The sequence below is a fragment of the Scleropages formosus genome, chromosome 15, assembly GCF_900964775.1.
Source record: "Scleropages formosus chromosome 15, fSclFor1.1, whole genome shotgun sequence".
Lineage (NCBI taxonomy): Eukaryota > Metazoa > Chordata > Actinopteri > Osteoglossiformes > Osteoglossidae > Scleropages > Scleropages formosus.
Window position 1 is genome coordinate 16755388 of NC_041820.1, and position 142920 is coordinate 16898307.

Here is a 142920-nt window from a genome sequence, read left to right on the forward strand (position 1 = left end):
TTACTGAGGAGGCGACTGATGCTGACGGACACAAATACTGAAAGTCCCCTCCTTTACCCGAGGAAACGGCTACATGCTTGGCTTAAATACAACAATAAGTTGCACGCATTTAGATTTGATGAGTCGCCTCCTCATATTTTACCAGTGACAATAACTCAGGTAGAAGCGTCAGTCATTTCCTCAAGTAGTAAATTCAATAGTGTGAGAAAACTTGTGCACCAGCTCAATGCAAATGACTGAGTCATAACTGCCACCGGGCACAGGCACAGTGTAGCATGTTGGGGCAGGAACAAACAGGCAATTCACACACGCTGTCCTGCCCCGGGAAGGGCCAGGGCGATGATGGGGGGGGGGTCTCCGAGCGACTCATATGATTCAGCGTGATCCGAGAAATGACACGGCCGGCGGACGGAAAATCCCGAAACCTAGATGAATCGAGCGGACCCGGTTCCTCGGAATGGGACAAGGCAAATGCTCAGGATTTTTCCTTCAGCCTTGAGGGAAGCATTTACACTTCTGTGTAAATATTCTAATAGCATAAAAAGGGAACATGAGTGTCGCTGTTTGCCCTGCTGCTACGGCTGCGCTCGGCTTCGACACGAAGAGCTGCCCCTAACAACTTCCTTAGTGGCGCACGTACGCACATCACAGCTACTATGCAGAAATCTCCCATCTGCATCACGAATAGGAGGTCATAATCCAGGACTCAGTTTTCTCACAAACCAAGCATTGCTGAAAAAGCTGTACACCGGACCAGGACATGCTGGTTAAATAAACACTACCCCTCAGCAGGGCTCAGTTTACATTACATTTATTCATTTAGCTGATGCTTTTCTCCAAAGGCAATTACAATGTTAAGGTCACAATTATTACATGCTTACAATCATTTACCAATTTATACAGCTGGGTAATTTTACTGGAGCAATTTAGGGTAAGTACCTTGCGCAAGGGTAGTACAGCCAGAGGTGGGGAATCAAACCTGCGACCTTTGGGTCCAAAGGCAGTAGCTCTAACCTCTACACTACCAGGTGTCCAGCTTAGCCTTAGCACTATGTGGAAAGGGCTTACGGGTATGCAATGGCACACAAAGCGCTCTTCAAAAAGCATGGGAGGACTGCGGCGCTGGGAGTAAAACGCAAAACAAAAGTGGAAAAACATATAAAAGTTTCCAGCACACTATCAGAGCTGAACATCCTCCAACTAGAGGAGGAAGGAATCTATATTTATTGATTTAGCTGACCATTTTCTCTAAAGCAACACACAATGTCAATCCGCCTACAGCTGGGGAATTTTACCGGGAAAAATCGAGGGCGAGTACCTTGCTCAAGGTGGGATTCAAATCTACAACCTTTGAATCCAAGGGCTGCAGCGCTAACCACTACACTACGGGCGGTCCCTGGTGAAAGCGGGAAGACCTTCGAAAAGATCGCGGCAGTACAACCATCTCCCTATGGACTGCTTCACCGGTTCGCATGAGAATTACAGTAATGTTTACAGTTCCCAAACGGGGTCACCAAAACGTTTCTGAAGGTACAGTGCGAATGTGGTCACACGCAACTACATTAACCACATCTATTCAGAGTTGCCTGACTGCTAAGAGCTAGGAGCTGAGGTGAACCACAGAAGCACCTTCATACCTCCTGTATGCAGCAGGTTCAATGGAATGGAACAGTCATTGTTCCTGTCCCTGAGCTGCCTCCGGAAACCAGCATTTGCAAAAGTGTACATGTGCCAAAAGGACACGGATGGCAGCTTAGCACAAGCGTCTAAGAAGGCAATGATTTACAGAGGCAGGGGCGTAGGGTCCAGCAAACGTTACGTGACCGGCTCTGCAAGCAGGAGGTGTTTCTCGCATTTCCACGCTGCACCCCCTGCGCGTCTTCTTATGCGACTGAGGACTACGTGCACAACGTGCGCAGGGTTTCTTTCGTTCACAAAGGTACAACCCATCAACAGAACGCAAAAATGACTAGATGAGGGAGAACCGGAGGACAACGCAAAATAACCGTCGCATGCGGAACAGCTACTGCACTTGAGCACTACAGTGTTTCCAGCCTGTATCCGATAAGGGAAGCGGAGAGAGAACAATTCCTTTTTCCACCAATGATAGGGCCTCTGTGAGAATTCCCCTGCTCTTCCAAAGCAGCACAAGACAGAAGAACCAGTTAAAGGATGGGCAGGGAGACACTAATTTCCCAGAAAGAAGGCCGTGCCTTCAGAGCGCCACTGCTACTGCTGCCCTGTAATCCATTCATGAGTTCTTGTAAAAGTGACTACAGAGAACAAGGAGCAGCTGCTTAAACACAAACACACAGTGGAGTATTACTGCTCAACTCTCTACTCCCAACTAAAATCTAACTCGCTGACTTCGTCGTCACTGACCATGAAGGTAGCTGGACTTTTCGCTTTAGTCACGATTTTCGTCATTTTCCTTTGCGCGGTAAAAATAATTTTTGCTTCCGTTTACGTGAAGCCTCGGGACACAGGTTTCAAGAACCTGTCTGTTTTACTGTAAACACCCCAACGTTTAGAGAGACGTGATGAAGCAACTCAGACGAGGTGCACAGTCATGTCATTCTTGACTTTCCGAGAGTTTGAGCAGTATATATATTCTCCTCCAAGCTGGTTTCACAACGGTGCACCTCAATCTTCCGTTGCAGATGACTTGGCTCCGTTGCAGATGATTTTTGACTACACCAGAGTCCACCAGACAGATCTGCTCTTCTGACACCCGTCCCAGAGACACCAAGTGTGAGCTAATGTAACATCATAAGTGCCTTTAGGCATCTTAGTCAGGGACTTCCCTCACCATACACATGAGCCCAGTACCCTGGTATCACTTTCCTGCCCGACTGAACAGTATCGCAGGCTTACGGGTCGGACTCTCCACGTTTGCTTTATTTTTTCCTGATTTTCGTTCCGATCTAACCAAAATACGTTACAAATAGCATAGTGTTTTGACAAAACATTCTGCGAGCGGTGGCTTCTCTCAGTATACCTTGCTGCAGTTAAGGTGTGTTCCGGTGGTAAATCTTTTCAGCAGGTACGTGTTGGAGGCTGAAGGTGGACTCCAAAATAAGCCAAGCAGTTCTGAGAAACAATGCCGTTTTTTTTCCACTCGCAGGAAATCAGTGCGCCAAGATGAACAAGGCCGGTATGCCCTCGGTGCTGGGAGAAATGTGGGGTAAAGTTTGCAGAATCAAAACCTAAACACAGCAATATGCTGCAGGAACAGTGCATGCTCGCAGGACAGAAAGTGAAAATGCTAAATTTCCCTTGATAAAAAACAGTGCCAGGAAAAGTTTATCCAAAATGCAGCATTTAATGCAACTGCGGAAATATACTGTAAACTACGGCTCTGACTTCCCTGAGCCTTTTCTCCCCGGGGGCACCGATCTCGGAAAGCACCACTCAGCAAAAACTCACTTCTCTGACTCATTGCAGTTGAGTCCTGTCCCACCAGAGTCTTCAGCTGGGAATTTGTCTCTGACTCAGACAAAAGCCTTGAGGGGAGAAGCACAAATGTTCTTTGGAATCAAGCAGATAAGAGTCGAATGCTTCGCCCCCTACAGAGACCAAGAGCAGCGGCTCCCATCCACCTGCGCAGAGCGCGCGAGCAGTCCAAAAAAGGAACAAGAAAACCTGATGGTTTTTGCAAATTCTCAGCAATAATTCACTTCCAGATTCTCACAGTTGATAGAGAACTCATCCGACCGCCTGTTTATAGCGGCGGAGAGAACCGTGACACAGAGGGCCAAAGTTTGCAGCACGCACTCACTTCCTGCTCCAGCGCTGCAGTGCATCCTCCTCCACGGAAAGGTCTCCCTCGAGTGCTCACCTGAACCGGGGCTCCTCTGTGGTAACAACCCCAACCTTCACTTCGCAGTGAAATCAGTTGAGAGAGCAGTCGACAGGCAGAAAAAGTGCAATACTTGTGCAAGCTTCAAACTCATGCACATCATCTGAAACCGCTTGCCCAATATGGGGTCGCGGGCACCCGGAGCCTAACCCGGAAACGCAGGGCGCAAGGTGACACACCGATGATGGGACACCATGCCATCGCAAGGCACCCCAAGCGGAACCCAAAGCCCAGACCCACCGGAGAGCAGGACCTGGTCCAACCCACTGCACCACTGCGCCCCCCCAAACGTCAAACTGCTTTCAGAATTAAGTGACCAGAGACGGTTGCAGCAGTAATATTCTACACCCATACAGTGGCACTAAACAATCCTGACCTCAGAAATATTCAGGAGAAACAGTGAAAAAGCAAAGTACCTTTGTTACTCATGATAAAAACCCAGTCAGTTCAAGTGCACCATACTTTCTTATGAAGATGGAATATTCACAAATTCTGAATCTGAGAGCACCATATAATCCCCACATGCAGTATTGTAATTAACGAGATATTAAAAAAGGCAAAAATATTTGAAATATGCATATTAATTCAGGTCAGTGTTACAGGCTACAGTGATGGAGCTCAGTGCTTTATTTTGGCTTTGCTGCACTTGTGCTATACTACTATTACTGTAATACGGTATTTTACCTACACTTTTAACTCCACCTAGCTTCTTTGTCTTTTTCTCCAGGAAACTGATGGCTTCTGTCTGCTTAACTCTAGCAGCTGTGGCCTTGAAACGGCAGTAGCAGCTCGCTGGGCTGCGCTTGTACACCCGGGGCCACCCTCCTCATCCACAACGGACAGAATCACGTGTAGCATGAGCACAAAGAGGACTAGTGTGAAATGGGAACAGGTCAACATGCATTCTCACCAATTAGAGGAGATCACAAGGCACATCGGCATCACTCGCTCTGCACCTCTGGATATTTTCCTAATTGTGTGTTTTCTTGTGTCTGCAGAACTATTTGTCAACTTGTCCAAACCAGTCCGCATCCATGCAATGTTTTCTATAATAATGACTCCTAATCCCAATCCTCCTTGTTCAAGAAGGGCTGATTGACATTCAGTAAACAGCTGATCGAAACTGCGATCTCTGAACGATGGAATTCTAAATTCAAAGTATAGTAATGCACCATGATGACGGAAATGGACGCCTAAATACAGTCAAAACACATTGACTGAAACGGCTTGTCCCGAGCGGGGTCGCGGCGAGCCGGAGCCTAACCAGGCGACACGGGGCGCGAGGCTGGAGGGGGAGCGGACACACCCAGGATGGGTAAATAAAGTCAAGTAACTGAAAAACAGAGATACGTAGCGTGGGGATGTACCGGCGGCAGTCGAGGGCTTTGTCTCAGCGTTTGTCGTGTACACATTGGTGACGTCGGCATCCCTCTTACGGCGCAAATCCGCAAGGACCCTGCTACCGAATCCGTACTCCCAACTGGCTGCTTCACAGCAGGCCCTCCGGACCCGAGGCGTCGCGTGCGCCGAGGACACACAACGCCAACTACAACGTGCGGAGACCAACGGAGGAAGGGCAGTTAAGCGAACACCGAACTAAGCTCATTGGACTCATGGCCTCCCAAGCTGGTGCACGACTACGCGTCAGCCGTCCGTACGACTGAAGCAGTGGCCCACTTGACCTCTCAGCTCCGACACCTCTTATATCATCCTAACGTGCGGGGGGACAAGGATGAAAATTCACAAGTGCAGCTTAAAAGAAACCGTAACAAGTTCTGTGGTGCCAGTTCCGAGCAGAGCTCACTCTTAGAAGCGGCTCGGTGCCCGGGCTCTCAGGGAGCAAACAGGAAGTAAACAGGAAGTTACCGTTAGTTCAGTAAAAACGTATTAAAACAAAGCACGGAAACAGCACTTCGTTTTCTGTTTAACTGCTGGATGACTGTCCTACAAGCTCCTGTTTATATTTCTACCGTAAATGATCTGGGAGAAATTTAAACAATGCGCACTTGTCTTTCAACGAACACGAAAGAGGCCAGCATACGTTACTACTTCCGCGTTTTGCGACGGTGTCCCGTGGCAGCCCCCTCTCCCCCCTCCGCCTCCCCCTCCCCGGGAAACGCGGTCACGTGTCTCTCAAACCCCGCACTAGAGCCTGCCGCATTCCGATTCTACACAAGTTCGCTTCAAAAATAAATTCAATCTTAAATTTTACTTCCACACAGCACTCACATACGCAAAAATTGTTACCCGGAAGCGTTCCCGCCCACAGGAAGTTATTTGATGACGCTTCACGGAGTGTTGTCTTGGTAACTGCGCACCTCTGTTGGCCAGAAACTCCCCGAGAAGTACCGCCACGGTTGCAATATTTCATAGATTCCCTTGATACTAGTCGTACTAATATTTACACCGGTAACGCATATAAGTAGCATATCAACTTAACCGAAAGGTATACCTGCTATTGCAAGGAACGAGAATGATACGGTGTAATAAAGTAATGGCTACATTTCACAGGAAACGCACGAGGGTCACGTGTTCAGCTGATAAGGACATGTGTTAAACATTATTCCTCCCTGTACAAGCAGATTTTATTTTAGACTTGTTACTGCATACATTAAAAAGTGAGATATTTCACATTTAACAAAATGAATTCTTTAATTAGGGAGTATAGTTTTAACAGAATTAATCCAATTAAAACCTCTGTTCCTGACTGGTGGTATCCATATGTTTGGTGAAAGAGGGTGCAGTCTATTATACACATATGAGTCACTGCTTTTTGTCATTGTTCTATTCTTCATTTATAATAAATCATCCTCTAATATATATATAAAAAAAATCTCTCCTAGAAAACACACACACATACATGAAGCTGAAGCTGCTTGTCCTGTATGGGGTTACGGCGAGCCGGAGCCTAACCGGACAACACAGGGCACAAGGCTGGAGAGGGAGGGAGGGGACACACCCAGGACAGGATGCAAGTCCAGCACAAGGCACCCCAAGCAGGACTCAAACCCCAGACCCACCAGAGAGCAGGACCCAGCCAAACCTGCTGTGCCACTGCGGCCCCCTCTTTCTAGAAAACAAATCCAGACTATTTTTTTAAATTTAGCATAATATGACTGAGGAATGATGCTTAAAGGGGAATTTAAATAAAGCAGGCAAAATCTAAGGGCAGTATGACAGCATACAGTATATTCATTGTGGTCCTTCCCCTGCCTTTTTGTAACAAGAGTTCAAAGACAAATGCTCATTACTACAACCATAGAGAACTGAGTATACTGTGCAGTGAAGGGATTTCACTGTCAACACATATATATAAAAATTTGCCACCTCAGTTATGCATTTGTGTTTACACTCCTGGTCTTTGTGTACATTGATATGCAAATGTAAAGGTTATGAGGAAGAAGTGCTGTTTAAAGCTTTCACACAAATACAGCTATGACATAAGTTAACAAAAGGTGTGCCAAAAAAAGAAAGTACCAAATGACTAAGCAAGAAAACAACTTCCTTATAGTCTTGTAATATAGGAAGGGCCAAGATAAGTTAGAAAAATTAATCTTTATTTCAAATCACTAATCTTTTTACAGTAAGGCATGACTAATAGTGGGTTACACAGAAAATGGGCAGCACAGTTTTTCATGAAACTCTCTTGAGACAGAGCCATGCTGTAGGGATCTCGTAGGAGCAGCGTTCCTGCCCTTCGGGGTCATAGGGTATGTGCCAAGACATGCCATCTGTCTGCACAATGGTGTCGTAACTCTGAATTGGCTGAAAAACAGGAATGGGGAATGATCACTCTGACATTTCCCCAGTACAATGGCTCAAGGATGGAACTTTACATGTGCAGCAAGGTGCCACTCTTAATAAGGATATTCGCATAAGACGCAACATATAAAATTCAAGAAAATTCTTCAATTATGCAACAAACTGTACACCATACAGTACTAAGTTTAATAAATACATATGACAGGTTTACATTTACCTTTATTCATTTAGCAGACGCTTTTCTCCAAAGGAACGTACATCTCAGAAAAAGTACAATTTGTGAATTACATTAAGAGTAAGACATGGCTGCAGACGTGATTCTTAAGTAAACCTAGTTTGTTACTTTCCACTTGATGCACCGATGTTCATTGCTCGAACAGGTTCATAAAATGCAGGATAGATGAATCCTGATAACCTCCTACCAAATTTTAAGAATAAGGTACACAAACAATCAATCACATACAATGCCGGAGTAGTCTTGAACCTGACAAAAGTAATGCATTTATTCTTACCCTACATGGCAAATTTCCATAAGTCGTCACGGCGACCTCTGAAATGTGGCCCACCGACCTCTGAAATGTGGCCCATAGGTGGTATATTTCTGCTGCTCACCTGGAACCGAACCGACCTCCCTGGGTTAACTCCCTGGATGACCAGCTGGTGCCCACGCTGCCACTTGAAGAACAGTCGGCGCATTGCACTGTCTGGCAGACAGGCTTTGTGGTCCCGCATCAAGTCTCTGCTGACAAAGCGGCAGTGATTCCCAGAGTGCAGCGTGGCATACAGGAGAAAGGGGTCATCCTCGGATCTGCTCAGATTCAAAACAATCACACCTTAGTGAAATCTACAACTCCAGGCATGTAGTCAAGGCCCCATTCTGAAATGTAGCCTCTGAACTTGGAGATGTCAGGAATACAGTCAGGTGTCCTTGAAAAGCTACAGGTAATAGAAAAATCCATGCAGCCCCAAAGGCAAACACTTTCAGTGAATGCACTACAAGCACTACTTTGTTGCTTAGGCAACATAACTTATCCAAAGGGATTTACAATTTGAACCATTTACACAGCTGCAGATTTAACAGGAGCAGTTTAGCTGAAATATCCTGGTCAAGGGTGCTCCAGTAAGGCCTTCAATTTTAACTGTTAATCAGTGTGGTACCTCTCCACATGAATAATGTGTTAATAAAAAAAACAATGTGAACATTCATCTGTATGTACAGTGCTTCTCAACATGAACTCCTTAGCCCAGCAGAGCCCCAGTACATGTTGATGTTTATTTATGAGTCTCCCATAGGTGACTGCTGTGCCACTCACATGTTGTCTGTGAAAAAGCAGCACGCCATCTGTCGCACAAGGCTCATGTCCTGCCTGTCCCAGTTGCGGCTGTAGCGTTGCATGTGGCTCCGCCCGAGGATCAGCATGTTGAGGCCTTGCTTCTCAAGCTCCGACACCACTGTCAGCAGCTAAAGGCACAAGCACACCAAGTTACTCCTCCAGCGTTGCTGCCTGCTCGGTACAGAGACATGTAAGGTGGACAAGATGCACAGAGAAAGAGTTGGCAAAGGTGATGTATTATGTCCATCAAAGAGGGAATTGCCAGACTGAATCAGCATTTCACCCTTCCCCAGGCTAAAAACAACTAACACACCTGGCTCCTCCCTCAGACCACCATGCTGACACCCTGTTTGTGAATGAAAAAATGAAAGAGACCTAGTTCCTTTCGGTTGAAAAATCCCCCCTGGCTGGATTACTGTCTTGCACACCTGGAGTGAAAGACTGGGGATTTATTTAGCTGCATACAGTCCTTCATATGAATTTTTAAAGCATCTTTCAATTGTGCTACCCACTCTACCCACTCATGTTTTCAGAGACGGTGGTGGGCTGGGGGGTGCTTCCTGTGGTAGAGAAGGGAAGAAGGCAGAATAAAGGAAGAGGTCAATTCTGGGGGGGTGGGAATCAGTGTTTAAAACTGAGGTCTTTATGTGTGTCATATGTGGACAGACAGTCATGAGAAAATTAAATTATCTTTAAACCACATTAATTTATTGCTACTGAAATAGTTGTCCTCACTGGAGGACATCTGATAAGACCAAAACAGTCACCCTACTCTTGCCCCATGTCCTGATAGAGACATGGCCAGCTTGAGGCAATATCCTACTGCCCACTTCCTGGTCAGGTACAGGGAAGCAGAGCTGAGACTCTTGGAGTAGGGGGGAGAGGGTGGTATCTCCCGGAAGTCTGCTGCAGTAGCCTGTAAAACATATTAACCTCTGGAAATGCTCTTCGACAGTCACAACGTCGTCATCTCCGTTATCAGACCTGAGCTCACCAAACTCTGACACACTGTGAAGAGGGACATTTCCCAGACAGAGAACAATGGAGAGGCTGCTCTACATTTCCGGATGCAGTGCGAATCCACAGTGAATATTGTCATGAGTGTGCTGAAACAAAGCATTGTCTCAGTTTGAATGTACACCTACCACCTGTTCACAAAGGAAAACGACTTCCGCTGAAAAGCGGACGCACAATCTTTATCTGCGAAGTGAAAACATCATTGTGTGGTAACACCAAACAACAGTTGGTCTTTAGATCAGCAAAGGCTGTCATCTAAATTCAGTCCTGGGAAAAACTTAAGACAGTCAAGGGATGTGAGAAACTGGAATTTGCTTTGTAGACTTTACTAAAGAACCCCGCTGCATTTGTGGCTTTAACTCACCCTTTAAATATCAGTCCTAAGTGGGACAAAAGACACTACCACAACTAAACTAGTGCAAAATGGAAAAAAATCTAAATCAAAAGAAGTAGCTTCTAATATTCTGTCTGGCTTTGTATTTAGTCATATCTTGCGGAGAGAGAAATCCCCATTCTGCCTACCCACGCTTCTGAAAGGGGGCAGTAGGCGGAGTCAGAAAACCTGTCATCTAACAACCTCGCCATGGCAACCCCCACTGTGGCTCGCCTTGGAAAAGAATCGACAGAGTGGGCTAGCTGTCCACCCTCACTGCGCTAGACTACTCATGGACAATCACAGAAAGGTTGTGGGTTTCAGTCTGTCTGTTCCTTTGAATTAAAAACTCAACCAGAGTGTAACCGTGAAATATTCAGCTGTTTAGACAGGTGCAAAACTAACTTAAGTACACCAAGCAAGATAATCACAACAGGACTGGCTTAGGTGGTATTACCACAGTAACCAGTTACAGAAGGCAGCTTGATTTTTTAAAAAAAAAAAAAACTACTACCACAGTGTGGGGCTGGTCTCCTGCCAGGTGGTTCCATCTGATTACACACACCTCTGGTGTTCTGTGTGTGCAGCATGGCTGCCATTCACGTCAGGCACTGTGCCCTCCAAGGCACTCACACTGCTCACAAACCAAGGCCAGTAAATGAGCACCATCTGATAAAAACGCATCACAGTGTACGAGGACGCTGGCATTTCCACTCACATGACAGTGACCCAAGCAGTCTAAATTAGATTAGAACCCTGAATATCCCCAGCAGTACATATGAGCTTCAGGCAGACAGAGGGAAGTCACAGTAAACTACTCCCTAATGTATAAAGCAAGCAAGACTCAGCCTCCACCTCATACACAGAGCAAGAGAGATTCCGCAATCACCTTACAAACCTAACAATCCAGACTCACCTTTACCCCCATAAATACATCAAACCAGAGTAACAGGCCTCCAGGACCTTTGCTCCAATGGTCTTGTCCACTTCAGGACACTTCAGTGTGCACATGTTCCACCACAACGGACTTTTCAGAAACTGACCAAAGTTCCAAGGCTTATTTTTCCTCCTGGCAGATTGCTACCTCCATCACCACCCTAGGCATACCATGCAGCTAGAAGCCATCGGCATGCTGGGTTTGGGCTCCTGTGTCTAAAAATACTGCATCTTCTTCCACAGGAAGCCAGTGTGGGGGGCATACTGAGATACTGGCTCAACTGACAGGTGGTTTCTACAGGATATAATGAGTAGTACCTTTCCCTCCTAGCCCTTAGTACAGGCATACAGTGCTGGAGCTATGAGACTACCATCTGGACACACGAAGCAGTCCTTCTCAGATTTGTGGCGGGTTCTATTAATCTACTGGGGCAAAGAAAAACCAAAACGTGAGAAAGACTTGCAAGTGTCACGCCGATAAGTGGTCTGTGCCACTTTTGCGGCATATGTGACAAGATCAGGAATCTCCACCAATTATATCCCGTAATCTACTTGCAAAAGATTTTGGGTTGCAAAGCAGCATCAGAACAGAAAAGGAGCAGGTGAAACAAAATGAATTTATGAATTCTGCATATCTGTCATGTCCACACATAATGATAATATATGGAAAACAAAATGTTGTAAGGGACAGACCCGGTCGCTCTGAAAGGTTTCGGTTTTAAATACTACCCTCACCTCAGAGGTTCTGGTGTGCTTTCCCTTCAACAGTCATATATGCCTTATGTCCTAGTCCGGGCCTGGTGCTGCTCTGATAAGAGGTGTGATTTCTCACCAAACATCAAGAGATCCAAACCACAGGGCCCTTATCTACAGTGTGAACACCAGTTGAAGTTGTCTTCTTGTTGGCCTCTCAGAACACAGCCTGACTGCAGAGTGGGGATTAAATCTGTTCTGTGGCTGTGTATTGAGAGAAATCTGAAAAGGGTGAGTGTGCAAACAACGGCAGCACAAGGTCCACAGGCCTGTGATCTTAGGAAGGCCAGTCATGTGAGTGAGTTTGCCACAACAGGGCACTGAAAATGGTTGAGCCCCAGATGGGAGGTCATGTGATCTCAGCTGCTCTGCTCTATACTGCCCCTTCTGGTGAGTCTTGGTGGTGTCTGCTGTGTGATGTGAATGGGTTACTTTGGGATCAAGTAGCAGTTCAGCATTCCAGAGGCTTCCTCTCAAGAGGCCATCATGGAGGAATTTTACTCTGGGGCATTTACCAGCTGCATCCCTCCACCCACAGCACTCAGTAAGTGGGCCTGATGGAGTCCCTAATTAAACTGAGCCCTGCCCTTCTACAAGCTACACATCCCCCAAGCAGGAAACAGAATAGAACAAAAAAAAATTTGGGGAATACCACATGGTTTCCTGTGGTCGTTACCCCAATGGATCACAGGGAGTGGTGGCAAGTGATGACATTGTAGGGTGTCAGCAGCCTCCAGGACTCATGAAGGCGGGTGCTGCGACAGGCAATGGTTTCAGTGCGAGAACCGAACTGGCTCCCTGTTTTAATGAGGCACAAACCTGTGAACATGGTGTGACTCAACTGTTCTCAATTAACGTACCTCAGTGGTAATGCATGTGGCACTATGAACCTGCTGTTAGAACAGTGAAACATCACAGTTTGATACCAGACATTAAATTTATAACAATAATAATAAAATCACCAAAAACTGCAGCAGCAGTGATGATCTGGCTAGAACCAAGAACCAACAGTATGGGCTAATTAGGGATGATACTTACAATCTCTGACGGTCTTCCTCTGCCCATAGTTTTGGCCACATTGAGGCCGTCAAGAACCACATCGAATGCTGGCACGCTCTCTAAAAACTTCTGGAAGTTCTTCAATTCCTAGAGGTGGAAAGTGGAACTGTCAGTCTCTGCCAGTTCACAGTTTATCGTTGACATGCAGAAGTATCTGTCTGGTCAAGCAAGTCCACCCTGAAAAAGCAGCCACCACCAACCATATGCCAGAGTGTGCATTGCTGCTGATGGGCAACAGGAGACCAATGGTGCTAAAGATTAAGTACCAAGAGGTACTGTACTGGTATGCCAACGAACAGAGCATTCACTTCTGCAGATATTTAGCTGAAAAAAAAGAAAGTGTCCAATCATAACACATTGTGGATGTGTAACAAAGAATGTAAAATTAAGCCTGCGGTCTAGAGCTTTGGAACAGGAACGCTGGTATGTTTCTACTCATGGAAAAACTGGTTTCAGTTTTCTGGAGTATTAATGTGTTCACATGGACTGCTAGTTCCCTTTGCTCAGGCTGCACATTCCAGGCTGGTTCTGACACACTTGGCTCGCCCTTATGCCTCTCAACCTTTGTGCAACGGGCAGGCATTGGGCAACATATAAACATGAGTAATTTCACTTTTCCAGTGGAAAGCGTAGCACTTGGAGCTGTTGAACTACAATGTAAGGACGAGATTCTGCATTCCGCTCTTTTTCAGTAGCGTCAAACAGGGTACTTACAGCGATCTGCATCAGTACAAACGACCAAGCTGTAAACATGGGTAGAAAAACTATAAGAAGCATGGTATACAAAGCTAACATTGTAAATCAACTAATATATTAGTATCAGCTAAAATGAAAAAAAAATTGAACAATTAATTTTGCTGAGCTCTGACGAGGCCAATGGAGTGGGTCCAAACATGTGCTGGCCCCAAGGCCTTCTGGATGATTTCCTACTGAACTTCTGCCAACAGTGAGACACTTTGCCTTTTATTGCTGCCGCTTCCGTTGCTGTTAACATGGTACTATACTGCAATGGTTGTTACATAAACATGGATTATTCAGATGGTTTTACACAGCATACATTTTACTGTTGAAACTTATGCTGTGTGTCAACAGAATTTCTTGACTGCAAAAACACTACCTAGATTTCCCATGAATGTGAGACTGATGCCAGGAATGCAGAGTGGCTCAGTTTGTGTTAAAAGTCGAGAACACTTCTATACTTACTGCAACTGAAATAAAACACACAGCTGAAGCTTCCTGCAAGGCCTGGCTAGTTCTAACATTACCTCTGGTCAAACTCTGTTACCCTGGTTAGCACTTGTCAGACCACTGCGCTGTGTGGGAAAGAGGAAGCACATCTACCCTGGAATCCCCCTGCAGACACTGGCTCAGCAGCAATGCAGCGCAGCCACCCAAAGATAGGGAGCTCACTTTTGGACATAGACGCCTTCTCACCGCTGCAGAGAGAAAACCTCTGCAGGGGTAATTCCTGCAGAAGTACCAGCACTTGTCACCCAGGCTGCGTGCACAGCCCTGTTCAGCCAAAGCCATCAAACCAGATTCCTGGCTGCTTCAAATGCTCCTAAGGGAAAGCAGAAGTCCTACTGGCTCCTAGGCAGTCTGGTGGGGTGGAGGAGGGAACAGGGAACATCTTTGGTCACGTGACTGTTTGGGGAAATTCCTCCCTGTTCTGAAGTGGAATTTTACCACAGTTGGAAAAACAAAACAAAAAGATCCGGCTTTTGGTTCTCTGGTTACATCCAGGCATCCTGCTGGGGCGTGCGCTCTGATTTTAAAAAGAGGCTACACGACCCTCCCCAGCATTCAGTGCTACACGTGCAGAAGGCCCATGGATTCAGTTCTGATCTGCACCCCGCTCCTCCATGCAGAGCAACATGTAAGATCCTGCTGCAAAGCTAACGAGGAGACATAGCTCAAAACGATGCAGCAGACAAGAGCGCTCACCAAAAAGTGCCCGAGCTGCAGACAGCGCAGGAAAAAGTAGAAATCACCCAAATGCATAATCCCATCACTGCTAGGCTAAGCACTGCTATCCACATGTTTCCTGCCTTAAAATGATTTTCTGTTGTTGAATGAAAATCTCTATATTTATTCACTTGCTGAGACTTTTCTCCAAAGTGACTTACAATGTTGAGCTACTAAGTTATTTACTCATTTATACAGCAGGGTAATTTTTACTGCAGCAATTTAGGATCAGTGTCTTATATGGTACTGCAGCAGGAGGTCAGATTGGACCAGCAACCTCTGAGTCCAAAAATGGCAGCGCTAACCATTATGCTAGCATCCTCCCTATGACCATCCAGGTATTGAAGAGAAAATTAAATCTGTCATGTGATTTGGGAGACAGATGTCTTTCAGAGAGTATTGTGTTTGGCACCAGTTGGTCTTCCCTGCCCTTCCCGGGGGGGGGGTGTGGGTGGGGTGGGGTGCTTTAGATATTTAGATACTGCCACACCTGTTGCCACTGACTACATGATTACATGGTGGCTGGACATGTAGTGAGAATGGGTGGGGTTGCAGAGGTTGCGTGCCTAAATCCAGCTTTCAGCTCCTGTTACTTAAGAGACTTATGAAAAAAAATCTGACATCCACCCATTAAATTCAACAAACAATTTGTGGACAGGTCTGTCTTTACAGTAACTCTGCCAAACTAATTCCATTACATTTAGTTTGGAGGGTTAAAAAAAAAAAAAAAAAAATTCCCCAGTATTCTGGGAGAGGTAGTAATAAAAAATCTCTTCCAACACATTAAGAAAAAAAACACCATGTATGAGTTAAGATATTTTAATATTACTCTCAACAATAGTAACGTGCTTTTGACTATACAATAAAAGATCATTTTCAGGAAAGTACTTTAAAATAACTCATTCCACTAAAGCTAATTAAAAGAAATATGGTAACTATGCACGCATGCAGGACTTACATTAACCACAGTTTCTCCGGAAAGCCACCAAGACATAAAAATGTACTCAGCACACATTTTAGCAGAGACCATAGTGCTGGCCAGCAAACTGGCTCATGCTTTTGTGTCTGGTAAACCCTAAAGCCCAAAGGCAAGAGCCTCTGAAACTGGAAGTGGGTTTCTTTGTGGAGCTTCAGAGACAAACATATTAATATTATATGAATGGAAAAAGGTATTTTCTGGAGTTTTTCTTGATATAAGGAAGGCAACAGATACATCAGTGCAACAGCTTACACTGGACTTGCCCGTTCCAAGTCAGAAATGACCCACAGTGCAGACAGGTGTCCACAACAGCTCCAACAAACTGAACACATGGGCCTGCACAAAAGCATGCTCAGGTCGGGGTAAGTGGCAGAGGTCAATAGACAGACAGCAAAGTCTGCACTGCCATGCCTGAGCACGAGACCCTGCTGCAGAGCGACTGGTGGGGCAGCAATTTGAAGGTTAAAGCTCACATACACACACACGGGACTTTCCACAGCCTTTTGCAGCCACCTGATATGTGAAACCAGTCCGAGTTGGCGACAAAACTGCACGTCTCCAGCAGAGGCTGTTCTCTGCATTTAGGGGCACACAGGCAACACTGTCTGTTGTAAATGACATGCTGAAAATCTTCCCTTATTCTACATCAAAAACTAATAACTAATAAATTCTTTTCTTTCCGTGATTGATCCAAGCACAAAATCCGTGTTATTGCTCAAAGAATGCATTTTTTAAACTCACAGCAAAAACAGCTTGAATCCATGCCATAAGCAACCATAGTGTCCACCATATTCAGAACAACCACTGAAGGACAAGGTTCACCTTGTGTTTGTAAACCACACTTTCTGCAAAAATGTTTTGTCTGCAGAACAACAACCGGCTTAGAATGTGCCAAAATTGGACAGTATAAAAAGACTGCTTGAAAAATAAACTTTTCTTTTTCATATCTGAAATGCTCTTCATTGTTGAAATTTTCCTTGGGATATGAAGGACAAAAAAAAAGCATAACAAAAAGAATGTCAGTTTGAACTGGAGTTCCCCTCTGAAGAGAGACTGTCTGATTAAAACTTGTAATGGTGGACTGCGCCACCTAGTGGTTGTATCAATGCAGCATTTGGCATTCCTAAGTTGCTGGCTTTGCACTAAATGTAAAGTACCCAGTAATCACTCAGCTGAGACAGTAATCACCTGTTATTTTAAAAATCAAAAGGCTTTAAATGGTGTCGAGGGATTTAGACAATTTTTTCCTTGGGTTAATGGAATGCTTTCAAAAACCATATAAGTGAGGTTAAATCGGAAGAACAAAAACTCTTTGTGCTGCTGCCAGTGGCAACATGCCCAACCAAGTTTTAAAAAGATGGTCAGCACTTTTTAGTAATAGAACAATGACTTTTTAAAAACAAAAAAAAAAATAAATAAATAAAAAAATAAAAAAAAAATTTTACCTGCTAGCAGAATAAAGATGTGAAAAACAATACATTTTTCATCGATGGAGACTTAAAAGATATTTCTGTGAAAACAGATTTAATCAAATAAAACACAAGGGCATACTAATGGAAAAATATTCTAACAGGCAAGGAACTGCCCAGTTTTGTGTTTGATGCACCAAAGAGAATATAATAACCAAACAGTCCTTAACTAATGACATCAAATGCTAAAGATCCCTAAAAAAGCATATGAAATTCTTAAAAACAGATCATGAGATCCAAACCTTGGGAGTAGTCTTGATGAAGACATCATCCCCCTCCATGATATCCTGCATCACCTGCTCCTTCAGTAACCTATACTCCTCCTCACTAAGCTCGATGGACTCCAGGGCCGTCCCGCAACTCCGGCACACACCACTGCACATGGAGGACAACAAACAGGAGCAGCCAGACACCAGTTGGCGAGGTCAGAAATATTCATTTTTATAGAGGTATGATCAATTTTCTATATGCAGTATCAACCAGAAGAAAACCGCAAAAAATAAATTTAAACGTACCTCGGTGCAACAGTTGACCAGTGTCCTGTCCATTTAGTTTCTGAAAGACTGAAGCAAAAGTTTAACAATACAGGACCTTCACTTTCTGTGTTTGGAATCCCAATTTATACAGCTATCTAAGGCATGGTGGCCATTGACATGTGCGACTGTATTTTGATGCAGAACCATACTGTAGAACTATCAGACAAAAAGCTTTGGATACGTCAATTAGTCACTGTGCACCAACTGAAAAAAGGTAGTAAGAAGTGCAGTTAAGTAAAAATACAGCACAGTGTTCATGTGAAGTACATCAAACAGCCCCAGAAAGGACTTAATTAAATGCTGGATTAAATCCTTTCAGTCTATGTTCACTCATTTAGCTGATGCTTTTCTCCAAAGCAACTTATTATGCTAAGATACCTATAAATGTTTACCCAATGATACAGCTGGGTAATTTTTACTGGAGCAATTAGGGGGAGCTGCTTGGGTCAAGACATACATAAGATTCAACTCGGCAACCCATGGGCTGTGGCGCTAACCACTACGCTTTCAGCTGCCCCCAGCCTAAGAGTAGTTTTAACATCTTGTCCTGTCCCAAACAGTCCTTGACCACTGTATCTTACCTTTCAAACCAGGCCTTGATGCTCCTGGCTAGCGACTCCACCGGATACAGCTGATTGTCCCTCATGTAATATAAGATGCCTTCAAAGCGATCCTCGTGACCATGCTGCGAGACACCACTCTCAAATAAGGCCTGCCATGTGCCCTGGTTGGGACTCAGGCCCTTCTCCAGGAGCTTGTTGTACAATGCCCAGCCAGTGGCACTGTCGCCATTCCGTAGTGCAGCAGCGATGACGTCGCCATAATTGCTTGCAGTAGGGGTGATGAGCTTGCTGAGACTCTCTAAGAAGCCAAGTGCCTCTTTCCAGCGGTCTGTGTTGCTGAAACCCTTGATGAAAAGACTGAAGGCCCCAGGGTCAAGGGACTTGAAACGGTTCTTCATAATTCCATATAAGTCAAGGACCTCAGAATAATGGCCACCATGGACACACAGTGTCAAATACTTTAAAAGCAACTCATAGGTCAAAGTGCCAGTCTCCACAGCAACGTAAGCTAGCAGGGACTTGGCAATATTAACATCCGACCCAGCGGTCAGCATCCTCCTCATCATCTGAACCTCAAACTGAAGCGGATGGGTGGCGTCGCGTTTGAGATTCGTCCACTCTGCCGCTGTGAGCGGACGGCCTGGAATGCCAGCACGAGCAGCCTTTTCACTTCTTACTGGCTCATCCAGCACTTTCTCCCCAGCTTTCTTCCTCAGGTTTTCGCTTGTCCTGTGGGCCGTACCTGCTGCAAACACCGACCTCAAGCGGGGCTGCTTGTCTCTCGACCAGGTGCCTTTTTCTTTCACCGCCTTCTTGCCACGCAGAACGTCTCCGTTCCCTGGCAAGTGTGTCACTTTGAGACATACATGTGACAGCAGGCCAAGCTTCAAAGGCCATTGCTGCACGTGCTTCTGAAGAAGAAAGCGGCCAGGGCTCGTGTTCAGGAGCGGGACAATGAATTTTGGTTGAACTTTTGAGGATATCACGAGTAAGGAGGACATGCTTTACCGCTCTAGTGTCTACTGACACGTATGGTGCAAACCACCAGGTTCTGAAGGTTAAAAGTATTTACAAAAAAGCGACGAAGATGTTTTTTTTTTTTTTTTTTTAAAAAAAGACGACAAGACTTAAAAAGACTAAATTATTCCACATGCCACATTCATTCGTACTGATTTTATCAAGAGGTGAACACCACCGTTTGTTTTATATCACACTGCGCTGCGCGATGATGTACTATTTGCACGCAGAAAAAAAACCGCAACAAACTGACTGTGTAACTCACTGACATTCTGACGAGCCATAAACATCATCATCATATCAAAAAAGCACCACCGCACACGTGCTGGTTAGCTAGTTGTTCCGGAATTGTAGTGGTTCAATTGACTACAACCAAGGAAAAGAAGCAGAATGACAATTCCCTACTTACAACCAAAGTTCTTCAAATACTTAAATAATTCAACGCACACCTCAATACACAGAATCACGACTCCCGTCAACAGCTCGCGCACCTTCAAACTCTGCTCGTGATGTCACATCCACTTGCTTCCGACAAGGCGCACATAATGACATCACGATCACATGATCCGAGAAACGGGGCATCATTGGTGGGTGTCATTTTTACTCAGCCAATCAGTAGTTAGTCACGGTAAACAGGGAAGCCAGCGTTACAGTTTTTTCGAACAGTTTGTGCTCCCTTTCGTTTTTGACCGCTCGGTCCTGTATAATGTCTAATGATAAAGTAGCAGAATGGAAGGAACTACTGAGAAAGAAACTAGCAAACGCGAGGAAAGGTAAGTAATTAGTCCAGCTACTGAACTATCCATAATTTAATTATTAATTACCACTCTGACTGTGTTGACAGGCTAGCTTAGCTACCTGTGTGTGTACAGCAGAGTGAGTGAGTTGGTTAGCTGCTCAGCTGTATTTTAGTACGTTCTTGACGGGTAAGGATTTTGTGGAAATGTTCTTTGAGTTTGAGTTGCTTTTCTACATGTAATCTCAATCAATGTAGACGAGAGAAGCGAAGAGGAGAAGAAAGAAGAGGAGCTCAGCCTGTTCACCAAGTACTACACAGAGTGGAAAGGCGGCGCTTCCGCCACTGACCAGTCCTCCTACAAGAACATCCCCCGCTTTTACTACAGGGTGAGAACATGGTGAACAGGCACCCTTACTCTTCCTCCTGCCATATCCAGCACACTTGCACTGTTTATACTGATAGTGAGATATCATATGTGGCCAGTCAGTAGGTGGCGTAGTGGTAAAGGGTACAGTTTTGGAAGCCTAAAGCCAAGGTTGCTGATCCAGGGCCGGTTGTAGTACTTTGGCCAAGGTACAGTACCTATTCTAAATTTCAGTGCTTTTGTCTGTCTCTCTATGTAGCTAATACCTTTGTCCATGGAGACCTCCATTGTTAGGCAGTAACTTTACAATCATTATTGGATCAGTTCAGGGTAAGTACCTTAGTCAGGAGTACTGCAGGTGGAGCAAGATCCTTACTGGAAGCCTTCAGACTGTGAGGTCAGAGCTCTAACAAGGGCACTGACACATGCTGCCCCAGTAAAAATACCTGCCTGTATAAACTGAACCAAAACCAAAAGTTGCCTTGTATAAATTAGATGTAGTTGTGTAAGAAAGTTAAAGCAGGCAAAGTGGTAGACACAGATGGAGTGCCTGGCCAGGTACTGAAAGCATGTGTTGACTGACTTAAGAGGTGTTTACCAAAATATTCAACCTCTCATTACAACAAGCTGCTGTTCCAACATGCCTTAAGTCCTCCATCATTTCCAATGCCCAAGAAACCAACTATGAAGTATCTGAATGACTTATTGCCCAATGGCCTTAACATCCATAGTCATAAAGTGCTTTGAGAAAATTGTGCATAGAGCATTAGAACCATTCCACCTCATCTGGATAAGCACTAGTTTGCCTACTGGGCAAACTGCTTCTCAAAGGATGCCATCACAAAAGCTCTCCACAAGGCTCTGACACACTTAAAGGAACCAAATAGTTATGTGAGGATGCTATTCATGGACTTTAGCTCCGCATTTAACACTGTCATCCCACACAAACTGATCAGCAAACTGGATGACCTGGGACTACGGTCTTCTGTGTTCATGGGTCATGGACTTCCTCGCAAACTGACCACAGCAAGTCAGAATTGGCAACCACACCTCCTTCACCCTCATCCTAAAAACAGGAACCCCACAGGGCTGCGTCCTGAGCTCCATGCTCTTCACACTTTTCACCCTCGACTGCATCCCCCTCCACACTTCCTACTCCATAATCAAATTCAGATGACACCTCGATAGTTGGGCTGATTTCAGACAATGAGGAGATGGCCTACAGGCTTGAGGTGGAACATCTGCTTGAGTGGTGTAAGGACAACAACCTGGTCTTTAACACCTCTAAGACAAAGGAGATGGTTCTGGACTTCAGAAGAGCAAAGGAGATGTTTGAAACAAAGGACCACCTCCCCCTCCACATACATGGAGAAGCAGTGGAAAGCATAGAACGCCTAAAGTTCCTTGGAGTCAAAGCAGCTGACATGGATCTGCAACACCTCACACCTGGTCAAAAAGGCCCAACAAAGACTCTTCTTCCTCAGGAAGCTGAAACAGGCCCAGCTCCCACAGAAACTTCTTCTAAATTTTTACAGCACCGGCACTGAGAGCATTCTGACTAACTGTGCCGTTGTGTGGTATGCCAGCTGAACAGCCACCGAGCGAAAGGATCTGCGTCACATGGTGAAATCGACCCAACACGTTGTCAGGATGGAGCTCTTGGACACTACCTATGCTAGCCAACTGAGGAAAAAGGCTGGCTGGCGGAGTCCAGACAAACCCCCTTCTTTTGAAACACAAAGTAGGACAAAACCTTCTTAACTGAATAAAACAAAAGACAAGACCCTGTTTTTTCTGTTTTTGCACTTTAATGCCATTTAATACATTTATAATTTGAAGAAAAAATATAATTAAGTAATTTGATACTGAACTGAAGTAATCCTAGAAAAATATTACAATCTTTCCCTGTTGGTTCATTGCTGAATGGTGTAGGACACAGCATCAGGAGGTAGTAAATGAAATTTAAATAAACCTTAACACTCAATGATGTTTTTAATATTGCTTTTTTATTTTTTAAAGATATGTTCTTTTAATTATGCTTTTTTTATGATTGTACAAATAATTGTGCGTTGTAAAACACCTGTAAATTTATAACGCAAGTATTAATGGATGCTAGAATACAATACCTTCCTTATTGCAGTCTCATTATATAATAAATGTAGTATTTTACAATTGAGAGAAGTGTTTCTAAAATATGGATAATCAGAAGAATAAAAATTTGGTTAATTGTTTGTCCAAAGGGGGTTTTGTCCTACACTCAAAGGCTGGCAGAGTCATCAAGGACACCACACACCCTGGTCACTCCCTGTTTGAACTGTTGCCATCTGGCAAACGGTTCAGGACAATTAAATCTCGCACCAATTGACTGAGGAACAGCTTCTTTTCCAGAGCTGTGGCCTCCATCACACCTCCCCCTGCCCAACCAGAGAAGCTGATCACAAAAAGCCAGCTGTCGCCTCCATCGCTCCCCACATCGATTTCCCCCCGCCCCCCGGCTGCTAAGGACTGAGGACTCCGAAGTTTCAATCTAATTCTGATTGATTGATTGATTTATTTATTTCAAGTGTTCTTTCTGCTGCTGTTCTTCTGAGCGTTGCCACACAAAATTCAGTTGTATTGTATACAATGACAATAAAGTATCTTATAACATGTAAGCCAGGCAGCAGAATAACTGAAATGAAAAATACAATATTATGATACCATGCAGCTTCCAGCTGAAGATGAGGTTTTGCTGCAGAAGCTCCGAGAGGAGTCCAGAGCTGTGTTTCTGCAGCGGAAAAGTCGGGAGCTTCTGGATAACGAGGAACTGCAGGTGACTAATACACGTATATAATACACAGAGTATAAAATCAAGAATTTGTTTCAGTTTTTCAAGAACAGGGCTGCAACCATGGCTAATGCTGATTACTTGTCTCCTTTCCCAGAACCTGTGGTTCCTCCTTGACAAACATCAAGTACCCCCAATGTCTGGGGATGAGGCGATGATCAATTATGGTAGTTTCTTGAAGGTTGGAGAAAAAGCTGGCGTGAAGTGCAAGTAGGTTAACGGAGTGTACAAAAATATGAAAATCCAAGCTTCTTTTTAAAAATTGGGTTTTCTCTCTCTTTAGTCATAAGAACTCTATTCCTTTTGGCCAAATATAATTTAACTATTTGTCATAAAAGAGGGCAGTGTTGCGCAGTTTTTCCTGTTTTCAGAAACAAAATTGCTTGTTCCAGTAGCAGTAAAACTTCTACCTCTGATTCTTTCTTATTTCAACAGACAGTTCTTCACTGCAAGAGTCTATGCCAAGCTCCTCCACAATGATCCATATGGACGGATATCAATAATGCAGTTCTTTAACTATGTCATGCGAAAAGGTTTGTTCTCCCATCATGTGTAATGTATGATTCAAGTACATCTCTTATGAGGGTGACCGTGCGAATTTGTGCCTTTCCTGTTAGCATCTGAAAGTGGTGCAGTGTTACTATTCGAGGTTTTAGGATTTGTGTTTTTAAGCATTCGAAACTTCCTGGAAAACAGCAGAGTGCTGAAAGAATTTTCTCATATTCTCTGGAAGTTAAGAAACAAAAGTCAAGCTTTAAATTGCGAATCAAAATAAATATCAGGTACTGTAGTGGTTAGAGCCATTACCCTGTGATCAAATTCCCACTCACACTACAGTACCCTTTATCAAAGTACTTAACCTGAACTGCTCCAGTAGACATTACCCAGCTGCATAATGGGTAAATAGGTGGGTCTCTTTGTATGCAAACATAACATTGTAAGCTGCTTTGGATGAACATGTCAGGTAAATAATGGGTAATAAATGCACGTAACAATTAAGTGTATGTCATCTTGATCAGGGTGTCTGCTTTATTCACTGCAATAAATATAGGCTGCTTATTTTGCAAAGTGTATGTGGTGAATTAAAAAGAATTACACCATTCAAATCTCATCTACCAGTTTGGCTTCATCAGACAAGAATTGGCCTGAGCCTGTATGATGTTGCTGGACAAGGCTACTTGCGTGAGTCGGTAAGATTTTTTTCGTGTTTTGTCTTCCATTTGACACTTTGATGAATAAAACCACAACCATATACAGCTGGTACAGCCTGCCTTGTGTTGTTTTATGTAGCACAATGGTCCTCGAGAAATGTTATTTCATTTCACTGTATACTGTACCAGCTGTATATGGCTTAAATGACAATAAAGACTTGAAATCATGAGAACCACTGAAAACCACTTTTTTTTAATTTCTCATTGTATACTTGCATATTTTCACTGTAGGACGTCCAGTCACTAACTAGAGATTTCCTCAATCTGCATATTAAGGATCTTCCCATTTTCTTCTTTCCCATTTCTTGAAAGGTTCTTTCAACAGATTCCTGTTTGGTCTTGAACCCTTGTTCAGTGAAGTGAATCTTTAGGCTGGTAACTGATAAGGCCTCATCTCCATTTGTGGTGCTCTGTTTGTGTGTCACACAACAGGATCTGGAGAACTACATCCTGGAGCTGATTCCCACCCTTCCCCAGCTGGATGGTCTAGAGAAGTCGTTCTACTCCTTCTATGTCTGCACTGCTGTCCGAAAGTTCTTCTTCTTTCTGGACCCCCTGCGCACAGGTCTCTGTTCTACTCCTCTTTTGCTACATTCCAGATTAAATCACTGTCATCACCTTGTACAGATTATGGTTTGGAAGCCTGTGTCTGCATTTTGCTGTTCTGATTGTCACTGTAGAAATTATATGCAGACTAAGTTCTGCTCCTGTGAAGTGTACAGTCAGGTTAAAAACCAGATAAAAATACAAGCTGTGTTTTTTGGTACCATGATGTGGCGATTCTGCTTTCAGACCATGTGAGGCACATTGGCTGTGGAACTTGTACTATTCATTACTAGCATACCATTTTTGTCTTCTCTGTTTTAGGAAAAATAAAAATTCAAGACATCTTGGCTTGCAGTTTTTTGGATGATCTTCTTGAGGTAAATTATTGGTGTGATTTTTTTAAAGGAAGGAGGTTCAGAAAAGATGTGTTCTGGTGGAAATCGGGGTTGGTTTGGGTTTACTTTAACCTGTTGAATGACTTCCCCGTTCCAGTTCTTTTCACACCCTTTTCATCCACACCTTGATTTCTGGTCTACACTCTGTTTTAGCTAAGAGATGAAGATCTCTCCAAGGAGAGCCAAGAGTCCAACTGGTTCTCAGCCCCCTCTGCACTGCGTGTCTATGGTACGCAGACCTTGCTGCACTTGCTTGTACCTTTTGTGGATTCCTTTGCTCAGAAGCCCTGATTGAGAGTTGTTGTGCTAAAAGCTCATGCCCTTTTCCTCTTTTCAGGCCAGTACTTAAACCTCGACAAGGACCACAACGGCATGCTGAGCAAAGAGGAACTGTCCCGCTACGGCACTGGCACCCTGACCAGCATTTTCCTGGACCGTGTTTACCAGGAGTGCCTTACGTATGATGGAGAGATGGTGAGCTTGCAAACTGACCTCACCTCAGTTCTTTTAGACAATGACTACGTACTAAGACGCAATAAAAAAAAGAAAAAAGTTTATGAAGCTGCTGTCATACACACATATGCTGGCTGAAGCTGCTTGTCCAGAGCGGGGTCGCAGCGAGCCAGAGCCTAACCCAGCAACACAGGGCACAAGGCTGGAGGGGGAGGGGACACACCTAGGACGGGACACCAGTCTGTCACAAGGCACCTTAAGTGGGACTCGAACCCCAGACCCACCAGAGAGCAGGACCCGGCCAAGCCCGCTGCGCCACTTTACCTCCTTTTGCCATCCAGTGGCCTTTAAAACTATGTGTTTGTGTGATCTTTTCCAGGATTACAAGACTTACCTGGACTTTGTTCTTGCTTTGGAGAACCGCAAAGAGCCAGCAGCCCTGCAGTACATCTTCAAGCTTCTGGACATGGAAAACAAGGGCTACCTTAATGTGTTTGCGCTGAATTATTTCTTTAGGGTATGCTTCTTGGCGTAGGCAATGAGAGAGATTTGAAACAGTCCTCATATTAAAGATGTTGCAACTTGTCATGCACAATAGTAGCTGGATTAATCATTTTACTTAAATGAATTGTACATTAAACAGTGAATTGGAGTTACGAGGTGACACGGCAAAGTTATTGATACTATTATTTCTTTCATCAGGCCATCCAAGAACAGATGAAGTTGCATGGGCAGGAACCAGTGTCTTTTCAAGATGTCAAGGTAATGCCACATCTGGCTTTTTAGTGAAGGTTTTTTTTTTTTTAAAGCCCCCTGAATACAAGGAGGGGTAATTAATATATAGCCCCAACTGTTTTTTCACTATAATGATTATCTTTTTTGTGGTGGCAGGATGAGATCTTTGACATGGTGAAACCTAAGGACCCGTACAAGATAACACTCCAGGATCTTGTGAATAGCGGACAGGGTGATACAGTCAGCAGCATCCTTATAGACTTGAATGGCTTCTGGACTTACGAGAACAGAGAGGTCCTTGTGGCCAATGACAATGACAACAGTGCCGATATGGATGACACGTAGCAGCAGAAAATTCATGCGTACCCTGTGTGCTAACAGCAGTAACACGGTTTCTACAGCATTGTACAGGACATGATCAAGTGCACTGATCCTTGTTCAAACCAAGAATTCCCCTGAATTCTCCCCATAAACTTCACTACAGCAATACCTCATTAGATTTAAATAACATACTACGTATGATGTAATTATTGTTCATTTATTAAACTGTATTCAATATACGTTTCCCAAATTATTAAAAACATTGTGTCATCAAGGCAATGTTGACTCTTGGCAACCATATCAAGAGTGCTTCCAAAAACCTGTCCTTTACTTGTTGTAATGTTGAAAGGTGTTGTCCATTGTCAGTGTGACTGAATCCATGCAATTGGCTGATGGTAATCCCCTAATTTTTCCTTATACTTTCCCAAGCTTTAGTTTTTTCACAAGTCCATTGCCATATGTCCAAAGTACAATAACCTCAGTCTCATCCCTTAGTTTTTCATTAATACATTCTTTTAAAACAAAGATTTATTTCTGCAGTTCACTGTCATAGTATAAAGTATAAATTACAAGAGTACTCCATCATCCTTAGCATAAATCCCTGAAGTATAGCTATTTAACAAAATAAAGACTATTTAAACAAGTTTATATAGAAAACAAAACAAAATACATGATCCCATTAAAAAATTGGGAAAGAAAACAATGTGATAAGAACAATGTTTTAAGTTTGTCAACATGTTCCCTTTCTAAAGAAAGTCTTGGTTGAGCCTCGCTGCTCCACCTACTGGACTGGATAGATGTATGAGTATGATATAGATAGGGAGCTCACCCTGAGAAGCAAGGTTAATATTTTGTGTGCAGGTCTATTCTTTTCAGTGGATGCAAGTCAATTTCTTGTCAGTTCTGACAGTTGTCCCTCAGGACATTGAGAGGTATGCTAGAACCACAGTACAGGGAGAATGAGGTCCCGTAGGGAGGTCTGTCCAAAACATTTCATAAACAACGACATACTAATCGAGTTTCCAGGGGTTTCCAGTATTTGAGAGGCAAAAGGTTAGCCCTCACTGTATACCATTACACATAATACTGGATTTAGAGCTGAATCTAGAAGTGTCAGTTGTATGAAGAATCATTATGAATTATCAGTTCACCACTGAATACTAAATTCAGATAGAAACTGATGCATTTTAGGCCAAATTATGGTTCCCAACTAAGATGTAAATGATACAGACCATTCTTAACTGACCAGTGAAACACTAAGTCCTAAGCAAAATAAAAACCTGTTTTATCAATGGGGTACATTTTTCTATACATTCTGTTTCTGTGACACACTAAAAAGGCATCCAGTAAATAATTTACACCAATATAGCAAGCCTTTGAACATCCATCATTCTCTACCACAAAGTAGACAGGCCTTATTCCCATGTAACAGTTTCAGGTGCTCTGTGTAAAGGCCACCAGAGTAAAAATATGATCAGGAGACTTTGTGGAACCTAGACTGGTCAGCTAATCCAGGTGAATCCCTGGGATTAGCACAAGAGGGTCAGTTGCAAACATGCCTTTGATCCTGACCATTTTTTTGCCATGTCTGAATGTGTAAATTTTCTTGTTACAGAAAGCAACCACTGAACCATCACCAATCTAACAAACATGGAGAAAATGTAGAAAGTAGGACCTATTTTTAATGGCTGATTAGGAGGGGAGGGGTGCTGGGACTCTGCTGGTGTCCAGTGAAGCCTTGGGCTCTTCTTCTGACTCAAAGGTGACGTTGACAAAAGAGGCAGATCCCTCTGGCTGCTCAGTCATTGCCTGCTTCCTCTCTGCAGTCTGCTGCTCCTGAAAGTGGCGCTCTGCTTCCTCTGACAATTTGTTCTCCTCCTCCTCTTCTTCTTCCTGTAAAGCATGACACACTTAAATATATATATATGGCAGCTCACAGTTCTGGCTGTGGGGAATCTCGTGTGTAAATGTTCCGTTTCTTCTGCTCGTCCAGGTTTCTCCCTCTTTTAGAGCCTTTAGACTACTGACACGTACCTCTTTCTTCACCCTGTAGTACTCATCAATAGCATACTGGTACTTTGGGGATGTGATGCCAAACAATGAGGCCATTCTCTCTCCCAGATAGTCGCAAACTAAAAGTCAAAGGTAAGTAGTTAGAGGTTAAGCAATCTGGTCCTGGACAAACCTTGTTAGGACATCTAAAGAAGGGGCTGTTACAGAGTTAACTAAATTAAATTTGTTTGTGCTGTGCAAGAGAAAAAGTGATGAAGTTCTACTAAATCATGATACCCAAGATCCCCATGGTGCTTGATGCACTTTGAAGCATTTATGTACTTTTGTTTTTCCTGTTTTTGTTTCCTCTTTCCATGGTGGCTTAAATCAGATTGGATGGTTAAATCTACTTCAGTTAATTTCTTTAAATGGTTAACTTTCCTCCCCAATTGCAAGGGACTCACCTGATAAGGTGGATGTGGCAACTCTCCACATATAAAACCAAAAGAATGGCCCCCAGGTCATCTTTGACTGAAATAAAAACAGTTTCAGCACCAGGGAGATGCACAATAAGGCCATTATCCCACAACTCGGTCAGTCAGACCCTACAGTTTGCTCACAGGGTCCACTGCAGCAGTCAGATCCCTCTTCTGCACCTTCTCCTCCTCCTCCTCATCCTCCTCATCATCTGTGCTGTACTCCTCCATGATTTCTCCACTGGCAAAGTGGATAGTCCTGCGGGGCAACTTTTGCCGCTTCTTTACCTGATCTCCGAGCTCCACGCTTTCAAAATCCCTCCCGGTGGTCTGTGGGAAACAGATGTAGAGATCAGTGGGAAAGAACATGATGATGGCAAAACAACTGTAACTTACAGTGATCACAACAGCAGGGTTTTAACGGCTTATCAAAACAACAGCAGTAGAACTCAGTGGAGTTATGGACATGCTTGAATGAGAAACACCTACTGTTATGGCTATGAATGATAACATAATGCTGTTGAGAGCTAAACACACAACGCAGCAGGTATCTTGGCATTCTGTGAATCAACAGTCATAACTAGAAACATAAACCCATGTGCAATTTCCAGTTGCGATAATGGGGAAAAATACATCCTTTCTGGAGCAGAGACATTTTTAATCGCACTTTGGTTTCCATGGTAACAGAACGCCACTCCTTACCGGCTCTACCAGAAACACCAACACTCAAAAGACAGGAGCCGTAAACACGCCGTTAGTGACGTAAATTGAGCCTCTCATACACTCCTGTTTGAAAGAATCTTTTAGCGACATCTGTTCCCTAAACGGGTAAACACAGACTGTTTCGCTCCACTACAAACACAAAATTTAGAAAATTATTAATAATTCGAATAATTCAATCCGACAAGCAGGTACATTAGACTTAATTACTTAAAAGTTTATTTTATAACTAGCTAGGTATGCTTGCTACTGATCATATTATCAAAATTAAATAAAGAACGACTTCCAATACGCGAAATTAAGTCAAACAGCACCTTTTCCACATCCATGTTCGACGCCAGGGACACGGAAACGTTGCTGAGGTACAGCGACAATTCCGCCATCTTCCTTCTAACCGCGCGCCTCACGTGATCCTGCATCCGTTCGTGCGTCCGCGAGACACACGGAAATGACGTCTTGGTCTGACTGTTAACGTCTGCGATTTGAGGTGGCTGAATGAAAACAGGTGTTGTATTTGACTTCCAAGTTTCCAGTCTTAATCCCAAAATTCAGGACATCTTTTCAGCATATAGCTACGTTCAGTACACATATTTCTATGTCAATACAGTTGCATGACATCTTAATTCGAAATTTTGTATAAAACTTGCACTAGCACACAGATCATGAAACAAAAATCAGTGACGATACACAGTGATCTGGGTAGTTAAATTATGAAATAATTATTAAAGTATGATGACGTGTTCGAGCAACAGATTACGTCCAGATGTACATTCATTGTGAAGACTGATACAAGTATATGTTGATAGTCTATTTGGTTTTCTAATATGTCGATAGATGCCATTGTCACGTCTGATATTAGATATGCTTGAGTTTCTGCGAGTTGTTACCTGTGTAATGCGAACGTCAACAGGAGCTGCTCCCTCTACAGGACAGCGGAGGGTATAGCAAAAATAAGAGCGCTTTAGACCAGCCCATCTCGACAAATGTGAAATATTTCTTCTCTTTCCATTATAGAACCCGGGTGTCTTTCGGGGCTATCTCACGGTTTCACAATTTTACACGCTTACTAAGTGTTGTCAGTACGAAGCCCTCGTCAGTACCCACGTTTGCCTTTATTTGATGAAATGCGAAGCGGCGGTGCTTCGCGGCGCCCCCCGCTCCCGAGGCCGTTGGTGCGCTCCGGTACTACTGAACGAAAAGCCACAGGACGGTGTTTGTTTCCCCCCAGAAAGAGCGCAGCGACGCAGGGAGAGGACAGCAGTTCGGCCGCTGTTGTCCGAAACCCTCGCGAACGTTCCTTCCTTTCTTCCTGCCTTGCGCTTGCTCTTGCTCGTGCTCCTGCTCCTTGAAGCACCAGAGGTGTCCGCGGCGGCCATGGCTCTGTGCGGGGGTGTCGGAGCCGCGGCCTTACCCAGCGAGCTCATCGTCCACATATTCTCGTTCCTGTCGGCGCGGGACAAGCTGCGGGCCTCGGCCGTGTGCTCGCGCTGGAGGGAGTGTCTCTTCTACCCGGCGCTGTGGACGGAGCTCAAGCTGCGGGTCGGCGGGGGCTCCGCGTGCGACGAGACGCCCAAGCTCGAGTTCCTCATGCGGAAGTTCGGCTCCTTCGTGCGGGAGCTGCAGCTGGAGTTGGCCCCGGTGGACGGCTTCCTGCCGCTGCACGGCCACGGGGAGGCGGCGGGCACGGAGGCTTCGCAGAGCGGCGCCGGCGGGAGCTCCGAGCGCTGGAAGGACGCCATGAAGACGTACCTGGAGCAGGCGCTGTGTGTGCTCCGCGGGCTGCGCCATAACAGGTGAGCTCGGCCTGGGGGGACAGCCTGGGGACACGGACGGCGCTCCTCGAGCAGGGTGACACTGTCTGTGACTGACTGTCAGTCACACAGTGACAGCGCTCCCATGATTCCCCTCTTCTTGTTGCAGTATGAATCGTGCGCTTGTCGCCGCTTTAATTTCTCTCTGTCCACCGGACCGGGGGCCCAACGACCGTGGAGGCACCGCAGCTGAGCGTTTCGTTTCCTGTGGCGACACGTCCTCTCTCTCTCTGTCCTCTGGGCCGCTAGGTTTTAAAATGACTGCTCGTTGTTCACCTTTGTTTTTCGCCATGACACTTTGCTAACGGTAACCAACTTTGCAATGGTTTACCCATTTCTGCGCACAAGCTCTTCTTACCATATCAATTCTCGGGCAAGTACCTTGATTCGAACCCACAACCTTCAGGTCGCGGGAGAGATGGCCCTAAGCACCGGGCTACAGCGAGCTACCTGGAAATCCCACCAGGGATGTGCTGTCAATGAGCAGCAGCAGGCCGTGATGGAGCCTGTGGTCTGGTGAGGGTCCCAAGTTGAGCTGTCAGGGTGTTAAGGGAGCGATGGTGAGGAGCGCGGGGGTCCCGCCTGCCTTTGGGCTCTCGACCCGTTCCCGTGTCCTGTCCGGTCCTTTCAGTCAGTTCGGCAGCCCTTTGTCCTCCATCAGTTTTGTTTGAGGGGAATACGCTGGATTTTCTGGTCCGGCGTGGAAAAGGGGGTTGGTGCGCAATACCCATTCTGCGTCGCGTGGCTGTTCGCTTTGCGAAAAGATGCAACACACCAGTGATTTGTATCACAGGAAGGAGCTTCTGTTTTGAGGAAGTAGCAGGGTGGCTGAGCGCAACGTAGCACCGCGTTCATTTCAAAGGGAAATGGCTTTCCGCCGTTTCCTTCGACATATCTAAGGTGTCTGTGTAGAGTCTGCGTGTTCTCCCCCTGTTTTCATGGGTTTCCTTCCACATGTGTCAGATGAAGTGGTGACTCTTAAGTGTGTGATTGACTGTTGTCCTGTCCGGAGCGTTCCCTGCCTCGCTCTCCGTGCTTCTGGGATAGACTCCGCTGCATTGGACAAGTGGTTTTTGATAATGGTGATTTATTTCTTTTTTTTTTTTTCTCTCCTCATTCTAAAAGTTAACTTGTTTATTGTAATAGCTCACAAAGGTTTGAATAATGAGCAATATTTACGTATACTTGTTACGAGAGATCAAATGGTCCTTTCCTGGTTTCTTTCCAGGAACCTTCGGAAGCTTAGGCTGTATGGAGACACTTGTATCCTGCAGGACGAGGGAGTGCTGGACACCTTTCATCTCAATCAGGTTGATCAGGGTGGCAAGAAAATCAAAGAGTGAGTAATTTTGTAATGTTTAATAGTGCGCTTGGGGGTGGTCCTGCCTCTGACTAATCCCTGCCTGCTTATTTTGAAGAATTCAGCAGCTGTTTGAGGAGATCCTGGCCAACAGCAGGCAGTTGAAGTGGCTGTCTTCAGTCTTCATGCTGGGCATGGTGACCCCCAACTCCCTGGCAGCGATGTCCAACATGAGTGCCAGCTTCCTGGAGCACCTGAGCCTGCTGGACAACCAGGTGCCGCCTCTGGTGCCAGCTGTGGAGCTGGAGCGCTTGCTGCACCTGCGGTCCCTGGCGGTGGACTTCTGCGACTTCAGCGCCACCATGTGCCGGCTGCTCTGTGGAAGAGATCACGCACCCTTGCACCGTCTTTCTCTGCTGCTCAATGGTGCCGCTCTACATAGCAAGCCCCTGGATGGCACGCCCTCTGATGACGACTGGAAGGCCTTGGTGAGACATAGTGCCAACCTGCGTGTCTACGTCATGGCCCTGGACATGGACAACCAAGACCTGCTGGCTGTGCTGAAGCCCAGCATACCTCTGGAGAGGATCCATTTCGACAGTTATTCCGCCCGCACCAGCGAGGCCACCGTGGAGCTCATTTCGCTGCAGTACCACAAGACCCTAACCCACTTCATCCTCATGAGGGATGATGCCGGCTTCCCGGACCTCAGCGACAACCGCAACGAAGACCCGCTGGTGTTGCTGGCATGGCGCTGTGTCCACCTGTCTGTGCTCGTTATCCATGGTGAGTGGCTGGGGAGGAAGATGATCTTTGCCAGCTTCTTTTCAGTACTCTCAGAGATTAGTTTGTTCCCGCTTGCGTGTGGCATGTGGCAAAGCAGGAAGTGCTGGTACTTCCTCCTGGGCTCTGCGTTTGGATGTTGCTTTGAATCCAGCTCAGTGTCTGTGGCGGTTGTATGTTGTGCCCGTGTGCTTATGAGTTTCTTCCAGGTGTTCCAGCTTCCTCCTACAGTCCAAAGATGTTTCAGGTGAATTGGTGACTACATTTTCCAGTTTGCACACACATGAGTGAATGTGTTGAGTGCCCGGTGATGGACTGTTGTTCCATCCAGTGCGCACTCTGCCTCAAACGCTGTGCTTCCGGGATAGGCTCCAGACCATTGCGACCCAACACTGGACAAACTATTGTTAATGCATGGGTGGATGGTTCCCCTTTGAAAGCTCTACCCTCCTCAGATCCAGATGGTAGGAGGACAGGAAACCTAACAGGGTCTGTGGGCTGTCTATCTGCAGGTTATACGGTGTGGGCCCACAACCTCATTGCCATCTCCCGCCTGAGGGGCTCCAACTTGAAGGTGCTGGCAGTGTCCGAGGAGAGCATCGACTTCGACCCCGACCAGGCATTCTTCCTTGAGGAGGATCCTGTGCATAACCTTATCAAGGAGGTGTCCCAGGGCCTGGGCCGTGTCTGGCACCCCATGATGGACACCAGCATAGTCATGAGCGAGCCCATGCAGCACTTCTTTCATGAAGTGCAGAGCTTCAGTGAGGGCATATAACTCCTCCTTCAGCCCACCTCCCTTGTTCCAACCCCTGACTCTGCCCTCGTGTGTAAAAGCTATGCTGAATGCTCCTTTACACAATTAGCCCTGTCTCATTTTATATATACATTTTTTTGTTTTCTGTAGTGTGAACTAACCCTTTATGTGCTGTGTTTAATCAGTATTAGCGCTATATTTATATCTATCTATATATCTTGCTTCTGAAGAGTATAGTTGGGTATTGGTTTAGTAGCTAATGAGTGAGTGCAGGAAGGGCTTTTTTCCATGTCTGGCTTTTGAGATGTATGCTGCGTTTTTGTTTGTTGGCTTCTTATAAGGGAGTGTAGAGTTGCAGAAAGCTAAGTCTATCAGTTTATCCGTCCCTGCCTTTTAAGAAAATCATTTATACTCATTTACCTTGTGAAGCCTGAGGCATCCGGCCAAGGACGGAGCACTGATGGATACTAGTACAGCCCTTCAGCCCTCTGGTTATTTTTTTTTTTTTTTTATTTTGTTATCGTTGTGTTTTCTTTTTTTCTTTTAAAACCATGTGTTAGTTCTTTGCGATGACGTTCAGGACAAAGTTCCTGCTGGTTTTCTTACCTGGATGTGTGGGTGTGTTGGTGTCGAGGCCTGTCCGCCCGTGACACAGTGTCAAAGGCTGGATAATTGGTTTTGCAGGCCTCAAGAGACCCCCCCCCCCCCCACTCCTCTTTGAGGGGAGGACTGATCACAAGACACTGCAGCTCCTTCCTGAAGTACTCCTGGTCTGTCTCAGGTAGGCACCACACGTGATGGTGGTGAGGATGACTGATCCATGAAGCAATTAGCCAGTCTTTCCATTTCCCCCCCCCCCCCCCCCCAGTCTTGAGTCACAGTTGCCTTGGACGTCCCCCCGTGTCCGTTTCAAGGTCTACCGGGTTTCATCTGCAGAGGAACATATGTTTGCTTGTTCCATATCTCAGGTACTTATATGATGAAGGCTTTGTTTCGTTCTGATCTGGGCTTGTGTGCCTGGGGGCTGAACACAGAGTGTTAAGAGAAGCTCATCCAAAACCTTAAAGTTGTTGTTGGTTTTTTTTTTTTTTTTTTTTTCCTCTCCTCCTCCCTCAGCAGCACTTATTCCCACAGTTTAGTTTTAAAAGTGACCATCTACATTGTGTGTTCAACTTTTAATTTATTTTCTGTTGTGTATTTGCTGTTTTAAAGCTCAGTAGAGAGGGAATATGGTGCTTGTGTAGTATTAGAATGTGAATGTGATGCTAATGGCCTTTTAATGGCAAACCTGTTTGCTTCTTTTTCTGCAAAGGCCCCTGTAATGGCATATCCTTTTTTTAATTTTTTTTTTAAAAAAAAAAAAAAAACCCCTTTTGCGTGTCTGGATTAGTGAAGAAATAGTCTTCACAGCAGAGTACATCTCCAGAGGGGTTCCTATCCTGCAGGAGGGCTGATCCCCCGATGTTGCGTGCAGAAAAGAACATTCCTCAAATCAGAGGGCATCAGTTAATGGTCTGGTTCAAAGACCGTAGTGTCTCTATCTTTCCTGCTGTATGTTTGACTGTATCGGACCAAACCAAAGTGTTGAAAGGCCATTCAAGCTGAGAACATTCTGCTTTGGTTATGAACAATGTATGAACGAGTTAAAAGCACTTATACTCTGTTTTGAGTGTCCAGGGGAGGGGGTGGATTTCACTGGTCCAAAAATCTTTCAATCAGCCAGTGAAATATGCTGACCTGTTTGGTTGTCCTAGTTTGACTGCATGCGACTTTCCTCTTGAGACTAACTTAAAGCCAGTGGTTTCGCATGAAAGACAAAGATAAGGAGTAAGAGTGATGAAAAAGATGCATGTTAGCCGAGAGATTATTTCCTTACAGATTTGCATTTCTAATTTATCACACCAAAAAAAGGTGTGTACTGGCGTAACATACCGCGTACAAATTCTTAATCGGAATGGGTAAAGATAGGTCAGAAAGGGATGGCAGCATTCAACCCATCCTGTCATCTGCTAGCTACTAAATGCTCGTGCTGTGCCTAAACCCAGGTAGCTTTCAATACCTACGTCGTCTGCGTCCAGTTGATCGATTTGATGTTTAGAGCAGCATTAGACTACTGTTTTGAAAGCATAGTTCACTTGCATTCTTTTTTTTTTTTTCTTTTTTCTTTTCCCTCTCTGTGTGTTGAGTTTCAAAAGTGCTTACATCAGAGTAGAGGAGGGTGTGAAATAAGGTGTACCACTTTGTCACCAGTGAACAACAGGAAACAACCTTTCTCAGGGTTACTGTCAGACTTCAAGGGTTGGAGCGCCACTGCTTAGCCTGAGACGCGAGCGACAGTCACGGCAAAAAAGAAAGTACCTTTCTCAGCAAGTCACTGGATTTTTTACTTGTCGGCATCTGTTAGCTGCCAAAGATCATGGTGATGCAGCCTACACCGAGTGCCCATGCTGGCAGGGGGCCAAGCCCACCACGGGCCGGCCGAGGCATGCTACTGCTACATGCGGACGTTAAGAAGTTGGACCGGTGTGGGGCACAGCTGTGCTGTGGCTTGGTCAACAGCCGTAGAACTCTTACAATGCACCTGTTTCACTGTGAAGAGCGAATGTAATACGTAAATCAAAGGTTGGTTCTATCAAACCTGTAAGCTGCTATGAGATGTTAAAGGAACATTCCACTGGGGTGATTTAAAACAAACAAAAGGCCAAATGTCTGCATGAAATTTTATTTTTTTACACTCTTCTTTTGAAATGGGGTCCAGTCATTAGCTGGCAACCGGTCTGTTGTGAAGTATCTTTGTACTGCTGAAGTGTTAGTGCAGTGTACAATAGATGTGGTTTTCCCTCGCTAGTCCACTTCTTATAACAAAGTGTAGAGGGACATTGTTTTGATCTCGGAAAAGACTGGTTGTTTTTTTACAACCTGGATTCCCATATTTTTTTTTAATGTTTTTATTTTTTTCCAAACCTTTTGGAAACTATATGCATTCGCAATCTGAATTCTCTCGTTTAAAAGGAGGGAGCTGTTACAGCACTGAGCTGCCTGGATACCAGTTTTGAGCGAGTATTTGGTGTTGCTCTTAGAGCGGCACTCTGACTCAGGCCTCTGCCTTGCCGCAGGTGTCAGAGTGCATGGCTTGGCAACGAAACAGAGCGAGAGCTCCCAAGGCACAAAGGTCGCAAACTCTTTCTTCCTGTCTTGGGTTTTGATCTCTTCCCCAAGGAGGAGGGGGGGGTAACTCGCAAAGTCCCCTCCGGTTCCAGGCCTGCCACGGTGTGGGGCAAAATGGGCATGAGCCCATGCTGCTTCCTGGCTGGCATTGCAGAATAGAATAACTATGCAAGAGGAATGCATGTAATTCAGTGACTTTTTTTTTTTTCTTTTGGTTTCTGTCACGTACAAACGGAGAACTTACTTGCAATGATACTTGGCCTTATTATTTTAAAATCGTGATTCTTCGGAAGCCAACTCAGTTTCAGGGGCAACCGTAGGTACGGACATGGTCTCTGTGAGACTGGCCGGCTGGCCCCAGTTTTAAGTGGTACGAATGTTGTGCATTTGTTTAAAATCAGGACAGTTTGCAATAAAGAAGTCGTAAAGTGGCCACCATGGGGAACTAGCAGTGCTAAAACCTGGCTGCTACCTTATAAACTTCTGGGAAAACACATACACTTGCACGCACGCACACACAGAGTATATATATCTCTCAATATGTAAGTATAGGCACACATTGTCCGGATTATATTTATGAACATGAAAAGTTTAAGGGTGTTTATTTACAAAAATGGTTTTACCATCTTAAATGTTTAATATTTGGACAGTGTTTTTTTTTTTTTTTTTTGTCTCCAGTGAGCACATACCGTTGGATTTTATATGTACATCAGCAGACAGGAGCTCTCTGTCCCTGTGGGGGACAAGGCAGGTGTGGGAAGTTTTAATAAATTGAAGGTGATCAGAGCTTACTTAGGAGGGAAACTATGATAAACTAAAGCTGACATAAGGTGTAAACCAGCTGAATATTGATTGACTCAATGTTGAATGATTGCATTTTCTTTTAATCAGTGAATTAAAGCATTAAAAAAAAAGTTGTCCCAATTGTTTTTGACATTGTTAAACAGGGGATGAGCAGCCTCTTTGGAACAGCAGAAATTTTGACCAAAGCCATTCCTAGAATCTGTAAGACTAAGATACCATCCATTGTAAAAGCATATTTCCACTGAAATTTTTATTTTACACAACTTTACCAACCCTAGACCTCTCTTACAAATCATAGTAGTTGATAGCAAACAAATGGGTTGAATGACAAGGTATTGCTTTCCCTTTTCATTGCAATCTATGAAAACATTTGGACATGTATTTACAATTCCTTATTCACAAAATCAGTACAATTTCTCTATATACAGGCAAGGCTGATTTTTTTTTTTTTTTGGCTATTAAAAGTTCTTAAATTAAAAAGTCTCACTCAAAAAAAGGCAGCTTGCACTCTCCTGATAGAAGCAAGAGCTATTCAAACCTGGTCTTCTACACTGAGTGGTGGAGAGAACACACACAACTTAGACTGTCTCATGAAACTCCACCCTAAGGCTTCCACATGGGTGTACTCCAGGCTGAGTGAGGGGAAAATACATCAGTTAGACACTTCAATGTGGTAAAAGCAGTGACTAGGAGAGAGGCTGAGCAACAGGTTATATTAACTTGCTCAGCAACTACAACACACCACCATCAAGGATGACTACCCCTCAACATTATAGAAGCACTTCAATAAGTTAGGAGACATTTCATGTCGTATATGCCAATCAAAACTCAGTGAAGGGTCTGTCTCCTACCACGAGTAACAAAGTGACACACAGGAGGTAATGTCCCAACTCAGATTATTTCTTGTGAGGGGACTTGCTCAGGAGGCTGTTCGCTGCCTGGAGGGGATGGTCTGCGAGGGGGTCCGGACAGACTGTCAGGAAGGGGTCTTATAGGAGGGTAGCCCATGTGCTGGGGGGGTGGAGGAGGGAATCTGGGGAAAATTCCAGGTGGAGGTGGCCCACGCACTAGAAGAACAAAAAAATGAGCATTAGCATTCGTACTGGACCTGGATATGTCTTACCTTTTCACACAGAACTATGACTCACTGCCCATTGGAGGTCCTCGAGGAGGGAAAAAATCTGGCGGTCCGTAGAGACCCCTCCGGGGTAATTGCTGTCTGGGGTCTAGAAGAGGCGGGGGGCCCATCGTGGGGATCCCCATACCAGGGTCCTTTTGGATGTCTGCCTCTGCGGGGATCCTTGGGTCTCCAGGTGCAGACAAAAAGCTCTGAAATCAGATATAAAATCCTCAAACATTCGGCAACTGTCATTCTGTATAACAAAGGCCATTTATACACAGTTTTTTATTTTTGTTTTGTTTTTTTTACAGTGGTTTAGTTTCAGTGGATTGAGAGGCTACTTACATTCCTGTTCTCATTTAGACCCAGGCCATCGGAATGGCTGCTCAGAAGCGATGCGTCTGCTGAAAGGTAAAGAACGTGCTAGAAAAGAACCGCAGCTGAGCTCCAGCTCCTGTGCTTACAGCTTGTTTTTCCTCACAAATTCCTAAGGATTTGGGGAAGAGAGTGCTCATTCATGCTACACTAATGCTATTAGCTTAACCCTGTCAAGACAACAGGACTGGGACTGCAAGACTCGGGATTTCCACATGCCCACAGGATTTAAGGTTTCTGCTTCCCAAAAACCCACTGAGAGTCCATGCCCTACATAAATAAAGCAGCAGGCAGTCCCAGGGGAAGCACAGCAGCACATGTTCTTGGGGTCTGACTGTAAAGAATGGGAGGCAGCAGCTCACCGGATCTGTCCATGGGACGTGTGCTGAAAACGTGGACCTCAGCTGGACCGGGACCCCTGGGTGGCAAGGGACCTAAGGGCATGGCACCAGGCGGAGGTCGACGGTAGTGAAAGCCTGGATCTGGATACGGGTACCCTTGGATATGAATGAAGAAATCCAGTTGAGATTTTGTCTGGGGCATAGGAAAAGACTCATTTCTGCTGTGTTTGAGATGAATACATGGTAGGATTAGGATATACACATTGAGGGGAGGCAACTGAGGACATTTGCGATGGATGACAAAGGCAATGAAACAATTCCTGCAGAGGCTTTAAAGCGCAATACGCCAGATAAAACAAATGTAAGCTCAAAGGACCACAAGCAAAAGCCTTTCAGGAACATCACCCAGGGCTTGTGCCTGGCCCATGATGCCTTTGGACACTGCATTTTGCAGGAGGCCCATGAACAGGATGAACAGAAAGCAAACACAATGACTTTTAAAATACAGCGATGCCACAATCTACTGACACCCCGTGATGCGTTTCCTTTCGTGCTGGGTTATACAAATGGCACTGTGTATGACCCCAATTTCTGCTTGAGATGCAGAGACAGAGCCCACATGTAAGGATAAAAGTTTCTGGAAGCAGTTAGTGTCTCTGACCCCAGTGTGAACTGATGCACTCAGTCAATCGTTCTGCTCAGCTTTTTGTCTCCACCATGTGACAGGACAACGCAGCTCCTATGAGCAGAGCACCAAATTTATACTCCCTCTGACCCCCATTCAGTTTGCAATTGTTTTCAATTTTATAATCAAGTCATTGTCCAACTTGACATAATTAGCAATCCCAAATTTGGTGATTTTTCAGTAATACAAGAGAGGCTGATTTCAGATAACGTCTCCATCACAGGGTGCCAACGCAGACTGTCATCACTGTACCTGGAGGGGGCACAGGGCCCCTGCGGTCCCTCTCCCAGGTGGGGGACACTGAGCCGCTGTCGGAGTGAGGGCCATGGCCCTCGCCTTCACTCGCGACAGGGTGGTCAGGCAGGCTCGGAGGGCCACGCGACACTAACAAGACACAAAAGAGAATGTCAAAGCAATGAGTCAATGGGCTAATGGCACATGGAGTCATGGCGATCAGAATGGAGGGAGCTCTGTCTTCTGCAATAGACTGAGCAACAATGGAAAGTGGGGTCTGTACGATTTTCTCTGCTTTTTACAGAAGACAACATGGACTAGGAAAGGGGACCTTGTTTCTGTGCTGTGCATCATGTCACACTGACAACTAAGCGGCAGTAAACAGGGAACACAAGGCAAAGTGTGGCAACAGCAACATTTCAGCAGTAAGCACAGCTAAATGCGGAGTTTGGATGCCAATAGCTCTAGCACTACTCATTCCTTTTAAAGCAAACTGATTCATTAGCTTGGTCATGTTAATGTGAAGTATCAAATCAAACCTCAATCATCTGTCAGAGTAGTTCACTGTATCAGATTGTATTCTAGGTTCTCTATCCATACAGTGGCTGCAACACATGTCAAGTACTAAGCCATAGACCATTTTCCATAGTGTTATGGTTGGAAGAGATTACCTCGACCGCCATGTCCCAGAGGAAACTGGGGAGACAAGCGTGGTGGGCCATCCATCAAGGTGGGTGGTGACAGGAAGGCTCTGGTCTCGGAAGAGGGTCGTCCAAGGGGAGAGTGTCCAAATGGGGATCTTTCACCTGTGAACGGAAAAGGAACAAGGCCTTAAAATCTGCTACACCTGGCAGACCTTCAGCCATGAAGAAAACAGCAGCTCAAAGCATATTTAGTGTATGCAAGCAATGTGTGGAGCTTCTAGGAGGCACCTCTAAAGGGGGGTCTTCCACTGAAGGGATCTTTCTCCACCATCTCCAGTTTGAACTGGGAGTCTGTCAGCCTGTGTGAAATGTGAAAGTTGAGCATCAGACAACTGAGTTCTGCAAAGACCCCCTCCTCCCTAGTAGGGCACTCACTTCTGCCTGAGAAGTGCGTTCTCCCGCTTCATGTCTGCAAGGTCTCGATCAGCAGCCCGTGCAGCCAACTGTAAAGCAGGAAGGTCAGGTTAGTTGTTGAATTTTGACTTGTTACCGCTGTCATTCCAACAAGACTATACTCACCCAGTTGTCATGAGCCTTCTTTTCATGGGCTGCAATCTGCCAATGACAAGAAGAAATCCAGTAAACATCTCTCTAGGGTTTGCCCACACCATCAGCTCAACAGGATGTCAATGCTAACCTGATTTTTGTAAGCCTGGTTAGTCTTCTCCAGCTCTTCCTCAAGTTCCTGGGCCCTCTGTCTGCACCAGAGTAGCAGGATGGTGAAATAAGCATCCAAAAAAACTCACTTATACAGCCCAGAGACCAACAAGGTCAACAGCCATCGTCTCATCCTTCATGAACATACTACCTATAGGTGTTCAGCTCCTCAGCAGCCTGGGAGATCTTCTTGTCAGCTTTATTCAGCTTCTCCTCCTTCTGTAGCCGTTCCCTCTCCTCTACAGTCAACATACTGAAGCAGAAAGGGGAACTGTTAAGTCTCTTTGGGTTGCCTGAGGCAGTGATTCTAAACTCTGGTACTACAAACACTAATGCCTGCTTTCTATTCCACCTGAGCTGTAAATCAGTTATGGCTACCTGTGCAGTTTGAGTTCGTTCTCCTGGTACATCTCGGTCATGATCTGCAACTTCTGCTGGAGCTTCTGTGTCTCACTGGTATATGTTGCACTTTCCGCTTGTAGAGTCTCCTTCTCATTATGGAGTCGCTCAATCCCCTCTGCCAGATCAAAGTGACAAGTGCTTCAGTTCCGTTTTTGTAAAGATACAGCTAAACAGTTACTTGAAGCATTTAGAGGGCCTCAAAGATACAAGTACTAAAGGGGAATTTTATGAGACAGAAAGACAACAGCACTGTTCCTTTAAATTAAGAAAACAGATCATAGCATAAACGCTAATATTAAAGTTTTCATACAAAATCCACCATGACTTTTTCTCTGGATGCGTGGTAGTACCCATTTCCCACCCCACCACTCACCGCGGAGGTCCTCCTTGGCTTTGACTTCATCAGCAAGCCTGGCGAACAGCCTGTTTTTCTCCTCCTCCAGAGACTTCAGATCAGCACTCATCTGGACACGAGGTAGAGAAAGGTGAAGTTGTTTGCACTACCTTAACTTAATTCTGCTTTTCAACTCTCTGAATGACAACACGCCCTTTGTGGTGAACATACCTTTGCTGCATAAATAAGCTTCTGTACTTTCTGCTTCTGATGCACATCTGTTTTTAACAGGGGGGAATTTTTCTTTTTAGTAAAACAATACTGCCATTTCACAGTGACTGTAGAAGCCCAATGGTCATTTCTCCACCTCTTTTGTAGGTCCCTGTTCTCAGCTGAAGGAACCAGGTTTACGTCCCCAAAAGCGAACACAGCACACAGCTTCACCAAAACACTGCACTCGTAGCTGACAGACTGCTCACGTTTCACACTCTAGCGATGGTAGTGGGCCAGAGTATGTGGAAGAACCCTACCTGGACCATCCCTGTTGTCTCCTGCACCAACAGAGGTACCCTCTTGCTCTTCCTCAATGGCCTGATCCTCCTCTTCAGAGTCCCAGTCCCTCATCTTCAGCAAGCAGTCTGTAAGAGACTGCAAAAATCCAAACGTCATGTTATATACAAAATGAAAACAAAAACCTTGCTCAACTGCAGATAGCAAGAGGACATGCTTTGGGGAGCCCAGCACAATTTACCCATTAGATTTCAATTACAGTAAACTTTTTGTGCTATAATCCACAATATTACATGAAACCTTTGACTGAAATAATATGCAGATGGCAAACATACTGCAGGGTGTATTCTTAACACACTAATCTGGTGAATTAGATTAAATTATTTATTTAGCAGACGCTTTTCTCCAAAGCGACTTCCAACGAACTCTATGTAGTGTTATCAGCCCACACATCTTATTCACCAAGGTGACTTACACTGTTAGATACACTACTTACACTGGGTCACTCATCCATGCATCAGTGGAACACACTCTTTCACTCACTCACACACAGATAGGTACCTTGTGCTGCAATACTTTAGTTAAGCAAGCATGTACCTTGATGTGCTGGTCCTTGTTACTGCAATCCTCCAGCATGGCCTTGTGGGAGCTCTCACACATCTTCATCTCCTCCTCCAGCTCACTCAGACGCTCTGCCCAGCCTTCAGCTTCCTGCACAAGCTGCAAAGAACCACAGCACAATGTCTGCTTGTAACACCTTCAAAGCACTCAGCTGACTAGCAACATTTAACAGGACATGAGAGGAAAGCAGTACCACTCACTGCATACCATCAGTCTGCATGAATAGCGACTTCTTAGAGCTATATACCTGGGCCTTGCTCTCCAACAACTGGGCATTCTCCTCCTTTGCTACTTGCAAGTTAGTCTGCAGCTTTTCACTGCTGATGTTATGAATTTTCACAGTTATCTGCGCCTGGAGACAGGAGTCCACAAACCATTTTAATACTCAAATGTACAAATTCCAGCGTATGTTATACAACTGCATATACAACACACCACATTTAATCTATTTGAGTAGGTCAGTGAATTAAGTACCTGCTCAATCTTCGACTTTAAGCCTTTTGATTCTTCTTCCAGGGATTTCAGCGTTTCCTGCATGCCAGCCAACTGCAACACACAAAGAGTATCACAGCAAGCATCCGGCAATCACAGCACAACATCCATTGCTAAGGCAATCTTGGTCCAAGAGCCACATTACCATTTCTTGCATATGCATGCTACATTTAAATTTTACATTACATTTATTCACTTAGCAGATGCTTTTCTCCAAAGCGACTTACAAAGGATACTATGTAGTATTACTAGCCCACACACCTTATTCACCGTGGTGACTTACAGTGCTACCTACATACACTACTTACATTGGGTCACTCATCCATGCATCACTGAAACACACTCACTCTGTGTCACTCACACACTATGGGGGAATCTGAATGGCATGTCTTTGGACTGTGGGAGGAAACCAGAGCACCCATGCAAACTCCACACAGACTGAGCGGGCGCTGAGACAGCAGCGCTACTTGCTGTGCCACCGTGCCGCCCAGATATGCTACAAACTCATATGTGATTAAATACGTTTCCAAGAGTCTTACTCTATCTCTGTCTTGTCGGAATACATTTTGCTTTGTCTAACTTCATAGACAAAATGCAATGACAAGTTATTTCACAAGAAGCTGAGAACTTTCTTTAAAAATATCCATCTATTATCCTTCAGGACTTGTCCAGTGCAAGCTTATGATGATACAAGCTATATTTACGTTCATATTTGTACAGTTGGGTATTTTCACGGGAGCAATTTAAGGTAAATACCTTGCTCAAGGGTACTACAGCTGGAAGTGGGAATCAAACCTACAACCTTTGGGTTCAAAGGCAGCAGTGCTAACCACTACACTACCGGCTGTGTGGGTAGAGAAAATTCTTGCTTTTATTTATATACAATAAAATATTATGTCTCACTCTTAGGACTCCCACTGGAAATAATCGTGATTAAAATGGCAGATTGTTAAGGAAAATACATATTATACATTGCAAGTGAGACTTACCACTTCCTCTTGCTGTGAACGCATGGATGTCTGGGCTTTCAAGTCCTGTTTCAGCTGTTCTAGCTCTTTATTTAGTTGAGAATTTGATTCCTCAAGCTTCCTAGACATTATCTGGAACAAAATATATTGAACTTTCATGTAGGTGCTTTCCTTCAGATCGGTTTTGGTTTACATTTGATAACCCCCCGGTATTTGTAAGGATAGCCATTCGAGTTTTATTAATCATTCACAAAAGTAAATAAATGTGAACTACATCAGTAGTGTGTCACCTTTCACTCACCTCCAGGTCCTCTCTTTCAGAGGCATGTGCCGAAATTCCTCCGTTCTGCAAGGCTTCTTCGAGCTCTTCATACTGCAAGACACACACACAGTTTTACCCAATATAGGACACAGAGAAATACAGAAATGCACACACCGATTCCAATACTCTCATACAAACTGTATATTAATACTGCAACCCACACAGTCCGTGAGAAGGCAGTAATTTATATTTTAAAAAAACACCCAAGAACAACTTTTTTTTCAGCAGATGTATACCTTGTGTTGGCACTGACTCAGAGTTTCAAGCACTTTACACTTTTCTTCAAGGAGTTCAGCCACCTTCTGCCCCATCTTTCTTTCTTTACCTGCGTGGAGCAAACAGCAGAATCAGTGAAAAATCGAACTGCAGAAAACATTTGTATGTTTGTGTGTCAATAAACGAACTTACCAACATACAGCCTGCTCTTTATCTGTGAAAATAAGGGAACACAGGATGAGGGTGAATTGCAAAACTTATAAATACACACCATTAATATACTAACTCAGATCTATTTTAATGGCGTTTTATAGACATGAATTAGATGGAGAAAAGTTTTCTTGTTTTATTTAATAATAAATTACACTGGGCTGTAAGACAGTAAAATCTGGATATCATGATATATCTAAGTTAATAAAGAACATGACCAATGTTTCCATGCTGATCACCGCTTCCCATCGAGCCATCCAATCTAGTATCATTAGTCACCGGTTCAGAGTGGGGTCAAGGTGTTCCAAAGCCGATTTTAGAAGCATATGGCGTGAGGCAGGGTCCACCCTGGATGGGGTGCCAATCCATTTTAGGGTAATCATTTGCACACAGTCACTATACACAAAATGTAGGCAATTTAGAATCACCAGTTCACCTGATATAGATGTCTTTGGACTATGGGAGGATTCCTGAGCACCCACAGGAATACCAGGCAAACATGGGAAGAGCATGTTTTACATTTACATTTATTCATTTAGCTCACACTTTCTCTAAAGTGACTTACATTGTTTAGCTACTTGCAGTGATTTACCTGTTTATACAGCAGGGTAATTTTTTTACTGGCGCAATTCAGGTAAATACGTTGCTCAAGGGTACCACAGCAGGAGGTGGGATGCAAAGTTGCAACTTCCAAGTCCAGAGGCAACAGCTCTTAACCACTTTGCCACCCGCTATCCTGCAACATGCAAACTCCACGCAGACCGTGCTGAATTTAAACTACATCTAAACCCACGTCGCTACCCTAACCTTACAGAAAGTTCCGGCATCCAGCCTTTGTTACGTTCACGCCAATCGAGGGGCGACGAGCATCCCTCGGATCACTTAACGGGTACTGACGGAGCGAAAAATATTTGCAATAGCACTCAATGTAGCTACGCAGAAATACCGTAGCGACAACATGTCACGTATGAGCAGGATGCAGAGACACGTACAGACTGGTAGGATCTGCAGGTGAAGAGCAGTAAGGTGATTATTCCCACTAAGACAGCAGGGATCACTGCTTCCCAGGGCAGGCCAAGGAGGTCAGGCCCGGGGGTCATGTCACTGGGCAGAGAGGAAACCACCTGATGGAAAGGAGCAAAAAAGAAAAAAAGTGCACATCACCATTTACATCAACGATCCAATACTTAGAGCCCAACGTACACATCAACGGCACATGGTACACGATACCATGCGGAGGTCTGACACTGAACCAGAGACACTGTCTGTGCCACGTGTGAGAAACTGTCACGACAACCTGGATGTCACACCACGGTGTGTTCGGCCCTGTGTCTGACATCGTGCTCAGTGTGTCGATTCCACACAAGTGACGTGTGTCGGTTCCTAAGACACACAACTTCTCCATGGATAGACCTCTCCCTCTCTCACTCTCACACACACACACACACTCTCTCTCTAACGGTCTTCACCACCAAAAACAGGTTTTCCACTAACTTACTACACACCGACATTGCCTGATCTTAAACACAGATCATCATCTGGACCAGAGTTGTGACAAAAAAAACAGCCCTGGCAGTGGAAGGAAACACGCAGTTTATATTCACATGATTTTTACTCGACACTGTGTGGGACGGGCTGAAGCGGGAACGGCTCGTATTGGACAGGCAGTGGCAGTGCGCCGCTCGCGCTCGCGCTCGCGGTAGTACCGCAGCCGAACATACATCTCTCACGGTGTCCACGGCCAGCGAGTAGTACATCCGCGCCGCCACTCCGAAACCGCTGCTTTCGGCCGAGGCGACAAGCGGCTCGCTGCTGAGCTCCTCCGCCATGACGAACACAGTGGTCCGCGCAGGGTCCAATTAGAACGCCGTTATCGCCGATAAAAGAAGAACATCGCAGCCCGTCCGCTGTCACTTCTTGGTTTCCGAGACACTCAAACGGAAAGCCAACACGTACAGAGCGGCCCGACGTCCCACGTACGCGGGAGGAACCTAGAAACCGGAACTGATTAGAAACACTTCTAATGAATACATTCATTCAGTCTCGAACTAAGTCGTTCAACTACAGAGTATACGTTGGCAAATGCGTTCCTTTTATTTTAGGACAGTGCTGCGAGAATTAAAGGTAAGCGTTTGGCTACGTGTACGACCCCCCCCCCCTTCTACCCCGACATGGTTTGTCCCAAACGTCCCCAATTGTGGAGCGCCACACTGACACCGGCTGTGGTGTTAAAGAGGAACTCACACGCGTTGTATAAGTGGGCCCTAAAAGAGCAAAAACAACGCTCAATCCTCAGTGTATTTATTCTATATGGCATCAGGTACAGTCAGAGACGAAGAAACTTTTTTGCTCAAAGGTGTGCGTCCCTGTGCATTTACTTGAGTCCTTAGCTCCAGCAGTTATAAAGAAAGGCCAGCAAATGTCTGACAACACATTGAACTCTAAATTATAAACAATAAAATGAAACTTCCTCGCAGATCCTGAACAACACTAGTTACATTTTACAAGTTCAGTAGCCCAGAGGTTTTTAATTTTCCCTGATATTTATTATTTATTTATTTTGCTAATGTTCCACCCCAGCACTAGTTTTAACTTTGGTTAACTGTTGGTAACATTTTCATTACCTCTTAGACTGATAGGAAGCCTGAAAACACCTGAAAGGCAAATGACACACTTGTTTGTAAAACAGACCTCACAATTCTGCGTTAAGACCTAAAGCTTTACATTCTCCACACGCACATTCGAGCTGTACGTCGATCACTAATCCTTGTTACTGTGTGTGTGTCTCTGACCTCCTAAAAACACACAAGAGAGCGTTAGACTACTTAAACTGCCCGCTTGGAGATACTCCAACACAGGGAACTATCCTTAATACTAGTAATTTAAATACTACAGCCTTGCATATTGGCAGCACTCACCTCCTCACTGTCCTCATAAACTTCCATCTCAAAATTTAGCTTTCCGACATTGTGAAGAAAGTGGTTGGCATTACCGAAATGAAGAAAAACAGAGAGGCCTCGATGGGCTCTGCTAGAGTAAGGTTCAGTGCGGCCTTCCCCGGATCCTGCTGGAGCCCTGCCCAGCGGACACATCAGATGACACCTGCCATGTGTGCGGCTCAGAGGCACGGAGTAAGGCAGTCCTCACAGTGTGTGCACTGGCACACAGGTCTTAAAGGCACAGCTTCCCAACCCGACACGCGCTCTTTACTCGGCCGTCGAGGTCGTCGACTCCCAGATCGAGGGACGAGAAATGCATCGCAAAAAAGTTACTCGGTCTCCTTCGCGAGCAGTGAAGTGTCCCCCCCCCCCCCCCCCCCCCCCCCCCCATCTGACGCGCCACTGTTTTACAGTACAAAGCAGACACGATCGATATTTTCAAAGCCTAGAGCACTCGTATTCTTACCTCTTCCAAAAGGGAGAAACTGGACTGAATACGGTCCTTGCATTGCACAGCAACTTGTCCGGCAAAAGTCACGCAGAGGGCAATAACGTCAGTCACACCTGTCAGAGGATCCAAAACAAACATTTTGGCATTTTTTATTATTTGTAGTAATATAGTAATATAGTAGTACGTAATAAGTAAGTAGTAGCAGCAGCATTGAAGGTAGCAGTGGGGGAAATCTTTAATTTCCTTCATATTATAACAAGTTCTATTGTGATTGGGGAAGAGATTACTTTTTAATAAAAGTCGTATTTGTCTTTTTTCCCGTGTTGAATGAAAGGCATACCATGTTGTACGACCATTGATACTGCTTGAATAGAAGACAGCGAGCTGTCTGTGAGCTTACCTGTCTTGTAAGTGGACACAGGGCTCTGATGAAATCCAGCACTGCTCTGGCCTGTGGTGTGGAGCTCCTCATCTTCAGAAAGTCTGTTTATCCCAGCTGCTATATCTCCCTCCCGAGCATCCCTGTCTTTCTCACCGTTAGAGATGGACGCATGTAGGTATTCTGGTCTGTCTGTACCTGCTGAAGTGGGTGACACATCTCTAATATAATCATAATTCATTTTTAAACACCATATCAAAACATTTTTAAACTTTTCTGACATCAAGTCACCTTCACAGAGACAGCAGCCTAATCACTAATAATAATACTTGCAATTCAATATCGCACACAGCATGCATTGTACCATGTGCTGTAATGAATCAGTGAAAACCAAATGCATTTCAGTGTAAAGAGAATCAGATAAATACATACATTTCCATAATTTTGATTTGTAAAGAAGTAAAACCATCAAAACAGTTGTTATAACTGGAACTGTAATGTTTTTCATTTTAAAGTCTCACAGTTTGAAAAATTCCACATCGGAAGTACCTTGATTAGAATTTATATTGACAGCTGGCCTTTCTGGAGAGAATCTACTTTTTATGGTAGATAAGAGAGTCTTTAGTTTTTCTAGTGGGATGTTTTTAACTTGAGCCTTCACATCATCATCTTGACTGCCTTTTGAAGTAACAGTCATTTCAATGTGATACTGCAGCATCCGTTCAAAATCGGATAAAATAGGGAGGTCATCGTTAAAGCTTTCAACTATTCCCTCATCCTCAGGGTTGCCCAGGTGATAGTCAAGCCACAGAAGTTTGTGCCTCCCTAATATGTCCAACACTTGAAGAAGATCCTCCTCAGTCATGTGTTGTTGAATATTTTTATATTCTCTTAGAATATTTGCAGATTTAAACGTATCCTTCGGAGAATCGGGGATCCTATGAGACTGTGATTCAGGAAATATGTGCTCTTGAGCTGTTTCTGCGTATTTCTTTTGTTGTGATGTTTCCGTGATCTCTTCTGTGGGTTCATTTGCGGTATGCTCTTCACTAATGGTCCCATTGCTGAAAGCATCAATGGAGCCTTCAAGAAAAATGTCCTCCGAATTTTCTACATTACTTTTGTCTGTTGTTGTGGATTGTTCTTCACGAGGTTTGCTGCTGGAAGTTGAAGTGAAATCTGCATCTATATTGGAAATCACCTTATGATCACTGTATTCATTGCTTCCGTCTAACTCTTGATGCAAAGGTAGCTTCTCTCCGTGTGTTACTTCTAAAACTAATTGTTCTTTTTCTGTTCTTTGCAATTCGGTCTGTGCTTCACTTGATTTCTGCTGGTTCATTGTGTCAGTTTTGTCACTTTGCATTCTGTATGTTTCAGAATGTTTACCACTACTTGAAAGCGGCTTGCTTTCTGAATAAGAACTTCCTTTGACAAACTTGGCTTCCTCCATCAGCATTTCATTTGTTTCCTCTGCAAATGCTTCACCCTGACTTATATCTGATGTAATTGTAGGGACATCTGCTGCTTCCTCTTGCTCAGCAGTTTTTGTGTAAACACTCCCAGCATTAACATTCTCAGCACATGTCTCCTTTTGATTGGCACATTGACTGCATATTGACAAAGAACCACAAGTTATTGCCATACTTTCATCAGAGGTACTAATTTCATCCTGGAACTGATTAACTTCACTGAAGTCCTCGGTGGCCATTTGAGGTTTTTCTAGTTTTGAATTGCCAACTGAAAAACTGATGATACTCTCTGGATGTATTTCTGTTGCAGCTTCCTCTGTCTCTATTAAAGTTTTTTTGTATGTTCCACCTGCAGTTGCTTCAGGTGTGTAGTCTGATTTTGTTTGGAGAAGACCAGAATGGGAGTCAAGTGTTCTAACATGTGGTATCCTATTATCTGAATTCCCCAGACTCTTTTCTGTGGAACTCTGAGGAAGAACTTGACCCTCCTTTCCCTTCTTGTCATCAATCGCATCTGTTTGCTCATCAATTAAAGTTTTGTACCAGATTCTTGTATCTTCACTTTTTACAAATTGTTGCCCTGTTTCTATTTGTTCAGAGAAAATAACTTGGTGTGACAATTTATTTTCATCTCCATCAGTGTTGACTGATTTTACAGATAAATCATCAACTTTATGTAACATTTCTTCTGAAAAAACTGTGTCTGCATCAAGAGTTTCAATACATTCCTTTTCATCTTTACCGCTGACACTGCCCTGGTATTCTTTTCCTTCATTAACCAAACTTGAGCTAATTTGGTTTTCTTCCTCTCTGGTAGAAGACATTAAGTGAGGACCCCAAACATTTACCTTGTTAATTTCAGATGTTTCTAAGACTACCTCCTCTACAGAAACATCAGCTGTGGCAGTCATATCTATATTGTCAACATCAATATCAACGGAGCCCTCCTTACTCTTAGACACAATTAATCCCTCCTCACTTTCAATGTGAGCTGACTCAAGTGACTTTTTCTCACTTAACATCACTGATGACCCTTCCCCAATTTCAGTTAATTTTAATTCCTCCTCACTGTTTACCACAGGTGAAACTTCTCCTTTTTCAACCACTATTGACCAGTCCCTTCTTTCATTCACAGTTGACTTGTCACTGTTAGAAATAATAGATGATCCTTTCCCAGTGTCAGCCATGATTAACTCTTCCATGCCCTCCTCATTGCGACTAACATTTGACTGGTCTTCTTTTTCAGTCATAGCTGACTTGTCTTCACTGTCAGTCATAAGTGATCTCTTCCCACTGTCAGTAAAGGCTAATCCCTTCTCACTGTCAGTCACATATGACCCACCATCAGTGTCAGTCACAGATGAATGCTCCCCTCTGTCACTGAGTGATGATTCATTTCTGTTTTGAAATATTGTTGATTTATCTTCACTGTCTATTACAGCTGACTCTACTCCACCACCTGACTCTAATGTCTTCCTGCTGTTCACAGTTGACTCTTGTTCACCGTAATCTGCTCTAGGGTACTGAGCATCCTCCCTGCTGTGGTAATGTGTTTCAGGACGTAAGGACTCTTCTTCCTCCTTGACAATATCAACTTTGAGAACCTCATCCAGTGTTTTTTCTGCAACCACAGGATGATCAGCAATAATTTTACCTTGTAAATCTAGAGTATTATTAAAAGAATTTAAGTTGATTTGGCCAGGAGAATGGTATGAAAGATCTGTACTACTGTTAAGGCTGTCAGAAATATCTGTGTTATATTTTTCTTTTATTTGCTCTTCAGTTGGTAAATTTTCAGATTTCCCATTATCGGTATTAGATATGCCTCCTTTCTGAGAAAGCTCGTCAGCTTGTGACGCCTTTGATTGTGTATGGCCTGACATGTAATTACTGATACCTGAAGGCTCTGACTGAAGTGATTCAAGCTCAGGTTTCAAAGTACTGATGGCTGATTGTATGTCCTCTATCTGCTCTGCTACTGACGGCGTTTCATGATGTATAGGAGTAATTTTTTGACTTGATATACTAGGGTGAGGTTCATTAATGCTCTCATCCTGATTGGTGCTTTCTCTTTTATGGTACTCTACAGGTACATCATGAATACCAGTCTGGAGTTGTGTTGAGACCATTTTGTCAACTGTTAATTCTACAGCTGGTTCATTGTAGGTCTGTAAATCTCTATTACCATCTGGAATATCTGATTGAATCTTTGATGTTAAAGTGTCAAACATGGTTGAAATGTCACTAACAGAAAACAAAGATTGCACATTATTTGCTGACTCATCTTGGGTCACACTATCTTTTTTACCTGATGCTGGATTTTGACTTTGTGTGTCTTGAAAAGCATCATTTTCAGCCTTCTGTTTTCCACCATAAAGATCTACAATGTTACTGTAAATGCTGGTATACCAGCCAGCTTCTCCATGTTTTTTCACTTCAGTATCTTTGGTATCTCTTCTCTCTGAGTCAGTATTGTGTTGGCTCCTCATTTCTGTTTCCCAATCTTTTCTGTCATCTTTCTGTTCAGAGTCAATGTTGGATGGTGTCTTGGCGAATAAATTTGTCTTCTCTGCCAAATCTGTGCCTTGATGTTGGCTGTCTTCCATTGTATCTCCATGTTTGTCTTCTGTTGTTTTATCAAAACTCAGAACCTCACCAGTAAAAATGTTTAACCAAGAACCAGCTGTTGTGGGTTCCTCCAGATTAAGTTTTGCTCCTTCTGTGTTTAGACTTCCTGTTGTAGCCTGCTCTTCATTTTGTCTCATCATTTTGTCCATCTTAAGTGTTTTCTTGAATGTTATATCCGGACTTTTTTGACCAAAGCCAAGAATACCAGTCAGTCTTTCACCAAGCCATGAAGCTGTTTCAGTCTTTACTTCCTTTTCTAACTGGTTGCCATCTATGTCCAGGGCAAGCTTCCTACTCCTGAAAGAATCTTGGTCCTCTGTTTTTTTGTCCTCTGAATCACTATCACTTTTGGCCGCAAAACTAAGCAATCCAGTCAATCCAGATCCAATCCAATCAGACCCACCTTGTTCAGTTGGCTTTGATTTGGTATTATCAAGGGGATGCTGTACTACTGCCTGAATTTCTTCCTTTATGTCTATATCTTCTGCACTCTGAACTAAGTTTGGTTGCCTTTGTGCAGCTTCTCTAGTTTCAGGATGGTGTGAATCATCTGCAGCAGCTTCTTGAATTCCTTCATTTTGATCTTGATCATTCCAATCACTAAATTCACCTTCAATGATTGCACCATACTCATCTATACAGAAAAAGTCTTGTTCCTGTAAAGCAAAAGCTTTGTTAAAATGAGATGTATTCCACTAAACATACACAAAAAAAAATCACATACACACACTTGAAATAAACAATACAAAACAAGAAGACAAGACTTACAAAATGTAAGCATTTGTCTTAAACATGCATATGAAACCAAAGAAAAGAATTTTAATGGAAAAAATTCATTATGAAACATACCTGTGTTGGTATTTCAATTTCTTTTTCTTTTTGTATATAAACCTCCTGAACTTCAACAGCATGTTTTGGAAAATATCCAAATTGTTTTTCAATCTAAAAGTAATGACACAGATTACTGAATTATAAGTGTCACATGTCATTGTTATTTCACAAGTTAATGGCAGTGTATCACACTAATTGATAAAAGAATTTAAAAACAAATAGTGTAAAAATGTGGGGATTTTCTGATCTGATCCAATGAATTAACAGTAAACAGTAATGAACGGAATAACTCAGGCAGTGTTATGAAATACTGTAACAGCGCTGACTTTATAACTTTATACAGGTGAAAATTTGTTTGAAATCTCTAAAAGGGATTGGCATGTACAATAATACTGTCACAATTAGATGGTGATACTCACACTTCCAGCCCATAAATCATCTCTTTTTCCAGACAGCTTGTAATATACAAATATAACATGTCCCCTCTGGAAGCTTAAAAACCTGCAGTCAGGTCCTTTGTAATTTTGTGTTGCCTGCACACGACTCAGGAAGCCTAAAAGCATAATCCAATTCACAACATCTTAACACAGAATTACCATGGAAAGAAGCAAATAGAAATTATATGCATCAAAAAAAGACTATTTTTACAGTCTGGTTCTCAGCTTTTCTGTAATACTGTACTTTGCTCTTGAAATATACACTAATAACTGGCAAATCATGTCAGATGTCTGTCAACCTTTGCACTCCAATTATTGCTCCACAAAGGAACTGGTTTTAAAAGACGCTTGAGATGAAACATGTTTCTGCAATACATCATCATGTAATTGTATTCACATTAACGCACAGACATATTTAATATATGAGTGCGCAATATTTCTGAATGTATGAATTGATCAACACGCTTACTTTCACACTGCGGGTCGCCACAGGTTTTGAAGTCGGACAGAAGCGCCGTACTTCTCCGGGACGCCAGGAACAGCAGCAGGACGGAATGAAAGAGCTGCAGCGCTGCCATGATCGAGACCACAAACAACCATCGCCTTATACAGCGCGATCCATGATGTTCATGGTGGCGTTAATTTATGAAAAAGAGGAGTCAGACGGCTCATTTAGAATTCCGACAGCGCTAACTTCGGGGCAGCGACTGAAAGCTGACGAAGCCAGCGCGTTCGGACTCTCTGGGTGAATGATTAACACGGACCAAAAAAGACCAGTGAAGCTGACAACATCTAATCGCTAACTTGGGGGGGTTGTCGGAAAATGCCTGCTAATGAGCGCTTAGCCTTGAAATGTAAAAACCGAATCTCAACAAAAGCGGAAGATACACAGGTTCAACTCCAATGCTATTACTAATGTTAAACTAGACTTTTTGAAAATATCGCTGGTGATGCGCAACAACCAAACGCAGCCGCGTTATCGAGGAAACAAACACAGAGACGGAGACTTTGTACTTTGTGACACAGCAGGTCATCAAATAAATTCGTATTTTATCGTTAATTTCAATGCATATTAACACATTAACGTATTTAAAAAGTTGACACGATGTGATTTTATGTATTAACATCACATAAACCAGATCCTGAACACTACGTGCGTTAACTGGTATAATACGTGCGAAAGAATTTTAGCGTTTTCTTTCAACTTCCGGCGTTGAACTGTTGCCATAGTAACGGGCGCCCACAATCTACGTCAGCGTTCAACATGGCGGCATGCGACGTCTGCTATCAATAATAATAGCGCTTTAGCAGTGTTTTATAATAGCATGCTACCTTAAAAGTAACAGTAATAGATTTGTTAACGGCAGTACGTCTATCAAGGCGTAAGAGAGCAGTTAATTTTTAGTTTAGCATTGCGATTTCTATTTTATTTATTGAGTTTGTTGGTATTTCAACAAATAACATGATGAAGTCAGATGTAGAGGAGTTGATGCCCAAGCTGCTGCCTGTAGAGCCATGTGATACGGATGACTTCGATCTAAGTGAACCTCCCAGGAATCCCCAGGAATACTTAAGACAAGTGCAGTAAGTTCTGACGAGCTTTTTTTTGAAACCCCGTGCGTCCATCGTCCACATGACTACACATGAAGGAATAGCATTTTCTAATTAACTTAACTCAATCTTTTTCAGGCTAGAAGCTTCCCTTTTCCCAGATGTGGTCGTGGCTCAGATAGACCCCAAAAAACTGAAAAAGAAGCAAACTGTAAACGTTTCTGTACGTAAGAAGGCCGTGCACCAAATTTAATTTGCAGTAGTAACGTGGAGCGAAATTCACTGTAGCACACATATGATAAAACTGCAAACTTTGGCATGGTTTGAAACTTTGAAGATTGTGAGAAATATTACTAGATAAATATTTTGCAATAATTTGGCCTGCGTTTTAGGTTACAGGGTGCCAAGCCGCTCCTGCTGGGTTTTCTCCAAGCTTAAAATGGCAGCAACACCAAGTCAGCTACTTCTCTGAAATCAGACAGGTAAGTTCTCTTCTGTGTGGCACATTTTATTTTCATGATTGCTTGTAAGTGAGTTTGTGTGGATTTTCATACTCCAACGTTGTTATTTTTCAGAGCATTAACAAACACAGGTCGCACTGGAAGGCAAAGTCTTTGGATGACAATGTGATTTTGGTACGTACCATACCTTAACCGTTTCGTCCGTGGTATTTGTTCATGAAGGACGAACCTCTTGCTAGCGGGTTCAAGTTTAAATAAAATAAAGTGTTATAAGACCAGCATTCAGACTTTGTATTTAATGTGAATATGAAAGTGAGCATATAACATTAACAATAACTTCATAACCATGATGTTATTGTGGCGCGCAGCGCCGCGGGTTTGGATGGGGCGAAGAAGGACGTGGAGGCGGCGTTCGTTACGAACGATGTATTTGAACACCAGCTCCGGGGAAATAATGCTTTCAGTCCGAGGACACCGTTTCCTTCAGGACCTGCGCCTACAGCCAGCCTTCCCAGCCTGCTTAGCGCCCCTAGACTCTCTCCCCTTTCTCCCCAGGCAGACGCAAACACCCTCTTTTATTCCCCGTGCGTCACCAAACGCTAACCAATAACAATAAAACACATTTCCTGCTAAAAACAGTAATGCGGGTTATTACATTATATTGTCACTTTTGAAAGTTTGGTTTTTGCACCAGTGGTGACACGGTCTCCTGCATTTTGTTCAGCGTTTACATTTATTTATTTAGCAGATGCTTTTCTCTAAAGTGATGTAGATCTCAGCAAAACATCACAGCATGTATTTAACTTTCCATTTACTTCAAAGTTAAATATAGTTTTTCCCCCCAGCCAAAACCAGATGACGAGGAAGGATGGAAGAAGTTCTGTTTGGGGGACAATGTTTATCATGGCGTGGTACTGACATCAGATGACAATGAATGTCCGGGTCTTGATTATATCAAGGTAATGTGTAACGTTTTATGGTTGGTGACTTCTGAATGAGTGATCTTTGTCACCAGTGCTTTGTTCTCTATGCTTTTGCCAGGTGGGATTTCCTCCATTCCTGAGCATTGTTAGCAGGCTGAACCAAGTGAGTAGGCAAATACAATACTAATTGCACCTATACATTTTATATACAGTTTTAAATAGCATTGGCATAACATGCTTTCATTGACTGTTTGAGAAAGGTGGCACAGTGACAACTGTCATGTGAATTGTCTTTCTGTTACTTAAAGGCTACAGTTTCCACAGTGTTAGAATTTCTAATAAACTGGTTTGAAGATCAAGACTTTGTTCCCCAGTTGGTGAGTAGTTTAAAGAGCAGTCATTTTATTTCTACCAAGCTAAATGCAGTGAATGTAAAAAAAAAAAAAAAAAGCCATCCATTTACATTTATATTTATTCATTTAGCAGACGCTTTTGTCCAAAGCGACGTACATCTCAGCAAAAGTTCAATTTATGCATTACATTAAGAGGAGACATAGCTGCAGACATGAGTCTCAAGCAAACCTAGTTCGTTACCTACCACTTGCTGCACCGAGGTTCATCCTTCTGATAACTGTAAAGTTTGAGATTAATCTCGTATTTAAAACTCAGAATGGTGCTATATTCAGATAATATGTAGTCTGTATGGTCTGGAAGGATTAAATGGTGTGCTGTACCTTGTCTGCAGGGGCGCTGGCTCTATGCGCTATTGGCATGTCTGGAGAAACCTTTGCTTCCTGAAGCCCATTCCCTCATTCGACAGCTAGCGCGACGCTGCTCAGACGTCCGTGCCAGTCTGGTGGGTGAACTGTTTGGATTTTAAGGAGGGTTCAAATGGTTTGCTGATTAAAAAGGACACAGTATTGTCCTTTTTAATTTGTTTCAAAGCATGTAGACAACTAAGCACATGACCAAATATCACAGTATGTTACATTACTAAGATACCTCCTATACAGGTGTTGGATTATTTTAATTGCCATGCTGTAAGGTTTGTGACTAAAACTCAACTCAACTTTTGTGTTAATGTTTCCCTGTGTGATATAACAGATACAAGGATTTATTTAACCTCACATGTTTTTCGTCATAATTATGTAATGACCAACAGTTTCTTTCATGTTATAGGAAAGTAAAGAAGATGAGAAGCTGTCGGCATTGAACCTGATGATTTGTTTGGTTGGCAGGTATGCACAGACACTTACAGATGTGATGTACAAAAATGTGCGGCACGGTGGCACAGCAAGTAGCGCTGCTGTCTCACAGCGCCTGGGTGGTGCGAGAGAACGTGGGTTCGATCCCCGCTCAGTCCGTGTGGCATTTGCGTGTTCTCCCCGTATCTGTGTGGGTTTCCTCCCACAGTCCAAAGACATGCTGTTCCGGTTCCCCCATAGTGTGTGAGTGTGTTTCACTGATGCATGGATGAGTAACCCCTTGTAAGTAGTGTATCTAGCAGTGTAGTCACCTTGGTGAATAAGGTGTGTGGGCTAGTAACACTATGTAGTATCCATTGTAAGTCGCTTTGGACAAAAGCGTCTGCTAAGTGAATAAATGTAAATGTATAAAAATGTTAAGTGCTTTTAGTTTGGTAGTTGATTATTGTAAATTGTTGTAGTAGTACTAGTATATGCTGTAGTATTAATAGTATATGTTGTCCTCTATGTCATACCGGTCCAGGAGAAACGCTATTTCACGCCAGTGTCACTTCCACAATACAGACAGTCCCCGACTTACAATGGGGTTACGTTCCGATAAACCCATCGTAAGTCAAAAATGCATTTAATACACCTAACCTACCGAACATCATAGCCTAGCATAGGTGCGATGGACATTACCGGCTTGCCGCGTTCATGCAGGACAATTATCTTGAGTTTCTCCTCAAGAGTAATTGCCCTCCTCTTCTTCTTCTTACTAGTAACAGGAGACACAGATGGGCGTTTCATAGACATGATGGATGCGCAAAACATGATGTAGATACGGGGGGTTTCCAAAAAAACCGCTGGCAACACAGAACACAGTAAAGTATCGGTTGTATACACTAGCGACTGCGTGGCAGACTGGGAGATGTGAATTGTTGCCGCTGCCCAGAGTATCGCTTATCGCTTACCAGGGGAAAAAAAAAACAAAATTCTAAATTCGAAGTACAGTTTCTACTGAATGCGTATCACTATCGCACCATCGTAAAGTTGAAAAATCGTAAGTCAGACCATCGTAACTCGGGGAGTGTCTATGTTTAGAACATACAATAAAGTTGACTTTGAAATAAAGTAACCATTTACTTTCTGTCCCGTAGGTATTTCGAACAGAACGACTTGGCTGATGAAGACTGATGGATTGGTATTTTATTTCAGTTGGAGATGGAAAGTGGAAAAGGAAATAAATGTGAAAAATATAAGATTATATTGTTTTTTTTTTTATGTCCATGAATGAGAGTGGGCAACAAGTATCTCACTGTGCCAGGGCTGTTTGGGCGTAGGTTCAAATCCGGCTCAGTCTGTGTGGAGTTTGTGTGTTCTCCCCGTGTCTGCGTGGGTTTCCTCCCACACTCCAAAGACATGCAGTTCAGAGGAATTGGCAGCATGTTAATCGTGGTTTTGTATAAAGAGGAAAAAAATTCAAAGATTAGGACTCTCATTCTCCAAAAGTCTATTGTTAGGGTTAGTGTGATTTGAAAATCCATTCAGGATGCTGTTTTAGAGTACTGCTGCATATGTTGTATCTGCAATAAGTCTTTATTACACAAAAAATAGCCTCAACCAGAAATCAGTTGTCAGTGCTTCTTCTGAACTTATATCATGGATGTTTAAGATGAAATATAAATCCAAACCCAAAAAAAGTTTGTGAATACAGGATTTTTCCTATCCAAAGCAGACATTTTGTACCTGAAGTGCTCCTTTTATAAACCGACAATTATTTTGGATTAAAAATGTGGATTCAAATGTTTTAATACACATTATATTGTGAAATTTGAGTCACGAATGGTATTCAAATGGATAATATTTCCTCCAACCCACAATATTTAGCGAATACAGTTTAGTCGTTATGTGTTACACAGTCTACTGTATTCAATGCACATATAATTTCTCACACGCCTTACTCTGCGTTTATTGGCTTAGACTATGAAACGAAGTCACTGATTGGACGTAGTCGCTGTCAATCATCCCAGTCAACGGCACTATCGAATTGTCTCGCGCAAAATCTGTACTCTGAGCAGAGGTAAGATGGCGGTCGCTGTACGAACTTTGCAGGACCAGCTGGAAAAGGCGAAAGAAAGCTTAAAAAATGTGGACGAAAACATTCGGAAATTGACGGGCAGAGATCCCAACGAGCTCAGGTAGGTTTGCAGTAAAGTGCGGAAAGCTACTAGTTATTTTGTGTCGCACGCTTGTGGTGACGGTGGGCAGGTCAGGATCGGAAGCCCGCGCGGCGTCTGTGGACTCAGAGAGAGACTGAGGGTTGTCGTTTGATTAAACGGAAGCTTTACGTCACAGTGAAACATGAACAAAATAATATGCGACCAAAGTATACATTTAGAATTTGTACATCTTCCATTATGGTTTGTAGGCAGCAGCCGAGAGCTTAGTTTTTTTTTTTTTAAAACACACAAAATTTGTATTCGGCCGCTGAGAGAGAAGGCCTGAGTCACAGCACCTGACCTGCCTGGGACTGGGCTGAGGGTTCGGACGTGGGTTCCACTCTCTGTGGAGTTTGTATGTTCTCCCTTTATGCACCAGCTTCGTCCTCCGCGTTCCTCCTATTCAAAGACGTGTGTTTCGGCTGAATTGACCAATGTGAATTGTCCGTAGTGTGTGAAAACGGTTGCGATGGACTGACGTCACGCCCATGGTGTAATTACGTCACATGGTTCTGGGAGACTGAGACTCTGGACCACTGTGACCCTGCATTAGACAAGGAGCCGTCTATGATGAGTGAGGATGGATGGCCTTGGTGAATGACGATATCAAACAAAATATCTGGTTTTCCTGAGGTTCAATGTATTTTACTTCATTCAGCAGATGCTTTTCTCCAAAGCAGCGTCCAATGAACACTATGTAGTGTTATCAGCCCACACACCCTATTTACTCAAGGTAACTTACGCTAGATGAGCTACTTACAATGCGTCACTCATTCATACATCAGTGGAACACACACACACACACACACTGTCACTCACTTAGTCATCATTTTACCTGAACAGCATTTCTTTGGACTCTGGAAGGAATCAAGGCACCCAGAGGAAACCCACACAGACGGAGGGAGAACATGCAAACTCCACACAGACTGAGTTGGGGTTGAACCCATGTTCTCTTGCCCCACCCAGGCACTGTGAGGCAGCAGCGCTACTCACTGTGTCACCGTACTGCCCATACATGGCTCTCTTTATTTGGATATTTTGAAGTTTACAGATGTCTATAAAAATAGTATTAAGGATATGTCTCACAGGCAAATATTCAGTCACTGTTCCAGGCACCACTTTCATCAGCCATTCTAGAATATACAAGGTTAGAGAGGTCTTCCACACTGTTATTATAATTATCTTTATTTAGCTCACTTTTTTTGTCTAGGGGCACCTACAGTATTAGATATGATTGTTGTGTTTTCCTGTTCAGCAATCTGTCAACTTGCTGAGACTAGTATTATGTAAAAATAAACTGAATGAATGAAAGAACTTTACCCTTCAGGAGATTACGCAGGAATCAGCCTGATTTGGCAAGTAATGTTTTTTCTTGTCTCCATCAGACCTGGTCAAGCTAGAAGGCTAACCATCCCAGGCCCAGGTGGAGGTAGGGGGCGAGGAATTGGTTTATTGAGGTAATATATTAACAAAGTAAATGCACCATTCTGTCTACTTGACTAATATTGCATGCAGAATTTGCGGTTATACTTAAAATGTAAATGTTTTGTGTCCAGGCGTGGACTCTCGGACAGTGGAGGAGGACCCCCAGCTAAGCAGAGGGATATTGAAGGGGCACTCTTGAGGTAAGAATATTTGCTCATCTGCTTGGCTGAAGATTGGCTGTAAATTTACACAGTCAACCACTGTATGGGCTTTTAATGTTGTGTGTCTGAAGACAAAACACTCAAAACCCCATGTTTTTTTTAGGCTGGCTGGCGATCAACGAGCGAGGAGAGATTCACGCCATGACAGCGACGCTGAGGACGATGATGATGTGAAAAAAGTAGGTTGTCTGTTTTCCCGATGAGCTGTGACTAATTTTGATTCCCCTGACTTCAGAATCCATGTTTTTACACTGGCCCTATCCTCAACAGCCAGCGTTGCAGTCATCCGTTGTTGCTACCTCCAAAGAACGAACACGTCGAGACCTTATCCAAGACCAGACCATGGATGAGAAAGGAAAACAAAGGTAAAGTCTATGCAATCTCTGTCAAGAAACTGAAATTACTTTTTACCGTGTATGTTTGCAAGACATGATTTTTGGCTTCAGTCTTTGAATTCAATTTGATTTATCAGCAAACATTGTGTCACCTGAAATCTCCTGTGATTTGCAGGAGTTGATGGTGTCTCATGTCTGGTAAATTGTTGCCCTGTGATTGACACTTGCTTTCTCGGGCTTTAGGAATCGACGTATGTTTGGCCTGTTGATGGGAACTCTGCAGAAATTTAAGCAGGAATCATCAGTGTCCACAGAGAAGGTATGAGAGTATAGAGAGATCCAAACTCCAGAGTAATTTAATTTTTTTCTTCGACAATAGCAAACTTTTCCATGTTGTTAATTTTTCATTATAAAAAGTTAGTGTTGTTGGCATTTATGGAGTTTTTTTTTTTGTTACAGCAAAAAAGACGTTTAGAAATTGAAAAAAAGCTGGAAGTACAAGCTGAACAAGAACGTAAAAAGATAGAAAATGAGAGAAGAGAGCTGTTTGAGGAAAGGCGTGCAAAGCAGACAGAGCTGAGACTTCTTGAACAGAAAGTGGAACTTGCTCAGTTGGTAAATTCTTTCTGCGTTCTGACATCTGGGGTTTTCAGACTGTTAGCTAAACCAGTGTCTGTCATTGAATGAAATCTGTTTGTTTTGCTTTTCAGCAAGAAGAGTGGAATGTGCACAATGCTAAGTTAATAAAGTATATCCGTACAAAAACCAAGCCTTCAATTTTCTATATTCCTGGCAAGATGTGCTCAGCCACTCAGAAGCTCTTAGAGGAGTCTCAGAAAAAAATGAATGGTAAGCATCATATTGTTCTGTTATGACTTCATCATAAGTCTGTATATGACTTCAGGGATTTGATTTATCAATTTATGGTGCTGAGTCAGGAATGATCTCCACCCCAGACTTCTCCTAAAAAGTGTCTCTTGGATTACATAATCTGTATGATTGTCCAGAAGATCATTTGTATTATGAGTGGGAAGGCTGAAGTCTTGGTCCTTACAGTGTTGTTCCGTTACTCTCTGGAGTGATGTTGCAGGAGAGGCGTGAGGCGTTTGCCGAGCACCTGAACAAGATGGAGGCTCGGCCCAGGCGCCAACTACTGAGGGACAAAGTCCAGGGGGATCCTCGCGGCGAATGGCCGAAGAAAGAAGAGCAAGAGGAGGGTAAGCCATCTGGGCAGGAGGTGGAGGTGACAGGTAACCAGAACGATGCAGAGATGGAGGAGGGTGGGGAGGGGGATGAAAAAGAGGTGAGTGTAGGACAGAGTGGTCTGGAGCAAGAGCAGGAGAAGCCAGTGGAGATGAATGCAGGCTGCAAGGACGACGAGGAGAAGGGTGCAGAGGCAGCAGAAATTAGAGAGGCGGAGGAACAGGGAAGAGAAGAAGAAAACAGGGAGCCCACAGAGGGACAGGTAGGGGAAAAGGATGAGCAGGTGGAGGAGGAGATGGTGCCTGTAGGTGTGGAGGAAGGTGATGAGAGGAAGGAAGATGAGGGTGAGAATGAAGCAGAAGGACAGAAGGAAACCCAAGCAGTCTCTCCCTGGAAGCCCCCTCTTGAGTTAGTGAGCCCAGAGGATGGGTCAGAGTCCTGCTCTGCTACCAGCCGGCCTGCGGAATTCATGGTGGTGGAGCCTGTCGGCATGGGAACTGCAGCCACTGCAACGGCTCCACAGGCCCACTCGCCACAGCATGAGGCAGGATTGGAGGCCCAGAGGGAGGAGCAAGGGTGGGGCCCAATGCCTCAGACCCAGGTGGAGGGTCTAGTTAAGGTGCCCAGTGCTCAGGGAGACGGCAGGGGGAGGGGGGCAGCCAGGGATAGGAAGAGAAGCCGGAGCAGCAGCAGTTCGACCTCCAGCGGCTCGTCGAGCTCCAGCTCCAGCGGCTCGTCCAGCTCCAGCGGCTCGTCCAGCTCCAGTGAGGGCAGCAGCTCTTCCAGCAGCAGCAGCTCCTCCAGCAGCCGGAGCAGAAGCCGCAGCCACACCAGGGACAGGAAGCACAGGGGCCGGCCCTCTGACAGGGACAGGAAGAGAGGAGGGGGCATGGCAGCTGATAGGAGCCACAAGTTGTCCAAGGGCAGCGGTCGTGATGCCAAGGGGGCCAAGGACAAGAGCTCCAAGTCAGACAGGAGGAGGTCGTTTTCAGAAGGCAACCGGATGGGGAAACGGCCCTCTCACAGCGAAAGGGCCCGCAAGTCAGACAGGAAGGACAAGAGGCGTTAGGCAGGCCTGAACCTTGGCAGTCTGGCTTTTTCCATTCTTTCAAATGCTGAAAAGGAGGCTGTTTTTCACCAGAAAGAGTATTGAATGGACTCAAGGCTAGAAGATATTTCGACCTGTGAATGGTGAACTTCGCCTTAAGTAACCATTTTTAATACTTGCATTAAAATATGCTCACAGCAAATTGTGGGACATGTTGAATGAAATAAAACATTTTCATGTTTAGTTCTTTTGAAATGCTGTTTTGATGGGCTTTAGTTTTATCCGGTTCAGGCCCTTAGCATCGTCGTCAGTCATGGGGGCAGTGAAGGGGGCGTTACTTAGACTTTGTGTGTGGTTATCAAATCGTGATTCCGGTGTCTAGAAAATCAGGTCTGGGTTTTTTATATGGTTTATTTTCTTTCAAATTTTTTATATCTGGTAATTTTTAATGTCTCGTTTCTTCACTACCAAAACTCAGAAAAGAACGATGAACACTTGATAAGCTCTGATGATGGCGAACCCTGCTGGGCGCAGCTTTTAATGGTGCACTGACCAGTTTTCCCAGTCAGATTAGAAATATTGTTATTCAGTGTCGTTTTCAACTCTAAATGTTATACAGCCATATTTAATATTTTTGTTCTTCAGTCATTGTCTGTGACCTCATGAATCAGGATTAAGTTAAAGTCAAAGTCTTTGGTGAATAAAATACTCTTGTTGACTTTTTTTGTACTGAGGAAACTGCACCGTCTTCATAAATAAAGAAGTATTGGCTTGATGATTGAAGTCAGTCTGTCATTTAAACCTCAGGATATATACACTGTTTGCTCTTGGTGGTATTTCAGACCTCATGTTCATTTTAATATTCAGTGAATAGTGCTCTTCGTTATAGTTTGTAAAATTGAAACCGACATTGATGACCCATATCAAGATGTGTAAAACAGCACCACATAATACACAGAATCAATAGAGTGATGATTTGGGACCCTGAATGGTACATGGGCTGAGGAGAACAAGGCTTCTGCAGTTGTGAGCCCATCACAGACTGTTTGAGGCTGACAGCTGAATAATTCTGAGTGTGATTTCTGTTTACCTTCTTAAGTGACAGAAGTTCAGTGTGTGAGTCAGACACAAAGATGATGTTTGGGTTCAGATATATGCACACATATGTAAAACTTCCACAATAGTTATAGATTTTAGGTGGCTAGTTTTCTTTTGGTCACAGATCAAGATGTCTACTGCTTTTTTTAATTTTTAAATCTTACACTGACCTTTGTACCGTTGATAAAGTCACATGGTAGTGCAGCAAGTAGTGCTGCTGCTTCTCAGGTCCTGGCTGTAGATTCAGGTCTCGTCTGTGTTCACTGGGTTTCCTCCTACAGTCCCAAGAGGTGCAGTAGAAAGCAATGATAAACCACTTTTACCTTGAAAACTATGGGAATGATCAACTGAAGTCAACATCAGCTTGATGGTGCTTACCCTACCCTGAACAGTTCGATACAGACCAACCCCCTTGATGTGGCTCTGTTTGCTGAACCCTATATATAGACAGCAGCTAGCTGACCGCTTACCAACATCTGTGAAAATTTCCTGGAAATTAATGGTAAAAAAAAATTGACAGGAAACCTCTGACACTCATTTCACCATAAAAATTGAATGGTAACATCAGTGGAGTGGACAATTGCTTGACTTCCTCTCTGATATGTACTCATTCTCTTGAAATGTTCTCAGTACTATACTCAGATGTTCTAGGTATTATGCATTTTCATCAGGGTGTGGATCTGCAGAGGTCCAGCCAGGTCTCTTTGAGACAGCAGTAAGCTTAAGCCTCCGGGTTTTAATGGTACTTGTGGTGATTGCTGGAAAGTACCACTAGATGTCAGTAGGCTCTCAGTTGGTGAGGCTCATGCTTAGCCTGTGGTCCTCCTCCCCTTACTCAATGTTGTACTGAAGCAGGCATTACACCACATGCTGTTTGTAATGGCAACAGTGTATGAACATAAGTTGGCTGCATGTATGTGGCTCATTGTACTGTTCTCATGGAGGGTACACAAACTGGATTTCTTCGCTTTCAGCATCCAGGTTTCTGACTAAAAGCACCAATGGCCGTCTTTTTAACTACATTTGCTTATTGTAAATGTAGTAATAGCTTGGTTGTGTCAAAAAATCTGACACCATTTTGGGTAAAAATGTAGAATTAACCCTTCAGTCCACTGATGACCTGACTGCAAGGCAATGAAGTCCCTGCATAATTGATCATGGTAAGGTCACCTTGAAAAGACAGGCTGGTAAGTAGAGCTTAAACGTTCTTTTGGGCTGCCCTTTAAATCTCTTGCGCGCACACACACACATTGTACAGGCCAGTGACCACTCAGCTGCTTTGGGCCTCATTAGCACTGGGGCTTTGATGAATCTCAAGGATGAAACACTGCTATTGATCCTCAGCTGAGAAAAGTGCAAGATAAACAAGACCGTCAGCCTTGGTGTTGGTTTGGAGGTGGGGCTTGGCTCACTTGAGAGGAAAAGGAGGGGGGGGGGTAGGAAAACTTTGCTGGTCATTCATTTATTTGCTTAGAAAAAACCCACAGCTGGACCCTCTTACGTAACGTAGAGTCAAACAATTCAACACGTAGTGAGGCCATTCAGGCAAGTATCTCGATTCAGTATTCCCTCACTAGCGACCCTCACGGGATTTGGACCAAACACTTTCTGGTTACTTTGTCACTTTTTCTGCCGCACATATGATCAGCAAATCGCTGTGACGTGTTCTCAGCTGATGCATTTCAAGACTGCGCCTTGGCAGTATGAAGCAAATGTAAAAGGTGAAGCTCTCAAGTGTCTGGTATCACTAGATTATACTGCTAGCGTGTTAAAAAGGGCACCGCTATCATTAAGACCACATGAATAGGCTGACACATTAGCCTTGTGCCAGGTGATTCCAAGGTGGGCTCTGGACCTCCGTGACCCTTACCAGATCAAGAGGTCAATGAAAATGGATTGATGGATCTTATCAATAATTTTGTCAAGGCCATTTATCTTCATTTTCTCATTTTAAAGGGTATTTTAAGTTTGGATTCAAAAGCACTCTCTCTTGTTAACCCCTTGTCCTGGTGGTCCAGAACCTAGACTGGAATCAGTGGGCGTAAGGCTACACACTGGATGGGACACCAGTCCCTCACAGGGGAGAAACATGCACCATGAACAATTTAGAGAATCCAGCTGAATTTTTCACCATCTCTTTGGGCTGCAGGAAGAAACCAGAGCACCCAGACCAAACCCATGCAAACGTAGGGTAAAGATGTAAGCTCTACACAGGCTGAGCTGGATTTGAACCTGCGCCCGAGCAACCTAGACCCAGCGAGACAGCAGTGCTCTGCACTGCATCACTGTTCAGGTGAATGACAAACACAGCTTCTGTAATAGTGACTGAAACAAAGAATTGTGGAGGTCAAGTACTTCGGTCAATTTCAACTTATTTTTAGAGAAAATTGTGAATCATTTGCAGGATGCTGTTGTTTTCGGCCATGCCTGCATGTCCAAAAGTTCTGTGTAAGTGCTCTGCTTTATGGTAAATGTTACATACTCTGGGGATATTAAGGACTGCAGTGGTGGCGTTTCCCAGCAGGCTTTGCCCTCCGGTGGGATGCCGTGCAGCAGCACGGCCAGCAGTCAGCAGTTTCTCTAGTCTAAGTGAAAAGTAGCCGGTGCTCAGATCAATAGCAGGTTCCTCCGTCCCTTCAAAACCGGCAGCGTTAGGCGCAGCCGCAGAACCGCAGCGCTTTCTTAGGAGCCCCAGTTCACTGACCGTTCTTTGTGCTTTACGTAGGTTAAGGACCCAGGCTCATCGTGTAACGTGCTCGGTTCCCCCACGTAGCGCCCCCTAGAGGCCCTGCCTTTAGCAGCGTCTTCTCCACAGCTCAAAAAACCCAAGCTGGGATTTTAAAGTGGTTTTCATGCCTTGTCCTTTACTCATGACCGACATCAGACCTCTGATTTATTTTGCTCAGTCGTGTTTTCGTGTCGATTTTTAAAGTGGCAAGTGATCTTGCGCACAGGACTAGCTTCAGGGAAACATCTCTCCACCCACGCAGCTCAAAGCAATTCTTTGTTATGCTTTCTGCTCCCTCGAACAAAAATCGGCGTTCTTGTGAAAACCATTAAAGTTTTTGCCTTCCCAAGGTTGTCCTTTGTTATACCGTGTGGCTGCGTGTCTGTTTCAGGACTGCACTGTGCTTTCATGCTCGTGTTGTGCTGCGGGATCATCCCTGGTCGCGCGAAGACCGCAGCTTCCAATCCCTCCAGGCTCCAGCGGCAGAGTGCTGAGTGTCCAGGCAGTTACTGTGGTCATCAGTTTACCAGATTGCTCTTGTAAAACACATCGCCGTTTAAATGAAAGTAAAGATAACATCTTAAGCTTGATCCCTCTGGATAAAAGCAGCCATTCAGCATTAAATAAACCTCGCTTTTCTCCAAGGCCAGCTGTGCACGGGGGGGGCATTTGTGAGTTATTCTGATACGGTGCAGATGAAATGTTCTACGCAACTAAATAACGCAAGGGTGACTTGTCCGCCCGCGGTGCGCGTGCCCTTCGACAGCCCGGGCCAGAGGGTGCAGCGGAATGTGGAAAGGCCTTGCAGCGTGGCGCCCGTGCGTTTGGCCTGTGCACAGCGGCAACTGCCAGTGAGCCCATTAACACTTCATTAGAGGGACGACCTGTCCAGAAAACCGGGCTCTGCGATTTAAAGGCCCATTTAACTCTGTTGACAAAACAGAAAATGTGACGGGGGGCTGCCGAAGCGCTTAGTCTGATGTTCATTGCTCGCAAACACGATCCTAATGACCGGCATTTGTTTTTCTATATAACACACGGCGCTGGCATGTCCTTTCCCCAAATCACACTTGAGCCAAATGATTCACTGCACACTACCAGGCTCTAGTCCTGTACGGTACAAGCCGATACTACGGTGACCCGGATCATTCGATTTAGGGCTCGTCTCCGTAACACATGCAACACAGCGTTCTAGTGCAGCCAGCTTTAGATCATTTTGCTATCTAAACATATGGACCGGGTGAAGTGAAACATATAAAAGTTTATAGAAGATCTTCAGTCCAAAGACATGCAGTTCAGGTTAATTGATGACTCTAAATTGTCTATATTGAGTGAATGGGCTGGTGACTGTGACTCTGTGTGTGTACCTGCCTCGTACCCAGTGATTCCAGGATAGGCTCTGGTTCACTGTGACCCTGCTCAGAACAAACAGTTATTGACATCGAATCGATGCTATGAGTTAAATATTTCTCCCGAGCTTTAATACCAAGCAGGAAAAATGGATTTAGGAAATGCAACCCAAAAAAATAAGCAAGCAATTTTTAAATCCGGAAAACCAAAGCCTCAGGACGCGCAAACGGCGGATGTGATGCTTCGCTTTCTGGTGACGGCTCGCTGCCCCCTCCCTCCCGATAACCTTCCTCGCGAGCTGGACAGGCGGAACACGGTACACAACACGTGTTTAACGAAGGGCAGGGAGCCTAAGCACGCGTGGCTGAAGCTGGAGCGGTTTGAAGAGGCACCGGGTGGCTCCACCTTCCCATCAAAACTATATTTATCAGCGCTGCCTTCTCCGCTCTGGGTCCGCATGAAGTAGTAATTGCACTCCGGTCTACTTAAGAATGAAACCAGGGGTAATTAGTTATGCATAACGACAACTGGAGTTGATCTTTCAGGTTCACTGGTATCATTATGTAGACATCAGCAGGCATGGGCCTGGAAGAGGAGTATCAAACGCTAAGGTGATGGGGGCTGTGGGTGTAGTAAAGGGAGGGCATTGACCCAGATTAGGTGTGTGGCTCCTAAGAACGCCAAGCACCGGCTCCCAGCTACGCCCTACCGTTGAAAACAGCCGGCGCTGCTCTCATTCGGCAGAGAAAGAGCACCGAGCCTGCAGCTAAGATAGGCAGGAAACAGACAGGAGCGAGCGTCCCACGCATCGCGCCCCCTTGCTGCGAGGCCCAACCCCGGTCCAGACACACAAGGTGTGGGAGCGAGACGGCGTTCCGGTCAGGGTGAGACAGGCCCGGTGAGCAGCCACAGCCCCCCGTGGACAGCGTGGTCTGCTGGCCCCACGCCGCCGGCGCGGGACTTGCAGCACGTCGAAATATAGCCCGGGCTTTGCGGCAAACTTCTGAAAGTCGGCCCGTACAAACGCGTTTGCGCCTACAAAGAAATACGCGACGGGCCCCGAGCGTCAAATATAATCTCGAGCGGAGTTACGTAAGGATGAAAGCGTGGAACGAGTGGGCGCTCGGGCACTCTGCGGCATCGCCGCGAGGCCTGGCACGCATCCAGCCGCGGCAAGGGCATCCCGGAGCATGTAGCGGAGTAAGCTCCGCCCCTCCGATGTTTGCTTTACGAGCAGTCCAGCGCTCGCAGATCTCCGTCTCCCAGAGTCGTTCAGCGACTCGCCGTAGGAAATGCTCATGAGCCCAGTTACGACTGGCTCGGAGAGAGAGAGCCCCTCGCGTCGTAATGACCGAAATGGACGCGAAGCCCTCGCTCTGTTCGGCGGGACCCCTCACGCCGTCTAACACGGCTGCACCTGGATCAGCTGAGCCGTGATCCTTTTAGTTGCGATGGCAGCTGTGCTGGTTCCAGACTGCGTGCGCTCAGAATCCTAATTGCTCACATCTCTGCACCTTCATGCACTCCTATATTGACCTTTTGAGGGGAATTAGTTCCACCCAATTTGCAAAAAATCGAGGCACGGCGGCGCAGCGGGTGCCTCGCGGGTTCTGGGCTCTGGTTTTTGGATCCGGGTTCGAATTCGGCAGGCTCTGTCTGTGCAAAGTTTGCGTGTTCTCTCCGTGTTCGCAAGGGCTTCCTCCCGCAGTCCAAAGGCGACGGTGAACCGGATCTGAACCGTTTTTCAGACACAGGACAGTAGCGGGGAGACGCTGTCATCCATGCAGAAGCTGTGATGCGAGTCTCCTGGAACGGGGCTTTTTCACAAAGCCGACCGTGTGTTACTGCCTCCACCTTTCAGCTATGCACAAAACATAAGGAGTGACACTGGCGTCTGTAAAAAAATGTAAAGAAACGACATTACTTTTCATATTTCTTGTGAAACATTTCTATTCTTCAGTGGCTCATGCTGATTCCTGTGCTTTTAGAAGTTATTAGGCAGCAGTTATTAGGTCCTATATTAATAGGTAAGTTATGCGCTGTTTGATTCTTACCATGAAAGATTTGTCCCGAAGAGGCGAAAAAGACAAAACTGCATATATTACGGAAAAACAACAGTTTGAGTGAATTTATCTTTAATTCCTGTATGTTTCTAGACAACGTGATGACATTAAACCCCGACACTCCTCCTTTCTTCTGTAAAAAGCCCTGCACATGGCTACTAATATGATACATCCTATTTTTAAGTCCCAGAAGCCTCAGGTGAGTTTATTTCTGTTATACCGAGGATCCAGACAGCAACCTCCTATCAAAGAGATAATGGAGGTTGTCATGGAAACCAAACCACTGCTGAGGTGTTACATGAAAACCACAGCGTAGCTCAGGCATCTTTAAAACAGGTTTACTGTTCTTCTTGTTTGTCTGGGCCAAAAATTAACATACTTGCTTTGTTTATTGTGCAAAGTTGTCCATTAAAGAGTGAGAGGCAACAGGAGCATCACCCCGTTTACCTGCACTGTTGTCTTTTTTCCCGTTCCAGATGCTGCAATTATACTTTTCTTGGCCACCTCAGCTCATTTGTGAGGAGGGGTGAGAAGCGCTGATTCTGAAAGCAAAGCATCGCGCTTTGATACTGACTGACGCCTCCTTTTTTAAAGCGGTGAGATATGTAGATGTAAGTTGGAATAGCAATCTGTTCATTTGCGTTTTATTTAATAATTGGAAAAAAAACACCCTGGTAAAATACTGAGAAGATTTCAATGCGTCATGTCGGCATTGACAGCTAAAATATTTTAATTTTGCGCTTGTAATGCTCTGTGGGTGGTAATTGCATCTGAAGCATTAATTGGCAGTTAAGCTTCTGAAACACCAATAAGGTTCTCAGCTTGCTAAGCAAATTATTGCAATTCCTCTCAGTAAAGTGATTAAGAGCCAAAATCGAGATTTCTCACGGCGAGCACGGCTCTCGCGCGCTCCGCTGTTTCTTGCGTCCCAGGTAACTCACAAGGTTGCTCTTTAGGCGAACGGAGGACGCCGCCTGCCATCGCTTGCCTGTCAGAATCTCCCCTCCCGTTTTCCGGAATGTGCGTGGAACGCGATGGAGCGCTCTTGTCAGCCATGTCTGGAGGAAGGAGAAGGAGTTGTTTGGTACGGTTATACCGGTCCTTTGGGGTGGGGTGGGGTGGGGTGGAGGGCGTCTTTGAAGAAGGAGATCCTTTCTCGTGCACGATTTCCTTGCGAATAACTGCTTCGTGATTCCGCAAGCGGTTGAGTCCCCCCGCCTTACAGGACCCGGTAGATGCCGGAGGACACCTGCTCCACCCCTGCACCGGTCACGGCAGCGACAGACGGGATTTCCCATCCTCTACTCCTGATATGCTTCAGGTTATGCATTCAGCTCTAAAGGATTATAATGTGATGAAAGACAGTGTTCTGAGTCAGGTCTGTAATACTAATAAGCGGCTTGTTTGGGGGTGGGGGTTACACATAGGCTGACATCCAAATGTGTTCATTTGCTCTCAACGCTACGAAGCATCACTCTTAGGTAAAATGTTGTCTCCCGTTATTAAATTCGTGCCATTTTTTTTTTTTTTTTTTACCCCGATAAATTGAAAGACTGCACACGCTGCTGCCTCAGTGCTCAAAACAGCATGTCAACCGGTTTGCCATTTTTAATAGACATTTAGTGGAAGTGATGCAACGAGCTGCCAGGTTCGGTTACAAAGAGGTTGCGGGCAATTTCGTCTGTACCCGTGCATAGACTTGCACAAGAAAACCTTTTGTTTACAGGGCTGAAATTGATTAAGATTTAATAGGACCGCAACAGCTGCACGTGTGCGCACATTCAAACAGCTGGTGCTAGGAAGCACAAAGACTGCTTGGCACTAGTAGACAGAGATGCTTTGGGTGTCCATGCCTGACCTGGTTTGGCACAGCTTGCTGCCCAGTGTGGACCCAGGAAGTGCAGCATGTGATGCTAATTGGCCTTGAGGGACACAAAGGTTTTCATCACTGTACTCGTGCCACAAAACGCTCGAAGGGCGAATCGGTGACGTCCGATTCGCTCGCCTCCGGGAAAGGGCTTGTTCTTCATGGAGGTAATACAGTTGTGGTGGCTGGGTTTGTGGGATTGTGGTGGGGATCTGTCGAATTGTCACCTTTAAATTAAAAGTCAAGGCCATATAGCGCATGTCAGGAAGAATTCTGGTGCCACTTTGTCTCTGCTGAGCACATGAGATTTTCACAAAATGCTGTGGAAGTTAATGTTGTCTGTTACAGCCAGCCGGATAGGCCACACTTCCATCTACCTGACTGACGCTTACGCCAAAGAGAAGACTCCTTAAGAAAAGATGACCTCCTGTTGTGGACATTCAAACATGGGGACCCCTTAAGAACAGTTTTAAAGAGGTTTAGGTGCCTTCTTGAGTTTTCAGAGATGGTCGCTTGAAAGGGCTCTTCGCCTTTTTGGTGTTCTATCTTCGTTGGTGGATTGTGATTGCTTTGTCATCATGGGAAGTGAAAATAAAAGGTGTAGGTCCACTCACAAGTGCTTCACACCTGGTCACTTCAGTAACTTCAGTCGTGAGAGAACATCGCTGATTCCTGATTACTCGTCGCATTGTCGTCTGTGGCCACGGGCATCTATAGAATAGGGGCTGTGGTAACTAATAAACTCGCGGATGAGATGAGATACGGGGCATATACTAGGTGTTTACACTATTGACTTGTGGTCTGGAGTACAGGTACCTTGGCCCTGTCAGAAAGTGGCAAGCTGCTTCCTTGTTTTGCCTGGTGTGGTCCTTCCTGATCCCTGGGCAAACAAATGTACCTCCCTTTAGAATGTGGAATTTCTTGATGAATGGGACCAGTAACTGATTTGTTTAAACTCGCCATGGAGATCATTGCACCCATAGATGCCTATGCTGGAATCATCTGCTGGCCAAGAACTTGTGGTTTTTCTCAGTAGCGAGTCAACTGACATTCCAGTTTCCCTTCTCTTTAAACTTAAAGGTCACTATATGCTCAGCTCTGCCAAAGACGATGACAATAGCAGAAGATGCCGACTAGTGTGTGTATAATGAAGTGTAAAACCCGCAGAGAGGTTAGTACTGAGCTGTAATTAGCCGAGGCATTGCTGCACCCATCCGCGCACCCGGGTTCAGTTACATGAACCTGGGAATTCCAGCTCATTAAACGAAGCTGTAAAAGGGTCATCTCTAATTGGTGACATGGCTCTGCTTGGGGGGGGGGGTGACACCCACGACCGCAGCTGCACTGCCGGAAGACGGTGCAACTGATCCCCATAAAACTAGAAGAAGAACTACCTTTTCAAAGCTAATGAATTGTTTTACAGGCACCCGCAATCAGTGCCAGTCCTTCGTGCACATTTTTACGGCAGGCCCTGTTTAAAGAAGTACTCAACACTAAAACGGAGGCCGAAGTCTTTTAAATCCACTTTGGCTGCTGGTACACCTACAGCCAGGACACTCTTTCCTTTTTCTTGTAACATTTTAAGGAGGAGGCTGAAATCGGTGGCATCTGACCATACTGGAAGAGAACCTCCTTGGCTACACTGAAGTGTGACAACAGTATGGTAATAACACTTGAGGCTATCAACGTCCACCTGAGGAATGCCGTGCAAAAAACAATCATCTGGTGAGCCTGTGTTGGTTTTCCACTCTCCTGCCTGGATTATGATTTTGGCATGGCACTAGAGGACAGAACATTGTTGGTCCTTGTGATTAGTCACTAAATGGTCACTTGTAGAAAGAGGCCCAGAAGGTTTTCACACCTGTAGGTACCATCTCCTGTGGACAGGTTGGTGGTGGCACACAGGAGAGGGAGTTTGCATACTGCTCAAATTGTGTTTTGCATAACCCTCCCTGAGTGTGAGCGAGCGTGTGAGTGTGTGCACATGAGTGCTGCTCTCAGACAATCAGCGAAATTATTAATCTTTCCAATCAAACTAATAACATAAAAGAGAACAATGGAGAAAAGAGGAATCTAAGATATTATACTACTTTAATAATGCCTTAATGTTTCAAACGGATTTAATACTGAACACTACAGCTTGAGGGTACAGAGCACGATTAGATTAAAATTATATTATTTTTTCATTTAGTTTTTGTTTTTTTTACTTTGAATCTCCGTCAACAAACCTATTTCCAAGATATTGATAAAATACAATGTCACAAAACATAACCTTGAAAATTCATGATTGTGATGTTGCTTGTATGCGATGACATCTGTTTTGTTCGATTTTCTTCCATTTCAGAAACTTCCGTTTCAGACGTCTAACGAAATCTCACAGCTGCCTAGAGGCGCTGCCCTACCACAGGGCCGAGTGTGGGACCTGTATCTGAAATATCGCATAGGGTGCCCTCGCAGGGGCCAGGTTCATATTGCTTTCCTTCCAGGAGGGTGCAGTCGAAAGGAAAAAAAAAAACTGAACATACAGCGTTGGTTTTGGAAATGTCTACCTGTAGAGGTATGTGGCAGGTAATGCAGTGGTTACAGCTGTTGCCTTCCCCTTAAAGCAGCCTGGTTCCAATCCCACCTCCTGCTGCAGTACCCTTTGAGCAAGGTACGAGTACTTATCCTGAATTGCTCTAGTGAAATTATCCAGCTGTATAAATGGGTAAACAGAAGATTCTAAGTCGCTTAATGTCGTAAATTGCTTTGGATTAAAGCGTCGGCCAAATAATGAAACACGTGGATGTGCGAGCTGCAATTTGTAAAATCAAACTAAACCGATACAGGAGATGGTCGAGTGCTCGTCAAGTCCTGGCTGCGACCCCTGTGGCTTACAGACCTTCTCGGACACCATGTCGTACATCCCGACCAAGCAGGACTTTGTCCCCGTTTCCCAGCCATTGCGTCTAATCTGATTAAACCTGCATGAGTTCCTGCCTCACTTGTCACTTTTATCCTCCTGCAATGAGCTGAGGTGGCTGAATTACTGAATGCATCACATTCAATAGGCCACATAAGTCAGGGTGGCTGCTGTGATAGCATTACTGAGTACTTTATCATCCTAGATTGGAATCGGGGACATGCAAACATGCCAGCATACGGCACTGGGAAAGGCTGTTAGTATGTGTGCTGCAGGCCTTTTGAGACGGAGGAAATTGATTTTCAAAGAGGACTAGCGACAGAGTCAGTGGCGCGACCTGTCTCCCAGGGAAGCTGAAGGAGCAGAGGATGGGCAAGTTGACTGTAGTTCCTGGTGGCATCACGCTAACTGAGGAAGGACAGGATAAGCGTGAGATGATGTCACTTGTGTCACTGCATGTTGGTGTCACGGCAACGCAGGACACAACGTGAAGTGACCGTTGAGACAGAGGGAGACCTTCTGAGAGCTTCACACACCATGGTAACACACATAAATAAGTTTTCCTAACCTGTCCAGAGAGGTTGTCACGCCCTCGACCACATTCCAGCCGGATGCACCTGATCTGGATCAGCAGGGTCTAGTATAAAGGATGCCACACCACCGCTCACAGATTGCGGAATCTCAATGAGACAACCGTCCCCTCTGCGTTCGCAACCTAACCCTCACTCCTCATCCTGCGTTTCCTACTGCTTCACCCTCGCCCGGCTTTCCTGCCCCCGATCCGGACATCCTCCGCTTTGACCACGGCTCTGAACTTTGACGAAGAAGAAGAATTCGCCCCAAGGACGACGTTTGCTCCTCCGTTACTTGACGCAGGCCTGCCCCTGACCACGATTCCCGTCTTTGCCCCTTTGGTTCACGACCCACGATCCTGTACTTTGATCCTACCTCTCGTCTCCTGACTCGGTGCTGGTGACGGAGGTTTAAATTACGTGTTGAACCCAGGTGTCCACAGGGAAATCCGATTTTTACACTACAGTGATACAGCTTCCCATATTTGTTGCCACTGTGCAGTTTACTATTTAGCAAGGTATGTTAAATTCTCGACAGGATCTTACGATTTAAGCCAAAATATCTCTACAGAATGCTGCTTTACATGACCCTTCCGTACCCCTTTTAGTACAGAATAAGAGGCTAGACCATTTCTTGTTCAAGAAGTGAATAAACAGCTAAATTGCCAAAGAGAGTCACTTGTGACCAGAATTAGTTTGATATGATAGTTCAGCTTTAAAACAAACCATTAGGACAAATCTTGCCTGCATTTTCTAGTTTTTAAAAGAATCAATGCCTCTTTCATCAGCTAAGCCTATTCAGCGAGAACCCAGAAACAGCAGCACTGCAAATGCTGATGGCAGATTGTAGATTTTATGATGTAAAATTTGAATAAAGCTGTGATTATCTATGCCTGTCTACATCTGATTAACTTTCTCCAAAAAACTTTTTTTTTTTTTTTTTTTTTTCCAGGGGAGATAAACAGAAGGCTCTTTACGGAGGCCTGTCACTGGCTTTGTCAGCCAAATCCGTGCAGGTCTTCACAGTGAGCAGTCACCCAATATCACGAGTTACCTGTGGAAAACCCATTTCTCAGAGAGGATATAGAACTGGATGCAGCATATATTTCTAAAGAAGCCCTGTGGTTTATACTCATCTAAAATAACAGGTTTTTCAAACAAATTTGATTTTGTAACCAGAACATCCAGCAGACCTGTCATGTCACACTGTGTTTATAATTGCTTGCGAGTACCTGGGGGACATATGTACTACTTTGCCAGGAAGTACCAGGAAGACAAACAAAACAAATATTCTTTCCAGTAAAACTTGCCAAAATGTGCATTAACAATTTTAAATACTTTTCCATGTCTGTAGTGACGGACGGATGCAAAATAGTCACCTTTAAATCAGCTGAGACTTGAACAGTGAGCATTCAACAATGCAAAAATATTTAAGTAAGTGACAATGCAAGCAGCAAATGAATATTAAAATCCCCAAGACCGCACATGTACCCCTGTCGCTGGCAGGGAATGTGGTCCGAATTTTATCCCTAAATTACATTACAAATACAAACGAATGGACAGGTCAATTATTCTCATAAAAATCGAATGAACAGAAATTCTGCTAATGAAAACTGACGGGAAACTAGATGCACTTTACCTCACTAATGCAGAACATGACACTGAGGCATGAGAGTGATGAGGAGGTTATGAGTTTGTAGGCAGTGCTGTTCCAGGAATGTCTGCATGGAAGCATGCTGGCCTTCCCTTAGCCCTTCGGGAGGTCCGCCTTAGAGATAACATTGAAGACGCACATTTGAATGTGCTGCCCTTTGCTTCAGTCAGCATATTGAAACATGGCTGTCGTGCGACAGCAGGAGTTCAGGGAAAGTTCATGGGCGTGATGGTCTCTTAAAGACGTCAGAAGCTTCGGAATCAGGCCTGGGGCGCTCCTGGTAGATCTGAAGTGCTCTTTGTAGTGGAAGGTGTGATAAAAGGCTGAGGGTCCTCCGAGAGGTTGCGCTCGCGATGTCGTTCTTCACGGCCTAATCAGCTCACGCGCACTTGACTTGGCAAAGAGCCGTTTGCTCAGGGGTGACCGATGTCATACGTACAGTCTTCATCACTTCAAATGGCAAAGTTCAGATGGTCATTGTGTTACCACAGAAACTGAAGCACAAAATTGGGGAGCGCTGCTGTGATTACATGTTCGTGGGGCCCAACGAGAGGGTAATAGATCCGGCTGCATCAGACTGAGCAAACCCAACATTGGCCGTAACCTCTTCACAGGGAGGATGCTTCTCCAGGAGTGCATATTAAACAGAGTTTTTAATACAACATGTTGTGAAATCGGCGTAACCACTGACTGTCTGAGCACCACGCTGAGACCTACACACGTTTATATTTATTCACGTATTTTACGTTTTTCTCAAAAACTGTAGGGATTCAGGAGTGAAGTGGGCCTGAAAGAGATGCATTTTGACATCCATCTTGAATGTTGGAAGGGATACAACAGCTCTGAGGGAGAGAGGGGACTTTTTCCAACCCATCAGAAGCAACACCTAGAACCTATAAACCATTGATTTTAACCCCTTGTGAATGCCATCGTTGAGCAGCCAGAGGTGGAGGAATGTGCTTACTTCAGCTTTGCTTGCTTTGTTTATTTCGGGATTGTCAATGGTAATGGTGAATAGCTACCGAGGGGTGGACAAGGACATATTTGTCTCTACCTCCAACTCAAACTCTCCAAAACAGAGATTCTTCACCTCCCAGCTGACCTGTCCTCCTGTCACGATTATCGATCAGACTGGACAGCTCACTCATTTTGCCTACCTCCTCGGCCAAGAATCTGGGAGCAACGATTGACTCGAGTCTGTCTTTCTCTCGGCACATCGAAGCCACAACCTGCAGATACATCCTGCATATTGGCAGGATCCGTCCCTACCTCACAACTGACTCTGCCCAACTACTTGTCCAGGCCATGATGACTTCCCGTCTGGATACTGCAACTCTCTCCTGCCTGGCCTTCCTGCTGCTGCCATCAAATCCCTGCAGCTGATACAGAATGCTGCTGCCCATGTTGCGTCTGGCTTACCGAAGCACTCTCATGTATCTCCTCTACTCATTTCTCTGCACTGGCTTCCTATAGCTGCCCGGATCAAATGTAAGACCCTGGTTATTGCCTACAATTGCATCAATAGAACTGTTCCCACCTATTTACAAGACTTGATCAACCGCTACACCCCAGCCAGACCCCTTTACTCGTCTACCTCTGCCCGCTTGGTGGTCCCGGAACAAAAGGTAAAGCGCGGCGGTTCTTGGTTCTGGTTCCATTGTGGTGGAATGACCTTCCCTTCCCACTCAGAACTGCTGAAACTCTGTCTACATTCAAGAAGGGTCTGAAAACTCACCTTTTCCGGATTCACTTCGCCCAAGATCTCTCCAGCTCATGTGTGGTTTAAATGTTCATGCACCGTAACTTTATGATCATCCCCAGATAAGCCTTTACAACACAGCCGCTACTCCTGTATTGCATGTAAATGTTTGTGTCCCTTTAAAAAAAAAAAAAAAAAATTGTAGGAAGGATATCAGGATTCATCTATCCTGAGTTTTATGCACCAGCTCGATCAATGAACATCGGTGTATCAAGTGGAAAGTAACAAACTAGATTTACTTAAGAATCACATGTCTGCAGCCATGTCTCTTTCTCTTAATGTAATGCACACATCATATTTTGTATGAGACGTACGTTGCTTTGCAGAAAAGGGTCTGTTAAATGAATAAATGTAAATGTAAATGTCTAAACTGGCCCCACATGTGAGTTCTTCCTGTATTATAACTGCTGTTGAAGTGACTAAGTAGAGGAAAATCTGCTGCTTTATTCATCACCAGGAAGTTCTACTGGACTGGTTAGCAGTTAGCCTTGAGCCGCTGGTTAAACGGCCCAGCTGAAAGAGACTGCAACCACCCCACTTCCTCCATGGCTGCCATGGAAACAGGGCTAGACATCAGTCCAGCAGCACGGCCTCCTTGCGAGCCCTGGCAGGTGGAGCTTTCCCAGGACGGTGGTTGCAAATGTTTCACTGAGGTCATGTACTTTGCTTCATTAGTCTCCGCAGCAGGAGAGCTGTGTGGGTTCAATGGGGGACCTAACTGCAACACCATGGTTCATCTCACAAGTTCATCACAGTTCGTCATCAGCAGACAGGAAAATATGATGAATCTGATTTGGAATGTCATCTCACGAGCCTTTAATGAGTTTGTTAACCTGTTTCTGTTCCAAGAGAAGTAGCAGGAAACGGCAGTAACAAAAAGACCGAGGAGGAGAGATCTGACTGATCCCTGAGCCATTATTCATGTCATCCCTGAACAAAGGTGTGCTGTCACTAAGCTGTGACGCATGCTGGAGCGGTGTCCTTGTCGGAAGACAAAAAACAGACAAAAGGTCATATCCGGAAGAAACACGAAACAAACGAACGCGGCGCAAGACAACGTATTTCCGAAGGTCAAAAATGAAGGCACGGAAAGCACGGCAAAGCCTCAGACGGCGTAACCTGCGCTACACTTTATTGATACGTCTGAGGAAGCGGAGCAATCGCTATACGTCTCCGATGCCGCGTTTGAACGGCCAGCTCGCTCAGCGACAGAACGTTAATGCCCTCAAGAGCACTTGAGCCGCGCTACAGAGACAGACGCGTACGAGAAGCGCGAACGCGTTTGGAGGTCATTCAGCGGCTGCCTTTCGGATTGCCGCACACGCTAATTTTGAACGCTTGCGCTCTTTGTGAAGTGGGAAATTTATTTGGGTAGTTTACTTCAAATCTTCCCGAAACAAATGATATTGTTTTGAGCGAGCTAATTCAAAATCTGGCAAACCTAATTACATTTAAAGAGACAAACTATGGCTACGAGCTATTCGTCAGCATTATAGGCTGGACTAATTCTGTGTGACAAAACAGGCCATTGGACTCTGGGGGAAAAGCTTCGCAACTATACAAATATTTCTTTCCAATGGGATAAAAAGCAGAGCAAAACCACAAGTTTCTGGTTAAGGCATCGAGTTGCCGTACATGTTGAATAACTGTGATCAGACTACAATTTCCCAGTTATCCTGGATTGGTTCCTGTCTATATTAAAGCATTGCAACCGTCTCCCAGAGCCCATCCCAGCAGGTGGGCTGAAAGAAAGAAAATGTTACATCATCTCCTCTTTGTAACTCCAAGAAACTTTGCTATGACACAAACAAGGGAATAGCCTCTCGCTTTCTAACCTTGTCCAAGCATCACATGTCACTCTTGTGTTGTACTGCACTGTGCTCCCTTGGATCTTGAAATCTTAATAAACCTTGATGAAACCTGGATGGTTCCCATAGTAGCAGTTAGCTGATGCTTTTGGAGAGATGAGCTGTGAGTGCGGCACTTCAAATACGAAATGTAGGCCGGTAGAATCTGAAAGTCATCAGTTAGATGCCCAAGCAGCTCTCAGTCCCTCACGCTGTGCGAGCACTCCTGGACTCCATTATTAATTCTGTTCAGCTGCGTAAAGCTTCCCCGCCAGATTCCACGTATTTCTTCCCCCCTGTTAAAAGCCATTGTGTCTAAGTGCTTTGTGATCGGACTGTAGAGCCTGCGTATGTGCGGTCAATCCACCTGCCCCCCCAGCCCCCATCCGCAAAGTGGCCAGCATGATAAGCACACGCATGGGGGCGAATGGTTTTAATCAGACATCGATTTATTCTCCTGCTCTGCTTAAACCATAGCTATCTGCTGTGGATGAGGATGGCCTTGGCTACCATTTCAACAGTGGCGTCTCTTCGCTCGAGCTCAAGTCAACAGGATAGTCTTAAGCTCACTGAGCCCATTGATAAATGTTTATAATTACGCCATAGCCCATAACCCATTATTTAGGGCAGCGGTGCGCTATGTGAGGGAAACAGTGATAGAACTGCTGCGTATTACACCAATGAGGTTCTGACCCCTGAATGCTGGGGTAACTGCAAGAGCATTATGGTGATGTTTGACAATGGCATTACCCTTCCGCTCCCGTCTCCGTGTTCTCCCACGGCATGGTCCTGCACTGTATGCTGTGGGGCAAAACCTTTTGTTCCTCTTGCAGCTGGGATCGTACTAGACCACGTCTGCTTTGCACATGCCCTGCTCCGCTCTCGTGCTCCACTTCCTTTGAAGACTGATTACTCAGGGGATGAAGAATCTTTCTGACCCAAAATGGTCTTTACTCATCCTGATGGACCTATGGTTTGTGACAGCAGATCAACTTGATGTATGCGTGTGCTGTAAAAACATGGTTCAATTTCAAGTGTCTTCATGACGAGTGGGTGAGTACATTGGTGGGTAGTTACGCAAATATTTGCGTACGTATAGTTTCAGTATGTGCCCATCGTACAACACCTGCAGAAGAGCAGGGATCATTATACTGTCAAAACCAGGGACATTTCCAGTGACTGTGACGTGCTGCACAGTTGGGACAGGTCTGCTGTTGGGACACACCCACTGGCGGGGACACCTCACATACCTGGAAGACGATCAGTGACTGAGACACACTGTGGACACGAGACGCCCAGTGACCAGTCCATAGTAAACAGCTGGGGTACGCCTGAAGGCACTGACAGTGACAAGCCCATCAGCTGTGATATGTTCATTAGCTCATGCCAAAGCTTCACACCTGAGCCCTTCAGTCTTTCTGCAGTTTTCTCGGAGAGGTTACCTCCAGGCAGAAAACACACACACACACGCACACACCTCATGGGATCTTGTTGTGTTTGAAGTGTGCAGTACAGCAGGGCCACCTCCAACTTTAATTACAGTTCCGGGGCTCAACTTCCCCATGCTGTCTAAGTTAACTTTCTTTTTGCCCTTGGAAAGCTTCATCAAGGCTTCTGGGAAGTAAGGCTCACGGCTACAAGGCAAATATGTAATGTCAGTCCATTGTCCTATAGAGAGACAATGAAAAACAGAACCAGCTTTCACTGCACACCTTCTTTAAAGTGTCAGGCTTCCTGGATGTCTGCAAAGTGCTGGACAGATTAATTGGGGCCTGCAATTAAGACAGCAGCATGAGGCACACTTAATTTTTTTTCATCCTAATGCATTTTAATGATGGTGGGTGGGGTTTAACGTGGGGTGGCAGGGGGGTAGGTGTACAGTGTCATTTTTGCAGTGATATCTGACATCACCCTACTGAAATCAAACTTTTTTAATTTCAGGAAGCAATCCTGATGATGGTAAATCCTCATGTTATGCAGGATGTTCACAGAGAAGGTGGCGAGGACAAAACACTCCACAAATGAGGACAAGCTAAAGTCATCCATCTCCACACACACTGGTGCACCCCTCACTTGCACCCATTGAACATTCAATAAAAAAGAGATAAATTTAATACTTTGTTTTACAGAAAGGTTAATCGGATCTTGATAGACCAATATTAAATAACACAGCGGTGTTATATTGTTGTGGCCCCCAGTGATGGGATGAAGAGGTACTTGTGAACTGTTTCTAGACAGCTTTTAGTAATCAGGGCTGAATTACAGAAACACACAAGGAGAGGAGCCTCACACTTAGGCAGATAGTGGAAAGGAGCCCTGTGTGTTTTCTCTCCTTCTGCTTTCCTTACTGGAAGGAATTACGTATGTTTGGATTAGCAGGTGGGGGTGCGGTGGCGCAGTGGGTTGGACCACAGTCCTACTCTCTAGTGGGTCTGGGGTTCGAATCCTGCTTGGGGTGCCTTGTGGCGGACTGGCGTCCCGTCCTGGGTGTGTCCCCTTCCCTCTCCGGCCTTACGCCCTGTGTTGCCGGGTAGGCTCCGGTTCCCCGTGACCCCGTATGGGACAGGCGGTTCTGAAAATGTGTGTGTGTGTGTGGATTAGCAGGTGAATTGTCCAGTTCTGGAAATCATAAAGAAGTATTAACATACCTCAGCAGACATCTCATCTTATTAATGAGTTGCCAAAATGGAAAAAATGTTTTCAAACGCTGCACAACCCACCAGCCCAGCAGGATATTAATTAATTAAACTGTCCCATTGTGAGGGAAAAAAAAAAATTTCCAAATGTTTTTGAGACACATCAGGGAAAGGGAACAATTAAATATTTAAATGTTTTCATCACAAGGATCATTTGACTTGAGGGAATTTGATTGCCATTGTTCTTTCGAAACTTTCGCTGGAATGAGGATTACCTTCTGATGGAAAGAAGTCAACCTGTTTTGAATGCTCACTTGGGCCTCACGAATCCAGGTTGGGCCATTTCTGCAGAGCCACTCCAAACACGATGCTTTCGGACTTGCAGTCAGAACTCCTGAGTACGACCTAACCCCAAGTAAGAACGCTGAACCGCACTCCTCCTCATACCAGACCTGTTGGGGCATAACAGCAGATGTAAAGAAATTCCAGGTGAGGTCCTTCTGACCTTCCCCTGAAAAGCTCACAGGTGAACTACCAGCTCAGGGTTGTACCACAGCATCCTGCAAAACCTCCTCACAGTTTCACTCAAAGCTCCACAAAAAGATCCTCCCGATCGCTCACGGGTTCACTGACAGCTTCACAAAACAGAAAAAAAAAAAAACCACTAAAAGACTTTTGTCAAGGAGTCACTCAAAGAGCTGCTCAAATCTTCACTCAAAGTCATCCTGCAAGGAAAACGTGGACAACGCTTTGTACCATGAGAAAACATAGGCACCATATCTTTCGGCTGCAACTGCTGGTAAAATGTCTGCCTTTCCCTCCATTGCGTAAAGCACAGTGAACAGGGTACATGCTGAGAAGATGACACCGCTTTGACGTTGCATCAGGAATTATCTCAGACCATCTCCAGGTGGCACTGTTGGTCTTTGGCCGCCCACACATCAGGATCCTAGCGCAGATGTTGCGGTACCAGCCTTTAACCGAGAGCGGCAAAGTCATCAGAGTGCTGCTAACATAGGCTATTTCTATTTACCCACAAGCCCCCTGTGCACAGGATGTGAGCGTCACATAAAAGGTCGCACGGAAACCCAATGACTGTAAATGATGGTGTACAGCCTACAAGAGTTTTACCTGTCACCACTGGGCATGCATCCTGTGACAGAGTACTACAGTGTAATCAAACACAGCATGGTAGCTGCTCTTGTTCCCTAAACTGAGGGATAAATCTGAAGATGCCTTTTATTGCCTTAAAAAAGAGAGTCCGTGTATCTGTCACAGGGATGCTGGGGCCAGAAGACATAACAAGAGCAAGTAACAAATGTGAAGACGTAGGCAATCAAATCACTGCAAACAATCAAGTGCCCCACAGCGCTTCCGACAGGAGGCTCTTTAATCCTAACTGTACGAAGCACCTGCAGCTCCCTCAGACACATCAGCGACACGGAGGAATCCACTGCAGCTTAATGTCATGGACACGTCTCATAAACGATATACTGCATACTCATTGTTATTGTGGCTAGAGGAGTTGGGGAGGGGGGGGTCCTTTTAAACATGGAAGTGCCTATAGACTTACCAAGAACTACGAGATTTGCTCAAAACAAATTAGCTGTTGAATTATATCTAAGAAGCTTATTACGTGCTTCATAATTGCCCGCACTTCTCATTTAGTAATTTATCTTTCACCTCAGGAGCCTGTCACCTTCTGTCAGGCGTTGGTCCACAGCGTGGGTGACTGTCTGAGTAGACATGGAGCAAAATAGCTCAGTGTTATGATCATTTTAATGCTACTAATTTCAACCAACAGCTGCATTATTGACTTAGGCAAATATTTATCTAGGATATCTTCTTGTACATGCCATAATATACTAAATTATCTGTACCTTGCACAGGCATTTGCTTCTTAATGATTGTGATTTCAGAATTACAGTACTGCATTCAACTTAGATCTCACTTAAATTACATATGAGAGTAAATTATTCATAGATATAAAAATGAGTGCTATACTGCAACACATCATTTGGTGAACTGTGTTATACCAAGCTTTAGGTTGATTTGTATTTAATACAATGCAAAATGCACTGAAAACTAGTCTGATCAAACACATGAAAGCATTCAAGCTTTGGACATTCTTTCTGAAGGCCCATAACATAACCTACTTCCATGTAACATCTTCTCATCTTTTCAGTGATCTGATCTAATTCAGGTTAAATCTCCTAGTCTTATTTACACGTTGGGACCTGGCTTCATTGCTGCAGGTAGTTAAACAACTACCCATAAAAGAGATAAGGACTTGTACGCAAGCTCAAGTGGCTCGAATTGATTTTTATAAAAGCTCATTATTGGCTCATGCACAGGGAACCATGGGCACCTGCAGCCTGCATGTTTATGGACCTGTCTCACAGGTGGTGCATCCAGGCACAACCAATTATCTTTTTATGACTGTAGCGCGAGCCCATCCTATGGCTCGTTCCTTTTCTCTCCCCAGTGAATGGGTGAAGCTTGTGTGTCAAAAAGTCTAAGGGACGTGGGGAGCGATGGGTCCAGGAAAAGAGGTCACAGGACATTACATCTCTCTCACGAAAAAGTGTTAATTATCCGTCGTCTCCAAGATTCGCTAATGTAGGCTTGAGTCAAGCGTCATCTAACGCAGTGAAGCAAAGGACATTGTTTGAAATAATCATCTGTGACAAATCAAGCTTCAAGGCTGGATTGTGTCATCCAAGATGAATTTCATACAGCTGAACCTCAGCATCTGAAGAGAAAACAAAAAGATCCTTGGACTGCAGAACCTCTGCTATTACCAGAACTACAGAAAATGCAAATAAATTTTAAAAATATCAGGCACCTCCTAATTGCTCCTTCATCTGAACAGCAAGCTGCAGACAGGTGTAATAACTGGTAGCTGTCAGTACTCCCCTGCCCCCGGGCCTCAAGTTTCCCATTTTCTGTGAAGCTCTATAAATCCCTTTTTGGGTTACAGTCGCTTACTGGCCATCAGTGAGCCTGTGGAGTCTGGGTAATGAGTGAACCCATGTAGTGCTGGTCATCTTGGAGAAATGGAGGGAAGCGGGGCCCAGGAGGAAAGAGCCCATTCCGCACAGCAGACCGCCCAGACACACACCCACCAAGCTTGGAAACCATCAGCCTCCATTGCATCTTTGTCCAAACAGATGCTGGGAAGTCACAGCCCATGTACTGTACACTCTCAGTCAGCTGGTCAGCCATGCAAACATTTGGAGATATAATTAGTGTTTACATCCACTCCAGTCGCTCACTCTCCATCACATCTGAGGGCTCCAAGAGGCGCGAACGCTTGGCGCCATGGAAACGGGTCGCCCCAAGTGACAGACAAACCTGGCTATTAACCAGCATGAGCTCCAAATGTGTCGATTTATTAGACAGGAAAGGCAGGTAGGTTGTCATTCACGCTTCAGGAGGGGTCCTGAAAAACAGGGCTGCAAAGAGTAAACTCCGCAACCTTTGTCTTGTTTTAATCGAGGAGAAAAGCGCAGTGAGGCTGACATGTGAGCAGGTTCCCGTAACGTTATCTAGTGACCATCGGAATTGTTGAGGTGTTTGGTGAGGAAGCAGTGGGAAAAGCTCCAAGCCCTGGCGTGGCGTTCTTCCCGCTGCTCAGGCAGGGGGTCGGAGCTCGCTGTCGTTCGGCATCCCTCTCTGGAAGAAGCGCAGCTCCTGCAGTGCCACTATATAAACTAGGGCTCTGCAAGTGTCTTTGAGGTTTCCTCCCACAGAACATCCATTACTCCACAGAACTCCTGAAACTCGGCCAAAATAATTCATCAAACTGAAATGCACTTGTTGATAAATCCAGCTTTACATTTTTTAACGGCATTCGCTCGGCCAGCATGAGGCGTAAACAAACTCGTGGAAACCTCATTATTCCAATGCACATCGGATTTCAAGACACGGCTCCACATTTTCCTCCTAGATGCGGAGCAGTAATGGAACCGGGGGACAAGTGTGTATGGCGAGCCGGCCTCTTTGGGTAGAGATGCGCCGATAAGTGCTTACTCGATAATGACGCAGCTCTACGGGGACAGAAATGCACTTTTACATTCTGCTCTCGAGCTGCAGTCAAGCCGGCTTCGTCTGAAGGCTTTTGTTTGGTGCGCTACAACAAAATTACTCGGAAAATCAGTGCAGATGTTCGTTGTGGGGTAGAGCAGGTGTAGCTCTAGAAACTTTATGCAGCATCTTGGGCCACTGCCAAAGCTACATGCAGAACCTGTGCCTCAGTGCAGGTCTGCATACGTTACAATACATGAGGATCTTTAAAATTTATTTCAGATCAAATGACACGTATGTTGCTGTCATGCGGGGCCGAGAGAACCGGGACGGCGGGACCCAATTCAGGAGTCGTTCGTCTGGATTCAGGGGATAAGGCAAGTTCTCGGAGTCGGGGACAGGCGAATGGTCGGTCGATCGGCGCTCGGAGTCAGAGCGAGGATCCGTGGACGAGGTCAGGGGATGAAGCGAAAGGTCGGTCGGTTGGCAGTCGGCGTTTGAACGAAGATCCGTGGACGTGGTCGGGAAACAAAGTGAAGGGACGAAAACCGGAAGACAAGAACGAAGAGCAAGTGTTGAGTGTGCACTGGACGTCACGAGGGAGGGCGGTTGTCTCTGACGAGATTCCGCAAAGGTATGGGAGCTGAGGAGGGTCTTTTAAAGGGTGAGCAGTTAGTCAGGTGCTGGACCAGAATTAGGTGCTGTTGGTTGAGTTGTGGGCGTGGACGCGACAGTTGCTGGCATAATAAAATTATTGTAATTACAGGAATCTGTTATGGGCTGTTTGGAAACATTGTGAGAAGCAAAACAGTCCATTCAAAGCTGAATAGATTAAAATGACAAACCGCTCCATAACAAAACAGTCCTTTCTGCTTTGCGCCCTGGGGTCAGCCTTGCTCCGATGGTCTTACAGTTTGCAGTTTGCACAATAATATTTAAACAGATTTCTGCGGGCGGCAAAACAACAAATTAAGTTAAACAAATAAACTTGCTTCACGTCTCTTCTTAACATCTCATATTTAAATCATAAGCAATGTGAATCTGTTATCATGCGTTAAAATTAACACTACTGCACAGAACCCTGTGGAGATCTTTTCTGAACGTATGCGCTGTTTTTCAATCGAGTACGTGGATGGAAATTTATGGCTTTGCTTTAGAAGTGATATTGCTCCATAAACACCCTGTCACCCAGGCTATATTCCTTATTTGAAAGTGAAAATCACATTAGATGGCGAGATTTCAGACTTACCTTTTAGACAATGACACCATTTAGCCAAATTATGAGAAAATGTAAGTATATTTTCGAATAGATTTATGTTACAGTGGGCAATTTGAGTTATTACCTGGCGCTCAAAAGAAACGGGTTCAAGCCCTGCTTCCTCTGTAGTACTGTTGAACAAGAAACCAAACCTAAATTTCCCCAGTAAATATTACTCAGCTGTACAAATGGTAAACTAAGCGGCTTAATGCGGTATACAGTACCTAACACTGTAAGCTGCTTTAGCTGAAGGTGTCAGTTAAATTTAATTAAAACCTGTGTTTGTAATAAAATTTCCAGAATTAAAATTGCAATTTAAAACAGTTTCGCACTTCAGTCTCCTTTCGCTGTGTGTGCTTTCCTCATTTTGCAGCTGAACGTACCTCTGTGGCCATAAGTAAACCTTCAGAGCTCACCAGGTGTGAATTCCTGTGAGGCTCTGGCTATTTGAACGATTTGTCATATGAATGTTTTATCCACCTTGGCTGCTGCTCAGGGTATTTTCAGCCCCATTCTTATGCGGCAGGAATATAGCTTAGGCAGACATAGTATAATGCTGTAGACTGGGGGTTCCTTTTGTTCATCCATTCCACCTCCATTACTCATTAGCAGTCAGCAGTTACACATATCAAACATTCTGGGAGTCAATGACTGTAGCCTAATTATTTTCTGTTGTTAATTCTTCTCGTATTTTCGTATTAAGTCAAGTCCTACTGGGACGAGGAACAGCAGGAAGGCCAATGTTGCGTAGTTCAACTTAATTTGAAATTTAAAGTACACTGTATGTATACAAGAAAATCTTCACGGAACGGAGGGTGATGCCCTTCCAAACTTCGCTGAACAGGCCATTAATAAACATGATTCGTTCCGTTATCAATCCACGTCTGAATATGAATAGCCTAACTTCTGTCAAGAAGGAATCTATCGTTCCAAACTGCGCGGCTGTCAGAAGACACAAAGTGACAGGTCATGATCACGGAACGCAACCTTGAGAACTCAAAAGCCACATGGTACAGTCCTTAGCAACATAATACATGTTTCAAACACCAGACTGATATATTAAGGCAGTACTGTGTATTGCAGCGCATAAATTACTTCCTTGGATGAGCTGTTTTTCAAAGATAGATGGGGGGGAAAAAAAAAAAAAAAAAAAAAACACACACAATACTGTCATGGTTGGTTCCGGGAGGAAGTGGCGGACCCAAGTGCGGAGTGGAATTCGTGCTTTATTCAGAGAAATCCGAGAGACTTCGTCACAGGACAGGCAAAAGGTCTTTGAGGCGCGAACATCGTTAAAGGGGCAATCCAAGAGGCAAGGTCGGTACACAGGTAAGAGGTCGATGATCATAAGGAGGCACGAGGACTAAGAAGTAGGGTTACGGGGCGGGGAAAGGACTCAGGGAGCAGGAAGGAGTAGAGCAGTAGTAAGGAGGTCTCAAGCAACAGGGCTGAACGAGGTTCCGAGTCAGCTCCTGGTCTGACGCTGCCTTTTCTGCATCAGTCTACGCCGTGCCCTAGGTGTTCCGCACTGGCCTGGTGGCGTGGGTGTGACAGATACACTTATGGTCTTATCTTAATGTTTGTTTCTGATGTGCACTTTTGCCGTGAGCTTCCTCAGTCAGCCTGATTACAGCGAGTCCAGAGTTAAATGGCTCTTCCCGAACTCAGTACTTTTGTCTTGCTGCCTTCCACCCATTATCATTAACCATTATTTAGCTGACACCTTTGTACAGGGTGACTTGTAATGTTAGACTGCTATACTACGCTACTTAAAATAGTATACCCTTTTATACAGCTAGGCATTTTTACTGCGGTTTATCATATTACAGTCAGAGCTGTGGATTGGAAGAAGGGTCATTCAGCTGGAAGGTGAAAGCTGTACCCTCTGTGCAACTCACTGCCCCTTGAAAGCTAAAGGTCCTTCTCCAGGTGAGGCTCTTCACTGTGTGCTGCTGTAAAAATACCACACACTAACTGACTGTGCCACAGGAGTGTGGCTGATGCATAATTGTGGTCTGTAGGCGTTCCTTGGCTGGACCACAGCAAGAGTAATGTTAGACCTGTTTACAGACCTACCCTTCAGTTGCATCTCCTGTCTCCTGTCACAGCACACATTCCCTCAGTAACAGTGTGCGAGTGACAGAGAGCGTGTGTCCCACTGATGTATGGATGAGTGACCCATTATAAGTAGTGTATATAGCAGTGTAAGTCACCACGGTGAATAAGGTGTGTGGGCTGATAACACTACATAGAGTTCATGGGAAGTCGCTTTGGAGACAAGCATCTGCCCAATAAATAAATGTTAATGTAAATAATCTGGGCTATTCTGTTAACTTAACCTAAGATCTTCCTGAGGTGAGCTCTCTCAAGTAATCATCTGCATTTATGAAGGGTTGCCTGAGCTGGCAGCCTTTGGAATGGCACTCCAGTCATTCTGGTGCTTATGCAACTGGCCTTTTAGTCCTTCATTAGTTCTAAGCGTGCCATAGGCTTCTGCATTTTGACCGCAGGCGTGGCAATGATGTGAACAGGCTGCCCTTTTATTGCAAGGCACCTGCACAAGCACTTGGCACTTCTCAGGGTGCATCTGGATGGGGCAGATGTTTAAACAAATGAAATTTTTGTTTGGTTTCGAGTTTCCTCTTACTCACTGGACTGGGTCCTGCAACGTAGAGAAGTTACAAGCTGAAAGCCTGTGCTGATTAGGTACTGCTGCTTCAACAAGAACCATCTGTAGCACTGGAGGATTCTTTGCTCTTGCTTGGTTTAAGATGTAGTTTGAACTATTATTTTTTTGCCTTGGCTTGTGTCAACCTGAGTGACCATTCATTATGAGAGTGGACTTCTCCATATCACATTACAGACCTAACAGGAATTGATTTTCTTTTCTCAAACATTTACAGCAGTATTGCCACAGCTATTCACATTAGCATTATGTATGAGATTTTTAATTATTATGTGAAAGTTGATCGTATGGCAATTTCCTTCACCAAGGCAAAGGAGTGCCATAATCAACAAAGTATGGTTAATTGAAACCGTTGATACAAACAAGAAAAATTAAAATCAGTGAACGTAAACAGCTGATATGCATGAACCATATCAGTGTCTATTTGAGTTCTTTCATTTTTTCATAATGACTGTACGAAATCCCTCTGTTGATTACATTTGATTTGCTATGAGACGGATGATGAAAACACAAAAGAACAAATAGGGTTTTGTTGGACTGCAGAAAGTGTGTAAACATGGCTTATCTGCTCAGTCCTTTGATTCACGCCGTACCCTCTTCATAGTTTTGGCTGTGCCCAGGTTGCCATGTCTCTATCATCCACTGAAAAATACTTTAATTGGCAAACAAAGTATACTTCCAGAAGTAGTCTTGAAGGATGAGTCGAGTACAAAGCTAAACATATTATCTAAGCACATGAGCCACTTGGCATAGAAAAAAATGCTAAGTGATGCATTCAGAATGAAATCTGGAGACTCTCAGCAGCTGCATCTATTCTGACTGGAGTGGAACAACCGCCAAAGCTGGATCTTTCATATGCGAAGACCTGGCATATACAAGCTTGGGTGGTTTGGATGCTGTGTGATATCGTGTTTTCCATGCTGTCAATTGCCAGACAGGCTCCATGGTGCTGTTAAAGGTGAAAGTGTGATTGGACCATGTATTACATGTGTTCAGCAGATCCAGTCGCACATGGTGCTACCTAATTTACTGAGTTGGCCAGTCTTGACCATGGAACTTGTTGAAACCAGGACTGGCTTTTTCTGTAAGAGAGACAACTTTTGGGCTCATTCAACTTTCTCTTTAAAAGTACTGCCTCTCTTGGCCTTGACACAAATCCCAATTCAGCTGTGCAACCACCAATCATGGTGAAATCCTCGGGCCCTTGCTTACTGCTCCTTGGCGTACGTCTACTCTCTGTAGCAGGCACCCTTCTGAAGGGTTTGCTGAGTGAGGACATTTGTATTGAACATACCCTCATTTATTTCCACAGTAATTTATCCCGCTGGGATCTTATTACCAGAAGGACATTCTATGGAAACAAAAACACGCTAAACATCCACAAGGAAAATGACACAAACAAAAAGCGAGTTGGCTAGGTTTTCCACATTGTAGTTCATTTAGCATAGAACAGAGGGACAAACTTCCCAGGGCAGTGGGGTGTGGAGGTGATACACACTTGTGTTGTCATGATGTAGGATACATCATTTATAATTATGTATTCAAAAGTGACATCTCCACATGTACAGTTTGACATCTGCTTACGCTGAAGGCATATGCATGGTAATATTATCCTGTAACACAAACCGAGACGGTGGATGTCTTGGTTTGACAGACAGAAGGGAAGACATACAGTGGATATAGACACACGCACAGAGCTATGGGACAACAAGGTCACCATGTTCTGTGGCCTTATTTCTTAGAACTTCCTTTTCACCATAACTAGGAAGGAGGGGTTACAAGAGGAACATGACTAATGTAGCTCACCAGCGCTGACTTATTCATTGTGGACCGGTACCTGAGAGATTGTGGTACACTCATTGTCCAGGGACAGTTGTTCACACTGAAGGGCCACTTGGACAACATGTTTGTAATCCTGACTTAATCTTCCATGAGAGTACGGCTGGCATCAGGAATCACCTATAAGAAACACTGACAACAGAGTTCCTTCCTAAATGTAAGGAAATAAAGCTGTGTATGTGGTACGGTGAACCGTCCTGCAGTAAATTAGTTGGGAGCTACCGCACAATTCAGTAGAAAATAATAATAAAATGTGTCAGACTATAAGCATTGTTAACACGGTGCCGGGGCGTGTTGGCTATTTTCAGAAAATTATTAAACATCAGACAGGCATCCACTGTGCCAGAGCTTAATTATCATGAGCTTCACAACCAAACTAGTCCAGGGTCAGTGTCATCCTCAGAGGAACAGCAGCGGCACTGGCGAGACTTCCAGCGGGAAGACCGCGATGAGCGTCTGCAATGAGACAGCGAGGCTCTGTGCTTGCTGCACTCCTTGAGTACGGTCCTTTCGGAAGCTACCCAATTCCATGTTCCCATTACTCACGAACTCATCACACGAATCGCAATAGCACAAGTAAGCAAAACAAAAACAAAGAAGGAAATAAACGAGGGAAGCTGATGTTGGCATTATCCATTGTTACCTTGCCTTCATGTTAATCCATGTTCATCCACCAAGTCCCATTTATAGGAAATCCGGCGCCAAGAGACAATACTTATTATTGCAAGAGGAATCGGCTACAGAGAAGATTCAAGATTACAGTTGATGGGCATGTTTGAAGAAGGCACAAAATAAAGCACATTTACAGGATAATAAGGCAGAGGGAGTCATTGTGAACTATAAATACAGAAAACCAGAACACAGTTCAGATAAGCCTACCAATAAGTACACAGCACACAGCTCTAATGAGCTTGTGCCGATTCTTTGTTGACTGCTGTAGTCTTGCAACCGAGCATTTGTACAGTTAATCCCCTCGATTTAGAACACAAACACACTGGATAGTCTAGCCAAAGGAGGGAGGCAAACAAAACAACCGCGGCAATTTGTTTGTGTCTGCGAGCGCCTCACTGTGTCTTCTCGCCACGATGAATCAGTGTTCGCCTGTCCGGTAGCGTAGCCAAATCCGTAATGGCGTAATATTTTCTTGAATTCAAAATGCGCAGAATAGTCTTCAACGGTAGAGAAACGAGCCCATTCAAAGGACAGTTCTTAACGTTAGCCATGTATAGTTTATTCTCCACTATCCTGCAACCCCACAGGGCCTCAGTGAGCAGATCACTTGTTTGCGCCACCAGGGCTTGTCTGCAAGGTCGAGAAACACTAATTCTGCCCCCTCTCACCACCAGAGCTGCTAAACTATGGTCTCCGTTCGGGTTTCTCAAACTGATCAGTCTGTGATGAATGGTCCCCCAGCGGGAGGTTTCGGAACAGCAACCTTCCCAGGCCATTTTTAGTTGTTAAACTGGTACAGGCGGTCCCCGAGTGAGCCTGCGAGGTTCTCTGGGCACTGGCTGCCTTTCGTGCTCCCTTTGTAAGGTAGCAGGGTTTGCATGAAGCAGCATCCAGGATACTTTTTCTTACAAAGTACGCGGCTTTTTTTAAGGGCAACCTACATAATTCAGATTTAACATTTTTATTATTTAGACAACTATGTATTTACTGAAGGTATAGAGGTTAATGGCCCATGCTGAAGGGCAAGACTATAATGTATTTGTTCAGCTAGCCGTTTTTTTAAACCAGGCTAAGGAAACGTTTTGATTAGCATTGCAGCTTAGCAAGAGGTGAAAGGCGGTACGTTCATAAAAATCAGAGTGACGGGGAAAGAGGCGGGAACAGAGCGAAGGATGAACATTTTCGCATCGCAACACATCACGACAAACAGCTCAATACATCTGATGCGGAAAAGTCAGAAGCGAAAAGTAAATAAAATAAACATTTTGCACGGTAGATACGGGCATCGGCGAAAACGTCCTTAATAAAACCACTGAAAACAGAGACAGTGGCAAATGTACTGTTTTTCCAGCTCATTCCACTTGTTATTTACTACAGACTGAAAGGTGCTATATAACTACGTATATAAAGGGGATCAGGTAGTGTAGTGATTAGAGCTTCTGCCTTTGGACTTGAAGGACCTAGGGTTGAATTACACCTCCTGCTGTAGTACTCTTGATCTGTACTTATCCCAAAACTGATGCAGTAAAAATTACCCTGCTGTATAAATGAGCAAATCCTTGTAAGCTGCTTTGGAGAAAAGAATCAGCTTCATAAATAAATGCAGACTAAATGCCTGGTATGGATAGGTGCTGACAATATCTCATAAGCTGATATGGCTTGTGATGAACACTGAAAGGGCTTTCTTCGAAATATGCAAGTTTTATTGGCGTTGAGGATAACATTACGTTTTGGAAATGTGGTGTTTGATGCTAGATACATTTTGATGGAATCTGTGAATTGCTGAGTCTGTTATGAGTGAAATTATGAAAAATTAGTCATCCGCATAAAGATGAAAATCAACTCTTCTGTTGCGATGTATTATTGGTAAAGACTGGGATAGTGTACGGTCAAACATGGATTCTTGTAGCACACCTTTAGAGATAAATAACTGCAAAAGATAATATATTATTTTTCAGTTTTGCACTCTTTCAGACAGGTAGTTCGGGAAACAACAGAAAGTGCAGAAATACTAATATGTTTAAAAGGAGAATATAACAACCAAAACTGTTTAAAGCTTTAACTATAAATTGTTTTTTTTATTCCCCAGAGCAACAGTAATGCCACTAGTTTCTTTCAGCGTAACTTTAAACACCATCACTGGAACGGACACCAGAAAGAACATAAACATCTAGGAAATTACCTATTGGATGTGTTTGTCTGTTATTATGACTTCAGAGGGAAGGAAAGGACAGGACTATCAAACCCAATATGAGCTTGATGACTCTTTTAAACAGAGGACACAATAGCTTAGATCCACATACTCGGAAGCTTAGCAGTAATGAAGTAAATGTTAAAAGGTATGTGAGGGCAGCTGACATAACGGGAACACACACACACACACACACACACACACACACACACACACACACACACACACACACACACGTCCCAAGTGGGGTCGCAGCAAGCCAATAGCCCAACCCAGCAACACAGGGCCCAAGGCCGGAGAGGGAGGGGGGACACACCCAGGACGGGACGCCAGTCCATCGCAAGGCACCCCAAGCAGGACTCAAACCCCAGACCAACCAGAGAGCAGGCGCAGGGCAAACCTGCTGCACTGCTGCACCGCTGCACCCTCCATAGGGGGAAGAGCAATCCTAAAAAAGTAGATCCAAGCCACCAAAACCTGCAGGCTTATCACAAAATATATAAAGTCTTCCAACATTTCTGTCTTTAGTAATTGATCTAAAAAGGCTGTGTAATTTATCAAATAGTGCTACACAAAGGAGGAGGAACAATTATAGAAACATCATTTGAGCTGGAAGTCAAGGTTGATCCAAAAAGTGAGCCAGATTTAATGGAATAATGACTGAAAAGATCTTCTGTGAGCTGTGTAATCGAAACATCTAAAAGGAGCCTAGTCTGTAACAATTGTCAGAATTCAGATGGAGGGAAGTGAAAAAGGGGCCTTTCATTACTCATACATTTTAATGTTTTTCAAAACCTTTTTGAACTGGGACCTCACTGAGTGAACTGTTGTTTATTATACTCAGTTTTGCTTTTTCTCACAGTCTGAGCTCACTTACTTCTGATGTGCTTGAATAATAACTAGTTGTTTTGGTCTCTCAATGGTCTAGCTCTTTGCCAAGCTGTGTTTTTCTTGAGATGCATTTCGAAAAATCATTACTGAACCAGGAGCTGGAACAATTTTTAATTCACAGTTCTGATGTGGGCATTTAGTTGATGATTTCCTTAGACAGATTTTAAAAAAAAGAAAAAAAAAAAAAAAAAGAAAAAAAGTCCATGCGTAGTGTTACTTATACTACCAAACTTGTTTTTTAAGTTTTGAAAGCAATACCTGTCTTCTGCTAATGTTTCCTAAGTAAATGAAATGGGCATAAATAAATTATGTCGGCAAAAAGTTAGACACGCGTTTATTTATTTAGCAGTCGCTTTTCTCCAATGCAACTTCCAATGAGCTCTATGTGGTGCTACTATCCCACACACCTTATTCACCAAGGTGACTTACACTGCTAGATACGTTACTTACACTGGGTCACTCATCCATACATCAGTGGAACACACTCTCTCTGTGTCACTCACACACTATGGGGGAACCTGAAAAGCATGTCTTTGGACTGTGGGAGGAAACCAGAGCACCCAGGGAAAACTCACACAGACATGGGGAGAAGATACAAACTCCACAGAGACTGAGCAGGGATTGAACCCATGCCCTCTCACACCACCCAGGCACTATGACACAGCAGGGCAACTCACTGTGCTACCCAAGATAATGTCCCCTGAGGGCCCAACCTGCAGGACTCATTTAGGCTCAGTCAGGTGCTGTAGTACCCCTGGAGAAAATACAGTCCATTCAACTCCGTTATGACTTCTGGACAGGATATATTTTGTGGCCGATAGGAACAAACCAATATTTTTCGATGCGCCAAGTAGATTTCAATCTACTTCAATTTTTAAATGTTGAAACCTGTTTATTTCAGTCACGCTCGGGGAGAAACAGGCTGCCTGAAGAAAATGACTGTTAACCAAGTGAGAAGATTCATTCCATGTAATTACACACTGCGGTTGCACAAAGTTTCACACTCTTATCTTTGCCATTTGGGGTTGTACAGTTGTGTTTCTATTGTATTTTATCTCTGAGGAGCTCATAATCTGGAGCTTAACTCCCGGGAAATTCATCTGATGGTTACTAAACTACCACTCTCATAGGCTGTCTTGTGTTCAAATTACTGCACACAGGTCATCTGTTGCTGGGTTTATTTTCAAAAACTGTTACAAAATTCCGGTTTATATGTTCTAGGTATGAGTGGAAAATACCGAAAGTCCTGTTTTCCGTGACTCATGGGGGGCCAGTAGACTATACTGCAGCACAAATTCAGGATTCACCATTTCAAAGATTGACAACGCGTTGTGGATGTAACCCTTCTGCTTTCGGAAGTGTGTAAGGAGAGCTAAATTAGCAATTAGAAATTGCTGAAGAAAATCACATTTTCTTCAGGTGAACATAAGAGAAGAAGCAGGAGAAAAGGCTCTCCATGAGTGCGGTGGCATGCTGTGAGATTTGTACACAGACAGACTCCCTGTGTCTTATTTTCCTCCCTGAAATAATGGAAACCACAAATCACATCTTGCGCTCTTGAAAGGAATAGTTACACTGGCTTCACTGAACACAGCAGCACCAGGAATTAGCCCTTGCATTTAAAATCTCAAAACTAGGTGTCTCACCACTGCAGCCTGGCTCTCTTATTTGGGGGTCATTCAAATCCAGTCAAACCTTCCTTTCTGAATGACTATTATCCAGTTATTAAATACAACCGTATATATTTTCTGCATCATTAATTTCAAGTGTTTTAACAACCACTGAAGACCAGACAGGCAAATCTGAAATCAGATTCCTACACTGTTGTTGACTGACTGCCACGGTGTGAAAGGCCTCTCTCTTATATGTCACAGACACAAACACACAGTTCTCCATAGAGTACAAGCTCAGTGCTTCGGGGTAATACTTACAATCAGTTCATCAATTGAGTTGCCAGAGCACCCAGTGGAAAACAGCACAGTACATCAGAATCTGTTGGGTAAGCAGTTCCTCTTGTGTTCCCCACAGGAACATTCAGGGAAATTCACCAAAATATGAACACAACTGGAATGTGTACACAGCTGGTAACAGAACACACTTCAGCTGCTGGAATCAGAGCTCTCACTGTTAAAGCTCCATATGGTATCAGTCACTACAAACATTATTCCACTGAGTAGTCATTATTAAACTTCCATACAGTATTAAATTCTACTAAATACCAACAAACACAGTTAAATCTCTGCGCAGCATTCAGTGTTACCGAACACAGCCTGCTCCTGCGCTAAGCATTGAAACTCCACTCCATGGCTTGCGGCCCAGGGCTCTCTATCTCATCCCTCAATAAGTCCGCCTGCAGGGCTTCTCTTCTGGCTCACTCTTATCGAGTCAAATTCATCTGATGCCCACATGGACACACTTTGCTTTGGAGGAATCGGACACGCCTCCGGACAAAACGAAGTCCATTAGCCCCAGCGCAGCGCTTGGTGCTTTGTAACTGATTGTTACACGGGGCCAGTGGACAAAAAGACAAATTAAAAAAAGAAAGCTGGTTTTTAAAAGCAGGAAAATCGTCCAGAGGGTAGGGCTTCTGGGGTCACCCCGTCACTAGCTACATTTAGGGCACAGACCGTTTGCCTTGAATCCCTGGGGGCTGACTGCTAGAGAGCTGCAGAGAAAAGCCAAAAAAGAAATGGAAAAACAAGGAAAGATTTTTTCTTTATGAAAAATGGTATTGCTCAAAGTGGGGGAATCGGGTGCTAATTCATTTAGTGGCTCTGGTGGTTATACTTCCGGAATGAGGTTTTAACCAGCAAGCGTTCATCTGACCTTCCAGTAGTTAGTGTAAAGGCTGCCATCCGGTGTAGCCGGACAGAATAGGGATCTCCTGAAGGCATACAGTGCAGTCACACATCTCTGAACGTGTGACAGACCCACAGCTTTGTTTCACCAAGGCACATATTAAAGGTCCCCAATGTCATTCCTGGAAAAAAAAAAAAAAAAAAACAGAAAAATTGTTTAATTAAATTCATTACTCTGCCAACCAGCTCCCTTTCTTCTACGTTACATTTATTCACTTAGCAGACACTTTTCTCCAAAGCAACTTACAACAGATACTATGTAGTTTTATCAGCCCACACACCTTATTCACCATGGTGACTCACACTGCAAGATACACTACTTACACTGGGTCACTCATCAGTGGAACACACTCTCTCTGTTACTCACACACTATGGGAGAACCTGACCAGCATGTCTTTGGGAGGAAACCAGAGCACCCAGAGGAAACTCATGCAGACACAGGGAGAACATGCAAACTCCACAAAGACTGAGCGGGGACCAAACCCATATCCTCTCGCACCACCCAGGCGCTGTGAGACAGCAGCGCTACTCGCTGTGCCACCGCATTGCTATTTTAAAATATGGTTTTTCCCCTTATAGAAAACTGCAGTCCTCCAGTTTTTTTAAAAAGTAAGCAGGTTTCCCTGCTACCATGAAAGCATCCAAGGCTGTTTTATAGGTTTTAGCACATAAAATGAAGGCACACAATGTTATTAACAACAGCAATACTGTTACAATTCAATACTTAATCTAAAGCTACTTCAGTGTAAAAAAAAAAAAAAAAAACTAGGCGTGAAATTAAATTGCTGTACTGCTCTGTAATATTTAGAATGCAGTAGCGTGGAGGAGATCCCAACACACTTTGGTGTCGGCATTGCGAGGATACGATGGCTCGTGCAGTAACAAGGCTCTCCACTCGTCAAACAGCTGAGGGACGCTGAGTGCTTCCGGAAAGAAAGCTGAATCGACATGGTCCATTCACCCCAGCATAACTGCACATCTTTAACATGCCCAAGGGGTCCAAGCTCCTTCTAAATATGCATTTACAAATCTCGGGTTAAGGCACTGTGAAACTTAAAACTAAGTGCATGCAAATGAGAAAAAATATGAAAATCCTTTCTGGATTGTTTTTGATCTGCTTTTGATTGCTTTGGGCTGTGCCAGGCCAAGCTGGAGATCTGGCTAGCCTGTATATCTTAGAGCAAAATAGCATGAAGTGTAATATAATGGGGGAGCAGTGGCCGAGCGGGTTGGACCGGCTCCTGCTTTCCAGTGGGTCTAGGGTTCGAGTCCTGCTTGGGGTGCCTTACAATGGACTGGTGTCCTGTCCTGGGTGCGTCCCCTCCCCCTCCAGCCTTATGCCCTGTGTCGCCGGGTTAGGGTCCGGTTCGCTGCGACCCCGTATGGGACAATCGGTTTCAGATGGTGTGTGAGAGATAATATGGCATTTTTTTACTTCTGCGCCCATACAAGAACATGAAATTACTGCAAAATGGGTTGGCCTGGCTTACTACTACCATGACTGCATCTCCAGAAATGATCTTTTTAGGGTGGGGTTTATGATCCAATTGCACTATATCACACATACTTCACAAACTACAAACGCTCTAACAGAGGGTGGCAAGTTTCTGTAGTTGGGTGGTGAGGTGGGGGGATAGGAGCACAGGTCAAATATGGAGATAGAGGCCAACCTTTGCCAGTGCTGTCATGCAAAGGAGAGGAGTGCAGCCACCCTTGGGGACCCGATTAGCTCAAAGCAAACAGATTTCATTGAGTCTCACATCACAGGAGTTCACCGAGTTTCACATCACAGCAACTCGAGGAAGAATAGAGCTACCTGCACAAAGAAGTCCAGGCAGACAAGGAGCAAAAAAAAATGCAAGTGGAGCAAAAAAAAAATCAAAGTGGAGACTCTGGAGAGGCTAGTGTGCGCCTCACGTTGAAGCAGGGCACTCATGGAAGGGTCATGGAAAGGAACTGATGGAATTTTATGAAAAGATTTCTACCAATAAAAGTCGGATTACCAGGCCAGCTCGGATGATGCAAGCGCCCAACCCAGAGACTTCCAAGTCAGGGAAATACACAGAGAGTCCGATGCAACATGTAGCTTCTGGAACAAATGCGCAAAGGGGTGGATTCTGAATGCCGGTGTCAGCCTTGGGCCCCAGGCAGAGGACGACGGAAGCGTGTTTGTCAGTGATAAATATGTATGGGAACAAAGCCAAAGCAGTACACGGGCATCGCTAGCAGGAAAACGCAGAGACAGAGAGGATATGACTGCTCCTTCCCAAGTCTAATTAGGGCCCTTCAGAATCTTTAAAGGGGATGACAAGAAGGTCAGCGAGCATTCAATTCAACATAATTGATTGACGGGCCGCTTAATTTATACAGGAGTCTAATCTAATCCTTTTCAATCAAATGTATAAGCGATGCCCTCGCGGCACTTGATGCAGGGAGGTGGCAACTGCTCTTTCTGTCCCCTGCCATTGTGGAGGGCAATGAGGGGGTCCTTTATTACCGCTTTAATAAATCCTTCTCAGAGCGTACAGGACTGACAAACGCAACACGCTGAGGAGAGAGCCCATTACCTGGGGCTGTAGCCGATGCCTCTTTCTACCTGCTGAATGATGCCAGTCTTCATGTATACTGGGTCATGACCCTCCCCCGAACCTGCCTGGGTGTACTCCGCCTCCATACCATGGGTACCATGGGACGGAAACGTTTCCTACGGCTATCCGCTACTGCTTAATGGATGCAGAAAATGGGATTCACAGAACTCACACCCATGATGCAACTACTGTTACAGGGGCTACAGGCTAAGTCACCACTGACCCAGGCCTATAGATCCAAAGATCATACCTTATCCCTGCAGACATCTGCTGTCAGGCTAAATAAGGAAGTGATGCTGCCGACAGGAACCAGTCCCTCAAACATTCATTAACCTATTGATTTCGAACCTTTCAGTGAGCACTACTCAAGAAGAGTCATTCTTAAGTGTTGAACCAACAAACTAATGGTTATAAATCTAGGCCTTTTAGGACTACAATCACCTACTATCCTTTGAAAATGACCCCACAAACTCCTGAATTAGGCAATGATGGTTAAATGGTCCAGGACACAACCCTGTGGTTGGAAGAGGCGATAAAGCTGATGAAGCACACACTAGGGAGGAACGGCAGGAAAAGCACCAGCATTTGGGAATGAAAAATTCACAGTCAAAGGAAACATTACAAGTTCCCACATTTCAAGGACAAGAAAAAAAATTCCTCTCTGAGAGAATAAAATTGCACCCTCAGGAGGTAGAGGGAAAGTGAGCATCCATATTCTATAAGCCTGGCAGCTAAAAGGAACACAGAATCAAAGTCCAGGCACTGAATTTTAAGGTGTGCTATCCACGGTGTGATCATATCTTTAAAAACCTTGGGAAGCCATCATTTTCTACTTTGGCAATTTACTCTGCAATAAATGCATTCAAATGGTGGAGGCAACCTACCCTCGAATAATTTGTGTGATGATAGTTTGTATGTGAAAACCTCATGTTCTGTCCTCACTCCCCTTGTGGTAAGGCAGCTGTGGGAAAAAAAAGTTTTATAAACCCCTTCTCTCACATATCTATCGTAAAAGCAAACACACACACACACACTTTCTGAACCGCTTGCCCCATAAGGGGTCGCAGGGAACCGGAGCCTAACCCGGCAACTCAGGGCGTAAGGCTGGAGGAGGAGGGGACACACCCAGGAGGGGACGCCAGCCCATCGCAAGGCACCCCAAGTGGGACTCAAACCCCAGACCCACCAGAGAGCAGGACCCGGTCCAACTCACTGCGTCACCGCGCCCCCCCCAAAAAGCAAACAGAGTATTGCAAATATTTTTAGCTAACCTATAGTAGTATACTTCTGCTGGGATACATATTGATTATCACATATTGGCAAGTAACACAATGATAAATAAATATACTCTTGTTTGTGCCCTAAGAAGGTTTCTGCCATTTATCAAGTACCCATGTGCTAGGAGTTTAAATCTGATTCCTTTCACTAAAACATCCAGCAGTATACTGTTCATGGCTCAAGTGAAGAACCGTATTTGGCATCTTCCTCTGGATAAAAGTGCCTGGTAAGCAATTACAGCAACAACAATATTCAAAATGGGGGAGAATGACTTGTCAAAATCAATAAGGAATGCGATTCCAGGAAAAAACTAATCATGCATACACATTAGCAATAATGTGGGGCTTCAATTCAGGCTCAAGGGATTTATCTGTGTCTGCTGTGACTCTCAGAGGTATTAGCAACGGTATCCCTCAGCAACTTCTGATGGAAATCACAACGCGACTAACAGGATACACTACGAATCTTGCTAAAGGTAAATGCATGAAATGTCTTCTCTGAGTCAGGGAATTGACTTGTTTATTACAGTAGTACCATTTAGAAATTTGAATGTACCAGATGTTCATGCACAGGTGCAGAAATTTAAGTGACGGCTATGGTATTGATACTGGTTATGCGTTCTCACTCTGAGATGCTGTTAGGGTTCCTCCCAGCCATTAGAGGGCACTGTTTTTCTTATCTGCATTGTCAGATTCAATTTTTTCGTGGTCTCCTGGAGCATTAATTTATAACGTGTTTCTGTCTTCATAGGAAACCAGAATATAAAGCCAACAAACAAGTTTCAGTGTTTAGTTTTAGAAAAGCTTTGGTAGATTCATTATGTAGTGTTCAGTGTTATGAAGCTGTCATTAACCCATGAATTTTTAAAAAAAATTTTTGTTTGGTTTCAGTTTTCACTTCTTTGCCTGACTTAGTGCATCAGATCTTCTCTTTTCCCAGTTTTGTTAATTGCTTGATGTGGGTGGCACAGTGGCACAGCTGTCTCACAGCACCTGGGTGGTGAAAGAGGATACGGGTTCAATACCCGCTCAGTTTGTGTGGAGTTTGCATGTTCTCCCCGTGTCTGTGTGGGTTTCCTCTGAGTGCTCTGGTTTCCTCCTGCTGTCCAAAGACATGCTGTTCAGGTTCACCCATAGTGTGTGAGTGACAGGGAGAGTATGTTCCACTGATGCATGGATGAGTGACCCATTGTAAGTAGTGTATCTAGTGGTGTAAGCTACCTTGGTGCATAAGGTGTGTGGGCTGATAACACTACATGGACTTCACTGAAAGCTGCTTTGGAGAAAAGCATCTGGTAAACGCTTGTTCCTGAACCTTGCTTATCAGCCAACTCCTCCTGCCTATTCCCTGTTTTTTTTTTTTTTTTTTCCACTCCCAGTGTGGCCCACTCTGTGCCTGGTTCTATTATGTGGTCGCCTACAGCTCAAGTTCAGGGGTACAGTGAATCTAAAGACTAAATTAATGGTTTGTGTATCCCAATTGCTATCAGTATAATACCAGGTGCCTACAGACTAAGTGGTCTTAATATGGATGGTCACTAGAAGCAGACAGTTTTTCTAACAGGTTGACTCTGCCAATCACCGTGCTCCTGAAGCTTGTTGTCAATGCTCCAACTTTTCTGATCCACTGATCCGATCCACTGTGATATCTGTTCCCTTATGAGCACGTATCTGTGTCTTGTTACAGTACAATTGGTGCCAAACAACCACTGTTTGTGAACAAGGTGCTAGGGGCTAAGAGCAAAAGGCAGCTTGGACAGGCATAGGGTAATGAATCCCACTTGGGGGACACATTGAGGGGCACATTGTTTAGGTGTTGTGTATGGGCAGTTTTGGTCATCAGTTCCCTTAGGGGCTATGCAACCATGAGATCCCATTATAAATAAGCCTGGCCTGCAGCAAAGCCCAGACAGGACAGATCTACCCACTCAAAGACTTCAGAAAGACTTGGGAAATAATTACACAAAAGATTATCCTTCAGCCAAAGGCTGGGACTGACCTCGTGACTTCACCCATAGTGGCGAAGGTAGAAAACGAAAGATTTTGGAAAGAAGAATGTTATTTTAAGTCCAATTTCCACAAGAGTCAAAGTTTCACACTCACTGCGCTCAGCTAATTCGTGTTATCTGCATGAAGAAACACACTGAGGGGAGTAGTGACCTACTCAATGTTTTCTTACTGAATATAAAACATTGTCAAAAACCAACCCTTTGTATTTTTCCCCAGTAACATCTGAATTATGCAACTGAAAGTTTACTGGTTCATCACCACTTCAGACCGACACCCTGACATCAGTTTTTCAAAATACGTTAACAAAATCTATGATCCTTCGGATTACTGTGGAGCAACTGAGATTCTGGAGAGCCAGCTCCCATGGTGCTACTAGATGGTGTTTTAACTAGTAAGACTGAGAAGATATTTACTGTTTATGTAGAATGACAAAACACAGTAAAACTTTGAGGGTGAAAAATCCAAGTAATTTCTGGGAATTAAACTATTGGTAGCAAGCATGTCACTCATCCCTTGGCGTAGTGGAAGAGTCAGATTCCTATGTGTCATATGGGGTGTGGTTGGGATGACAAGGAGGCTCTCTGGGCTTGGAGCAGTTATGAAGATGGTGTTTCTCAGGTTGTGCAAAACCCCACTTCCCTCAGAAGTTGGCGTTAACTTTACTTTTGCTCCATGTCTACCTATTGACCCCAGAAACAGAGCCTCTCACAGTTACTTGTCGAAAGGCAGCATGTTGTCATGATTGGTAATTTTTTTTTTTTTTTTTTTTTTTTTTTTAAAAAACATATCATGCAGATGTACAGAGGTCAATGGTTATGCCCAAAAATGGAGAGTGCATGAATAAGAGACGAGTAGCACTGGGAACAGAGAGTAACTGATTAATACTGCTTGGCATTTTCATGCTGTGTTGTATGCATGTTCTATCATGAGGCCTGACAGCTACAGTGCTGGGGTCATGTGCACCGCCCCCTGGCCTAACTGCCTCGTCAAGAAAAGGATAAGCTCTGTGTTTATGAGAGAGGGTGGAGTCTCCCTGCCACTGCGAGTGTGTGCGTTTGTGCGTGTGTTCCTTTAATGCATATTACCGTCATTCCTTGTACCTCATAAAAAAACTGCTGTGGAGCATTACGTAGATGTCTATGCCCAGTGACATTCTGATATGCCACAACAATCTTCACGCTCACCTGAGTAGGAAAAAAAAAAGCCCAGAGACCAGAGAGCAAAAGTCGCATGTGCTAAGACACTAAGAGTGGATTCTGAGGGATTTCGATTGACACCCCAATGCAGTGGGCACCGTTTTCAAATACTAAATACAGCATAAATCTTCAATGTGCTCTGGCTCATTTAAATGAGTTCCCGATCATTAATATACATCGGTCCTATGTACATTGCCATTAATCCACCTAACTGGATGAACTACCTTGGTGCAGAGAAGCAGTAATGGCAAAAATTAAGCAAATAGTATGCAATTTATTCCTGTATAGCACTCAGTGATCAAGAGAGACTTGTAATACATTCACAGGGTTACAACTAAAGTCAAAACCTTCAAATACAACCTATATTTATGGAAGACATTATATAGTAACATATGACAAAAATAATAGTAAAAAGTAAATGAGTAATTATAAACTTCAATAAATATAAGATAAATAGTATCACGAAACTTGTTGGGAACTATCAAACTGGTCAACTTGATAATATATGCTAGCAAAAGTGAAGGTACCACACTCACTATACTTTTCCAACTTTTTTCCCCACAACCGTGTGAGCCACGATGGAGGACAAAGACATGTCTAGGGAAAGGCAAAGGATCCAAAAACAACCCAAAGCATCCATTTCCATTAAAGCCAGACCTGTGGCAGGAGTCAATGGGGAATGGGGAAATTCAACAGAGCAATTGGCCGCACCCTTCCGTATCGCTCCAAAGCCTTGAGTTGAATTCAAGCTGAATCAACATGGAGTAGCCTGGCAGAGAAAAGTGAATAAGCACGATATGCTGTAATATCCTATCTAATTTGGTTTCAGTGATGTAGAGTCATTGCAGTGAAGAATTGTGGAGGTCATGGAATATGTATCTTGGATGAAATTTGCATTATTGGATAGATCTGTATTTGGAAGCACAAATATTCATCGAGGCTGTCAGTGTGTCAGCCTTGGCTGTGGTGAAGACTAATTGTTCCATTTTTGTCTTGTTTAAAATAAACATTGAGAGACAGATGCAGGCTGCTACACTTTAGCATTGGGAAGACAAAGTGAAGCAGCAGACATGAACAAATGACTTTAGTGCTGGGAGTTTCCTCTAACTTCAAGCTGTGGAAATAAGTGTTTTGTTTTGTTTCTCACACTGACATCAGCTATGTTTTCCAACAAAAAAAAAAGAGCTGCTCAATCATGCTTCAGTTAAACATTAAAATGCTTCAATTAGGCCCTTTCTGAAAATTCCAAAGCACACATTGTTTTATTGTAAAAATTGTTCTGGAACATCTTCAATGTATTGTCCTGTTCCTTTACTAAATAAAGGAGTGTCAAGAAATGAAACATGACCTTCAATTTTATCTTAAAGTCCAGGCAGCAACTTACAGTATTTTATTATTTTAATGATGGCTATCTTAACATGCAGTCATGTTGTTGCTTATTACCATTTGCCTTGTGGGGATCTTTGGTTGATGTGTGGGCTGCACTGGCTCTTATTCGTCCTCTTGAACACGTTGGCGTGGGCATGGGGTTAAGTTCATTTTGCTCTAAGGAGAATGACATCACTCATTTTTTATCAGCCTTTCTGGAAGCAGAGTTCCACAAATAGATCTTCTGGATGGTCTGAATGAACAAGAAATGGCCAACATTATTGAATTTATCTCCACTCCAGTGGTAGCCTTATCAAAATTTAACTTCATCACTGAACTTTTTTCTGTGCAGATTTTCTATAAGCAAATGTCAAGACACATGTAAGCTATAGTTTGTGTAGCGTCCGGACGGGAGTCCGACACGGACGCGCGTTGCTATTACGTCCAAACACAGACGAAATATATAATGACTTCACGTGCAGTGTGAGGTTAGACGTGTACGGTGAGTATTGTAAGACACTCGGTGGAAGTGAAACACGAAACACGAGACCAGGAAACACACACGGTGTTGGAACTACGGTGAACAGTGAAACGCTAATCTGTGAGTCTGACCGCAACCCTGAGACGTGACGAAATACCGGACAGGAACGATGGACCAGGACTGAAGAACAAGAGGCAGGAACTGACGGGACGGGCACTCGGGACTGGAACATGCACACCTAGGAAACAAACTGAGGGAATAAGATACTACCAATCGCCAACGAAGCACAAGAGAACTGCTGATTAAGAATCCGCGACTAGTTCTGCTCCGCTGGCTCCTTTTATACCTCCATGTCCTACGAGACTGTGAGGTGATAGGTAAGCGTTAGCTAGCGGCACTGAGTGGCGCCGCCTCTGACCAGGAGGGGCAGTGACCCCGTGGGATGTGACAGTACCCCCCCCTCCAGGGGCGGCTCCAGCCGCAGAACGCTGGCGGGTAGGCGGTCGCCCCCGCCGTCGCGGAGCAGGCCGATCTGGATGACACTCATGGAAGTCCTCAATAAGAGCTGGGTCCAAGATGTCCCGTGCTGGTACCCAAGACTGCTCCTCCGGCCCATAGCCCTCCCAGTCGACCAGATAGTACAGCGTACCCCGTCTCCGTTTGGAGTCCAGGAGGGCCCTGACGGAGTAGGCAGGAGAACCATCCACATCCAACGGTGGAGGTGGAGAGACTGCTGGGCTCTGCAGGGCGGAAACACAATGGGGCTTGAGGCGCGAAACATGAAACGTGGGACAGATACGATAATGTGAGGGCAACTGAAGACGGTAAGAAACCGGGTTGATCCTCTTCAGGATCTTGAAGGGGCCGATGAAACGGGGGGCAAGCTTCCTCGAGGGCAAATGTAGTTTGAGATCCTGGGTGGACAACCATACTCTCTGCCCTGGCTGGTACAATACAGTCCTACGCCTTTTGTCGGCCTTCTCCTTTTGGTTGGATACCACCTCCTGGAGACGGACATGTGCGGATTCCCACACCGACTCACTCCTCTTGTACCAGTCGTCCACAGCTGGCAACCCACTGGTCTCCATCGTCCACGGGAACAGCGGAGGCTGGTAACCGAGCACACACTGGAAAGGAGTTAAGTTGGTGGACGAATGGACCAGGGAGTTCTGGGCGTACTCTGCCCAGGGGAGGTATCTGCTCCAATCCGCTTGATTCTGAGCACAGTAACTCCGCAGGTAACGTCCAACCTCCTGGTTGAGGCGTTCCACTTGCCCATTAGACTGTGGATGATAACCAGAGGAGAGGCTGACTGAGACTCCTAAGCGGGCAAAGAAGGCCTTCCAGACCCTTGAGGTGAACTGGGGTCCCCTGTCCGAGACGACATCCTCTGGCAGGCCATACAGCCGGAAGACATGTTGGAACAGCAGTTCCGCGGTCTCCAGGGCTGTAGGTAGACCTTTCAGAGGAATCAATCGACAGGCCTTGGAAAAGCGATCTATGACGACCAATATGGTGGTGTTTCCATCAGAACACGGAAGATCAGTAAGGAAGTCCACCGCTATATGGGACCATGGACGGTTAGGAATCGGGAGTGGCTCTAAAAGCCCTGCTGGCAGCTGTCGTGGGACCTTGGCCTGGGCACATGTGGTGCAGGCAAGGACGAAGTCTCGTACGTCCTGTTTCATGGATGGCCACCAGAAGCGTTCAGCGAGAAGCTTCAAGGTTCGGTTGACCCCTGGGTGTCCTGTACTTGGACCATCATGGGCCCAGTGTAGGAGCTCGGACCGAACAGTGGACGGGACGTATTCTTTGTCTTGGGGCTGCTCGTTGGGACCGGGTTCTTGACGTTGGGCTGCTTGGATGTCGTCCAATAAAGCCCAACGGATAGGAGCCACAAACTGCGTCGGGGACAAGATGGTGTCTGGCGGGGAGAGCTGAGGCGATACCTCGAACAAACGGGACAGGGCATCGGCCTTGCCGTTCTTGGAGCCAGGACGATAGGTCACCGTGAAACGGAACCTGGTGAAAAACATGGCCCACCGCGCCTGTCTGGAATTGAGCCTCTTTGCCTTCTGCAGATACTCCAGGTTCCGGTGATCAGTTAACACTAAGAATGGGTGCGTAGCCCCCTCTAACCAATGTCTCCACTCTTCCAAGGCCATCTTTATGGCTAAGAGCTCCCTGTTTCCTACATCATAATTCTGTTCAGTAGGCGACATCTTGTGTGAGAAATACGCACATGGATAGAGCTTCAGGGGACTTCCCTGGCGCTGTGAGAGCACTGCCCCTACCCCGGCCTCAGAAGCATCAACTTCCACAATAAAGGGCAGTTTGGGATCAGGGTGCTTCAGGATTGGGGCAGAAGTAAAACGCTTCTTTAGGTCTTCAAAGGCCTGACTCGCCTCAGGAGTCCAGGTCAGGCGCCTAGGGGCTCCTTTTAACAGGGCAGTCAACGGGGCTGCAACGGAACTGAAGTTCCTTATGAAGCGCCTATAGAAATTCGCAAAACCTAGGAACCGTTGCAGGTCCTTTACTGTCTTTGGCTGGGGCCATGACAGAACTGCCGAGACCTTCTGTGGATCCATCGTGACCCCGTTGGGTGTTAGGATGTACCCCAGGAAATCCACAGAGTGCACATGGAACTGGCACTTCTCCCCTTTCACGTACAGCTTATGTGCTGCCAGCTTTTGCAACACCTCCCTGACATGTCCAATATGCTCCTCACGGGACCGAGAAAAGATCAGGATATCATCCAAATACACTAATACTGAGCGATTAATTAGCTCTCTGAGTACTTCATTAACAAAAGCCTGGAATACGGAAGGTGCATTCGCCAGGCCAAAAGGCATGACCAGGTACTCATAATGGCCGAGGGCGGTGCTAAAAGCGGTCTTCCACTCATCCCCTTCCCTAACGCGAATCAGGTTATATGCGCTCCTAAGGTCCAGTTTCGTAAAGATGGTAGCACCAGAAACCTGTTCGAGGGCCGACGTGATAAGAGGCAAGGGGTGCGGGTACTTCACAGTAATGGCATTTAGCCCCCGATAATCAATACAGGGGCGCAAACCTCCGTCCTTTTTCTCAACAAAGAAAAAGCCAGCGGAAGCTGGAGAGGTAGACGGCCGGATGAATCCGGCTTCTAGTGCCTCCGTTATATAAGCCTCCATTGCCTGATGTTCAGGTTGAGAAAGAGGGTATACCCGCCCCCTAGGGGGTGTAGTGCCCGAAAAAAGATCTATAGCACAATCCCAAGGTCTATGAGGAGGCAGTTCTGCAGCCTTGTGTTTGCTAAACACCGTCACTAGATCTGCATTAGGGCTCTCTATGGATGTGGAGTTACAAGACGTCTCCAGGTGTTCGGGACACTGCCGTCCCCAAGACAGCAGTTTCCCCTCACTCCAAGAGATAATAGGGTCATGGGTGCATAACCATGGATATCCCAAAATAATGGGGTTATCAGGGGACTTAATCAGATAGAACCATATCTGTTCCTTATGGAGTGGCCCTACCTGCATAGTAACGGGCTCTGTGCGCTGCTCTACACGCCCCGACCCGATTGGAGCGCCATCAATAGCTTTAACAGCCAAGGGTTTGGGGCATCGGGCACAGGGCAAGCCCCAGGACGCGGCCATATCATGATCCATGAAATTCCCTGCAGCGCCACTGTCTACCATAGCTTTCGTCTGCTGCTGCTGGAAACCCCAGGATACTGTAACTGGTACTGTCAACAGGGAGGTATGGAGAGATACATCACTCACCAGTAAGTCGGTCCGTTGGGATCCACGGGGTGGCCGCACTGGACAGGAAACCTGAACGTGATCCGCAGCTCCACAATAAAAGCACAAGCGTTGCAGAAAACGGCGCCTCCTTTCCTCTTCTGTCAAACGCCCGTTACTGAGTCGTATTATTCCCTGTCTGACGCACTGTTCTTCGAGCCCTGCACAGCCGACAAGGTTGCGTGCTTGAGCCGGCTCACTGTCCACAGGGCTGTAGGGCACCTGCTGCCCTGGCGGCGTCGGGGTCCGGCTGGACCCGGAGTTGCTCCGGTAATCCGGCGAGAACTCCTGAGAGAGTGGTCTTGACAATCGGGGGCTGGATGTCTTCTCCACTGGAGACCAGGAACGCACCTGAAAACTCTTGGTGCTGGGGAAGAACTGTCTCTCTGTCTTTCTGTCTGGGCTAGGGGGTGACTCAGGAAAGTAGGGCCCTGGGAACAGAGAGGCTGGACTGGGGATTGAGTATTCTGTGTAATTCTGGTTCTCACCTCTGCTACCTTGCAAAGCCTCCTGGAAGGGAACGGACAGCTGCTCAGTAGCGCTGATCCCATTGGTCTGCACAGGGCTCGTGGGCTCCGCGCGAGAACCCGAGGAAGCATAAAGACGATCAAAAAGACATGTCCGCCAATCATCATGCGTTTGCGAACTGGTCGGATCGGCGCCCCGCCCACCGTGACTGAGGAGTCGTGTCAACTGCTCCACCTGATCTGTGAGGCGGCTAGCGGCGTTTGTGCAAACCAGGAGTCGTTCTTGGTTCGCCTCTGTCAGATCCGCCAGCTCACGCCATTCCGCTGAAGTCATATTAGCTGGCGGATTCTTCTGTAGCGTCCGGACGGGAGTCCGACACGGACGCGCGTTGCTATTACGTCCAAACACAGACGAAATATATAATGACTTCACGTGCAGTGTGAGGTTAGACGTGTACGGTGAGTATTGTAAGACACTCGGTGGAAGTGAAACACGAAACACGAGACCAGGAAACACACACGGTGTTGGAACTACGGTGAACAGTGAAACGCTAATCTGTGAGTCTGACCGCAACCCTGAGACGTGACGAAATACCGGACAGGAACGATGGACCAGGACTGAAGAACAAGAGGCAGGAACTGACGGGACGGGCACTCGGGACTGGAACATGCACACCTAGGAAACAAACTGAGGGAATAAGATACTACCAATCGCCAACGAAGCACAAGAGAACTGCTGATTAAGAATCCGCGACTAGTTCTGCTCCGCTGGCTCCTTTTATACCTCCATGTCCTACGAGACTGTGAGGTGATAGGTAAGCGTTAGCTAGCGGCACTGAGTGGCGCCGCCTCTGACCAGGAGGGGCAGTGACCCCGTGGGATGTGACAGTTTGTCTGTCTCAGGAAGTAATCTGTGCCCTATTCCACCCATCAGAGAAAGGCTTGATTAGCCACAGATACGCAGCATGACAAAGTTTTCTGAATACTGCCCATCAGCCCCTGATCAGTTTCATACTAGACCAATCGTACAGACTGGCCTGTTCAATATTCAGTTAGAGAGCCGTTCGTGTTTTGCATTGCCTTTTGGAGACAGATGTGGGATGCTGCTGCCAATCCTGATTCTTGTATCTGTTAAATGCTTTAAAACGAGCCCCAGAGTATGATCTGACAGGAAAGCACAGAAGGACCAGCAGGGAGGCTTTTATATACAAGCCAAATATGTGAGTCAAAGTGCAGGAAGCACCCACTCCAGCAGCAGCCATGTGCCCACCAGGTACCCCAGAGTGAAGTTCTGTACATCAAGACCACTGTGCCATTTCAAACAGTCCCTCTGAGGTGGTTAGTGCTGCTGTGTAGTCCTGCCTGTGTGATGCCACAGTCCCCTGTTTGTGTGGTCCCCACACCTTACAACATGCTTATGTAAATATTTTTGTCTACATTTCACATAATAATAATAATAATAATAATAATAATAATAATAAGTCTGAATTGAAGATGGTGGGGGTCAGGGGTAGGAGAGATACAGTCTTCTTCTATTTTGAAATCCTGCCCTCTCTCCCTAAAGAATCTGATCTGAAAGCAGAGCCTTTAACCTGGGGGCCAAGTCACGTCAATAATGACACCAGAGAAAAATCTGCACATCAAAATGGTTCACTGAAAAAAAAAAAAAAACACCCCTGGCCTGAGCTTTAAACATGAACACAGGAGGCAGCAATACGTGACTCATGGTCGAAGGCAACCAGGGCGCAATGCGACTTTGGCTATGATGAGCAGAACACCCAACCCAGAGAGAGACTGTCAGTCTCACAATTACTTAGATGCTTATTACAGATGGTGCTCCTCTGGTTTCTTGTGAATTTCACAAGGTCGGCTGTTTGGTCAAGTGCTCCTTCTGAATCGATAACAGAGTCAGAGTTTGCTGCTCATGCATTTGTAGATGAGCAGGTGAGCGTGTGGATTATTTTCGGGCCAGGTTCAAAGTAGAGGCATGGTTTTCACGCACCACAGGATGTTACATGATCCTTGAGGTGTTTACCCATGCCTTTCACCACTTGAGGTGACACCCATGTGCCACAGTGCAGGACAAACTGCACCAAGCCAGGGCTGTAAACTGTTATGGAACTGGTAGGGCTTCCAGATTCTGTAACTTCAGGGAGCTGACATGCCCTTGGGTTTACATCCTGCGATCCATGGGAGGCCGACTCTGTATCAATATATATACTAGAAATCAAGGACTTTCAAAGCTGGTCCTGGCAACCCCCTGTCTGTAGTTGTTTTTGCTGCAGCTGAAATGATTAGCTTCTACAGATAATACTTATAATGCAGTAAAAAAAAGTTAGTTTTTTTTGCCATTGCATATGCTGCACAAAAATCTTGTACAACACAAGAAAATTTTTTTAAAAATTCAATTTAACAGTATTTGAGCACCGTGACATATTCACTCAGTTAAGGATAATTAAGACTTCAGATGGAATGCATCTGAAGGATGAAAGCCCTTGGTGTAAAAAGTAGTGATCAGGATGTGTCCAGAGGATATAGGAGCAAGGCAGAATTAAACCATCCATTTTCTTGCCCGCTTGTCCTTCTAGGGTCACGATGGCAATAGGGAGAGCAGAGAAGCCTAGACATACCTGTCCCTCGCAACTTTCTCCAGCTCAATCCAAGGGATCCCCAGCCACTCCCAGGCTAGCTGGGAAATGTAATCTCTCCAGCGGGTCCTGGGCCTACCTCAGGGTCTCGTCCCAGTTGGCTATGCCTGATATACCTCCAAAGGAAGGTGCCCAGGGGACATCCTTACCAGATGCCCAAACCACCTCAACTGGTTCCTCTCAATGTGAAAGAGTAGCGGCTCTGCTTTGAGTTCCTCCTGGATGGCCGAACTCCTCACCCTGTTATGGAGAGCGAGTTCCACCACCCTGCGGAGAAAACTCGTTTCAGCTGCTTCTATCTGCGATCTTATTTTTACAGTCATTACCCAGAGTTCATGACTATAGGTAAAGGTACGGACGTAGACTGATCGGTTAATAGAGAGCTTTGCCTTATGGCTCAGCTCCCCCTTCACCACTACAGTCCGGTACAGTGACCACATTGCTGCTACTGCTTCCAGTCTGCAGCCAGTCTCATGTTCCTTTATCCCCTCATTCGTGAATATGCCCCCAAGATCCTTAAACTCCTCCACCTGGGGCAAATTTTCTCCCCATACCTGAAGGGGGCATGCCATTCTTTTCCATGAGAGAACCATGGACTCAGACTTGATTCTTGTTCCTCATACCAACACCTGGATCCTTGACCCTTATACCAACCACTAGGCTGCAAACCATTCCATTGCATGCTGGAGGCATCCATGTGAAGGTACCAAAAGTACATCATCCGCAAAAAGCAGAGACATCACCTTCTGGCCCCCACATAGAATACCCTCCTGTCCTTGGCTGCGCCTTGATATTCTGTCCATGAAAACTGCAAACAGGAGTGGGGACAAGGCACAACCTTGGCAGAGTCCAACACCCATATTGAACGGGCTTGACTTAATGCCGAGTATGCGGACACAGCACTCGCTCCGTGTGTAGAGACTGAATGGCACTTAATGACACAAAAGTACACTTATGAGAATCCTTGTATTCAAACATGATGTTTATTATGGACAAACAATGGCTAGCACAGAAGTCCAATAACATTTCACCATTTGGGTTTAGATCAGGCAAGCCATTCTTCCTAATCACCCCCCCTCCAGATTTCCCAGTCATTGCCAATGTGATCATTGAAGTCCCCCAGCAGGACTATGGAGACTATAGGTGGGGCCCTGTCCAGAACCCCATCCACTCTCTATAAGAAGGTCAAATACTCTGAACTGCTGTTTAGTGGACAAACTTAAGTCGCATTGAGGCGACCCTCTTGTTCACTGTCACAAACTCCAACTGTATGGCAGCCAGCCGGGGGCTTTTGAGTATCCCCACACCCACCCATCCCCTCTCACCCTGTGCAAGTTCTGAGCAGGAGAGAGACTACCCCCTACAGAGGAGTTTGGTTCTACAGCCAACACTTTGAGTGGAGGTGAGACCAACTATATCTACTTGGTTTCTCTCAACCTTCTGCACTAATTCCGGCTCCTTCCCCCCAGAGAGGTTACATTCCACGTGCCAAGAGCCAGCATTTAAACTATCAAGGGAGCTAAATATACACAGGAAAAAAAGCAGTTATAGTTTCCTTTATGTGAACTACTGTAAGCACAGTATTTTGGTTAATGACTCCTGCCAACATGACCTTCTAATTACCACTGATGCGGAGACAGCCATGCCTGCCTCTGCATCAACAGCATCATAGTAACCTGCCAGGTCAGGAAGGAGTTTGGGAGTAAAAAGAGGAAGCCACCTGACTGAGTCTCTTAAAATAGCAGCTTGCCTGAGTGCATCTGTTTGTCTCATTCTAGAGTCTTCACAAACAGCAGCCAGTCTGTCCACCTTTGATTACTGTACAATATTCAATTACTTAAGCTTCTTGCATCCAAACTGACCTCAACAGCTCACACTTTCATGCACTGAAACAGCTGGATGTTATATTTCCACAGTAGTGCTGGTCTAATTAAATAGTTAAAGGCTATGACAGCAAGGCTCATTCTGCAGCTGCTAAGTGCCTTTACTGCATGTTGATGAAGGAGTAGCTTTGTGGCGGTGTGTCTCGCCCTTTGCATCTGTCTGCGCTAATGACGAGACGGTGCAGGGCAGTGGTGGAAACTGGGAAGTGTCTTGTCACGGACACGAGCTGTCGTGTGAACCGCAGGTGAAAATGAAGTGGGTTGATGACGACAGTGGTGAGTCATGTGCGCTACTGAGGCCACCTCGGGTTCTTCGACACCTCGCAACAGCAGTGACAGCGGCAGTTGGGATTTCTTCCGCTGCACTTGCATGGCGGCAGCCTTGCTGCCTTTTCCGATAACTGTGTGCTCACACATGCAAATATTTTAAACCACACAGTTAAACACACACACACAGATATGCACACACACAAATGCATGCACATTTAAAAACATGTAAAATACATGCAATTTAGTAAGAAACACAGTTCAGCACAGGGAGACATGAATACATGCACACTAAAAAAAAAAAAAAAAAAAAAAAAAAAAAAAAAAAATACAAAAGTGCATATGCACAGTTAAGCATGGTGCCCACAATCATATTTGCACATACAAAAAGTAAATAATTTGGGACTGCCAAGTTGTATCCATTCTAATATGAATTATACCAGTGTGTCTAGAGAAAAAAAAAAAAAGAAGCACATTATGCTGTGTGTTCGAAATAATCATGCAAACCCAATGAAACAGCTAAATGGTAATTCCCTGCTGCCAGCGTGGGACTGCAATAGGGCCAGCACTTCATGCTCCAGATTTAATGACCTCATATGGACTTCCCATATTCTTCTTAAAGACCCTCATTCTGCAAAGTTCGGCAATAGAGAGGTACTTGTTCAATCAGGGCTATTTGACATGCACGGGGTGTAGCTGATGCTCCACAGCTGACAAGGAGGGCGAATTGAAACTGAGCGGACACCCACGCTGCACTGCAAAACCGAATGAGATCAACGTCCGCAGCATGCTGCGGAGGTCAACTTTTGTAACAGCCCATCACACAAAAATTGTCCCAGACCTCGGCAAATTGCAGACCAGTTCAAGCAAAACACTGAAAGGAGAAATTAGTCAACAAGGTGACCAGTCAGAACATTCAATACCGGTAAAAAACAAAGGAAATTCCACTTCAGTAATTAAAGGTTTCGCTTTGTTATAAAGTACATAGCATCTTCGGTGTAAATTGACTAGCATTTTATTCAACTGGAAAATCTGTTAGGTAGCTAAGATATTCAGCAGTTTAATTCTTGAAAGTTAAAGCTAGCAATAACTACCATATCTAGTATTCACTGATCATAATTGTAAATTTAGTTTCAGTGCTGCATTTATCTTGGCAGCAACAGCTATCTTGATTACCGTGTATATATTTTATGTTAGTGTGCTTGAACGCTGTGGGAGTATCTTTTATTAAAACTCATTTAATGTTTTTTCTTATCCCTAAATTCTTTTTCATCACAATCCTTCTTGATTTAGCTGGACAATTTGAGAGTTGGTAGAGGACTGATTTCACAATTCCATTCACCTTTTTTTTTTTGACAACATTAATTTCATAGTGTTGCTCTAACTTAAAGAGTTTCCAAGATCTGTGAAGCATAATTTAAACCTGCTTTCATTACTTGAGAATTTGAAAAACATTTTAGTGATAAAACAAAAGCAACTTAATTCACTTAAACAGGTTTTGCCCTAAAAATAAAAGTTTATCCTGTAAGAGCTAACATTGACCCATTTAACAAAAATAAATAAAAACTTGGTCATGAAAAACAGTCTGTTTGACAACATTTCATTTCAGGTGATGTTTCCATGCAGCAGTTCTGCCTTTATGGGGCTTAGAGACAGAAGGGTTTTAATGTCTTCTGCAGGTGCCTCAGTTATGACAGTGCACTTCTTCCTGAATCAATAATAGAATACTGCAATAGCCCCACAACACAGGAAATGTCGATAAGTGCTGAGATCAGAGCCCTAAAGCATAGTTAATGACTGCTGTCTCCAAGCCCAAAGGGCTCACGGGGTCAAAAGTCATTGCATCTGGTCTCAGCGGTCTAATGTATTGGGTGTTGGGTAGAACATTGGGTGTTACGTCACTTGATCTCAACTGGTTTATATATAAGGAGCCACGAGTCAGTGCACTGGTGTCAACACAAAGAGAAGAAAAAAAAAAAAAAAAAAAAAGACTCCTACTGGCAGAGGACACATGGGACTGTGTTTCAACCTGAACTACTCCACATCTAGCAGAGGTGGACAAGGTAGTGTGTTCTTATAGCATGTGGTCTATATGCGGGTGCTGGATTCTGAATGAACCGCTGTCCGGCACTGCAAAGTGTCAGGTGAGGACTCTACTGGTCATGATGTAAAAAACAAACAACCACTCGGGAAAGGGACAGCTGGTCTACAGTCTCAGCATCATTTTTCTATTTCATTGCAAAAGAGCACCAAACGCAATCATTCACACAATGCTGAGCACAGACATGAGCTTCAGACTGCAACAAGATGCTGACCTAGATGAAAACTAAGGTACCAGTGCTGGACAATCCAGATGTGATTTCTTTTCTGCAGGGAGGGATCCTCTGCTGCACAGTTGTTTAGACCAGAAGGCAATCCTTTAAGTTCCATTTCTAGCCTGAAGAAATTATACAAGTGTGACTCAAAGCTAAGGAGCACCTGAGTCAAGTCCACTCCAGGCTGGTTGCTCTGTGCTGCTCTGCCTTCCAATAGGAATTGTCCATGGGGGGAAGGGATGGAGGGCACTGATATGTGAGAAGTTAAGTTCCAAGACATAGAGCTGTAGAATCAAAAGATCTACCACTGACCTTGAGAGACCATTCCCCTGCTTGATCATGTGTTTTCATTGGAAGGACACTTTCTTCATAGCTAGAAATGATTACAGTTTGCTCTATCTGCATGCTGTCATTCTGTCTCCCGTCAAATCAATGGTAATAGAGGTCTCTAGACATTTTTCAGAAAATTAAACATTAACACAGGCCCCTCAGTGGGTATGCTGCTTTAACTGCAGTTTTGTGTATAGTCTGCTGGACATGGCCTACAATATCATCAATGGATCTGCACTCTACAGGACCCGATCGTTCACTATGCCCTGACCAGAGTGCTACGTTCCTCCACCTTCTCGTACTCAGACCTATGGAATCTCACTCCGTTTTCAAGAGGTGTCTAAAAATCTCCTTCAGAGTCACTTCTCCTTGGAAGAAGTATCGCTTTACATAAAAACATCTGTTTAAGGAATATATGTTAATGCCTTGGAGTGTGGGTGATAACCATGATTAAGGGTTAACAGACTTCATTGTGTTTCTTTATGAGTATTATAAACACGTTGACCAGCCATTGAACACACAAATGCAATGAGAGTCAGATAGATGCTGTGTGGCCATTAAAATACATAATTAAATATAGACCAGCCACACCAGCATCAGCTCAGACGTCCTGTCCCCTCCCCCACTGAGAAGAAAATATGACACGGACCAGCAGATCTATAGTCCAGGACAAAGTGATACCCAAGGCAGGGGGAGAACCATATAACCCTTTATAACAGTGGGAAGAAAATCATGCCATAACAGACAAGGAGTGGCATAGCCTTGAACCAGCTGCATGATACCTTCAGGAGAAGAATGGAACAAACGTGAATCTACAATCAGGTGTCCCACAAATCCTCCAAAACACTAAACAGAAGTCCTCTGCCTGTGATCTTATACTAAACACTGATAAGTGTATTTCTTATTTAAAAGGCAGCAGGAGCTTATAAGACTACACACACACACACACACACACACACACACACACACTTTCAGAACCGCTTGTCCCATACGGGGTCGCGGGGGAACCGGAGCCTACCCGGCAACACAGGGCGTAAGGCCGGAGGGGGAGAGGACACGCCCAGGACGGGACGCCAGTCCGCCGCAAGGCACCCCAAGCAGGACTCGAACCCCAGACCCACCGGAGAGCAGGACTGCGGTCCAACCCACTGCACCACTGCACCCCCTCGTTATAAGACTATACATTTCAGGAAAATTAATAGTGCATTTATTTCCAAAAAAAATTTATAGAACTTTTATAAAACAGACTTATGTGTATTCTCCATGGATGGTCACATCAAACTCTTTACCAAAATGCAACATTCTTGAGAGGAAAATGAATGGCACCTGAAGGATACTGAGTATTTACTTAATATTCTGTGTAAATGTCAAAGCAGCTTCCGGCAACTAGTGTATTTGCAGCAATCTAATAAATCTGTTCATCTTCAGAAGTCTTAAGCAATATAACTTTGTCAAAAGAAACACATGGACATGTACAAATTCGGGTCTTTCTGTCACCAGCTTTTGTGAGAAATACAAGTTCTGGACTCCTAGAACAATTTAACTTTGCAGATTGGTTCCAAGGAGCTGCAGGCCTGGTCTTTGTTGCATAACTTTGCGATTGTCTGCTTTCCCAAGCACCTATAAATCATTTTTTAATCCTGCCGATGAAAAAGTACTGTAATGATTACAGCAAAATGTGACCTGTAATAGGTGCTTCCTGCTGCTCCTCAGTGGAGGCTGTTGATGGCAGGGTGGAGGCTCATCTTCCCATCTTTGGGTAATGATCACATTGAGTCAAATGATGGCTTTTCCCACCTTGTGTCCTGGCAGGTAATCTTCAGGAGATTAACTCACAAAGTCTTCATTGTTAAGCTAAATTAATGAGATTGCTTCTCTAAAAGTGACTAGGTGGAGCTAGGGGTGATGTAATAATTTCAGATTAATATACCATACAGGACTTCTGTCAGAGTTTGATTATTTTTTCTTGCCTCAGGCTTTTACGAACATGTGAATGTTATGATGTTCCGGGGTTTTCAGAAATTGGCATCTGTGACGTTCCAGAACAGTCACCAAAGCTGTGGCAGATTCCAAACCTTCAGAGATGTGTTCTGTGGATCCACCGCCCCCAACCTCTATGTCTGAGCCAGTCATTTAAAGGCCAGTACAACAGCCAGGCACATTCCACATACCAGCATGACCCTATTGCTGAGCCATTCTGCTCGAGGCCCAAATTACAGATCGTCACAAAACCCAATATGACCAGCTGTTACTTACATGTTCTCATTTAGCGCCTACCCGACAATAGGAAGCCAGAATTGCTACTGGCCCCACGTGCTCCTTGCCGGATCATGCGTGGCCGAGTTTGCCATTTTAATTACCGGGGATTGAGGGTGCAGCTCACCAGTTTATCACGGAGAACACGCTGGCCGGCTAGCGTCTGGGAAGTGCTGGGGATAGCGTTGTCCTTAATGAGGGGAAATGAATACTGCGAGCAACTACCTTCAAGCCTTTTAACAGCGATGAATTTACTCTCCATGCCGCTTTAATGAGTCTGACGACCGCAAAGTACAATTTGCAATGGTGCATTTCGCCATTAGGGCAGCTGAGTGATGCACAGTTGTAATGACCTTCAATAAATATAAATGCACCATGACTTCAAACAAAAGTTAACCAAGAGAGCGAGGAGAGAGTAACTCTACTATCTGATCAGTGAGCACTGCACTCAACCCTTACCAGTGTTTAAAAAAGCATATCACACATTTGCGCCCTGGAAATTTTAAATACACCATTAGCCGCAAATATTTTGAAACACGTTTGTCCACACCATTCCCAAGATTCATTTTAGCACACACAATGTTTCTCCTCTTCGTGTTTAAAAGCCATTAGATCCCATACCTGGGCAATGAAACAACACTGCTTTGTGTTTAAGAACGGCCCCATGGGGACTTCAGGGGTAATTGCACTGGGTTCCTAATTAGATATTCGTAATTGAACATTGTGCGCAATAATTACATTTTGCAATGGAATGTTCTAGTGGTATGTGATGTCTTAATTAAACAAACTTGAGTGCCATCTCAGTAGCTTCAGGACATATTTCCAGTATGGTGTCATCATGAGTACTTAGCTGCCTGTCTTCATACTTCATAAAAATGAAGCAATACCTCCTAATTAATAGATATACAATATGAATGCAAACAGTACATGCACTGAAGGACTTGTTAATGTTATTACTCAGTGGGTGGAGCTGGAGACCCTGGCACTTCTCATTAAATAATGGATTTGTTTAATTGTTTGGCAGCTATGGCAGCACGGAGGAACAGTGGGTTGTGCTGATACCTCATATCTTGTGGGCTGTGGATTCGGATATGGGTTTGAATCCGGCTCAGTCGGAGTGGAGTTCGTATGTTATCCCCATGTTCGTGTGGGTTTTCTCAAACAGTCAAGAGACATGCATTTTATGTGGATTTGTGACTCTAAATTGCATTTAGTGCCTGTGTGTATGTTTGAGTGAATGTGTTTGATTACCCTGCAATGGACTGGCATCCTATCCTGAGTGTGTCCTGCCCTACACGCTGTGATTCTAGCATACACTCTAGACCACCATGTCCCTGGATTTGACAAGCGGTTAATGATAACGAATGAACGAAGGTTTAGACACAGCCAAAACGACTTCTCTAACTTAGTTCAACACATTGCCTGTTTGTAGATATTTGTTCGAATTCTAAGGTCCGACTTTCACCTGTGCTGCTTGCTTCATGTGTCAATTTGCAAGCCAAGCTTAGCGATAAGGGCCAGTTGCCAACCCTTCTGGCTTTATGACATATGAACATTCAAACGATGAAACAAATGGACTGTGGTGCAAAATGTTTCTGCTGGTCCTATTTATATTTACTCATTTAGCAGACATTTTCCTCCAAAGCAACTTACGATCACTTAACAACATGAAAAGTTGGGCAATTTTTGCTGCAGCAATTCAGGGCAAGCATCTAGAACAACGGTACGGGAGGTGGTATTTGAACCTGGCCCCTTCAAGTGCAAGGTGGCAGCTATTAGGCCACTTTCTGTTTATCCTGAGTAGCAATTTATACCTACCATTACCCCATTTAATCTCACCTGACTCAATAACATTTCCCTGTATTGTTTAAGAGGATATTGATCAAGATGGTAATTTTGAGAGGTTTTTCATGAATTTTCAGCAATATCTTGGCAAGATTTGTGTATGGATTTTGGGGAGAGTGGGATGGCTGAATTTTTGAAAATGAAACAATGTCTTTCTGAGGCAGAGAAAAAAAGCTGTTTCATTGGTGGTATTTGAACCTGGCTCCTTCAAAGTGCAAGGTGGCAGCTATTATGCCACCTTCTGTTTATCGTGAGTAGCAATATTAAAAGCTGTTTCATCAGAGCAGTTATGATAGAAGCTGCCCAACAAAGGTATCGCTCCCTACACACAATAATAGCTACAGATAGGTACACTTTTAGTGTGGTGAAGGAAGTTTCCCAAATCTCTGACTCCTACCAGCTGCAAATGAACCCTTTATACTGATTAATAGGTACAGTAGCAAAAATGGTGGCGTACAAGAGCATGAACTTTACAAAACACACTATAAACTGACAGCATCAGCAAAGGTGGCTGCTGTAACAAAAAATCCTTTTTCCTGAAGTTCCGCTTGCCTCTCTTGGCCTCTGGTGAGAAATGGAAGAAGGGGTCTGAGCGCACTGACCTCCTCGACACAGAGATTTTTATGCTGGTGAGCTGGCATTTATAGCGACTGAGACACTTCTACAGAGAATGGGCCACTGTGCCCTGTAAAGGCACGGGCACCGTTGTGGACGTTGTAAACAGCCCAGTCGTTTGTGATACGACATCTCCTGTGACTCCCTCAGATGACAGACCCTCAAAAAAAAGATGCAGGTTCATTTTTCTTTAATGCTGTCAAATGTTTTTACCAAGCCAATTGACACAAAGTGGAGGGGGGGGGGTGGCTGTGAAACCCTGCGGGCGAATCAATGTTTCATCCTTAGTCTCAGCCCCCAAGTCTTCTGAGCTCCCCATCGATCCAGCCCAGCGCCCTGTCATTCATGTTCACATCTACACAGCATCTCATCACCCAGAAAATGTCAAAGTTTTCCTTGTCAAATTCCCCACCCGTTTCCTGCGGAATTTAACGCCGCAATCCTGCGGAAAAGCATTACCCAGGCTCTGGACATTTTTACACGCTCATATTTTACCACCGTTCACGTGCTCCTAAAATTAAGCTAAAGAGACCCTTATATGTTCTTGAGCCTTCGGTGACGATTTAATCCTCTGGCCTTGTGCACCTTAGTGCACGAACAGTAATCAATTGTTTAATTAAGCCTGCATTGTGGCAAACTCCTTTGAGGATAATGTGGGTTATGGCTGTAGCCGGCTCAATTATAAGGCTTCCCTTGATTAAGAACAGCCCCTGTTTAAACAGCTGGTAAAAGCTTGTATTTACAGAAGCCACTTTCCCCTTGTCAACTTAATGATTGGAGCTGCACTAACTCTCACAGAAATTGCGCCATGTATCGATTGATTAGTAACTCTAATCTGTTCTGTTTATCGAGAACAGTATATTATTAATTCTTATTAGTATTGTTGAAATTGCGATTAGCAGCCATAATTATGTGCATTATACCTTTTTACAGTCTTATTTCCTGGACAAAAATGAATGGAATGCTGTGAACTGCCAGGCACAAGAAAAACACTTTAAAGTAATTATTAATTATGGTGACAGCATTGTGAATTAGCACTCTATAAATAGCCGCACTACAGTGGACAGCCGCATATTCCCAAAATACTTCTGTAGCAATGTTCTAATTACCCACAACATTTCTAAATTTATCCACAAATACAGTATATGACCAGAGCCAGGGGTATTTTGGCACATCCTCATTACTATAGTCTTGTGCTCAGGATTCTCCAGCCTTTTGCTTATGATCCTGCAGTACAAAACTGTGTCGACTTAAGATCAGTGTCTTGTGAATTAGATACACCTCATTTCACAACCCACTAACTTCTGCTTAGAATAATTTAAAGGTGCATCTTTTGTCTAATAAGCAAAAGCAATTATAACAAAATGAATCCCAAGGACTGGACACACACATTTTCGGAACAGCTTGTCCCATACGGGGTCGCGGGGAACCGGAGCCTACCCGGAAACACAAGGCGTACGGCCGGAGGGGGAGGGGACACACCCAGGACAGGACGCCAGTCCGCCGCAAGGCACCTCAAGTGCGACTCGAACCCCAGACCCACCAGGGAGGAGAGCCCGGTCTAACCCACTGCACCACCAGGACTGGACACATACATGACAATAGCCAGGAATTATTAACAAAGATGACTGCCATGAAATTGACAATTTGCTCATTCGGCAGAACATGCCAGTGAGTAATGATTTAGAAAGGCATTGTTCAAGTGTGAATTTAGTGATTAATAACACTATGGTAGCAAGATCATGATCTACTTTTGTGTGTCACAAAGTACAGTATATAAACATTTTTTGGATATACACAATTAATTATCCTACTATTCAGAGCCATGAAAAGAAAAGTTATTATAAACAGTACATTTTTTCTCTTGCTGAACATAATGATGGAACCATAGACAATAGCATGGAGAGCAGAGACAAATGACCTGGCGGTCTGAATGACTACCATACCGACGATGACACCACCATTAGAGCCGCTGGAAAATGTGACTTTGGTTTCGTTGCTGTTGGACACACTAACACATTGACATTACCATCAGTTTACAACTGAAAAAATGAACAAAAATTTCAACAGAGTACCACAGTGACATTAGTCTGCCAGAGCTCTAACACATCCTCATCTAGTTTGAGGAATTCACCGCCTTGTCCTAGTTCTCATGTTTCATTTCCGTTGATGAGGTCTTTGAGCTCCGGCTGTGTTTTTTTTTTTTTAGATACATGTCATGAAAAATAATTGACATCATGGCTTGGGTGCTGTCGTGCGGAACCCATGGAGCAGAGATGGCTGAACCCAAGTGCAACGTTGTTCGTTAGACGTTGAGGGAAGAGGCAAGGTCGCAAAACCAGGGACAGGCGAAAGGTCAGTCGATCGGCGAACAGGACAGGAACGAAGATCCATGGATGTGGTTGGAGAACAAAGCAAGGAATCAAAAAACCAGAGATCATGGACAGAGCAAGAGTGTGGTAACACAAGGAAGGGCAATTGTCCCAAACAAGATTCCACACTGGTACAGGAGCTGAAGAGGGTCTTTATAGGGTGAGTGATTACTCATGAGCGAGTGCGGAATCAGGTGTTGTTACTTGTGTTGTGGGCGTGGATGTGACAGGTGCACACATGAATTACACACAGAAATGGGATTTAATATTTAGAAGCAAAATTCCCTGATCTGTCCTAAACTGGAGTTTTAATGGGGCCAGAGGGGTGGTTTGTTTTAAGACCTCATATTTTAAAAATCTTACTCATTTGTTCCTTTTTTTACCTTTGGAGTAGAGAAACATTTTAGGCTTGTATACATAGCTCTGTACAAGTGGAATAAATCATCAGTTATTATCCAATGAGTGCTTGTTCAGGCAGAAACACTAATTATAACCACAATGGCACATTATCTTTTTCATTATTCCTGTTTGTAATGTACATGAGGCTTCCGCCACTGTTCTAGTGCTTAAATCAAGCAAGAAAATGTAATAAGAGACATGCTGGAATGCATCTGGCTCAGAAGTGATCAAGCATAGGTAATGAGAGGCCATTAAGTAATGGTTTTATTTATCAGTTTAAAAAAATTGAAGAGAAACATTTCAGGTGTATGCGTTTTGAGATTAACTGTTACCTAGCCGCACCTGAGAGTATTAATGGTACAGGAATACTCAGCTGGGAATAAAGAAAAATAGCTGCTTCAGCTTGTAAACTAGGGCTTGTGGAAAGACATTAAAGATAATAAATTTGCTCTGAACACCCACACCCACACCCACACACACACACACCCACCAACACCCACCAACCACTCGTCCCAAGCGGGCTCATGGCGAACCAGAGCCCAACCTGGCAACATAAGGCGCAAGGCTGGAGTGGGAGGGGACACACCCAGGACGGGACACCAATCCATCAAAAGGCACCCCAAGCAGGACTCGAACCCTAGATCCACCAGATAGCAGGACCCGACCAAGCCTGCTGCACTACTGCGCTCCCCATGCGATAAACAGAGGCACTCAATTTGTAAAGAATAAAAACACTTATGTTTAGCCACCAAATTAAAGAAAAAAAACTGTTTCTAAAATCACAGCATGTGATATCAAACCAAATTTGGAGATTTTAATTTTCTTTGTTAGTGAGATATCACTTCCAGCTCTTTGCAATTCCTTGGAAATGACCTGATCTCAGCGTCAACATTTTTATGGAAATAAACTCCCTTGTTGCTTTTGGAGCACACCACATAACACCGCACAGCACAGCTGCCCTTGAATTTGTGAGAAGTTGTACCAGACAAGGAAAGCATCACTTCCAAAGACAAATTATTTTGTGTGTCGCTATGAATCATGGAACAAAACATACATTTTCCATGAATGCATAGTTTTTATTGAACGAATTGGTGTTATTGATACGGCCTGTTGGTAATCCGTGAATCAGAGTATTCCTACTTGCTACCAACGTATACGTACGGAATGCATGAAAAGAACATCAAGGAGAGGTAAGTTCCATACCCGGGGGCTTCCAGGCTCATTTGCACCTCCTTCCTGTGGGGGGGAGTCAGAAAGAATCATCAAATTAAAGTGCTGAGAAGTCATTCCACTACGCCTGGAGCACCTTGAAGTCCTGCAACAAACGGCCTTGGCTCTCTGAGGCACACCGAGAAGACGGGGGGAGTGGGACGCAGGTGTATTTTCCCACTCAAAGCTCTGTGGAGCTTCGCCTGTGCTGCTGGGGGCTCTGATGGACACAGTGGGCCACCTGGTGGGCAGAGATAGTGCGCTGTGTGCAGACAGAGACTGGGGAGAGATGCAGAGAGAGAGGAAGAGAGAGAAGAGAAGTGATGACAGAGGAGGACAGGAGGGAGATGGAGAGCGGACTCTGCATGGGTGGACAGCCCAAGATTACTTTCCCTCTGCATACAGGCTGCTTTACCACTTTCCCTGCAGTACTGGGAAAACTGATGGGGAGGTAGGATAGGTCTGTGTTTCTTCACTGCCTCACAGGTGTGTCGCCTCTCCTCCTAAGTATTCGCTCTTCTCTGTATCTAATTAAGAGAGCCAGCAATCTTCCCATGCCGAGACCCCCGTCGCTAGTCCGGTCCGAACCGTCACACTCGTCACACACGCTACGAATCGTGCTGATGATCAACAGGCAAACTACAGCTCAAACGCTGCTCTCTGGCCAGCTGCACGCCGAACGGCGGCTCCTCCTGCCGAACGCGAACGACGGAGGGGTTCTGACAGCGGCGATGAGCCGTTCTCACTTCACAACACACACAGAGATCTGAGACGGTGCAAAGAGCTTAAAAGGACCTGAAAATGAGAGGGTGGAAAAGGTAGCATCTGCTGTGGACAGGAAAAGCTAAATATACTTGTGCTCCATATGTTGTTTACGGGCCGTCACCTAATTTTTTTTCATTTTAATCTTCAATGTCATTGTAAACAGAAGAAGCTATTTTAGGAGGCATGATGTGCAAAACAAGGTTCACCCAAGATACAGAACAAATGAGAGTGCTAACATCACCAAATCGTCTTCTCAACCTGGACCGTAAGGCCCCAGCAACATGCAATTATAAACTCCTATAAGGATTAAACGTTATCCAGCCCTGCGTGGAGGAGTGGGCTCAGACGCTGAAAGCTCAGATGGTAGCGGACACATGCCCATGATGGATTAACACTGACATTTTCATTCTTCGCTTTTTATCCCCCGAGCCGTGAGGGTGACGTCACATCAGCATGCGCACCGAGGATATCGTCCCGAGCCGCTTTACCGTCAACCGCTGCGTGCCGAGAGCCGTGCCGGGAGCTCTGTTATGGGCTGAGTCCAGGGATTGTAGAGGGGGCACCCAGCCGAGCGGAGGTCAGATGCGCTACATCGCTACTGATGCACTGATCCAAGACTGGAGAAGGCCTTTCTCTTGATTCAGTTCTGAACACATTTTAAAGAATACACTTCTTCATATTAAACTAACACCATACTGGTTTTCATCTGTAGCTGTTCTATAGAATGTGGCCATTCAGAGCCTCAGCTGGGGCATTACGTAAAGTGATCGGGTGTGCAACACACAACTGGCTTCACTGAGTCTCGAGAATATGAGGCCCGAGTGTGAACACTGCAGGCACCACATCCTTAACTGTATGCTTTACATTTACACTTATTAATATTTTAATTTGTAAGGCAGCCCATGCTTGAGAGTAATGATCCTCCTTGTGCAAGACCTGTGGGCAAGCCAGAGATTAAATATGTAAATGTATACTTTTAAGTGTCTTAAATGATTACTTTCTATTTCCGCAGGGTTACCGCGCATCATGAATATGCTTCACTGCCATAATGTGCAGCTTCCTGCTTCACGGAAATCTTTCCTTCCGGTGCCTTCTTTGTGACTGCTGTATGCTCACCGTTTTCGCCGGAAGTGACCAACCCACTTGCCCTGCTGGGACACCAGAAGCAGCTCTTAAGCTCTTAAACTATTTTACCTCCTGAGAAGGATGAGGAAATTGGCTTCGCAATTTGGAGAAAGGCAGAGATAAATTGCAAAAAAAAAAAGCTCTTTGTGTACAAATCTGCTCGAGTTAATATTAATTAATATTACAAGCCTTTGAAGTGGCTAGCATGGGATAGCATGCTTCAAAATGTGTGCGACGGCAATTAAAATCTCATTTTCGCAACAAGTTGCTAATAGGCTGCCTCTTGCATGTCCACTTTCGGTGACTTACTGCATATCGGGGTCTTTATTAGAGTGTCACCAAGATTGCTGGGCTACTGTAACCCACGAATCACTTTTCTGTATCTCTTGCTCCAATTTGGAGACACGGTTTGACCCCCAGATGTAAAAGAGGCTCTCCTCTCCAGCCTGCTGAGTTTTTTTTCCACCCATGAATTCTACCCTGTAATCGCTCTACATTGTTATTCACGTTGGCACAGGAGATAAAGATGCTGTTTTGATGCATCAATTTTTCTTGTCCCGTACCGATGGACTCCTCCCCATTTATGTGCAAATATACGGACAGTTGGCATGCAGGGTGTAGATTAGCCGTGTGATTGACCCGGTGAGTTTCACCTTGAGAAATAGCACTGAATTACACAGGCGTGGTCTTGGGCAATTATGGGTGAGAAGACAGCTCTAAATTAGGCTGGAAGAAAGAAGGAAGAACACAGACTGCCAGTTCTCGTAACGCATTGTATTGGCAGATACATAGAAAGCAAGGCCTTTGCACAAATTCAGAAACAATCTTTTCAAACAGTGAAGTATAACTTTTGAACAGAAATAATGTTTTTTATCTGTATAATCCACATATAGAGTAAAGGATGAAAATGCCCTTGTTGTAAACCAATCTTGATTTGAATCAAAATTTAAATGGAAATGATTGCTTTTGGTAGAGGGTGCGATGGTGCAGTGAGTTGGACTGGGTCCTGCTCTCTGGTGGGTCTGGGGTTCGAGTCCTGCTTGGGGTGCCTTGCGACTGGCGTCCTGTCCTGGGTGTGTCCCCTCCCCCTCTGGCCTTACACCCTGTGTTGCTGGGTAAGCTCCGGTTCCCCGTGACCCTATATGGGACAAGTGGTGGAGAGAGAGAGAGAGAGAGAGAGAGAGAGAGAGAGAGAGAGAGAGAGAGAGAGAGAGAGAGAGAGAGAGAGAGAGAGAGATTGCTTTTGTTGGGGCGCGCAATGGCGCAGTGGGTTTGACTCGGTCCTGTTCTCCGATGGGTCTGGGGTTTGAGTCCCACTTGGGGTGCCTTGCGATGGACTAGTTTCCCGTCCTGGGTGTGTCCCCTCCCCCTCCAGCCTTGTGTCCTGTGTTGCTGGGTTAGGCTCCGGCTCCCCGCATCCCTGCATGGGACCAGTGGTTTCAGACTGTGTGTGTTTGGTTGATTACCTGCTGCCTTTGCAGTCAACAATGCCATCAGGAAGAGGTGATATCTAACAATCAGCTTCTGTCAACATGAGCCCTAAAATGGTCTGTAACTTCATTGAGTTGAGGTGGAGTTGTAGCTACATTTATGAATGAAAGCTGTTTCTAGGACAGGAATTCTGGAGGCTGTCTTTGGTGCTGGAAGGTGTTCAGTCGAGGCACGTCCATAAACGTAGTGATTGCAAACCTCTTCTTACAAAAGCTGAACAAGTTTCTGCAAAATGGCCCTGTTTGCCTTTCATCTCTATTGCTTATTTGCAAGAGAAGGTTTGCGTTCTTCTTTGTCCCACTAAAGAACAACTGTGCTTTCCTCTGTGAACTCAACCCAGCAGAGCATATGAAGGACAGTGCGGGTGTTTACCAGGGCATGGAATTCCACGATATCATTGCCATTGACCTTGGGGCTGTCTGGCTTCCCTGAAATGGGTAAATTATTGAACTACACAGCCAAAACCATACATTAATGTATTAATGACCAAAATTTCACCTTCTGAAGGTCTGGATTAATACGAGTTTGGTTTCTAGGGAAAATTTTGTGTTTCTCATGAAACTGCTGCTACGTAAAAACAGCTGCCCCAAAAGCCAAGAGTGTTTGACATGATCCTTTGGCCATATGCCAAACCCAGACAGGCTGGTGTGTCCCCTCTTATTATGAAGCATGTTAAAACTCTTTGATTCTGGTGTTGGTGGGCTGATTCATTATTGATTGCATCCTGCTGTCCGTGCCTCTGTGAACGGCTGCGCGGAGAAGTCCCTAGTCTCAGCCTAATGAGCCTTATACACAGCCTTGCGCAACGACCTATGTGGTGCCCTTAGAGCTTCAGGCTGGAGGCCGTCACAGGTTCTGGTATGTGTAGGTTTTATAGTCTATCCGAGCACTTCGCTGAAGCGAGCATTTCCTTAACTGAAAAAATGTAGTCTTTCTTGTTATCACTGCCATTTTTGGTTTAAGGACAGTTGCAAAGCAGACACGCACTTTGGCCTACCAGGATCAGGGTTCTGTGTAGTGGTTCTTGGATCTAGTAACCCTACATGTATCCCAATCTATTTAACACTGCTTGCCCTCCTAGATGAAGCATTACATGGAAATGTTCATTAAGCTCACGGTCTTCAAGCTTAACCCATCCATGGTGTTATGCTGCTCATGGGGCTGGGGCTCCCCTACGGCTCTGATAGGGCCGGTGGTCACAAACAGCTTCGTTGTTCCTCCTGCAACAGCAGCGCTTCTCAGCTCCACACATAAAGCCAGAGTAATTGATATGTCTCACTGGCACGACTGGGCACACAAGCCCACAAGGGAGGCTCAGTCTCCCCTCTCACCGACTTTCAAAGGAAACTTCCAATTTTGTTCAAAGGGGAAGCTGGAGTGACTGGGAATACTGATAAACCTGCTCACAGGTCCTTCACAGGTTACTGTTGCAAGTCGGCTTGCAAAAAAAACGGGAAAACTTCTGAGTAAATGCACGGGCGATGGACTAATGCTGAAAAAGACAGCGACGTTGAATTTGCTTTTGAAATGGCCTTTCTTCCGGTATCCCAGGGCTTTGGTGTTCTGATTCCAAATCCCAGCATGCTTTGTGACAATCTGGCAGTCATGACAGCCTGGTGAATTGGGTCTTTCTGTCCCAAATGTTTGAAACAACAATATTAAAATTCAGGCCTTTTGGCATTTTCTTTTAAAGGGCCTTAATACACAAATTAGTTCACAGTCGAGCTGATTTTTTCTCGTATAAATTTAAACATATTTACACTCAACTTTGAATCGGAATCAGAGGGATTATTAGGAAAAACTAAATCTGAAATTTGAAGAGGAACTGTAATTAAAAATGTGAGCCCTTTCAAGGTCTCTTTGGGCTAAGGCTTCCGTCTCCTCCGTTCTTCGATTTCCTCACCGAGAGGGGCCTCGCACCATTTCATCCTACCCACTCCCAGAAAAAGCAATGAAAACGCTGTGGTTTATTCCACTGAATGTCGGGATTCTGTTACGTGAGTTCAGGCAAAAAAAAAAAAATGTATAAAAAATGCAAAATGAAAAAGTTGTTTTCACATGCAAAATATATATAACCCCCCCCCCCCCCCCCACTTCAGAGACACTTCTTGGTACACTGCTTTCGCAGCACCTAGAACAGCTCTGTCAAATGGCCAAGAGACTCAGCTCCTAATGTATTTTTATGAGCCATACACATGTAATTAATTCAGATCACATGCCAACAGAAAGTGCGTTATGCACAATCAGGCAACTGAGTTCCAGGTAAGCAGGACCTCTCCTTGACTGGACCAATTATTCAGCCACATGCTGGCATGACCTGGTCCAATATTGCCATTAATCAGGTGGTGGCAGCCAGCATGAGCTCACTGCCAGCTCCTCTGACCCCCGGGGGGGCCGTGGCAAGGTCATTCTGGTCTGAGATTTCTTAATGCGATTTTCTCCAGTGGCTCCATCTCTGTCCTAGAGCACTCCGCAGGCTGCCTGGGGTGATGTGGCAGAGGGACAGTGTGAGCGATGCACGTCGGAGCGCGGCGGTCCTGGAGCTTCGACAACTCGGCCCTGCGCAGCGCTAGCAGCTATTTTTAGCCACCTGCAGTAGCAAGACTTCAATTGTGAGCTCATGGAGTGAAGCGCTTTGAAATGCAATCACGAGAAAACACAGAGCGCAGCAAAAGGCAGGCAGAAGCAACGCCTGGCGTGTGGAGAAATGTTGAGACGCACTGACTCAGGTAGGCAGCGGAGCAGCGGCAGCACAGGCTAGGCTGCCGATCATGTCCGAGGCTTGTAGGCCCAGTACAAAGGGACGACTGCTCTTCAGGATCTCAGATAAACCAACCATCAATAAACCAAAGCATAACAAGTATGACATTTCAATTAAGAGTCGCTCAAAATTTCCAGTGCTCTGCATTTTTTTATTAGGTCAAAACACTGTGCACTTGAGCCAAAACAGTCGGTAAAAATGATTCCTGGAACTTTTTCTCCAAACCTGAAGGTTTTTCACACAGAAACAAGAGAACGGTGCTCTTTTTCGGGTAATGGGCCATCGAGCATGGGTGTTTAGCACATATCACTCCAGATAAATCCTGAACGTAAAGAAAATTGTCTCTGTCTCAGTTCAGCGCTGTTCCACATCAGAGGAGAGAAGTCCAGTGGAGACTCATCGCAGCTGCGGAGTCTGGGTACTGCCTCAGTGTCTGAGCCTTGGCTAAGACATCCAGCCCTCCACTAGAATTAATAGAAAAATTCAAAATATATTAAACACTACAGTATAGGTGGTCTGAAAACAATGCAGATGAAGTTCTACAGGACGCTACTAGGGGTGTATTTAATATGGCGCCAAATCTCATTTCGGCATGTGTTTTTCCTCTGTGGTGAGGCAATGTCCTCTGGGTGTGACAACAGAATGGAAAAAAATGATTTAAAATAAATTAAATGTAAAGCGACAGCTTTATAGAGTGAGAAAACAAACTAGTGGTGCTGATAAGACCATTAAATGAGGACACTGTCATTTGCTATTGAGTGCTGCTGGCCCTTTGGGAGGCTTCTGCTGTAACACTGGAAGGCAGCACTGTGCACCCGCAGAAAACAAGCCTCCAAGATGTTTAACCAGTTTAGAAGTCACTGATAAAATTGGCCTCATGAATGTAATTGTTTATTTCCCTAAGCTATTTATATTGTAGAGTCCATTAACCATGTAGAATATGAAAGAGTCTGCATAATCTGTTTAGAAAGTTATGGATTTTATTAAGAAATAAATATTGTATGAATTTGTTATAAATTTAAAGCTCAGCAAAGGACGAAAACAGAAATGCAGGTATTTCTATTCCCCACATCCCACCTCCCCCCAGTTCATTGTATCTAATGAATGAAGGAAACAATAAATAGTGGAAGCAGATATGTCTGATTTTTAGATATGAATATTTTGGGCAAGAAACCAATTACAAGAAAGTGTGAAATTATGTGTAGACTGTGGTATAATAATCCTCAGTGAAGGACCAAAGTGAGATGATCAGTTATTTGTCATGAGTCATGAATAATGCTTTTTTTTTTTTTTTATCAGAATCCACACAAAGTCCATTCATATTAATTCCCTCTTTTCATTTTAGAATTTTGCCGATACACTTCCAATAAAATGCAGAGAGAATACAATGAACGGAATTGGTAGAGGCAGAAGAAATGTTGAGTGAATGATTATGTAAGGGCCTCGATCTCCGTGTGTATACAGCCAGTTAGCGCAACCCAGACATCCTCCATTAATGTGGGTATGGAGCTATTCAAGCAATCCAAAGACCATCCATTGTTATGTGTATTCAGGTATGCAGAGCAGCCTGAAGATTCTCGCTTGCTATACGTACACAAGCAGTAGCAGCAGTCCAGAGATGTTCCAGCTGTTACAGTTGTTTCTTCATATCCAGGCCATCAACCTGGACCAGCACATCAGTGCAGGGCAGTAATACTGAGCTGCAGCCATGTCCTCTACCCTGTACCATTAAAATCACCCCATTTCTCCAATGATGCATTACAGGGATTCCATTAGTCCAGAGTCTGTGATGAGGAAGGGAACAAGGACGGAATGTCTGACAAGAGCGTCCATCCTAGTGCGTTAACTTGACCCTTTATCAGTCCTCTGTGTGCCACCTCCCAGTCTATAATGGTTTGTATCCAGAACTTGAACCCTTCAGCGAGAGATGTAAAATGCTTACACATGACATGAAACGCACAAAACACTTAAATACAGGGAAAACGTAATACCTCTAAAAAGGAAAACTTGATCTCGTTGACATGGCCAAACATGCACATATCATGGGACTGTTTCCGACAATTAGCCAGAGAACTAATTAACGGGGGACCAGGCAGCAGCAGCAGGCCAGTGGTCCTGCATGTGGTGGCTGCTCACCCACGGTCAGCATGGCAAAGGTGACAGTCAGCTGCACTGTCCCCAGAAAATCTAATTGATTTTATCACAGTTGGCTGAAAATGGCGTTAGCATTTTACATAGGCCGTTAAAAGCACAACATGCTTCACTTCAAAGCCCTGCACATAATGATGGCACCAAACCCAAGGGTAATTAATCAGAGAGAAGTACTGGAACAACAGTGATTCAAGAAAACCAACCCATGGAAAGAAGAAGGAGTAGCAATCTGGACTTGATGCCCCTGGATAAAGGACGAGAAACACTCACGCACAGGCCAACTAAACCCCGTGCAGAACCCAGAGGGCGTGCTGTAGTCCTGAGAGCTGCGAAGTATTCTTATAATGCTAATCAGAACTAATTCTTTCCATTTTAAAAACTACCTGTTAACGAGTTTTTCCTAACATAAAACAGAATATCAGTAAACAGGAATGTCACCATATCTATCCACAGCATCTCAGTAAATCACACCTCTAAGTCTTCATTTGCAATGGGATCCTTGTGGATGGAAGACAAGCGTAACACCTTCCCTAGATTTTCTCACATGGAACAAGCAAACTTCCTGGGTGGCCCTTATGGACTGTGGCAATTTTTTTTGACTTTTGCTTGAGTGGAGGATGTGACCCCTAAGGCCTCGGCCCTCTCGTGGCTTCTGCGGTCATACTCCTTGGGAAGCAATGCATGCCTTTCAGCTTGGTCTCTGACCGCTTGCCTTTACTGTGCTCCTAGCATGGATAACAATGAAACAGGTCAAAGGAGGGGGACAGCCTGGTGACATGGAAATAATTATTCAGCAAAAAGCCATGTCACAGCCTGGTTCAAATCTTTCTTTACAGAGAGGAATACGTAGCAATGACAAAAAGACTGCCTTAGGAATACAAGTAGAAAATGAAAACATTTAAAAGAAAGTCAAACTGTATGTAATTATGAAGATACCCCATGTTGTGTAACATAGGGACAGTATCATAAAGCCTCAAAGAGATATATCCTAAAAGACAAACCACAGGACTAAACATTTTCTTTTCTTTTGGAGTTGGAGACGCAATTGATTTTTTTCTATGATTACTATGGACTGCTACAACATGGCTCTTAATCACTATTGTGCTGAAGAAACGAGCGTATAAAGAATATTCAGGATGCAAGTGGATCAATTCCCTCACAATTGTTATGAATGAGGCTTAATACCAAAATGAAGTGAAACAAATCAACCACCAACTTCTATAGATCCAGCTGACAAAGAGCTGCACTCTTTCCCATTTACTCTCAAATACTGGCCTTATTGTCTGATAAGGAAAGTACATTTTGAGCCTCCATCATCGGCTCGACCTTTGTAGTTCATTAACATGAGATTACATTACTTAATTATTTTCCAAGTAGACACATTGAGCTAAACCAATTTATTCCCAACATACTTTTGGATCTTGCCATTTACACTGCTGAGTATTTATGGATGTGATTTTGGGGTCTTTGCTGAACCTCTCCTGGGACAGCACTGATCA

General features: G+C 44.6%; 7 protein-coding genes across 15 annotated transcripts; 4 read left to right on the forward strand and 3 right to left on the reverse strand.

The window, feature by feature from the left end:
• Positions 1-7452: 7452 nt before the first annotated feature.
• prorp (protein only RNase P catalytic subunit) lies at positions 7453-20119 on the reverse strand. The gene is made up of 7 exons (XM_018727280.2): positions 18624-20119; positions 18022-18069; positions 17749-17881; positions 13073-13180; positions 8935-9083; positions 8234-8429; positions 7453-7624 (listed from the first exon to the last, which is right to left on the reverse strand). Exons 1-7 carry the CDS (start codon positions 19604-19606, stop codon positions 7493-7495), a joined length of 1749 nt encoding a protein of 582 aa, XP_018582796.1. The 5' UTR covers positions 19607-20119; the 3' UTR covers positions 7453-7492.
• A 144-nt stretch (positions 20120-20263) lies between these two features.
• On the forward strand, positions 20264-27403 carry ppp2r3c (protein phosphatase 2, regulatory subunit B'', gamma). The gene is made up of 13 exons (XM_029258594.1): positions 20264-20395; positions 20617-20747; positions 23433-23537; positions 23650-23762; positions 23988-24085; positions 24672-24742; positions 25196-25328; positions 25631-25686; positions 25858-25933; positions 26042-26178; positions 26537-26674; positions 26860-26919; positions 27049-27403. Exons 1-13 carry the CDS (start codon positions 20329-20331, stop codon positions 27235-27237), a joined length of 1374 nt encoding a protein of 457 aa, XP_029114427.1. The 5' UTR covers positions 20264-20328; the 3' UTR covers positions 27238-27403.
• Positions 27404-27414: 11 nt separating this feature from the next.
• Positions 27415-30874, reverse strand: fam177a1 (family with sequence similarity 177 member A1). The gene is made up of 5 exons (XM_018727344.1): positions 30716-30874; positions 29826-30011; positions 29670-29736; positions 29248-29345; positions 27415-29106 (listed from the first exon to the last, which is right to left on the reverse strand). Exons 1-5 carry the CDS (start codon positions 30818-30820, stop codon positions 28906-28908), a joined length of 657 nt encoding a protein of 218 aa, XP_018582860.1. The 5' UTR covers positions 30821-30874; the 3' UTR covers positions 27415-28905.
• Positions 30875-31610: 736 nt separating this feature from the next.
• fbxo33 (F-box protein 33) lies at positions 31611-35575 on the forward strand. Its single transcript, XM_029258593.1, has 4 exons — positions 31611-32194; positions 33441-33551; positions 33631-34298; positions 34808-35575. Exons 1-4 carry the CDS (start codon positions 31776-31778, stop codon positions 35071-35073), a joined length of 1464 nt encoding a protein of 487 aa, XP_029114426.1. The 5' UTR covers positions 31611-31775; the 3' UTR covers positions 35074-35575.
• A 3904-nt stretch (positions 35576-39479) lies between these two features.
• On the reverse strand, positions 39480-57110 carry mia2 (MIA SH3 domain ER export factor 2). 9 transcript variants are annotated; one of them, XM_029258532.1, is made up of 29 exons: positions 56822-57110; positions 56335-56468; positions 55934-56026; positions 55695-55740; positions 51006-51185; positions 50621-50718; positions 48208-48339; positions 47198-47219; positions 47026-47114; positions 46769-46840; positions 46489-46599; positions 45482-45553; positions 45255-45359; positions 44984-45106; positions 44407-44524; positions 44108-44154; positions 43916-44006; positions 43519-43657; positions 43292-43393; positions 43121-43181; positions 43003-43038; positions 42859-42926; positions 42712-42782; positions 42451-42585; positions 41798-41929; positions 40882-41016; positions 40490-40548; positions 40173-40353; positions 39480-40091 (listed from the first exon to the last, which is right to left on the reverse strand). In XM_029258532.1, exons 1-29 carry the CDS (start codon positions 56928-56930, stop codon positions 39916-39918), a joined length of 2937 nt encoding a protein of 978 aa, XP_029114365.1. In that variant the 5' UTR covers positions 56931-57110; the 3' UTR covers positions 39480-39915. The 9 variants fall into 9 exon arrangements, with proteins under 9 accessions (XP_029114365.1, XP_029114364.1, XP_029114363.1 ...); XM_029258531.1 differs by having other exon boundaries at positions 51006-51182; positions 55488-55740; XM_029258530.1 differs by having other exon boundaries at positions 55488-55740.
• A 487-nt stretch (positions 57111-57597) lies between these two features.
• gemin2 (gem (nuclear organelle) associated protein 2) lies at positions 57598-61725 on the forward strand. Its single transcript, XM_018727487.2, has 10 exons — positions 57598-57936; positions 58042-58126; positions 58296-58385; positions 58479-58538; positions 59210-59323; positions 59406-59450; positions 59596-59664; positions 60033-60143; positions 60467-60525; positions 61632-61725. The coding sequence occupies exons 1-10, from the start codon at positions 57815-57817 to the stop codon at positions 61666-61668; spliced, it is 792 nt and encodes a 263-aa protein (XP_018583003.1). The 5' UTR covers positions 57598-57814; the 3' UTR covers positions 61669-61725.
• A 796-nt stretch (positions 61726-62521) lies between these two features.
• pnn (pinin, desmosome associated protein) lies at positions 62522-67690 on the forward strand. Its single transcript, XM_029258488.1, has 9 exons — positions 62522-62672; positions 64079-64150; positions 64250-64318; positions 64443-64518; positions 64610-64704; positions 64918-64993; positions 65134-65289; positions 65385-65523; positions 65754-67690. The coding sequence occupies exons 1-9, from the start codon at positions 62560-62562 to the stop codon at positions 66944-66946; spliced, it is 1989 nt and encodes a 662-aa protein (XP_029114321.1). The 5' UTR covers positions 62522-62559; the 3' UTR covers positions 66947-67690.
• The last annotated feature ends 75230 nt before the right edge of the window (positions 67691-142920 follow it).

Coding starts and splice junctions, on each gene's coding strand:
- mia2 (XM_029258526.1), bottom strand. CDS start 54,687: ATGTTTGACACTTTAACATCAAAGATTCAATCAGATATTCCAGATGGT. Junction 45,360..45,481: donor TAAAGTCGAAGATTGAGCAG/GTACTTAATTCA, acceptor TCCTGTCTCCAG/GCGCAGATAACTGTGAAAAT. Junction 41,930..42,450: donor TCTGGGACATGGCGGTCGAG/GTAATCTCTTCC, acceptor GTGTCTTGTTAG/TGTCGCGTGGCCCTCCGAGC.
- pnn (XM_029258488.1), top strand. CDS start 62,560: ATGGCGGTCGCTGTACGAACTTTGCAGGACCAGCTGGAAAAGGCGAAA. Junction 64,151..64,249: donor CGAGGAATTGGTTTATTGAG/GTAATATATTAA, acceptor TTTTGTGTCCAG/GCGTGGACTCTCGGACAGTG. Junction 65,290..65,384: donor AAGTGGAACTTGCTCAGTTG/GTAAATTCTTTC, acceptor TTTGCTTTTCAG/CAAGAAGAGTGGAATGTGCA.
- ppp2r3c (XM_029258594.1), top strand. CDS start 20,329: ATGTCTAATGATAAAGTAGCAGAATGGAAGGAACTACTGAGAAAGAAA. Junction 23,538..23,649: donor TGGATAACGAGGAACTGCAG/GTGACTAATACA, acceptor CTCCTTTCCCAG/AACCTGTGGTTCCTCCTTGA. Junction 25,329..25,630: donor TCTGGACCCCCTGCGCACAG/GTCTCTGTTCTA, acceptor TCTCTGTTTTAG/GAAAAATAAAAATTCAAGAC.
- fbxo33 (XM_029258593.1), top strand. CDS start 31,776: ATGGCTCTGTGCGGGGGTGTCGGAGCCGCGGCCTTACCCAGCGAGCTC. Junction 32,195..33,440: donor CGCGGGCTGCGCCATAACAG/GTGAGCTCGGCC, acceptor GTTTCTTTCCAG/GAACCTTCGGAAGCTTAGGC. Junction 33,552..33,630: donor GGTGGCAAGAAAATCAAAGA/GTGAGTAATTTT, acceptor CTTATTTTGAAG/AATTCAGCAGCTGTTTGAGG.
- fam177a1 (XM_018727344.1), bottom strand. CDS start 30,820: ATGCAGGATCACGTGAGGCGCGCGGTTAGAAGGAAGATGGCGGAATTG. Junction 30,012..30,715: donor CGAACATGGATGTGGAAAAG/GTGCTGTTTGAC, acceptor TGTTTCCCACAG/ACCACCGGGAGGGATTTTGA. Junction 29,737..29,825: donor TGACTGCTGCAGTGGACCCT/GTGAGCAAACTG, acceptor TTTTTATTTCAG/TCAAAGATGACCTGGGGGCC.
- gemin2 (XM_018727487.2), top strand. CDS start 57,815: ATGATGAAGTCAGATGTAGAGGAGTTGATGCCCAAGCTGCTGCCTGTA. Junction 58,386..58,478: donor ACTTCTCTGAAATCAGACAG/GTAAGTTCTCTT, acceptor GTTATTTTTCAG/AGCATTAACAAACACAGGTC. Junction 60,526..61,631: donor ATGATTTGTTTGGTTGGCAG/GTATGCACAGAC, acceptor TCTGTCCCGTAG/GTATTTCGAACAGAACGACT.
- prorp (XM_018727280.2), bottom strand. CDS start 19,606: ATGTCCTCCTTACTCGTGATATCCTCAAAAGTTCAACCAAAATTCATT. Junction 13,181..17,748: donor TCATCAAGACTACTCCCAAG/GTTTGGATCTCA, acceptor TTCCACCTCTAG/GAATTGAAGAACTTCCAGAA. Junction 7,625..8,233: donor GGAGGTCGGTTCGGTTCCAG/GTGAGCAGCAGA, acceptor CCTGTTTTTCAG/CCAATTCAGAGTTACGACAC.